Raw genomic sequence first — 144,179 nt, forward strand, 5'->3', positions numbered from 1 at the left:
ATCAAGAGGACCTGACAAGGACCATCTTGTTTCATCATCTCTTGAGGGGAGAAGAGGGAAAAAGAGAGGGTAAAAGAGAAAACAAGAGATGAACTGGACTCATCCTTTAATAATAATAATGGTTCTCTCTCCTGATCCTGAACCCATGGTCACTTTAATATTTGTGAGGATAGTACCCCAATGACACAAAAACATCTCCTAACACTACCACATTACGGATCAAGTTTCCAACTTATGAACTTCAGGGGACATATTCAAATAAGAATACTATGTAAGATTTGTAGATAACTTTTAATGAGTTTGTCACTTTATTATTGGTTCATCTCAGTTATACATGGCATTAGAATTCATTTTGATTAACTTATGCAAGCATGGGATACGTCTTATTTTAATGAAGAGCCCATTCCTGTGAGTGGGTACAATGATGGGATTCATGTAGGTATTTTCACATATATACATAGGAAAATTATGCCAGATTCATTCTGCTGCCTTTCTTATTCCAATACCCCCTCCCTTCCTTTCATTCCCCTTTGTCTAATATTGAACTTCTCCTTTCCCTCCTCCCCTTCATTGTGGTTTAGCTTCTACTTAATAGCAAAAATGTTAAAACTTTGTTTTTTAAGGGATTGCTTATTTCACTTAGCATGATAGTCTCCAGATCCATTTATTAGCAGATGTCATGAAGTCATTCTTCTTTGTTGATAAATAATATTCCATTGTATACTCATACCAAAATTATTTATCAATTTATATGCTGATGGGCATCTCTGTTGCTTCCATAGCTTAGCTACTGTGAATTGTGCTGCTATAAACATTGTTGTAACTGCATCCCTGTAGTATGCTGATTTTATAACCTTTATATATTACGTCAAAGAGTAGGATAACTGGGTCAAATGATGCTTCCATTCCTAGTTTGTTGATCATTTGTATCTCTTCTTTTGTGAAGGGTATGTTCAGTTTCTTTGCCCATTTATTGATTTTTTTTGGGGGGGGGTTAAGCTTTTTGAGTTCTTTGTATACCTTGGAGATTAAGATTAATGCTTTATCTGAGGAGCAGGTGGCAGAGATTTTCTCTCATTCTGTAGGTTCTCTTTCCATATTCTTGTCTCTTTTGCTGTGAAGAAGTTTTTAGTTTGATACCATTCCATTTATTGATTTTATTTTATTTCTTGTGCTTTTGGAGTCTTGTTCAGGAAGTCAGTTCCTGAACCAATATGTTGAAGTGTTGGGGTTACATTTTCATCTAGCATGTTTCTGGTTTAATTCCTAAGTCTTCGATTCCACTCAGAGTTGATTTTGGTGCAGGGTGAGAGATAGAGGTCAACTTTCATTCTATTACACATGGATTTCCACTTTTTCCAGCACCATTTATTGAAGAGGCTATCATTTCTCCAGTGTGCTTTTAGCATTTTTGTCTAGTATGATGTACTGTATTTATGAGTTTGTCTCTGTATTTCTATTCTGTTCCATTGGTCATCTTGCCTAATTTGGTGTCAATACCATGCTGTTTTTGTTACTATAGCTCTGTAGTATAATTTGGTATTGTGAGGCCTCCTGCTTCACTTTTGTTGCTAAGGATTTCTTTGGCTATTCTGGACCTCTTATTTTTCCAAGTTAATTTTATAACTGCTTTTTCTGTTTCTATGAAGTATATCATTGGAATTTTGATAGGAATTACATTGAATCTGTGTAGCACTTTGGATAATATGGCCATTTTGACTATATTGATTCCATCTCTCCAAGTGATAGTCACTTTTGCTCTGCCTTAATGTAGCTGTTTATTTTTATTTTCTGTGGGATGTTTCAAACATTCAGATTTTGTCAGATTATGCTACAAAACAGGGTAGATTAACATAGCCTGAAACACAGTTCTCAAATTTATCTTATCATTCCTTTCAGTGTGAAAATTTCAGGTCCTCTTTCCTAACATCACAGGACCATGCAGTCACCAAATCAGTAGCCACAACTACATACCTGTGGAGGTATTAATCTACTCGAAAAAAGATGTCACATCTAACAAGGAGAATACAGCCAGTACTACTTCTTTGTTGAGTCTGTGATCACAGTTATTATTTAAGATGTTTAATTTTTATAGTAGATACTTGGTAAACAGAGAAACAAAGTAAACCATTCCCTTGCATTATTAAGATCTTTATCATTGACATTAATATTTTGTTTTTCCCTTGGAATATGACATGATTTGGCTGATAGTGGAGTAGAACAGTGTCAGAGATTTCTAGTTATTTGATTGGTTCATAATTCACTGAGAGACTAGGACAACTACCAAATATGCCTATTGCAATAATACATCTCAGGGAACACATTATTGGGAAAGGTACTAACAGGTGAACCTACATACTCTGTACACCCACTGTTGAATCAACTTTCACCTGCACTTCATTTATAATTATATCCCACAGGAGGAATGGTGATTTTTCTGGTCTCCAGGTGCAAATGTTAAAAAAAAAAAATTGTGCCCAAAATGTCTCAAAGCCCTTGAATTATTCCTTTTGCAAATGTGAAGTAACCCAGTTGTTCTTTTAGAAAATTATAAATTGTCATCATGTATACTTCCATAATATTTGAAGGTACTTCTTCCTAGATAACTGGCCTCTCATTCAATGTTTCATTGTAAAAGTGGCTACAACTTAAAACACGTTTGAGTTTCTGTTAGAAACACCATCAGTTTGTTGCCCATCCATCCTTAAATATTTCTTGTAGTAAAGATTAAGTAAAACTCTTTTTAGTCTAGGGATTCTGTTTTCTAACTTTCTGTCAACTGTCCTTGCTACACCTTAGAGACTACTCTGTTTACAATTATTGCACAAACTTATCTTCTGATGGTTAAGCATTGTCACTTAGCTCCTCTTATTTTGGGGTATAATACCCATGCTAAGCTCAATTCTGAGGTAAATCTTTGTATGGTCATACCTGGACAATCAAAAGAAAATCACAACTTAAACTTCTCAGTGATGCTGATTTCTCCTCGCCAGAGAATTTTTATCACTTTAGAAAGGATATAACCTCCGAACCTTTTTATGAATAAACTATCTGGTGGGTTTTCAACTTAATTTATCTACTCAGGCAAGACTACTTATCTTCCTTGTTTTAATTCACTTTCCCACTATTTCCTATGACAATTCTATCTGATTTATGAGTGGTTTTGCTTCCATGTTTCTAGAAGTAATCCTAGCAGCATATGTTTGCACTAACTTTTGAGGAACTTGATCAAGGCATTAAATTCTTTGCCCAAGAAGAACACTTCCATGTTAAAATAAACTCTTACCCAAGTTTTTACCTAGACAACCCTTGTTCCAACTATAATCTCCTAGGATCTGCTTTCATGTGTTTCATTAAATTGGGCCTTCTTGATAGGCTTAGAAAGTCCCTGCCTGGGCTATTTATGACTTTTCTTACTGGCCTGAAATATAAATGGGGTCTTTGATATTTAGGGTAGAAGTCTTTGCATAATCTTGAATCAATTGTAGAGCACCAGCACTATTATGAATTAGTTTGGAAATCTGAAGAAATTTGATGGTACAGAGAAATAAGGGTACTCACAAATTTGGGATATATCAATTCAAATATAATGCATTCATATGTGAGATTTTCATTCTTTCCCAACTAAAGCACTCAGCCAATATTTGTCTCCTTTCTTTGAGGTTTATAGCTTTTGAAAGTTACCAGGACTTAAAAACCCTCTAGTACTTCTCCAGTAGCTCACACCAACACTTAAAAAATGCTTCCATCTTTTGTTTTAGCAGATTTAAGTTCAATCTCTCTCCCATATTCCAGTAGTCTTGGATGTGATCATCCATACTTTTATAAATTGTCTGGAGCAATGATCATTTTAAATTTATCATGGCGAGGTTTCTCCAGGTAAAAATTTTAAGGGTATAGGCCCTCTCCCAGAAAAGCCTGCAATTCCAATGAGATTCTTAATTCTCATGCTTGTCTTCATTTACATTCCAGAAATTCTTACAAATTAGCAATCAGACTACTGATTATGTAAAGGAAGGGAAATCAGCATGTTAAAGAGATATCTGGATTATCATGTTTATATATATATCACACACACACTCTCTGGATTATCCCATAGTACCCTATAAATATATACATTTTTTATGATTCTCTTATAAATAATTAAATGTCAAATTTTTTAAAAATAATAAGCACGTCAATGTTACTACCAGTTTACAGTCCCATCGGATTCTCCACTGAGTGAAAAATTTTAGCTACAAACCTCTCTTTATTGCCTAAGTCTCCAGGTTTCAAAGGGATGGTTTGCCCTACAAACTCAAATCTTAGACACAACCAATAAGTTATTCATTTTCACTGTGCCCAGTTTTTTTTTTTTTTGTGGTATGATGGAAATAGTTATCTAAGCTCTCAATATGTTGGAAGACTCCATTTAAAAATATTCATTTCTTCCATTTTTTTGGCAGTTAATCATGGTTTTATTCCCCAAATACATTCTGATGATGCTAAAATATAAGCATCTATTTCTTTTTGTCTCTTTTAACTTGATTCCATTCTCCCCATATATACTCAATTTCTTCACTTGAATATAGCTTAAACATGTTAAAGAGTTACAAAGAAAAATTATTTTATTTACTCATAAATTTTATCCTTTTTTTCTATTGTTATTAATTTCAATGGATATCATTCCAAAACTCCTATTTGTCTAAGCCCCAGACTTGGAACTTTATTCTCTTGGCTGCCTGAATACATAATCCATACCAGATTCTTCTCATCTACCTTCTCTTTCCATTCAAAACCACTCACTTTTCTTTTTCCCTTCACATGTGGAGAGAGTTGAAGAGTATTATCAGAGGAAGGACTCTAGTTAGATGGAACTGAGATATGGATTTTAGGTTTTTTAGTTTTCTTTGTGCATGGAGGTGAGAAATTGGGCACCTTGTACTGAGAAGGAGAACACACAAGTGCTCAAACAATTAGGGAAACCAATGATATCTAGTCATGAGGAGGATCTGAAAGAATTCATGTGCCTTGAGATATGGTGGTAGGACTTAAATACTTATATACTTTAGCAGTAAATGGAAGTGTGATTCTTTTGAAAAATAAGTAGGATCTACACTGAACCTAAGACTACCATGTAATTTAGTATTCATAATAGATTAAGGGTATGCCAGTACTGGCAATTGAGAGTCAGAAGCTGATGTGCAGGATATAAAACTTGGTTACATCATTACATTATGTAAACTTTATACCTAGACTCTTGTTCTTAGTGAATGATGAGGAAATAAATTACATTACAAATGAAAATAAAAATGTCCTTAGGGATGGAATTTGAATTGTGAATTGAGTTAATATTTGTCCATTAATAGAATGTTTAAAATCAGAGTAGACTAATTTCATAAACTTGTTAATTAATTTTATCTCCTTTTGTTATACCCACTACTAAGCAGGGAGTCATCAAGGAAAAATGAAGTTCAGAAAGTCAAGGTAGTTTAATTTCTGTGCATCTGTATTGTAATATATGAATCTGCTCTAAAAAATTACCGTACTCCACTTTATTTGCCATGTAGCTTGCATAATGATGAGATTTGCCACTTTTTGAAGTACATGTGAATTTCATTGGTAATTTAGAAATTTATGAGTGAGTTTTATAATATTCTGAAAAATAGAGAAGAAGAATGCAACCAAAGTTTTGAAAATATTTTCCCTTGTTCATCCATCTGATCAACTTCTACCTATTTTATAATCATTAATTTGGAATTAATCATTCAATAATCATGTGACTGCTATATACAAATTCGTGGGGCTGCCACTATCTATAATAATTCATCACAGAGTCCAGAGTTTAATGTAGGATGTGATATATTGTATTTGTTCAATAAACGTATGTTTAATCAACATGTCAGTGACAATTTTTCTTTTTGTATACAGTGTTCTATGCATTCCAAAATATTCTACTAGCATCATAAAGTAATTTTATTTTAAAAAATCAGAAAAAAGTACCCAATATAAAACAATTTGGATTTCTACTTAGACATTTGCCATTTTTATTTGCTGTTTCCTCTGGTCTTATCCTTTTTAGAAAAAACTTTTTGTTTAATATCTCATTTTATCTTTCTTATTGCCTTAGAGGCTAATATTTGATTCAATATGTAACATTTTCAGGCAAGAGAACAGGATTGTTTTTGCAAAGTTTTTCAAACTGAACTCACTAATATTGAGAAATTTCTCTTGGTGGGTCCCTATGTACTAAATAATTAGATGCAAGACACATCTGTATGCATGTCCTCAAATAAGTGTTTAAACACTCTTTAAAAGGCAGTCATCAAGAACTGGATGATATCTCTTAAACCTTTAGGACACCACCTCAGACTTTTATTCTTTCTACTTGACTGCAGGGGTTTGTTTGTGCTGGTTATTAATATTTATTGAAAAAAAATAAGCAGTTAGATCCAGTATGCAGTTTCTCAACAATCCTGTGTCTACAAGAGACTGCTGAGTTACATTTAATGACAAAGTGAATTAGTATCTCTTGATGAGAGCAAGTAATGCTGCCTCTATTTTCTCTACATCTTTAGCTTTATTTAACTGATTTAAACTTTTTCTTTACATTGATCCAAAGACAGAAGAAGAGGAAATAGTTGCTTTATAGCTATTTTTACCCAGGGTTAAAGAAAAATTGTACCAGACCAATTAAACAAGAAAAGAATTTTATTCAAGACTACTGAAATAGGTGAGAGAGATCAAACTCAACTCCCCGGAAACAAAGCGTGAGAGTTTTTAAGCACTAGGGTGAGCTAATGAAAAAGTACTGGAGGAAGAGGACATTATAGGGAGTAAAAAAGTTAGGCTGTCTGCATTGGCAAGATGACTCTTGTCTAAGGCAGGCTTCTACTCTTTTTCCTTTGTGACTAGGAGTCAAGGACCATCTTTCTTTATGAGTACATTGAAAAGATGATCCTGGGGGAAGATATTCCTGGATTATAAAAGATTAACATCTCAAAGGGGCAAAAAAGTAATTTGTAAATGGAAGATTTCCAAATAAAGAGTTTTGGAAAAGGATGGTCAAGGGCCAAGGGTCAGAAAGACCTGTCTAATCATATCAAAATTTTAATCAAGCTGAGGGGGAAGTAAAGGTTGCTGGTTGCCAGACTATAAATTGTCATTCCTGAACCACTTATGTATTTTGCTTAAAAAGAAAAAAGAAAAAAAAAAGAAAGAAAGAAAAGAAAAAATTGTTTCTTTATGTGTAACAGCAATGTTAAGTATTTCAAAGCAATGCCTACCAACACACTTTTCCTAGAGTCTCATAAACATGTACTTTATTCCTATGCAAAGATGACAGAAATATTATGTGACCTGAATCTACATTGAGTAAGGAGACCCCTAGAAAAAGACAAGGAAAACTAAAGAGGTACAGAGCAAGCAAGATTCAATGATATGTAGCTTCAAGTTTGAAATTGAGTCAAAGTTCTCTCCAAGGAAATAATTTCTCCTCATGATTTTAAATAACTACATCAACTCTAAATTCCATTCTTAGTGTATGCTTGATACAAATGTTAAATCAAACTTTCATTGCTCATTGTTCTGGAATAACATATCTTACCTCTTGTTTTCACCTATTGTTAGGTTATATTTCTTCCAATGTTTAGGATTCCTTATGTTTTATGGGAAGAATAAAACCAGAATGAAACAGATGTTTCATTATCATATATGATGATGCTACTTATATTAACTATAAATTTCTGTTTTAATATTGTGCTTTTATATATTGATGTCCAAAAGTCTTAAACCAGAATATCTTATTAACATACCTTCTTAAAATACGAATTGAAATAAGTCTATTTTTAATTTTCTTGAACAGCTACTATTTACAATGAAATTTTTTCTTTTTAAAATAATTGCTATTTTAGTTCTGATAAAAATAAATATTTTAAACAACTCTATTGTTTTAAACTACTTTCCACAGATAATCTCATTTAATTGTTACAAATAAAGTAGTGAGGCCTTGCTTAATTTTAGATACTATTAAACAAAGAACAGTGACTCAAATTAAATTGCTGCTTTATTTTCCCTCTCATGATCCAATAGTGTCATGCTTCATTTGTGCTATTATATAACAAAATCTCATAAGTTGTGTGGTTTAAAAACAACAGAAAGTTTCATGAGCAGCTACAAAGAACATGTATTCAGTTGTTTTTGAATAAAATATTCTGTAAATGTATGTTAACTCCAACCTATCTGTAATAAATTTTAAATCTGATATGTCTTTGATGCTTTTCTGTCTGGACGACGTGTCTATTAGAGTATCACACTGAAGTCTTCTTACTACAACCGTATTGGTGTATATCATTCCTTTTGCATCAAGTAATGTTTATTTTATGAAATCAACATCACCCGATATGTACAATATAAATATGTACAATCATTGTAGCTTCTTGTTGGATTGTTCACTTTACCAATATATAGTGACCTTTTCTCTTCTGACTAATTTTGGCTTGAAGTTTTCTCCTCTGATGTGAAGCAACTACTCTTGCTTGCTTTCACATTCCATCTATGTAGAATACCCTTTTCCATCTTTCACGTTCAGTGTGTGAATGTCTTTGCCTATGATTTGTGTTTCTTAGAAACAAGAATAATATATAATCAGGTCTTGATTTTAATCTGATGAACCATTTTTTGTCTAAATAGAGAAGTAAAATGATGTGCCTTCAGTGTTATTATGGAGAGGTATATATTATTTCTTGTTATTTTATTTCTAATGTTTTATTTGTTCCTAGTTCTCATTTGCTTATCTACTATTCTAATGAGATTTGTTCTTTTTCATGTTCTTCTGGTTGTATTTATCTTCTATGTGTAGAATTCCTTGTTTTACACAATCCTAGAATCTGGGAAGTCTAAGTCCAAGTTACTGGTAGAGTTGATGTCAGTGAAGCCCTGACTCAGATGGCCCCTTCTCCTTCTGTCCTCTCATGGAAGTAGGGGAAACTAGCTCTCTGGGGTATTTCTTATAATCCCTTTCATGAAGGCCTCACCCCATAACCTACTTACCTCCCCAGGGCTCTAAATCTTACTATCATCTCCATCATGGTTCAGATGACAAAACTTGAATTCTGCAGATAACCTAACACTCATATCAACAAATGATTTAAAAAGAGTTGCCAGCAGTATTTCCAGTCAGAGGAAAAGCAGAGTTGATTATTAAAGGTGACTGAGTCTTCTTTTTGAAATGATGTCGGAAGCCAGGCACAATGGCTCATGACTAATTCCAGCAGCTAGGGAGGCTGACGCAGGGGGATCACAAGTTCAAAGACAGCCTCAGAAACTTACTGAATCCCTAAGAAACTTAGTGAGACCCTGTCTCAAAATAGAAAATAAGAAGGACTGGGAATGTGTTTCAGTGTTTAAACACTCCTGGGACCAATTTATTTTTGTATTAGTACCAAAATAAATAAATAGATAAATATACAAATAAATAAAATATCTGAGAAAATGATTTCAGAACAAAAATAAAAGGAACTATGAATTCCTATTTAGAACAAAACTATTATTAGGAGCATGTTTATCATTCAATTTTCTGCAATGTTGAAAGTCTATTAATTTGAATATTAGGTGGTTGTATTAGATGGTGGTTTTTTAGATGGTGGGTTACAAAAAAGTGACACTGTCAAAAGATTAAGTTGCAATTTACTTGGTTTATTGACATCACAGACATGTATGCTATTTATTTTTGCTTTACTCACTCATTAATTAAAATACTCTTCTGGCATTCCACATCCCTCTCAAATTCTTTGTAAGGAAGAACACAAATTTGTGCATCTATCACTTAAATATTCTTATTATCTTATTATTCAGGTTGTATCTGCTCATGCAAGGTGAACTGTTGAACAGTTTTCTAACTAATTCAATTAATTTTGTATCCACTGTGGATAGATAATCCAAATCAATAAAACCACCTTCATTGAGAACAGGTTTATTTATTTTCATTGCATTAATAATTGTCCCTACTAATTATTCAAAGTTTCCTGTAGAAAAACCACTTTCTGAATTAAGTGCCAGCATGTTAATCCCAAATTGAATGAAAAGAAAGTAGCCTAAAATTACAAACATCTTTTATTTCAAACTCTTTTCTAATGAATGTTTTATATATATAATTTAAAAATGTATTTTCCATCTGGGCTGAAAACTTGTGAGCCAAGTTTCAGTCCAGGGGGAATTTAAGTGTAAAATTTAATTTTAAAAATAAAACTTTCATGGGCATATGTCTATATCCATGTCTATATTTAATCCTATACTGATTGGCATATTTATAATTCTTATTTAATCTATCAAAAGGCATTTTATATTGATATTTTAATCTCATAATTAAACTTTTACTCAATCTTTGAAAATTCTCCCTATTACAGTTTTCAGATATTTTAAAGCACAGTAACTATTTACCTTCTCCTGAGAAGCCACAACCAATCCTACTATTATCATGGTGGTAGATATGGGGACTTGAAAAATTGAATGCCTGCTATAAATTTTATGCTTTCAGATTCTTCACATTACCATAACATGACTCACATTATTTCCTTATACAATAGTAAAATAAACATGTATTAAATATACAAAACATTTCCTACGTATCAACTGCAGTAGAAAAGTGGTTTTCCTAGCAGTAACCCTGAAGTGTAAGCCAGCAACTCAATGACTGCTGGGTATTTATATGCCTGGCTTCAAAACATCATATAGACATTTAATATACAGTACCCAGAACTCATTTTCCCTGTGACACTAATGACCAACATTAAAATCCATTCCTAGGTTCTCTGTGGTCATAGGCCTTCTGTGGCGCACTGTTGTATCAAACAAATCACATGAGCAATATTCAATTCGTTCATTATTTAATTTCCTTAGAAGTGAACAAAGTTAAAATCCATACACAGTAGCAGATACATTATGCCCAGATGTTTAATAAAGACACATCCTCTTAAGACCACCATTAAATAGAGTATTTTCATATATAGGACAAGTCTATTGTATTTCAAATAATTAAGATAAATTTGGTATCAATCTATGAAATCTAATTTTAATCAGTTTTTCAGATACCTGAGTTCCTAACCAAATATGTGCTTGTTCATTCTACATCTATTACTGAGACATCTATTTATTTATATTTTTCCCGTACATGCCAGATGGGCTTATTGGCTTTTTGGCATTCATTTAAAAAAAAAAAATACTATGTGGGCAGAGTGTTAGCATCTTGGCAGGGTATGGTAGGACATATAGTTGAAATTGAATTTTATTCTGGATAAATTCTGCCTCCTGTTTGCAAATGAAATAATTTTAATGCACACTTTATATTTTATGTAACTTGTAGTGACACTGAAACTCTTAGGTTATAGAATTGAAATGATAATTTTTTTCTTGGATTAAGATGGGATAATTTTAGAAAATGTAAACCGCTCAAAGAATTATTGCTTACTTACTTAGGTTATTTAAGTTTGCTAGAAATAACTCAAATGTGTGATTACATAAATTGTTAATATAGTATGCATAATTATTTCAAGTCCTTTCAAACACTTACCTTTGATATGACCTGCTGAACGAGAGAATAACTGAATGTAGAAAGGCCAAATATCTTATTAGCAAAATTAATTATTCCTTCACATTTTTGGGTGCTTCTTTTACCTGTAGATCTTACACTTCTATCATTTTAAGGTCAGAAATAAAATATTTATCACTGATAATACTTCCCATCATTTGGATTTAATATTATTATTCATCAATCATTGCTGACCACTATAGATGCTCTTTAATCAGGTTGACATATAAACCATGAGCTTTAACAGTGACTATGTCTGTAGTGCAGGATCATCTCAGAAAATTTTCCTCTGTTATACTAAAATAAAATTATCTGTGGTTGAGAAACAATGCCTCAATATCAATACTATTAATATTGTATGTGGTACCCATGAAAATACACCTTTTAGATCCCACTGTGGGAGTTGCCTAATTGACTGATGTTTCCAGCTGCTACACTCTGAAGTTCATCTGCATCTTGATGAGGAGACCACAGTCCTCAAGTTCTACTCTCAGTCAGTGAGGAGTGAGGGGAGATGGCAGGCTAAGGCAGTCAGTTCCTAGGAGACATGGGACTCTTCTGATCATTGACTTTTGCTTGTGTCCTTAGGGAACAAGATACACTATGTCAGTCCAAAAAAAAAAAAAAAAAAAAAAAAATCCCTTTGGAAAACTAGGTCATGTGGCAGGCATTCACCAAGGACACCAGAAAAGTGCCTACAAGAGGGGCACCAACATCCCTAAGATGTTCTGTGGGGTCTGTCCTCTGCAACACAGGGCTTAGAGTGGGAACATAGTCACAGAGCTGGACTGGTCAGTATCCACAGGAGTAATGGCACCTCAGAGGAATAAAGATAAGAAAAAAGCTAAGATTATCAAAAAAGACTTGCAAAGTCTGAAAGGCAACTAAGGAATCTTGAAATACAGGCAGCTATAGTGATTGTTAAAAGAGCTAATAAGTTCTTGGGTATATAGAATATGACCAATAATTGTTAAAAGAGTATTTCTAAGAATGAAACAGGAGAAAATAAAATTTATTACTTTAAAATTTAAATATGAAAAAGATAACAACTATGGAGTAAGAGGATGAAGGTGATCATCCAAGTTAAATGGAGAAAATGTCACAATCTCCTGTTTAGTGTCTAGATCTGAAATAGCTTTCAAATATGGATTCCACTGATTCAAAAAGGCGGTTCAGTCAGAAGGAGATACTACCCTGCTATGCTGTGACAAGTATATACTACCAGGAGAAGGAGAACAATGATGTCTTCAGAATTATTGGACAGAGATCTGAGTTGAGATGGATATACAGAGATCCAAAGCAATATAATCACTCCAACTTCACCACTATTACAATGGGCCTATGATATCCAATTAATAAATAAAGCCTTGAGTCCTGACCAGGATGCCCTCTGGTTCCATGATCTCACGCTGTGATAACTTTCCCATTCTGGACTGACCTCCATGTTAGGTCTTTGAAGTGTGAGGCATAAGTGATCATAGTGGGGAAGCTAAGTGGAAATCCCTGAACTAGTCCCTTTTTAACAATTTAGTAAATCAAAAACAATACTGATTCTGGGCAAAGGGAAAGATTTTGATGAGGAACCTTATAAATCCTCAAAGTTGTAGGATTTGCAGTTTCTGTCATATATCTTTATTCAATACTTTAGTTTTGTCCTACAGAAACTAGAAGAAGCTTGAAAAATGACTATTGATTGATGCAGTGTTAACTAAGTAGTTGTCCCTGTCTTAGTTGCTGTACTGAACTTGGTATCATTTTAGACCAAGCTAATAAATTCTTGGGTATATAAAATATGACCACTGATTTTGCAGTTATATTCTTTTTTTTATTCCAATGAGAAGAAAAATGTATCAGAAATAGTTTACATTTAAGTGGAATGCTTAGAAACATTCATTTATAATACTACTCCAGAGGTAAGCAAATTCTCTCTCTTGCTGTCATAATATAATCTGAAAAAAATCTTGACTTGATATACCACAGAACATTATACTAATGTGTTGCACTGATGACATCATGCTAATTGAATAAGATGAAAAACATTTTTAGTAACTAAAGGCCTTGCTATGACACAGTTTTTCCAGAGGGCGAGATACAAACCTATGAAGATTCAGGGATCTGCTACCTTAATGAAGTGTTTAGGGGTCAAATGATCAAGGGATGCCAGGATATTCACACCAAAGTTAACATCAAACATCTGCTGTCATGATAGAAGCACAGAGTGTCACAAAACCCTTTAGTTCTGAATGAGACTTAGTTCACACCTAGAAATATTACTCCAGTCCATATGATGAGTAGCACAGAAGTCTACTATCTTCAAATGAAGCCTGGAGAAGTAAGGACTCTGCAGCAATTACAGGTGCAATACCATAAGACATGTTGCTTGTTCCACATATCTGGAGACTCGCAGGCACTGAGGGTGCTTCTGGCAGAAATGCACATAGTATTCATCTTAAGGCAAGCTTCACAGCAGTTGCACTGACATCAAGCTCACTGCACGGATGCAGAGGAGACTCCCCGTAGCCAGTTGAAGCAGAAAGAAAAAAATCTGAGTTTGAATATTGTTAAGGTGCAAGACCATTCAAAAAAGGGTGGTGGTTACATTATGGTACTACTCAGGGGTAATCTTGAAAAGATAGTGGGGAGGAAAAGATCTTCTCATATAGACCTTCTACCTGCCACTGAGGTAGAGGAAATTAATTTTATGGAAAAAGAAGGGTTCTGAGGTTAAGAAAGTAAAAAATATTTTCCTGGGCAGGAGCTAAAGACTTGGCCTTATATTAAAGTCTTGTAAGAAAAAGGTCTAGGAGTTTGAAAACAAAGAGAACTGAGGAAGAGGCATAAAAATGAATGTATTAAAGTAGATATAATGTCTAAAGATGTTTATTTAATTCACCGTGGTGCAAGAACTAATTAACATAGTAGACAAAATTACTGTGTAAATGAATATTTAGACACAAGTTTTCACTAATGATTCCCAAACTGGCATCATGAATAAATGATCATAGTGGCTATAGTGGCATGGAGGGAGCCTGATATTAATTCAATAGCACAGGATCCATCATACCAAGACTGGTACAACTTTATACCTAAGGAGAATATGGTCTCTTAGGGAGACCAATGACACATTTGGTAGCAAGTCATCTACCCTGGACTATTTCCATCCCAGAAGGTCTATCAGTTTACCTTCGTAAAGATAGATACATTTTCTAAGTGTAGAATAATATTTTTTCCCAGAACATGAGCCATTAACAATATCTACAGGCATACAGAATACATGACCCATAGGCCCGCCAATTGTACCATACAATCTGATCAGGAGACAAACTTGTAGTGAAGTGGGTACAAGAGATGCTGGGATCCTAATTAGAGTAAGATAAACTCCATGTTTGTGTAAATATGTCAAACTTGACTCCACTGTCATATGTAAGTGAAAAGAACAAATAAAAAATTAATAAGGTTAAAAAAAAATGACCACGGGACCCAGTAGTGAAAATATATTTCACACCACACCACATGGAAGCATCCGGTCTCACAATTCTAAAAAGTCTTTTACAACAGTTAGTTTCAGTTTCAAAGTTAGTACTCTGAAAGGACAGTGCTATATACTTCAGAATGTAATATTTGCATGAAATTAGAAACCTCTGTATGGTACGGTGTCCCAAATAAATGGGACTGATAATCAAGAAGGAAAGTATAAATGTCCACATTTATGATCACTTCCATCACTAATCATCACCAATCATCACCAATGAATCAGTGGGTGATTTTGTGCTTCCTGTCTCTGAAGTCATTGTCCCTCCAGTTACATTCTTGCTAAGGGACCCATTGAAGTTCCTTTGATGTATATATTACCATGCTGCCAGGGCACCCTGCACACCTTGTTCTCAAGGAATGGAAAGAAAGGTGTTCCCATCTCTCAGAAATAATTGAACCTGATGTACAAGATGAGGTGGGACTGCTATTTACAATCAACACAGGCAAATATTTGTGGAACCTAGGTGATCCATTTGGCTATCTCCTGTTACTCTTTTTCCTTACTATAACTCTCAACACATACATACATCAATATAACCTAAGAAGGATATGATAACCAAGAGTTTGGACCTCTCAGAAATGAAACTTATAGTTACATCACCAGGTTAGTTATCAAGAACTTCTGAGTTCTCAGTACATGAGGGTGAGGGAGACTTGGAAAAGAACATGGATGAAGGAGGGAGTGAGTGACTGACTTCAGATAGTTGTAGCCATGGGCTATAGTGCATCCTAGGAACATATCAATTTCTAGTCTCCTTTCATGAAGAAAGATCCATAAGGATCTGGAGTAGCTGTTCAGATCCATAAGGATCTGGAGTAGCTGTTCCTAAACTTGTATCTTAGCCTTCTCTGGATCCCTTTTTTTTTTTTTTTTCTTTCCTAGTATTTCTCCTAGTTAGTTTTTGCACAAATAAAACCATACCTGGTTCTTAGATGACCCAGGTTAATGTTTGATGGACACTTAAGCATTTGCTAGAGCACCCATGCTTATTTTTTGGTTTGTAACATATCTCTTTTTCACTCATTTTTTTAAATTATGGAATAATGATTTATGTCTGTCTATATTCCCCCTTTGTTTAAAATAATAATGAAGAGAAATATGCTTATTTTTTCTCAGCACCCTAGAACTATTCCTGTAATATTCTCAAAATAATAAAAATAAGTAAAAGATCAAATTATGATTAAAATTACAAAAATGACATTTGATTTAAATGTCACTGTATTTCCTTGACTTCAAATCTACTGTTTGGCAATGAAATTGTCTAAAAAAAATGGATTTACAGGGATGCATATTTTACATTTTCAGCACATTAGGAATGAGGAAATGCATACATACATGGTCTGGAAAACAGACATTTAGGTAACTAGTTATATAATATTAGTTTACTTTTAAAGAGAATTAATTATACAGAAAGGACATATTTTATTACATACTATCTCACTAACATAACTGCTTTTCCCTTAATATTATACAGATGTCAAATTTAATTTATAATTCATATTCAACTCTAGTTATAAATTTTCTCCATCAATACAACCAAAAATATTTTTTGAATTTTCTCATGAATTCCACTACTTTATACAAAGACAGTTATTTGAAAATAGAAAAAAAGAAAACCACTCCACACATTTTTTAAAAATTAAATTTTTTTATAAATGGTATTAGGTCAATATGCTTAAAAAAGGCAAAGATTAGTTATACTAATTTAAACTTTTAATATATTCCATGGGTATTTGCTAATATAATTTAACCTATTGTTTTAGTCAGGTTTTTCACAACTCTGACTATAGAACCCAAGCAGAACAATTTTAGAGGAGGAAAAGTCTATTTGGGGGCTCATGGTTTCAGAGGTCTCAATCCATAGAAAGCAGACTCCATTCCTCAGAGCTCAAGGTGTGCCTGAATATCATAGCAGAATAGTATGGCAGAGGGAAGTGGCTCACATGATGATCTGAAAGCAGAGAGAGATCTTCACTTGTCAGATACAAATATATATTCCAAAGCCATGCCCCCGATGCTCCACCTGCCTTTAAAATTACCACTCAATTAACCCATCAGGTGATTAATTCATTGATTGGGTTAAGGGTCTCAAAACCCAATCATTTTCCCCTCTGAATTCTCTTGCATTGCCTCAAATGTAAGCTTTTGATAGATACCTCATATCCCATCCAAACCATAACACCCATGATATCATTCTAATTTCCATAACAGTAATTTCTATTCAAATGGTATCACTTTAAATTATAAAGTTATCAACTAATAAGATGAAAAAATAACATTTTAACTGCAACAATATATTATTAAAATAGATTAATTAAATGCCAACTATTGTAGGAATTAATGTCTAAAATGTACATAGGTTGATGTTAATTATGGAGAGATATAGTCAAAATAAAAGGAATGAAGAGATCAAGAGGAGATACAATGCTTGAAGAAAAATATTTTCACCTGTTATGTTTCTTCTAGCAGCACTCAGATCATTTATGATCATTTTAATTAACAGCTCTTCCCAAAGTGACTACTTGTCAGAGACAAGCACATATATACTGCAAATTTTTAAGATAAACATGACATGGATATTTTAATAGTCTATTAATAAACACCTTTGCTGAGTGATGATGCATGAAGCCAATATCAAAATGTTTTAGTTTCCTGAAGTGGGTATTAATATGCCATTAAAATATAGTCAGAGAATGGTATTATGTGTTTCTAGGTATGCTAAAAGTAACTCTCAGTGCGTGTGATATGTTCTAAAATGTATTAAACAAACATTACAGATTTATAGTCAAATTTTCTATTTAATAATCTTATTTAAGCATAGTTAATTTTTCTTTAATGTGACAATTAGTATTATCCATAATCAATCTTTTCATTGCAGTTAGAAATTCCTGGTCATTTTTTATTTGAGTGTTTTAAAAATCATCTTCAGAGCATGGTGCAATGGTGCATGCTTGAATTCCCGGTTACTATAGAATCTGAGGCAGGAGGATCACAGTTGGTAGAGTACTTGCCTAGTATGGACAAGGCCCTATGTTTGATTTCTGTACCACACATGTACACACACATCACCACTGTGAAGCAAATCTCAATTTGACAATGCAATTGTGTAGTTGCAGAGCATGGCCTCAGGATGATGTAAATTTTCACAAATTGTTTGCATTTAGGCAACATTATGCAATAAATTGTTTTTAAAATTTGAAATGAATTGTCTAATTGTGCACCACCTTTTTATTCTTATTGCCTTATGCATAACCCATGAAGGGTTTTGACCTCATCAGTAATCAAGACATTAATAATTGTAGTTGTGTAGTTCAGGGACATATAAGTCACCATCTGCATTCCAAAAAGGACCCACACAGCATTTGTGCAAAATAACTACAAAATAGTTGGCTAAATAAAGTTCAAAGTATCACAACTTTTGCTGCTCTTTAAATTAACTAATTGGCTTCTAATTTCACATAGCTAGCATTGGAAATGATTGTTGTCATTGCAGAGTCTCAGAAAGACTAATAAAAAGATCATTTTTGAATATGGGATTGCCATAAAAAAAGAATATGAAGCTCTGTGCTTCCTCTACTTGTTATGATCATGAGATTTATATATAGAACAGCTTGGATTTCAGATGCCACAGCCTGTTTTTACGGGGAATATTAATAAAAATTTGAGTGAGAGAAAAGGAAGAATCTTAATCAATATGGGGTATGTAAATTCAATTTGTGTGGGCAAAGGAGACCTTCCTTGAATCTTGTAAGGATAATATTTATTGGACTTCATGTTTCTCCCCCTTTCAAATTGTTCTTTATCTGCTGTCACCCTCTTATTTTACTGACATGAGACAGATAGACCTAGATCATTAATTCTACAGGTAGTAATTTCTAATTATCCTTCCACTCTACTCTTTTGGTAGTGCTGCAGTGGAATTTGAACGTGACAACGCTCAGAGAGTGAGCAGCTGATTTAATTTCAAGGGACTTGGGTTTCTTTTCTTTTTAGACTTAACTGCTGTGCACTTAAGACAATTTGAACTTTTACTTTAGAATATGGAAATAGCTGCATTTTGTTTTGAAATGAAACAAAATAGCAGTTACCTGAACAACTATCTAAAATGTGGATGGTAAGATGGTCCTGAGAGTTAACTTCAGACCCTGCAGTCAGGGCTTCTCTGTGCTGCAGAGGTCTAGCTAGAAGAGGGATTCTCTTTTCCCAAGTCACTACCCTCAGAGACATACTGCAGGGGACTTGCTTTGTGATTTAATTTGCCCTTTTCTGCAACAGTGAATTAGATACACTTAAATAACTACTGGTTTAGCTTGTTAGGAAATATAAATCTCAAACAATCTATATTCCGTCAATATGCTTTTTATCTAAGAATGGTGCCTGGAAAAGAAGACAAATGATTGATTTAGATAGAAACATCAATGTTTTCTTCTATTACAAAATGTAAAATAAGAAAAATAATAAAGGAGATTTTGCTTTGGTATGCTATTTCCAATCATATGTGGCATGAGGTGAATTGAAAATATATTTCTCCTTTTCATTTTTGTCCTTTTATTTAATCCATCATCTACATAATGTTTACAAGATTGCTGTAGCTCCATTGTTTTCCTTCGTTTCCTTTTCGTGACATTGAATTAGCATCTGAGAAATTAATTGCCTCACCACTCTGTGCTAGCTGTTCCATTGTTTGGTATTGGACCCTCTGTCCAAGATTGTTCTACTTACATCACTGAGCAGAGAGCAGCATGCATCTTTTCAGTGTTTGCTTTCTGACAGCTCTTGTCTTCAATAATAGGGAGACAGAGCTTTCAGAGGCACTATTAAATAGACTTCCTCAGTTTGTCTCTGCTGTTGAATTACATAAACAAACCTGAAAGAAAATATATATGCTGAGAAGCATATCTGGTGTAATTCCCAGGTATGTTGCCCCAAATGTTTTGCTTCAGGATTATGAATTCAGTTTCCATGGTAGGAATTTGTTCTGAAGTCCAGATTCAGATTATTCATGCGAGAATTAAAAGGGTTGTTTTAATGAACAATAGGTGCATCATCTCACTTTGAATAATAGGAATCTGTTGTGCTGCTGTTTGAAAATCAGACAAGTAGGGCAAGAGGTGGAACTTAAAGCCATGGCAACAAAGACAAAATATGACCAAAATTCAGCCACAAGCAATAGAATGGAATAACTCAAAGGATGTCTGACTTTTCTCTTCTGGTTGTAAACCTTTCCTGAGGGCAAAAGGAGGTAGGGTAACAAAGGACACAAGACTCTTTGGCAGTAAGGCTCTTTAGCTAACAAATTATCCAAGTTTTACTAGGAGGCCAAAAAGTGCATGCTTGATCCTCCCCGTTTTTTTGAATTTAAAATATTGCCAAAGTATCTGAAAACCAAATACAAAATTTGGTGCTATAAGTTTCTGATAATCATACAATCTCCCACTATTTTTAGTGTTTTTAGAAAGAAAAAGTAAATTTGCACCTCATGTTTTGAAAAAGTAAATCTTTCACAACTGGTATTTGAATTTTGCTATTTGTGCTATTCAGATCTATAATTCACCTCTCTGGGTCTTACTTATTAGAGAAATAGTGATAACTTCTTTAAATACTCTTCGAGATAGAAGCTAAGTCAAGTGTCTTACAAGGACCAGCTATTTTATATTCTGTAGGGTGAACCGAGTGGCAATTGTGAACACTCTTGGCAACATAAATAATATGTAAATAAGTCATGCTCTCCTACAAATAATAATGGGAGAGTTTTTTTAATAAACAATGAAACTAAGATATCATAATGACTGATGAATAAGAATATGTAATTGTTCTAGTATGCTTCTTGGATTTTTTTTTTTAAATGCAATGAATGATTTTAATGCTCTGAATGATCTCAGCTAAAAATTATCTGTAGCTCCAGAGGGTGGAAGAAAAATAATTATCTGACATTTATCCCTTTCTTTGTTTTCTCTCTAATTGGCAAAAATAGAAGTAGAGCTAAAGAATTCTGATGCATGAATTGGAGATGAGAATGTTGAAATTGTCAGGACAGAGCACTATAGGACTTATCCCACCTACCTCAGGGCTCCATGACCTTTATGCCTTAAGACAGTGTGCGTGGGGTGGTCCATGGGAATTCAGAAAGAAGCCCTATTTCTGAATTTAGGTTTACGAAAAAATGATTCATGTGACCAATTTTCATAAAGGAGGTTGGTTGAGAATTGAATCAGCTCCTAACTTGGAGGACAATAAGGATGCTTCTTGTGAAGTAGGTATTCCTAAGATTTATCAAATCAGAATCTATTTGAACCTAATGGGATTGTTATGTAGACCAGAAAGATAGTGTAGTTTAACACTTATATTTCTAAGGAAGAAGCATGTTGAAGTGAGTGAAAATACTATTATTGTGAAGTCATAGAATCCCATAAAGTTAAAATATCTTTTCTCAAAAGCACTTCTTACAAACTATGAAACTATAAGCACAGTCATTTCTATACTATCTTTTTAAACCCAAGGAAAGTACAGGCAACTAACTACTCTTTAATAAAAGTAATAGAAGCTGTTCCTTTTTGCAGAAAACATTTTTCATCTACCAAGTGCCAAGAAGGAATATTAATATTGATTCAGACTCAGATATGAATCCTGACCTCAAAAGTACTGAATGTGATTAGCCTGTATGTGCATCAGCCCCACAGATTATGAATTCTGACTTTTTCTTCATGGTCACATTTTAAATCAAAGCAATTTGAGCTTTCTATAGTAACATCAAATCTCTGTATATTTTTAAATGGTTTTGATACAGTCTACAAAGGACAGAAAACTAGTTTTTTTTTTTTTTTCTCCCACTAATTCTGCACACCACCATTCCATCTACCGTTAGGATATATTTTCTTAAAATAAGTTAGGGAAAATTAAGGAGTTAGAATATGGTAAATGCACATTTTATCTTAGTCAACTATACAGGTGAAATAGTAAGAGTAAAGTGAGCAGATTCATAGATAATAAAATAGATTTTTCTATTCTAAAGGAAGCTTCCTGTGTAACAGCAGACTATCCCATAACATGTGAAAGCAAAGAACTCTCAAACTCAAGGAAATATGCATCTTTAAATACACTTTATTGACTTAGGTGATGTAGAAACGTAGTACTCTTTTAAAAGGAGCCTTATGGTTTTAATGTGAGGTGACCCCAAAAGCTCACATGTGAAACAATGCAAGAAGGTTCAGAGGAGAAATGATTGAGTTTAAAAAGTCTTAACCCAATCAGTAATTTAATTCCCTGATAGGGATTAGCTGAGTGATAACCAAAGTGGGTAGGGTGGTGGCTGAAGGAGATGGGAATTGGGGTGTGGTTTTGTGTATATATTTGCATCTGGCCAGTGGAGTCTCTTTCTGCTTCCTGATCACCATTGTGAGTTGGTTCCTTCTGCTGTATTCTTCCAGCACATAGTGTTCTGCCTCACTTCTAGCCCTGAGGAATGAAGCCAGCCTTCTACTGACTAAGACCTCTGAAAGTGTAAACCTTCAAATAAACATTTCCTCCTCTAAATTTGTTCTGATTGGGCCCTTTTAGTCACAGAGGTGAAAAGGCTGACTAAAACAAGGAGTAATTCTTGCAATTCTTTGTGATTTTAAAAGCACTAACTCAGATGACACCACTTTAAGATTGGCAATGTCAATCTTGAAATTATGTTTACTTCTAGCTAGAAATCCATTTCCAGATGCAGAAATGTTGAAAACTAATTACTTTTTGTCTTTCACACTTTCTGAAATCTCTCTCTATAGTCCATAGATTTTAATGAACATGACTCAGACACAGACATAAACATTTTGTTTCAGATTATTTATCTTTTTGCCTTAGATCAGTTATTTTATCCAAGTTACATTATTTTAGTTTCTCCCCTTTCTCTTGAATTTTCTGTTTTTTTTTTTTTCTCATTTACTTTCTCGATTTCTTTGCTTTCCATCACCTCCTTCCCCACTTCTCCTCACATATTTATTGTTAAGAAGTCTAAATGAACCAAATTGTCATGTGGGTTTTTCATGCACAGGGTCATTTCAGAACACCACTTGATAACTTGATTCCCACTAATTCTATACTCTCTAAAAATTATAAAAACAGGAAAATACATTTTAAAATGCGAGAAATGAGAATGGCAAAAGATAAGTTAATCATGACACTTTTCTGCCGTTAAGTTTTGATGAAAATTGTATGATTTGAAATGTCATTCTGCAGGCAAGGCCTGCAGACTGTGACACAAAGACTACAAAAAATAATAAGGTTTTCCTAGTGATTAAGTTTTCTGTGGTCATTTTAATGATTTAAAATCAGGTTGTAGAGATAGTCCATTTGTAAAGACTGACCACATGCTTGGTTTTGAGAAATGATCTGGTCCCAGAGAAGATTATCTGTCTTTCTTTTTCCTTTGTATTAAATTGTATAATTTTTAGAACTAGTCTGGTTAATTATGCTTTTCGAAGGGTCTGCAGTTTCTTTAGGGGATCAGACCACTTACATGTTAAAGTAAACTTTTGGTGATTAATATTAAGATTACTTTCTCATAGGCTTGAAAATTATACACACTATGTATATTCATGGTGATTGCTCTAGTTTGTATCTTCAGTGTCTCTCAAATGCTCATGTGTTAAGGGCTTACTAGGAGGGAAACTTTAAGAGGTGGGGCCTTGCAGGATATCCTTGGATCACTGGGGTTTATGCTCTCAGGAGACCATGGGACCACTTTCTCTCTTCATCCTGGCCATGAAATCTTATCCACCACAAGGTCCTATGCTACAATTCCACCATGATGTGCTGCCTTACAACAGGCTTACAGCAATGGGACCAACTGATCATGGACTTGAACCTCCAAATCTGCAACCCCAAACCAACCATTTCTCTTTATATATTGCTTAACTCAGCATTTATTTAGATAGAAATATGACTTGACACAGAGACCCTAACTATTTTCTTTACTGGATCCTCCAGAGGATATGTGGAGTTATCTGATCACATAAAGTACTCTCGGTCTATTATTTAGAATTAAGAGTGGAAATTCGTAAGAGGTGGCTGACAGTTAGGAAAGCCCAAAGGTGGAAAGAGGTAAGGTGGGAAAATTATCACTGTGTGATCAAATCCTTCTTGGGTAAAATTTAAGGTGACGTGATAACCCATTTCCTTCTTTGTATCTCTGAACATTTAGCAACATTTCACTGACTCACTATTAGAGCAGGTCCATGCAAGACAAAGTGAACTCAGGAACCGTTTGTGAGAAATCTGTGAAGCAGACAACTAGGTACACAGCTATGAGATTATGTGGGTATTAATGCTGTGTGGAAGAGGAAGGACCTATGGGCATCCACTAAGGCAATCAGGACACAAGACTATGTAAGTTTCTCTGAGGACTTTAGAAGCCTATGAGATGTTCTCTGCATCAGAGTGGCTTGGTTCAACACCGGCAAAATGCTTTTCTTTCACAGTTAACGTTTGATAAATTTTTCCTGCCTTTGAACTTAAGTGGCAATAAGAAATAAAAATTTAGGCACTCGATGTTACAAAATCATATAAATGTGGAAGTGACCTTAGGTATATTATACTATAATCAGAATTTACTGGGAAATATTGTCTAAGGTTTAACATTGTATAAATTTTCTTAGGTATCAAACTGCATCTAACTCAGTAACAAAGTGGTATTTTCAAGTAGTTGAATAAATAAATAAATGCTGCTCTCTGGGCTACTTATGAAAGAAAATTATGGGAGAGGGATTTAAAAATAGAATTTGTCTGATAAGTAAAGCAGGTATAAGCAATAAAAATGAGAAAACTCATTAAGTAAAGAAATTCAAGAAATAAATATCAGTATATTTTTCCCAGCAGGAATATGGGGAGAACTTAGTGGAAGACTAAAATAGAATGCAAAGTAAAATTAAGTAGAAAAAGGGAAATTGTAGACAATTACGGTCTTAATAACAATAATTAGTTTTAAACTTATACTCTAATATGCTGGTTTTCAGTTTATTTTGTCTAATTTTTTTCTTCTTATTGTTGTAACCCTCCTAAGGATTATTTTCTTTTTATTTATTTATTTATTTATTTATTTTTGGTTTGGGGGGTAGCTATCATGTAGAACTGAAGCTCTTTTTCTCAGTTATTGAATCACAACAATCATTTCATCTTAGCAGAAGTAAAAGATAGCTGCTTATTAAGAAACATGGACCTGCAATGAGTAGATTTTCAGTCCTAACATGCTGATTTCATAAGCAATGAACTCCACACATCTGAGTTCCTGAATTTTCTTGGAATTAGCTTTAAACTATATCCACAGAGTGATTGTGTCCTAACAACTTCTTGCACTATCACTTAGGAGCTAGCTGTGGTAATATATTGAATTATTGCAATCCTCTCCAATTCCACTCTGATGCTTTCATATTTTATTCTTCCCTAATAGAAAAAGTGGACTTTAGTATGTAAGTCCCAGTATAACACATGGGCTCCCAACCCTCTCAGGGTAGAAGCCACTCTTCAGTGTGACTGGGTCCCGTGTGGAGACTCTGTCTTCATTCCTCCTCATGCTTCTTTTTGCTTTCTCCAGTGTAGCTATTCTACTCCTGCAACAGCCAAAGCAGAAGCAAGCCTTTCCTCAAGACCTTTGAAACATGCTGTGGTTTTTAACTGAGGTGCTCTAGTTTTTGGCATTTGTTTGTATGCTTCTTTACTTCTTTAACACTTTCGCTAAAATACTGGCTACTGATTGATGTGGTAGCTTAAAATTTTTACTCAATATTTTAACATTTTATTCAACTGCAGTAATGTTATCAGACGGGGGTCTGTGTAGGTTGCAGAGAGAGACAACTCAACTCAGGATGATGTGCTCTTGACAATGTCACAGAAAATGATTTAAGACATGTTAGAGGCACAAACAGAGATTCATTCAGGTAAGCAACGAGTAAACATTCAAGGGAGAATGCCAGCTATCTCAGAGTGAGATGTGCCTTTAAGGGTATCAGGCTATTAATTTCAAAATAACCTCTGTGAAAGACGGGCATGGGAAGGTACGTAGAGATGAAATCAGTCTGGTGAACACAAAAGGTTTACCCATGTTCTGGCTGTTCTCAGGATACCCTGAGTGATGCGATCTCATGTATTTGAACAATAGGTAACATTTGGGAAATACATATTGTACCCCCTTTGTTTAACCTATTCTAAAAATAAACATAAGAGCACAGGGAAAGTTTCATGAATGAATGTACACTAATTTTAAAATTGTATGGGAATTTAGAGTAAGTTTAAGATTTGTAGATTTCTCAAAAAGTTGGGAGCCACAGACCTGGGAGAGAATCTGGCTGGGGGAGAAAAAATATAAGGAACATTTTAGTGGGAGACTTTCAGACTGATTCATGGTCTCCTTTTCCTTTCTTTTGTTTCCATTCTGTCTCTATTTATTATTTCATCTATCCTGCATCAGTAACAGACCTTGTTAGAAAGCCTAAGTCTTCTCATTTCATTCAATTTATTTTAGATTTTAAGTAACTAAAATAGTAAGAAATACTTGTAAACACAAGAGACCAATCTATATACTAATCCACTTGTAGATAAATTCCTAACATATAGGATTTACAATAAGTAATATTTTGGATGTGGTAGTACAAAAGTATGTAATTTCAACTTATATTATTAAACCATATCAATTATCAAATTATATGTAATTTTAAAAGAAATGAATGTGACTTAACTTTCCTCTATACATATATAAGTACACCACACATCATGTACAACCACAAGACTAGGATCCTAATTAGAATAAAATGAATTTCATGTTTGTATAAACATGTCAAAATAGAGTCCACTGACATATAACAAAGAAGAACAAATAAAATTTTTAAATAATAAAATAAACAGCCATTATTTAAAAATCACTTTAATTATTTGAAATTAAATCAGTATGCATATTGAAATGTGTTGAACAAGTTTTATCTTTCCATACATTTATGAATATATTTAACTTCTTAAGACTTAAACTCTATAGAATATAAATTTATTTATATTTAGTTTTTTATTGTTATTGGTATTTATTGTTAATTTTTTTTGTTCTAAAGCTATTTATTGTGTGTTTTTAGATACTTTTAATCTGTTTAATTCCCTTACTCTGGGAAAAAAGGACAGTATATTACATAAAATATGTAGAGATCACTGGTATATAAAAATACTTGTTTAAAAAAATTCTTTACCTTCACGATTCCTTTATACCTTTGATCATAAAGATGTTCTTTTTCTAGTTGTTGTATGTTAAAGGAACATAGAAAACATGTTCTAACAAATACATTCAAGGACTAATTCTAATGATTGTTCTACAAATTAACCTGTAGACATGGTCATATTATAATGTAGACCCTCCATCAATAAAAAGACTCCTCAGGTGATATTATATATTGTTGGAAGCTGTGTTTGAACTGTGGATTTGTTAGAGCCATCATAAGGCAGGGAGGGTGTTTTCCTGGGAACTCCTGGGTGAAATCCCTAAATTCAAGGAAGCCCAGATCAAGCTGGCAACCTGCCTTAACACACAGCGCTAGGTTCAAACATTACTGCCTACAGATAGACATAACCTGCCAAGTCTCAAACAACCTGTTTTCCCCACTCTTAACCTGTTTTCCTGAAGAAGCTCCTTACTGAATCCCTTTGGTGTGTTCCACAATAAGTAAGCATTCATGGGCTTTTCCCTTTATTAGGATCAGACCCATCAAGTCTTTCCATGCATCAATGCCCCTGCTTTGAGTATGTATATAATTCTAATCCTTTGTGTTTATTTTTTTAAATTTCTTTTTATAGTAAACAAATGGGATACATGTTGTTTCTGTTTGTACATGGAGTAACAGCATACCATTTGCGTAATCATAAATTTACATAGGGTAATGGTGTTTGATTCAATCTGTTATTTTTTCCACCCCCGCCCTCTTTTCCCTCTATACAGTCCTTCCTTCCTCCACTCTTGCCCCCTGCCCCCCATTATGTGTCATCATCCGTTTATCAGGGAGATCATTCGTCCTTTGGTTTTTTGAGATTGACTTATCTCACTTAGCATGATATTCTCCAATTTCATTCATTTGCCTGCAAATGCCATAATTTTATCATTCTTTATGGCTGAGTAATATTCCATGTATATATATACCGCAGTTTCTTCATCCATTCATCAATTAAAGGGCATGTAGGTTGGTTCCACAATCTGAATATTGTGAATTGAGGAGCTATGAATATTGATGTGGCTGTATCTCTGTAGTATGCTGATTTTAAGTCCTTTGGATACAGGCCTAGCAGTGGGATAGCTGGGTCAAATGGTGAGTCCATTCCAAGTTTTCTAAGGAATCTCCACACTGCTTTCCAGAGTGGCTGCACTAATTTGCATTCCCACCAGCAATGTATGAGTGTACCCTTTTCCCCACATCCTCTCCAACACCTATTGTTGCTTGTATTCTTGATAATTTCCATTCTAATTGGGGTGAGATGGAATCTCAGTGTAGTTTTGCTTTGCATTTCTCTTACTACTAAAGATGGTGAACATTTTTTCATGTTTGTTGACTGCTTGTAGATCTTCTTCTGAGAAGCATCTGTTCCTATCCTTAGCCCATTTGTTGATTGGGTTATTTGTATTCTTGCTGTAGAGTTTTTTGAGTTCTTTATATATTCTGGAAATTAGTGCTCTACCTGAAGTATGAGTGGCAAAGATATTCTCCCACTCTGTAGGCTCTCTCCTCACATTACTGACTGTTTCCTTTGCTGAGAGAAAGCTATTTAGTTTGAATCTGTCCCAGTTACTGATTCTTGCTTTTATTTCTTGTGCTATGGGAGTCCTCTTAAGGAAGTCTGATCCTAAGCCAACAAGTTGAAGATTTGGACCTACTTTTTCTTCTATAAGATGCAGGGTCTCTGGTCTGATTCCAATGTCCTTGATCCATTGTGAGTTGATTTTTGTGTAGGGTGAGGGAGGTTTAGTTTCATTCTGTTGCATATAGATTTCCAGTTTTCCCAGCACCATTTGTTGAAGAGGCTATCTTTTCGCCATTGCATATTTTTGGCACCTTTGTCTAGTATGAGAAAATTGTATTTATTTGGGTTTGTGTCCATGTCCTCTATTCTGTACCATTGATCTACCTGTCTATTTTGGTACCAATACCATGCCGTTTTTGTTACTATTGCTTTGTAGTATAGTTGAAATTCTGGTATCACGATACCCCGTTTCACTCTTCCTGCTAAGGATTGCTTTAGCTATTCTGGGTTTCTTATTCTTCCAGATGAATTTCATAATTGCTTGCTCTATTTCTGCAAGGCACATCATTGGGATTTTAATTGGAATTGCATTGAATGTGTATAGCACTTTTGGTAGTATGGTCATTTTCACAATATTAATTCTGCCTATCCAAGAACATGGGAGATCTTTCCATGTTCTAAGGTCTTCCTCAATTTCTTTCTTCAATGTTTTGTAGTTTTAATTGTAGAGATCTTTTACCTCTTTGGTTAGATTGATTCCCAAGTATTTTATTTTATTTTATTTTATTTTTTGAGTCTATTGCAAATGGAGTTGTTTTCCTCATTTCCCTTTCAGATGTTTCATTGTTTGCGTATAAAAATGCTTTAGATTTATGCGGGTTGATTTTATAGCCTGCTATTTTTCTGAATTCATTGATGAGGTCTAGAAGTTTTCTGGAGAAGTTTTTTGGATCCTCTAAATATAGAATCATGTCATCAGCAGCTAGTGACAGCTTAAGTTCCTATTTTCCTATTCATACCCCTTTAATTTCTTTAGTCTGCCTAATTGCTCTGGCTAGAGTTTCGAGGACAATGTTGAATAGAAGTGGTGAAAGAGGACATCCCTGTCTTGTTTCCATTTTTAAAGGGAATGATTTCAGTTTTTCTCCATTAAGAATGATGTTGGCCATGGGCTTAGTATAAATAGCCTTTACAATGTTCAGGTATGTTCCTACTATCTCTATTTTTCTAGTGTTTTGAGCATGAAGGGGTGTTATATTTTGTCGAAGGTTTTTTCTGCGTCAATTGAAATAACCATATGATTCTTATCCTTAAGTCTATTGACATGATGGATTACATTTATTGATTTACAGATGTGAAAACATCCTTGAATTCCAGGGATGATCACCACTTGATAGTGTTGCATGATTTTCTTAATATTTTTTGATATGGTTTGCCAATATTTTGTTAAGGATCGTAGCATCTATATTCATCAAGGATATTGGTCTAAAATTTTCTTTCCTTGATGTGCCTTTTCCTGGTTTGGGTATGAGGGTGATATTAGCTTCATAGAATGACTTTTGTAGGGTACCCTCCTTTTCTATTTCCTGGAATACTTTGAGAAGTATTGGAATGAGTTCTTCTTTGAAGGTCTTGTAGAACTCGGCTCAGAATCTGTCTGGTCCTGGGCTTTTCTTGGATGGTAGGTTTTCAATGACTTCTTCTATTCCATTGCTTCATATTGATCTGTTTAAATTTGTATGTTCTCCTGGTTCAGTTTGGGAGGAGCATATGTCTCTAGAAATTTGTCAATGTCTTCGGTAGTTTCTATTTTGTTGGAATTCAGATTTTCAAAGTAGATTCTCATTATGTTATGTATCTCAGTGGTGTCTGTAATGATATTTCCTTTTTCATCATGAAGTTTAGTAATTTGAATTTTCTCTCTCCTTCTCTTTGTTAGTGTGGCCAAGGGGTTTGTCTATTTTGTTTACTTTTTCAAAGAACCAACTTTTTGTTTTGTCTATTTTTTGAATTGTTTCTTTTGTTTCAATTTCATTGATTTCAGCTCTGATTTTAATTATTTCTTGTCTTCTACTACTTTTGCTGTTATTCTGTTCTTTTTCTAGGGCTTTGAGCTGTAATGTTAGGTCACTTAGTTGTTGACTTTTCATTATTTTCGGGAATGCGCTCCATGCAACCAATTTTCCTCTTAGTGCCACTTTCATAGTGTCCCAGACATTTTGATATGTTTCATCATCGTTCTCATTGACCTCTAAGATTTTTTTTATCTCCTCCCTGATGTTTTCTGTTATCCATGTTTCATTCAATGGCATATTATTTAGTCTCCAGGTGTTGGAGTAATTTCTGTTTTTTATTTTGTCATTGATTTCTACTCTCAGTCCATTATGATCTGATAAAACACAAGGCAGTATCTCTATTTTTTTGCAATTCCTAAGGGCTGCTATGTGGCATAACATATGGTCTATTTTCAAGAAGGTTCCATGTGCTACTGAGAAGAAAGTGAATCCGCTCCTTGATGGATGGAATATTCTATATATATCCATTAAGTCTAGGTTATTGATTGTGTTATTGAGTTCTATGGTTTCTTTGGTTGGTCTTTGTTTGGAAGATCTATCAAGTGGTGACAGCAGTGCATTAAAGTCACCCAGAATTATTGTGCTGTGGTCTATGTGATTCCTGAAATTGAGAAGGATTTGTTTGATGTACAGGGATGCACCATTGTTTGGGGCATAAATATTTACTTCGTTATGTTTTCCTGATTTATGGTTCCCTTAAACAGTATGAAATGTCCTTCTTTATCCCTTCTGACCACCTTTGGCTTGAAGTCCATTTTATCTGATATAAGGATGGAAACCCCCACTTTTTTACTGAGTTCATGTGCTTGATAGGTTTTTTCCCATCCTTTCACCTTTAGTCTGTGGAGTCTTTTTCTATGAGATGAGTCTCTTGCAGGCAGCATATTGTTAAGTCTTTCTTTTTAATCCATTCTGCCAGTCTATGTCTTTTGTTTGATGGGCTTAGGCCATTAATGTTCTGGGTTATTATTGAGATATGATTTGTATTTTCAGTCATTTGGCTTATTTTTGGTGTTTAAGTTGGATTGGTTTCTCCTTTGAGTGGTTTTGCTCTAAGGTAGTTCCTCCCTTTGCTGACCTACATTGTTGTTTTTCATTTCCTCCTCATGGAATATTTTGTTGAGAACATTCTGTAGCGCAGGCTTTCTATTTGTAAATTCTTTTAACTTTTGTTTATCATGGAAGGATTTTATTTCATCTTCAAATCTGAAGGTTAGTTTTGCTGGGTATAGGATTCTTGGTTGGTAACCATGTTCTTTCAGAGCTTGAAATATGTTGGTCCAGGCCCTTCTAGCTTTTAGAGTCTGGGTTGAGAAGTCTGCTGCTATCCGTATTAGTCTCCCCCTATACGTAATCTGATGCTTTTTTCTTGTGGCCTTCAAAATCCTATCTTTATTTTAAATGTTAGGCATTTTCATTATAATGTGCCTTGGTATGGATCTGTTTTGATTTTGTGCATTTGGTGTTCTTTAAGCCTCTTGTATTTGATTTTCCATTTCATTCTTCAACTTTGGGAAATTTACTGATATTATTTCATTGAATAGGTTGTTCATTCCTTTGGTTTGTATCTCTGTGCCTTCCTCAATCCCAATAATTCTTAAATTTGGTCTTTTCATGATGTCCCATAGTTCTTGGAGATTCTGTTCATGATTTCTTACCATCTTCTCTGTTTGGGCCACTTTATTTTCAAGATTAATTATTTTGTGTTCATTGTCTGAAGTTCTGTCTTCCAAGTGGTCTAGGCTTTTGGTGATGCTTTCTATTGAGTTTTTTAATTTGGTTTATTGTTTCCTTCATTTCAAGGATTTTCATTTGTTTTTTTTTGTTGTTGTTGTTGTTGTTTGTTTGTTTGTTTGGTTTTTTTTTTGAGAATCTCTATCTCTTTGTTGAAATGATTTTTGCTTCCTGCAGTTGCTCTTTCAGCTTATTGGTAGTATCATTCATTGCCTGCATTTGCTCTCTTACCTCATCCTTTGCATCACGAATCATCTGAATCATGTATAATCTGAAGTCCTTTTCTGATATTTCTCCTACCATACTGTCATTGTATTCTATTAATATAGAATCTTGATTTGTTTGGATCATTTTCTTCTCTTGTTTTTTCATGTTGTTCACATATCTTCCCCTCTAGCAGTGCAGATCTGGGTTATGGCAGATTTCTCCCTATAGACTTGTAGTGGCTCTATAGTTTTCCAAAATCCTTTTGTTAAGTGGAGATCAATATTAGCAGTGCCCAATTCAGACACTATGTAATCCTAGACCAAATAGTCCCTATAAGGACAATAATAATATTGTCATAATAAACAGAATGAGTTCAAATATTATCTTCAGTAAAACAAACAGATTTGTAATAAGGTCTGCAGTTTCAAATGGAGGACAAAGAAGATGCAGAGGGATGTTGAATGTGGCTGTTAATGGGATAAGAAAAGAATATACAGAAGTTCTAGATAATAGAAAGGATGAGAGCATAATCAACAGAAATTGGATGTTAGCATGCAAAAAAGGGAGAAAGAGACTCTGATGGAACAGGTAAACAAAAGGAAAAGAGAGCAAGAATAGTAAAGAAATAGAAACTTAAATTTTTTCAATAAGGAGATGAAAGAAAATCTACAGTATAACCGTCACATAGTAATAAAACCTCTCAGTGTTCAGTAGCCTGATGCATGAGAGGTACCTGACAATGAGCTTCAAGTCTCCAGCAGGCGTCTCAGGAAGGGATTTGACCCAGCTAAAGATCGGAGCTATGGCTTCCAGTATTATCCAAGATGGCCTCTCTGGCTTCCAAATGTGTTGGCAAATTGGGAGCTGCTGCTCAGGGTGTGGCTATAGTCAGCAGGAGGTCCTGGAGGCAGGATGCAGTTGGTTAGGCAGGGGTCCTGGAGGTCGGGTGTGTTTGGTGTGGTTGTGGGATTCTGGAGGTCGGGTGCAATCAGTCAGTCTGGGGTCCCGGTGATAGGGCACAGTCAGTTGGTCTGGGGGTCCTGGTGGCAGGAAGCAGTCAGTTGATGTGAGGGCCCCAGAGGCAGGGAGTGATTGGTCGGGCTGAGGGATCCTGGAGATGGGGCTCAGTCAGTCTGGCCAGGGGTCCTTTGGGGCCTGGCTGTTGTCTCAAAATGGTGGCAGCCACGTGTAATCAAACCTGCAGGTACTGTAACAGTGAACTTCCAGGCAACAGCAGGCAGCTGGTGCTCCACTAGCGGTAGGCGATCAGTTTGCTGACTGTTATCAGACGATCGGGAGGTGAACCTCGTGCTTTGGGTGATGGATAGGTGTAAGGCAGGTGATGGACAGGTGAGAGGCAGGTAAATGGCAGATGATAGATGCCTGACAGTGAGCAATCTGCACTCAAAAAAGGTGTCGATATGCTGTCAGACTGCAGGTGATCACAGCAGACAAATGGTGTAAACAGCAGGGTATCGCTAAGCAGCTAAAACTGCCTCACCAAGATATCCTCTGCTTGAAACCGGAGTTATGGAGTGACAAGGAACGCAGCCTCCCTCTAGTCCACCATCTTGGATCTCCCCTTGTGTTTATTTCTTATTATTACTTCCTAGCTTTTCTTTCCAGCCCACCCACACCTCTAATGTTTACCTACTCCCTCCCCACACCAATTGTGAGAATGATACATGTACAAATGATGCTTTGATGAACAAACACACACACATATACACAAACAGTAAAACAACTACTTCAAGCCAAATAAATTTACATATCCTACTCTATGTTTTGGGGTAGTTCTCAGGTCTTTATCTGTGTGTTCAACAAAAAGTGAAAAAATAATGTATTCATTACAAATTGACAAAAATCCAAAATCCTTTGCTATTTACCCACAAAGCCTCTTAGTGATTTTCTTGAAGGCTGGATTCACATCACTTGATACACAAGTGCATTCATGTTTCCAGTCATATTCCTTGACACGTTTAGTATCTAAAGTAAATATGTCTTTTGTTTATTCAGAAAAAGAAGTATTCATGTTTCAATCATTATTTAAACTTTTGAATTTTAATCTTCACACATTTGACTCATGATTTATTATTTTAATGCACATTTTTATCAAATAGCCTACTTATATAGGTCCAATTATTCAAGCAGGCTTCTATCTCAATATTTTTTCTTTGAACTTACAGTATTTTTGCATTCATGGGTACAAACAATATGTTAATTTATTTTATTAAAGAATTCACTCAATTTACCATTTTCTTAGAGATAGGTGAAACAGTCAGCTTTTTAATTTGTCAAATGTCTTGTGTTATTTTTCAAGCAGTTTTGGATCACTATATAGTAAATTACTTTTTTTCTGTCTGAGATGAACTTAAAAAAAATCTACATGGGAATAAGTCATCTCATTCTTTATGGAACTTGCAAGTATTGTAGTCCATAAAACTTCTGATGGAATTGCAAATGAATCTTATAGTTAAGGAAATAAAATTCAAATATTTGTGTATGTAATTGAAACCTATAATAAAATAAATCTAAAAGTATGGAGTTTCTTTTGTTGGTCTCCAAAACAAAGCAAAACAAACTAAAAATAAAGTATACAACACTATACCTACATTCAACCATCTTCCACCATTATTCTGTTACATTAAGGCTCATTATTATTACTCTTGAACACTGAGTTCAACAACATAGAACTCAAGTAAGTGGGTCAAAACTTCTCTATAAATTCTTTTTAAATTCTTTTGTAAAACTAGTCAGAATACTCAAAACTGAAATCACATATGGTACTTTGGGAAACATTTATATTATTTTTCAAACTATTTGTTAGGAAAATGACTAGGCATATTGTAATTCAGGAGATAATATCCAAAATAAATAGCAAAAGTAAAGATCATATAAATTTAAATAACTTAATATGGGGTTAAAAACTCTCATTACAATTCATTGCTATCTCACATATACCTAAACATGCTGTGGATTCAAAGGTTAGGGAGCTACATGCACTGCATTCAGTGATATTTGAATGGTCCGTAAAGAACCTCATAATATTGAAGCATATATATTATAACTTAAATGAGCATTACTGTCAGTTGTTAAATGAGTGTTCTTAACACTTACTACCTGAAGAATTTAAAAAAAAATGGATAAAAGTCATTTCCCACTGTAACTACAACAATAAAAATTTGGGGTGTGGAAGTTTGCACTTTATTTCATTATGTTGGTGTTCACAAAGCAGCAAATCTTATAGCATTTTGGATTTCAGCTTTTTGGATAAGGGATGCTCAATCTGTATTATTTTCTTAATTTTTCAGATGAGGAAAGCAAGGCACAGGAATGTTAAGTGAATTGTCTAAGGTCACTCACTGATCTAGGAAGTAGTTCCCTAGAACCTGACAATCTGAAATCCACGAGGTCAGTTTCATAGGAACATCACCCCAGGTCTAGCTCAATGCAGGTTCTAATTAAATAGATCTGGACTAGAGGCTGAACATGTGCATTTCTGCTCATCTTATAGGTGTTGCTTCTGCTGTTATACAGACAAGATATGGTGTAACAAAGCTTTACACTGTGTTGCCTCTGATAAGCTAGGCAGGGATAGAATAAGCATGCAGAATAAAGAACCCCTTTTTGCCATGCATTCCATGACACCCAACTTTCCATAATAAAGGAAGAAGAAGTTTCAAGGTGTCTGGACATGATGAAGCTTAAGCAAGTTACTTCTGTTCTGACAGCACCTGCAATGTCAGCCCATTACTTTATAATTATGTCACATTAATTTTTGAAGCTAAAGAATTCTTTTAACACAAACTAAAGGGATATTCTACTTTCTTGTAAATTTATTGGTAAAACTTACCTTTGGAAGATTTTTTTTTTTTTTTTTTTTTTTGTTTGTGGTACTGGGGAGTGAATTCAGGGGTACTTAATCACTGAGCCACATCCCCAGCCCTTTTTTACTATTTTATTTAGAGACAGGGTCTCACAGAGTTACTTAGGGCCTTGCTAAGTTTCTGAGGCTGGCTTTGAACTCGTGATCCCCCTGCCTCAACCTCCTAAGTCATAGGAATTACAGGTGAGCGCCACCAAACCTGACTCCTTTGGAAGAATTTGACGTTATTCTCAAGATTAATTTCAAGAAGAACTATGAGATTAAATAAGATGCCCTGCATATTGTCTACTATGTATCCTGTTTTAAATAATACAAAATTTTCTTTAAAATGAATTTTTAGACTCTTCCAATAAGGATGGAATTTCATTAAGATCATTTAGTGTAATCAAAATCTATTTTTCTGTAAGGTATTTTTTCTCAGTAACTTGAGGGGTATATGTAAATGTTTAAAACAAAATTAATACTCAACACTCTTTAACATGCATATAACCACAGGGAAAAAAAAGGATTTATTCGAAACACTAGGTCCTTCCTTTAAATATTGCTGCACTTTTGAGTTGATGATTTTTAGCCTTGTGCTTCTCTACTTTCTGGATTTCTATTTTTTTTTTTAAAACTGATTCCCTAGAAACTTTTAACATTTCTTAAAATTTCTCTAAAGCTTTTCTTACAGAGATTTATTATTTTGACAGGTAATAAACAGTTCTTGAATTTATCATGTTTTGAATTTGATGACTTTGGTTAGCTCTGATGCATGCTTTTCTCAGTGATACGTTAATGATTTTATCTTTGGGTTGTTTTGGCATAATGCATATGCATAGTCATGTTACCAGTCTGTTCTGACTTCTGAGCAACAGGTAGAGAAATAATGCTTAGTAGTAATGAGTCTCTGAGAAAAGTAGTGAAGTGAATCAATGGCAGGTATTTTAATCTGAAAAGGCATATTAATTGAGGTCTTAAATATTTATCTAATGAGAATCTTCTGAGTATCTTCAATATTCAGCTTCTTAAGATTAATCAAATGTCTGCAAGTATGGCATTGTGCCTTCACAATTATCTCTCCCATGAGAAAAAGTAACCTACTTGCTGAAAAATCCTTTGCCCATAATATGATATATATCTATACAGGTCAATGTTTTTGATGTTGGTATTTAACATATTAATTTTTTCTTTCTATTTGCTTGAATTTTTAAAAAAAATCTAAGTCATTTAAAACAGATAAACTAGCTTCATTCAGAGGATAATGCTGCTTTTGAAAAACTTTTATGAAAAAGATAAAGATATTAAATGACACTCAAATCTAAGTACATATGACTGGCATTCTTAAGAGCAGTAAGGTTAGCAGAGGGTTAGAAGTCTCCTAGTCAAAGAACCATCTGAGTGGAGTTTTCCTGATAAAGGCAACTGACCTTTACCAGGTGATGTCTTTCAAAAGTCAAAAGAGTAGGAGGAGTTCCACAGCACAAAGAGGGATGAATAAATTGTGAAGACTAGAACCATACAGCCTAGAGACAGGTCAGTTCTCTCCAAAAGGATGCTGGCCATTTAGGAGTGTGAAAGCTAAAATTAGAATTTTTAAATTGAAATGGAATTTGATATAAAAGTAGAAGGTGATAATTTTGAGGTGAGAACTGTGATTCAATGTAGGATGACAGGAGAGTAGACAGCTGTAACTCAAAAAAGGGAAAACACTGTTATTGTTTAGAGGAGGGAAAATCATTTACCAGTTTAATGAAATGTCAATGAATTTACAAAGACAGAATTTTCAACAGCATATCCCACTGCTGGTTTTAAGGGGCCTAGGACATGGCACATTCAACAGCAACTTTAAAAGTCTCTCTGCTTTGTGGTAGGAATTATTTTGTCGGGTAAGGGAATAAATTAAGGTTTTCATAGTATAAATAAGTGTGACATTTATAAAAATGCTTATGTCATGAATAGGCAGAAGTATCAGAGCTTCCATTGTAAAGTGTGCGCATCTGGAATTTATCACATTCAAGAGAAAGTGTACTTTTTCAAATAAATTCTTGAATATCAGTCTTGTTATTCTTTAGTGATGTGTATAAGCTTCAGTAAAAACCGCTTACTGGTTTATTACCTATTTTTATAATAGTCTAACTATACACAACTTGATTTACAAAAAGAAAGACTTAGGCTCCAACTTCTTAAATGAGTTTCTTCAAAGGAAAAGTGCCCACATTGAATGAAATGAAATTAGGTGTCAATGTAATATGAAGATTAGAGTTTAAAATGCATATCATTAAAATAAAAGCTTCTTGGGGCTGGGGAGATAGCTCAGTCGGTAGAGTGCTTGCCTTGTAAGCACGAGGCCCTGGGTTCAATCCCCAGCACCAAAATAAATAAAAATAAATAAATAAAAAAACTTCTCATTTTCTTATTTTTGTAATAAGTCACAGGAATGATTATGCATTTTTTCTAGGCAAAAAACAGATCTAGGAAACCAGTTATCCTTCTTGTTCCCAGTCATATAATATCTGCTTGTGTCCTTTTGTTTTGGTAATATCCTGACCTGGTATGTGTAAGTATAATTCAGGTCTTGCTAATGACATTTAAAATCACATTGAAGGTTAAGGGGCATCTAAATTACACATCTTAATTTTCTTGTTTATCATCACAGCAAGTTTTTGAATCAGAAAGTTAACACTCTATTATCCCCAAGGTCTTGAAATACGGACATATTTTTTTTTATTTGGCCAGTGACAGATAGGGATCTCTAATTTTTTCTGAAGATGTTTTATTTTCAGTAATCATGAATTCAAGATAAAAAAAATAAAACAAGGAAAATACTTTTTCCTAGAGTCAATTTTTCACCCTTGGTAAAATGGATTCTCCCTAGATACTATAAAACCATGAAAGTATTAAACTCAGGATTTTTCTTTCTACATTTAACAGTGGTAATGGAAAAGGGGTTACAGGATAAAGAAGGGCACTGGTGGGAACAGACTGTAGGGTCCCTCTTCTACATTCTATACAGATTTTTTTTCACCTTTCATACTTCAAAGGGCACATGTAGGTATCATTCGGTATGTTTCTTCTATTTCAAGGGAATTGTAAAGTAGACATTTGTTTTGCCCCCGTTTCAAGTATATCAGAAGGTTTTACCACAATGAGGTTTTCTCTTAATTTTCAAATATCATCAATTATACTCAGAAACATAATATAACTAAAATGCTAACTTTAAAAAAATTTAAAGTTATTTTGAATTATTAAGTAAGATTCACTTTTATTTTAATATAATACCTTAAATAAAATTTTTAAAATGTGGAATCATGGATAGGAATATAAGAATATTCCTGCGATTTTACTGAGGCAAGGATTTATCATTCCAAAGAAGGTGCAAATCCTATATTTTTACATAACTCAGTTGTAATTTGACAATTTCATAATCATGTTGCTATATAATAGCTAAGCTCTATTTAGGACTTCTTCTACACCAGACACTGAGCTGACATTTTCCATATTTTAACTTATGTAATCCTTATAGCAACCTTATGGAGTAGCCAAATAATTAACATATATTGCAGAAGACACTGAGACCATAAGTTAAATACCTCATTGAAATTAGTTTTTAAAGAGTGAGGGAAAAAAATCCAGGTCTTTCTGACCCAAAATGCAAACTGTTAACCATTTTCCTCCTATAATAGCTCATAAGATGTTATGTAAGCACTTCATTTTGTTCTTATTGGGTTTTTTTTTTTTTTTCACTTTGTTCTATTTCATTTTTTATTATTTACTTTTACTCAAATTTATTATTAAGCCCATACGTTAAAATATAAAAGTTGAACATATTTTTATGGTACCATGTTAATATGTAAACTGCATAAAATTTAAATCAGGTTAAACAAATTTGTTTCCTCAAACATTTGTCACTTATTTATAGTGAAAACTTTATTTAATACAATTGAAGTAGCAACTCAAGTCAACTTTGTTTCCACAATTTATAAGTGACTTCTGAATTATCTATTTAGGGAAAGCATAGTATGGTTGTGAAAATGTTGGTCACTTAACTCTCCAATACACACACTCATCCCATCTTGCTTACTAACATTACTTGATTTTACTGAAGATGCCAATGTGTGGATATAAGAAGAATATATTTCTCAGCAATTCTTGTGGTTAATGGTAGTTAAATGAAAGAATTTTAAACAATGAAATGTATCCAGAAATAATTGGGCCAGATTTGGGGATCTTTAAAGGAGACATTTCATCTTGAATGCACCTTTTTAACTTTTGCTTTCTTCCTTCATCTAGCTTAAATAAAAGAAATGATACATTTTTGAGATAATGAATAAAAAAATCAGTAAATCCTTAAAGATGGCAGAGTTTAGAAAACCTATCTACCATTGAGTTTCATTATTTAAGAGGAAAAAAAAAAGAAACTATTCTGAGGGTTAAAAATTGTTTCTGGGTAACTTTGACCAGAAATTGAATGGAATTTTAATTTAATATGGTATATAAAATTCATCACATAAAAATTGCTTTTGTCTTAAATAATGTTGATTCGAATTGTTTGTTTTCAGAGACCCTTAGAAGGAAAATGAATTTCATGGCAAAAGATGTTCTTGTATTGTTGAAGAAAAATACTTTCCCCTATGGCTAAACATATATTTTATTTTCAAATTAGAATGATAAGAAAATGGTTTTAGAAAGGGAGTATGTAATTTGAAAATTAAACTGTGCTAAATATTTAAATTGTATAGTCACTTCATATGATTCCAATATAAATTTAAATATAAGGGATAGTTTTTTTCAATGCTGAGGACTGAATAAAGGACACATTTTTTTTAGAGAAAATCTAAAGCAATCCTGAAATCATAAATCACATCTAAGTGAACAAAAAAAAATCATTGTAAAGAAAAAAATATTTATGAAAAGGTAGAATGAAGAAAGGAAGAGATGAAAGAAGTAAAAAAAAAAAGAATTCACTGTGCAAAAAACTGAAATATATTTCAACTGAAAAAATAAATCAGCACCATGAATTGGTCCATTTTAATTCTATTAGTGTATTTTATAATAATATATAAAAGAAAATAAGACTGACCTATTTTAATCTGTACTGTTTTACTAAAAGTTATTATATTTCTTGAGCAAAACAGAGCCAGGGTGAGCTTTTGCATAGCAATTAATTCTGAACATGCAATTTCATATTTACTATTCTTTAGAATAAATATCATGAAAAAAGGAAAGGTTAAGGTCAGTAGGTAATGACTTTCTAAACTAGAAAAAAATTGCCAATTGAAGTATTTATTCTGGAGGGAAAAATATTAATTTTTTTTAAAGAAATAGAGTAAACAAATGCCATGATGATTCTGTAAGATATATTTAAAATGGGGATAAGGAGGTATGGAGAGAGAGGAATAATCAAAACTGAAAAACAACTGAAATCAGAAAAGTAAATGTTGACTATTTTCATACAGTACATATGTATAGAACAATATATCTTACACCTCAGGGATTCAGTTCTGATTTTGCCTATAGCCTGATTGTCTTTTCTCCTTATTACTATCAAAGATATAGATGTTTATCAAAACTGAAGTTTCAGACGGTAACCCCCTAAGGGCATTCAATTACTTTCTTCTTTTGCAGTCAGCTACTGGGAGATGGAAATTGATTGACAGATGACTCTGGAGTACAATCCTTCAGGCCCAGTGGTGTGCCTCCAGATCGAATCAGTGTTGAGACTTCCAAGGCACTTTCAAGGACACCCTGGGGGGACCTAATTGAGCTCCAGGGGACTGGGCATAATTCATTTTCAACTATCAATAGCTCCCAGCCTGAAGAAATATACTTAGACCAGAAACAGCTTGAAGAATAACAGAAGTCAAATCAGGTCTGGATTCGTACTACATCAGCATACTCACTGTAGGACACAGAGGAGCTTCATGCTTTAGATAGTGGATAGTGTTACCCTCACTGGATTGTCCATCTTTATTAACACACACATAACGAAGGATCAGTAGCTGAGTAATTGAGTAGTTGACAGTAGTTGAGTAGTTTATAAACAATAGTTTATTTTTCACCATACTGGAGGCCGAGAAGACTAAGATCAAGGCAACAGAACATTTGGTAGTACCTGCTTTTTGATCCATAGACGACATCTTAATGCTCTGTTCTCATGCTATAGAGGAACAAAGAAGTTCCGTAAGTGTCTTTTATAAGGACAGTAATTCCATTCAAGAAGCATATGCCCTCATGACATTATCATCTCCCGAAAACCCAATGTGATACCTATACATTGGTAATTAGGCTTCAACCTAAGCATTTTGGTAGATAACCATTTTTAGACAGTAGTCCTACTATACAATAATGACTTCTATAAAATCAATAGTTGATATTTCTCTTAGTGTCCTTCTTCTGCTTCTCAAGAAAATTCTGCACATCTTTCAAAAATATAACTCTAAAACTACATTCCCTGAGAAGTATTCCTAGGTTCCACATCATCCTCTTCATTCAAGACTCTTGTCAGGTTTTCTTATTAGCACTTATATTGGGTATTTTTTGGTAAGTGCTTACTTTTTGTGACTGCTTAATGACAAGGAAAGACTATTTTGGATGACAGCAGAAAATGTGTCCCAGAGATTAGCTACCTATCTTGATAACCTATACTTCATAAAATATGACTTACTATTTACTGGAAGTTGTAGAAATTCCTCCTAGGTCTGATTCATTTGCTTCTAGATGTCTAGAAAGCACAGATATACCAATATCTGTAATAGCACAGCACAAGTATTTCCCCGTCCAGCTACATTCTAGTTTCTGGAAATGACTCTGAGAGTGAAATTAGCATATGGCCAATTTGCTGGATGCCCAGAGGTTCCTGGATCATGCTGACACATCTTTATCTACTCATTAGGATTATGGCTTGAAATTTGGTTTTCTTGAGTTTATGCCTATTACTCTTGAAAGTATTACAGATAAACAGTTCATTCACATTGTGCTGTACTTTCTCCTTCTATGAAATGGATTAATTAAGGCTAATCCAAAAGCATGCTTAGAAAATATGTTGACCTACCTCAAATTATATGTAATGTGTTCACAATGGGCAAGAAAAAGGAAATGACATTCTGGTTACATAATATCTTTGTTATTACTATGGCAACATTTAAAGCAGTATGCAGATGATTAATTTGCATGCATACACATACCTGTTGGTGTGTGTATTTGATTTTATAGTTTTTATATATTGATAAGTTCTCTTTCAGGTACATTTAAACATCTTTCTATCTACTACTGAAATCAGCATTTTTCAAAAGCTCTTATTGTTACTATATGAATGAAGTTAAAATTCACATTATGTTTCCACTTAAGAAATCCATTTAATGGATAAATTCTGATCTTACTGTCAGATAAAACTGTGAAGGTCTCCATGATTTGATACTCATGTGCTTACTCTTAAAAACTACCAGATTACAAAATGATCCTCAAATCAGAAATAAGCCTTATGGCTGGTCCTATGTGATAATCAGAATTCTGAGTCTGATTTGCCATCATTTACCCATGCCCAACAATTCTGTATGGCAGGAGAGCATAATGGCAAAGAGAAAACAAAACTTCTGGTCAACTTGCTGTTGGTATGTAGAGGGTAGTATAAGAGAAAAATGGAAATTTATGCTTGAGTTAAAGAAGAAATAATATGTTAATATGTTCTGATGTTGGCATTCTGAACATTGCTAAGTGACAACATTAAAACGGCTTGGCATCACTGGAACAGCAAGTGTCACTGAAAGAAGTATGGACATGATGTTGAGTGTCACTAGATCAGAGATGTACTGGGAAACTGAGCACAGGCCCATAAGAATCAGCAAGATTAGCAAATGCATTCAAGTCTTTCAGGCAGATCAGGAGATTCAGCTAACTGTGAGAACAAAGAAAAGTCTCCATGTAGATGGAATTTAGAGGACTAATGACTGCCCAAGTTACCAGGACCCCAGTAAAACAGATTCCTGCTTGGAGATGTGAAACCCCTGGGAAAATAAAAAGTCTGAAAATAATCAGTGAGGAACAGAAGACAATAGACAGAAAACAGTTTTAAAAGCAGGGTGTGCTGCTTTTAAAGCAGGGTCTTCCAACCCTGATAGGAATTGCAACTGAGCAAGGAAAAAGGGCCCAAATCCTTCACTTAAGGGGAAATACATCAAAAGTTTTCAGTGTGGCAGGCTTCTTGAGGAAAACAGTATAAGGATGGGGGAAAAAAGTTGTTTGGGACTTGGCAGGTTATGTCCATCTCCGGGCATCTGTGTTTGAACCTGGGATTGAGCTAAGGCAGGGCGCCAACATGATCTGGGCTTTCTTGAACCTAACCAGGGAATTTCAAGGAGCAGTTCCCAGAAAAGTAGCTTCCCTGCTTTATGATGTTTCAAACAAACCCATAATTTATCATGGCTTCCAACAAATGACCATAACTTGGATAATACATTTCAGCACAGGGCTGGGAAAGACAGTTTTGGGAAACCACTGGAGATAGAGAAGTAGTAGATCAGACACACACACACACACACACACACACACACACAAACACACACTCATACACAGATATTAGACATAGATAACAGGTAATTAAGACATAGAGACACAGTTTGCATGAATTGATTTAAAATGTAAGCAAAAGTGGAAATAGTATAAGACAAAACTTACATTCAATTTAACTCAGGAATTGCAAACACAGAGGTTGATATAGAGAATTAAAAGACAAATTAAACAAATATTTATATATGCACATAACTAATTTATGCAGAAAGTATTTAATTAAATCCCAAAAAAGTATGTTGCTTATGTATACATATATATATATATAAAATATATGTATAATACATGCTATATATGTGTATACACATATGTATATGAATGGAAGAAGCAAAATGCTGAGAATAGATAGAGTAAATAAATTAAAAATGCTGCAACTGTCTTTGTTTCAGATCACAATCTTGTAAAAACCAGGGAACCTGAATAGGCAATAGAATTATTTTTTCTTGGGTTTTGAGATCTTATTAACACTTTGACAAATCTAACTCTAAGGTAACTGTGAGTTTAAATATTCTGAACTATAGACATCTCTGGCTGGCAGCCTTAAATAAGCAATTTGTTTTCTTTTTTTCTCTAATAATTTTCATCATAGTTCAAAAGTAATACTGTTTTATGTTAAGTATTTGTGGTCAATTACAGTAGGTAGGAAATAGTCTAAACAGGACCTACAATCCTATTTTCCGTAGTTACCAAAGGAATTTTCCAGGGAAAAAGAAGAGTGTGATGGAATAGTCACCTCTTCATAAACAATCTAAGTAGAACTCTGGGTGAATTAACCAAGGACATTTGTGAAGAGAATCATTTTTATCTTTTAAATTGCCTTAATAGTATGCTTCTGATTTAAGCTTGTGCATGATAAACTCACTTAAGATACATGAATTTATGAAACAGCTCTTAGAGAATGTTGCATAAACTCTCTGCTCTTAAAAATATAAAATGGCACTATTATATGAATCAAACTCCCCTTGCTATAGGAGATGACTAATAAAACTCACTAGAGACCTTATTCCTAATCTGGGTCAGAGAACACAAGTCCCATGTGGGTAGGGAGGGTTTTGAGTACCACCTGTGAAATCTTGTACTTCAGCCACCTTCTTTTGTACTTCTTCAATAAAGCTTGACACTGGGTAAGATCTGTAAGGCGTGGTAATTTGATTGGGCACTCTGATTATTTATGTCCTCTCAGATTTGTGTCATAAGCAAGGTTGTCTTTCAACTCAATGAATGAAAGATTTTTATTAGGAAAAATAAAAGTATTGAAAAATATTACATAAAATAATGAATGTTATAAAGAGATGAGTTGAGGTAAATTACTAGGGATAAATCTTACCAACAGAATTTGGAAGAAGTAGACATTGACTGGCATCAATTAGCTAAGTCAATTGAGAGCAAATACAAGGCAAAAGGAAATGCAGCAAAAGCAATATATTTATCTGCTATTTTACAGCTCTCAGTAAAATCTACATCAGCACTGTCCAATAGAAATATAAATGTGAGCCATAAATGCAAGCCATATTTGTAATTTAAAAATTTCTAGTAACCACATTTAATTAAGTTAAAGGAAACAGGTAAAATAAATTTTAATTTTATAATTTATTCAATGTAATGCTTTCCAAATATTATTTCACTATATAATCGATATAAAAATCATTAGTATGCTAAACTCTATTAATAATTTCATACTGAGACTTCATAACCCAGAAAGTATTTTATACTTATAATGCATCTCTATTAAGACTAGCCACATTTTTAATGCTCCAGCTGTGCTCAATATGTGGCTTGCAGTGAATGTATTGGATAGGGCGAGCCTAAACTCTGGAAGGAATAAAAGAGAGGAGATGAGTCTGAAAATCTGTAAGACTAATTTTTTCTACAACTAGAAAATCTTGTGCTCTTTTTTCTTGCTAAAGAAATATACATTCACCAGCAAATTGTAGCAAAGAACACTGCCAGATTACAAAGTGAGGTGACTATTGAAAGTTGGATGCACTCTATTAAACACCTCAGACATTATTACAACAGACACTGTTGAATCACTATTTGCATAGATTCTTAGTCTTAATAATCAGGAAGGCATTTTTTGAAACAGATAGTATTGAATGAAAGGCATTATTTGGGTGAGGACAGGAGTCCACAGAGGCAGCAATGCATCTAGACACAATGCATCTAGATGGTAGAGTAGGGATCTACTGCAGATCCCATGTGGTTAGGCAGACCCAAATTCAAGGATAATGAACAGTCCCATCTTCCGTTCTTCACCTCAAACTTAATATTCCTTTTCAAGGGTCTGGAATACTATTTCTATAGATAACATTAGGCTGTTTTTACATGAATTGATATTAAATTAACATATATTAATTTAACTTGTTGACATATAGATATTACTATGTGGGGTAAGGCTGTATCTCTATAGTTCTCTGCACTGGGTATAACTTACTTTTTGTGAATCTAGATTCTATAAAATCGTATATTATATTCTGGATACTAATGCCCTGAGAAGCAGGTGGCAAAGATTTTCTCCCATTCTGTAGGCTCTCTCTTCATATTCTTAATTGTTTCCTTTGCTGTGAAGAAGCTTTTTAATATTCAGCTATCCAACTCAGCATATGTCCAAAAGATTTTAAATCAGCATACTGCTGTGATGCAGCCACATCAATGTTTATAGCAGCGAAATTCACAATAGCCAAGCTATGGAACAAACCTAAGTGCCCTTTAAGAAATGAATGGATAAAGAAATTGTGGTATATCTATATATACATGGAGTTTTAGCCATAAGGAAGAATGACATGGTAATTGCCCATAAATGATGGAACTGGAGACTATTATGCTAAGTGAAATAAGCCAGTTCCCAAAAGTCAAAGGTCAAATGTTTTCTCTGATATGCAACAGTTAATACAAAATAACATCTGGAAAGTATAAAAATATAGAGGACAGAGCAGTGTAGTGGACAAAGGGGACTGAAGGGGAGGGAGGAGGGTTGGGATAAGGAAACAACCATGGAATAAATCTGACTTACTTTCCTATGTACATGTATGAATATAACACAATGAATTGTATCATCATGTATATCCATAAGACACTAATTAAAAAAAACTATAAGTATCATCAAAAATATCAGTAGAATAGAAGGGAACAGGGAAAGGGAGGAGGAGAGGGAAAAAGGAAGTACTGGCAACCCAATTAGAACAAATTATATTCCATGTTTCTTATAATTATTTCAAAATCATTCCTAATGTTATGCATAACTAAAAGAATCAATAAAAAAGAAAAAAGCAAAAAAAAAACCCACAAAAATGTGTATTATGATATAGGTATTTGATGATCTCATATACCAGAATTCTCAGATGTACTGAGGTGTGTCCTCTATTCACTATCCGTCCCTGGGAAAGTATCATTGAATGAAAAATGTCATTATTGTTGGACAGAAACAACGCTGCAATTTTAAATTAAATGTATTTGGGAAAAGTAATTAAATAGTCAAATTCTGTGCCTGAGAGAGATCATGTATCAATGTATAACAATGGGTTTATTTGTTTAGTAACAGTAGTAAATAAAAATCTGACATATCAATATAAACCATGTGACTAGAAAATATTTGGGGAAATTTAGTAGCAGTTTATTTAAAGCTTCTATTTAATAAAGTGCCTGTGAAAGCCTGGCAAAGTGGTAGAGTGCTTGCTTAGCATGTATAAGGCCCTGGATTTGACCCTCAATACTGCAACAAATAAAATAAATAAAAATCAAATAAAATAAAAATGCCTATGGAAACAGATTAACTGACGAACATGAATTTGGACATTGAAAATCATGCAGGAAAATGTCTCCACCAAGGAATATACATAGGTACAAGTAACAGTGATTGGTGGTGGAAAAAGAGTAGAGGAGCTGATCAAAAATCTCACAATGACAGTCACAGATATGTGACCAAATACTGCAGTGCAAGGTCACAATAACTACCTTAATAGTCAGATTTCATGTCCTCAATTAATGGCTCAAATCTTGGTGGTCACCTGGAAGTAAATAGGCATATTATTTTGGCTGTTGTCACAGAAAATATACACTATCAAAAAAAAAGTGATCTCAATTGAGTAAGGCTAGATGGTAAATTAAACATGAAAAAGTTAAAGCTTCTGTCCTATGATCAGTTTGTTCCACTATTGGTGGGTGAGGGGACATATTGGAGGAAAGGAGAAGAGACTGGTGTCCTGGTGTAACCTCTTTATAAACATGATAACTGGACTTCCTAGTAAAGGGACTATCGATACTAGTCATTATCTATGTAACAATTTTAACAGATGTCCCTGGATTTGGATAACTGTCTTGAAAACAAACATTACTCATGGAGAATAATACATAAACTGTGCAACTCTCTGGGGTATAAGACATAGATGTTTGATGATCTAAACTCTTAGTCTCTCTGGTAACCTGTACACCTAGAAATAGAATAGAAACATTTTCTATTATGTTGGGGCAGAAAGGTCAAGTCTGATGTGCAAAGCAAGGGTCTAGGGAGTGACAAGAGATGACCCAGATCTCTCCCTACATTGTCTGGCTTTCTGATTGCTTGATCTTAAAAGCATTAGTAAAGCTTGATATGAGATGAATTCCCTTGGGCGATTTTTATATTGGAGAGTTCTGGGTTCTGGAAACATTGATTTGCTGAAAATTTCTATATTAAAAAGATTTGATGTTTAGATTATAAACTGCTATTGTTGCATATGGATTTCAAAATTTAGTTTCATCTTTCTATTTTTTATACATATTTGATATTTTCTTTATGTTTCGTGTTGCCTCTAGGAGGACAATATGAAAAAAATTGGAGTTGAGGTAACCCAGTAATTAGGTATAGGAAGGAAATAAACTCTAGAAAAAACTGAGAAAGCCGCTAATTGAGAGAAGCAGACTGAAAATAGGCACCTGACTGCAACCTTTCTGGCTTTCATTGAGCAGAATAAGAAAACTGAGTGGGGGACATGGTTCTCTCTATATATTTAGATAGATTGTGGAACATTAATTTCACTGTAGAATCAATATGTTCACTTGAAAATGTGAGAGGTTCCCACTGTTAAAGTTTATAGGGTAGGGACAAATTTGAAGCACTTCCTAAAGCTGGTGTTATTTGTTACATATTGTGTAACCTTTACACAGAGAACTTAAATAGACAAATGCCTTGAATTAATCAAGATGGGACTAGAAGATAAATTTTTCTATAACTGTGTTCTTAAGAAAACTTAATTGTTATTCTCAAATGTTCATTTTTTGAAGCCTTTATTGTTAAAATGCATGTGTCATTGTTGTGGGTAAAGATATCTCTTATAATCAATAAGAAATGGACAAAAACAACTCACAAGAAGGTTTGAGTAGGACCTTTCTGATACTTGATGCTATGGATTTTCTTCCTTTATGGGCATAGCTATATTCCTGGTTGAAAGAGTCTGACTTTTAACTCAGACTTAAAAGTTCACTGAATTAAAAGTGAAGAACAGAAAATGGGAGAAATGTGGCTATTAGGTAGAGTGTAAGTTTCATTTTCCCTTGTCCTTCACTCTTTCTCATATGTCAATTGATGGTAAATATTATGTATTGCTTCTCTGGAAATCTATCATTAAAAATTTTTTTTATCATCTTTCTTCATAATATATCTGTGCTTTTCACTTGGATAATATAATAGGGTTTGGGGTTGCCATTTAGTTTTAGGAAGATATTTCATCCTAGGGAAGGTTTGGGGTACAGATTTGGTTGGTACTTCTGTGCATTTCATTGTTTTTGTTCTTTGATGTCCTTTTATCTTGAGACTACCTTTCTTACCTTTGGTGTGTCAATCTAGAAAATTTGTATTCAGAGAATCTAGAAATTTCTCAATCTATTTCTGCCAACTGTATTCAGTAGTTGATCAGGGTTTTTTGACATTAGGGTATCATGCCTTAAACCAAAAATTGTCAGATTTTTCTCTTGAACACCTTTTCAGTATATCTCTTTGCAAATCTATGGCAGGAGTTAGTGAATGGCTAGGAGTTTGGGTCCTCAGGATTGTGGTTCCCAGCCAGCTATGTGTTTATCCTAAACTGCATTGTAATTTATTGCCTCCTATGACTCCATCTGTTTGGGGCTGGCTGGCCAGCCAGGGTGAGTAAGTGAAGTACCACTCCTATATTCTGGCAAACATTACATCATTTCATGAATATGTGGAAAAGACAGGGTGAGTGCCCCTTTGTAATACTTTCTTTTCTTGATAGCAAAAAGGCTTAATCAATGCAGAGAAGCACTCACTGGTTGGCAAGGAAGCCAGTATCATTGATTTAAGAATTCAGCAGTAACAGATACTGCTAGGGGTCTCTCTTGTATCAATTATTATGGATGTCTTTAAATTAAAAAATATCATATCTCTTAAAGCAACTTCAGTTGCTGGTGATAACACAGTTGTAAAACTTATTCTTTGAGTAAACAAAAGGTAAGGGACTGTGAATCTTGTTTTTTATAAGAAATTATCAGGTTGCTATGATAACTTTAAATCTCTAGATTCATCAGATGTGGAGAGCTAGCATCTGAAACTTACACTCAACAGTAGTTATTTCAACTGTAGAGCAGTGTGTGGGAGAGGAAAAAAATGGCACTAATTATTTGTTATTTAAACAAGATTTTAGAGTATGTTTTGTTTTGTAACTCCTGCTTTTCAGAGTAACCCTGAATAATCTGCTATGGAAATGAGAAGAACTTAGAAGGGGTAACTGTATGGATTACCAGAATGAATTTTGTAGTAAGAGAAATGATACAGAACAAAATAATTCAGACTTAAATTTGCTAATTAATATCAAAATACTTTGATATATAAGTACAATGAGATGTATAGTATTTCTAGGACTCCCAGTACTCTCTGCAACCTTCTGTTTTCTTACTCTTTTATTATTTCAGGAATAAGTCAAGACATGACTCTTTCCTTTTACTCTCTTACGTGTTTCTTTGACTGAGAGTTATCAACTTTTTTGGGATATGTATAGGGACTATAATACTATCCAAAATCCTAAAAGACTTTAATAAGAATTACACTTTACAAATAATTTTTATCAAATATATTTTGAAAAATGGAAAGCCAGTAAAATCTTTAAAGAGATTACATTATGTTTTAGATGGCATGGTATTTAATAACCATGTTTTACTAAGCACTATGTGACATTATCTGTCAGTATTGCACAAGTTTTTTTCATATTTCATGCTCTTTGTATAGGTAATATTATCTTAATTTGCAAAAAAAGAATATGAGACTCAAATATTGTAAAATAATTCACACCCACACACATAGTAAAAATCATGGCTAGGTATCAAATCAAGCTGCATCTGACTGAAACACATAATTTCAAGCAAGGCCTGGAATAGCAGTAAATATTGCATGTCATCAGCAAATTCAAAAGATCAAGCTACTGTGTAGACCCACTTGACTATCTTATAATTTAGTATTAATGATTCGATATGGAAAATACATCTGTTCCACATAAAAGAAAATGATATTGTGGGACAGATTTTTGATAATTAACCCTAATCTACATAATTGAGGATCATAAATTGTTCAGATTCACAACCATCTATATTTAATTTCTATATTCTGAATATCTTTGAAAAAACTTTATTTTCTAATTTTTTTTCATCTTAAGAAAGCGTCTTTCTCTCCATTGCCTTACCTGCTTTCAATAGCATCACATGGGGCCAATGTCTTTGATTAACTCCAAAACACTGGCACACCATTAATTAGAAATTAGAATAATCACAAATGTTAATTAAGAAATTAAACTTTGACAAAATACACTACTGGGGAAAAGTTATTGTACTTGTTTTTCTTTCTAATGATATAATAACATACTTCCTTATTGCTAAAATGATGCAGAAATAACTTGAGAAAAGCTAAGATTGGGCATTATGCTCTTAAAATTATTGTAAAATGTTGCATTAAATGATAATGGTGCCGTGAATCTCTTATGCTTTATCTCGATGCACTCTTTGCTTCTCCTTATATACATATTTAAATAACTGGTGATTTTATTATTCAATAATTAAAAGTGTACTAATTTAAGTTCCTTATTAATATTTAACTTATGCCCTAAGTTAAATATCATGGAGTTGAATTTGACCCAGAAGCACTCTGCCACAGAGCTACATTCCTAGCCCCACTCTCCTTGTTTTTCAGTTGAGACAGGGTCTTGCTAAGTTGCTGATGCTGGCCTCAAACTTGGGATCCTTCTGCCTCAGCCTCCAGAGTAGCTGGAATTATGGGTGTGTAGTACTGTGTCTGGATGTTGGATAGTATTTCTTAAATGTATTTAAATTAATTCTTCCACTTTGCACACATAACTACCTTGGAAAATAGACAAAGAATATCATGTTATTCTTGTTTCGAGGTGAAAATAAGAATAATTTAAGATCAGTAACATGTATTTTAAGATCTACTTAAATAAATTTTATTGAGCTTGAAATAAAAATTATTCACTCTCTAGTTTCAATTTTATTTTTCACAGTTTCATTTCCTCTATCATTTGCAAAGATTATATGGTTTTATAACTTGACTTTGTTTTCTCCTAACACTGGACACATGTTCCTACAATAGGCGTTGATGAATTAACTCCTACCATTTCTTTTCCTGGAGAGCCTTCTTTGCCTAGGAAAACTTACTCATCTATAAACTGATTCATCTTCATGTTTCCTTCAAGCAGAATTTATCACTCATTCATGTATTCTGATGAAATTTGAAATAAAATTTATTTTCTGGTTCATGTATTCAAAATTACTTAACAAATGCCTTTTGCTTTTTAAATGCCATCTGTAATAGGAAATACAATTATTAAAGAATTACATAAAAATGCTGCCCTTACAAGTTTCCTGTGTTCATATGACCAGAGGTACTTTATTATGATATACTATGAACCCTTCCCTCTTCCTGAATGCGTTGAGAGGGTACAGGAGTTAGGGACTAGAGTCTCTTACTTGTCTTTATATTTCCAGCCTTAAATATACCTGTCAATTAATAGCTAGTTAGTATATTTTTAAATTTTTAAATGAACACTTAGCAGCTTTTCAAATGATATATATCTAAAAAAATAATGAAATGAGAAGTAAAACAGATTTATTAAGTTATATACTCTCATATTATACAGGCTCCAACATTTAGAAACAATTGGAAGACTATAAGAGACAATAGTCACTCGACTAATCTGTGATAGAATAATATTTTAAATGCAAAGAATGAAACTTACTTTGCACTCAAAAATCGTTCTATGTTTTATTCTAAAACATTACTTTGAACATCTAACTTAATGTCAAGTATAAAATAGACATGTAATAAGGAGCTGCTCTTCCCTTTATTTGCTTACTTTACATCCCTAATGAACCTATGAATAGGGACAAGAGTCATGGGGAAGGGGTCTACTGGTTTAGTTTGTTTCATGGTCCCAGAGAGACGTCAGGCACTCCACTTTTGACCAGCATGGAAACTAGCTCTAATGGTATGGGTCAATAAAGCAAAGAGTATGTACTATTCCCAGAAGTGAGAAAAAAGAAAAACTCCCCCTTTAAATAACACTCTCCAATTCTAAAAGAAATAAGTACATACACCATCACATTTGAATATATCATATGATGGCAAGAAAGGAGACAATGAAAATAAGTTTTAAAGATTTTTATATGAATTAGAAAGCATTAGCTCTGCTGTTATAAGCAAGTGATTACTGAACACCAAAGCAACTGGATATTTGAGCTGTATTTATACACATTGTGATACTGGCTCATGTTAATTCTTGTTGTGCAAGCTAATAAAAGCTTCAAACTCAAATATAAGAAGACAGCATTATTTGTTTCCCCAGCATCAGACTAAGATAAAAAATCTATAAGCAAATTTTTCTACTATTCAAATATTAACAATGGATAAAATGTGGAACAAATCAAAGATATTCAATAATAATGCAAAAAGCAAGAAGCCTTCACAGCATTTGTTAATGTTCAGATTGGTACAGTAGTTTATTTTTAAAAATCAAAAGCTCTTCTATTATAATTTACTGAAAATGGTCAGTTTGTATAAACACCACAATTCATGTTTCATGGGTAAATTTTTTCTTTTCCTGAACAGAGCAGAACAGGTAGCAGTCTTCTACTTCACTTTAGGCAGAAGGCACCATGTACAGAGATTTCATACAATAATTTCTCCATCCAGAGTAAATCCTCAACAGTTTATTCCCACTTCCCCACTCTGCTAAACACTGACCTTGTTACCCAATTTCTTGTTACATCTTGAATTTAGTTCAACATGACAGCTCCTGATCAGAACACATTCTCTGTATGACTATTGCACTAATATCTAGGTGACAATTTGGGAAACTGGGGAGTACTTTACCACACTTACTCCTTACTATGCTTTACCACACCTACTCCTTACTATCATGGCATTTCAACACAGGTATTTCTACTTGCATTTGAATTCAACAAATTGCATTTTCATTAATAGGAAAAAAGAAATATATTCCTCAAATATTCTCCACTCTTGCATTGTTAGTAAATGTATAGGGATGAGTATGGTGGGAAAAAGGAGAAGGCAGAGGAAATAAGTAAATTAGTACAAGTAAGCAGAGTAAGGATGAGAATATTTCATAAAATTCACTCACATTACATAAAATATCCAACTCAGTTTGTTCTTTGATTTATACTAAACTATGTTGGGACTTAGTACTAGATCAATAAATAAGATGGCATCAAACTAAAAAGCTTCTTCACAGAAAAGGAACTAACCAAGAGCATGAAGAGAAATCCTGAAAAATAGGAGAAAAACCTTGCCACCTGGCTCTCAGATAAGGTATTAATATTCAGGATATGAAAGGATAAAAAAACTTGACACCATACAAACAAATCACCCAATCAATAAATGGGCAAAGGAACTAAAGAGACACTTTTCAAAAAAAGAAATACAAATGGTCCACAAATATATGAAAAAATGTTCAATGTGGCGGTCGAGACCCGGGGCCCAGGGTTACACCACATGCATCCGAGATGGCGACTGGCAGAGAGACAAAGGGCATGCTAAATGTGCCTTGAGAAAAACAGGAAGTGTTTACCATTGGCTGTATGATAATTAGTTCAGCCGCTTAGCGCATGGACAGATATATCGTACATGTATGCTTGAGCTCCTGATCGCTTGACCTTTAATAGGATTGGATGGACATATCTGATTACGATTGCTTATGCATGAGACTGCTTATATATTGAGGGCGTTATCAGAATAAAGTGGAAGCTGCTTCATAAACTTCTGAAGAGTACATGCCGTGTGTCCCGCTGGTTGGCAGCAAGCAGCAGTTCAACATCTCTAGCAATTACAGGAATTCAAATTAAAACTACACTGAAATTTCATTGCATACCAGTCAGAATGGCAATTATTAAGAATACAAGTGACAAGAAATGTTGGTGAGGATGTGAGGAAAAAGGTACACTCACACTTTGTTGGTAGAAGTGCAAATTGGTGCAACCACTCTGGAAAGCAGTATGGAGAACCCTCAAAAAACCAGAAATGAAACCATTTGACCCAAGTTATACCACTCCTCAGTATATTTGCAAAGGATTTAAAATCAGCATATTACAGTGACACAACCAAATCAATGATTATAGTAGTACAATTCAAATAGCTAAGATATGGAACCAACCTAGGTGCCCTTCAAAAGATGAATGGTTAAAGAAAATGTGATATACATACACAATGGAATATTACTCAGTCATAAAAACAATGATTTTATGGAACTTGCTGGTAAATGGATGGAACTGGGGACTCATGCCAAGTGAAATAAACCAATCTCCAAAAATACAAAGGTTGAATGGTTTTCTCTGATATGTGGAAGCTAATACACAATACAAGAAAGGATAAAAAAAAAAATATGAATTCAATGAGTAGACAAAAAGGAATGGAGGAATGATGGGAAAAGGAAAGACAGTGGAACGGATCTGTAACAACTTTCCTGTGCACACATGTGAACATACGTGAGTGAATCCCAACATGGACATCCACAAGGAATTAATTCTAAAAAATACCTGTGGGTAAACGGCAGAAAGATGAATGGAATAGAGAAAAGGGAGCAGGGACTGGGGAGATGGGAGTGGAAGGGGAGACACGGGGGACTGAATTAGAACAAGAAATATTCCATGTTTTTATAATTATGTAAAAATGGATCCTACTGTCATATGTAACTAAAAGGATTCAATAGAAAAATAAAAATTAAAAAAGAGTAAAGGAAACAAAATTAAAATTAAAATATTAGAATTAAGAAAAAGTAAGTTATTTTTATATGTCTGATTTTTATCATTTTTGCTTGACTGATATTTGAATTTAATTCAATTAACCTTTTAAACACTCAAACTTAATTAACCTTTTAAACACCCAATACAACTAAAGTTTGTATTGACAGAATTTCTTTTGCAGGTTTATTTGAATATCTAATCATTTTCAAAGAGTATCATGATGACTTTGTGATAGTTCATGCAAGTGGACTGTTCATTTTTATACTTATGTTTGATAATATGATTAGGCAAATCAATGTGCTTCTGAACCTAAAGCAAAGTGCATTTTGAACTAGTTCCTCTGATGTTTCTCAAATAATTCTTCAAATATCTTTCAAACTACTGTAGTTTCACCTAAGACTTACTTGTATGATGGAAGGATTGTACCTTCTACAATTTTGCTAAGTAACTTTGGCAGTATAAAGAGGAATATTCAGATCCAGAAAGAGAAAATTTAATTAGAAACAAAGAAGAAATAAATTTACTATCACCATCATTTTTTTCTCATCAAGGATTAATACTTTAAAAATTATAATGCAGCTATTAAAGCAGTCCTTGGGTTTTCTAGACTTAATATTTAAATCTATTTAATTACTTGACATTAAAGTTTGTATGTCTGTGTATGTATTTTTTTGTACCATAACCACCTTTGTATGAGTAAAGCTTTCTTCTTTTAGTTTACACTAATCCATTTTGAAGGTTTATAAAAATTAACAAGTAGGCAAAACAAAAATCAAATTGACATCGGTATTTTCTCAAGAGTAAATGTGTATATCAAATTACTACAGAAATTTTGCTCATATTTTATTTATTTATTTTTTTGGTGAATTTTTATTACCTTTTAAATAGGAGGTAGGAACTGTTTACGTGTGTGTATAAAAAGAGAGAGAGGGAGCTGGGGTTCTAGCTCTGTGGTAGAGCATTTGCCTAGCATGTGTGAGACACTGGGTTCAATCCTCAGCACCACATAAAAATAAATAAAGTAAAGGCATTGTGTTCATATAAAACTAAGAGAGAGAGAGAGAGAGAGAGAGAGAGAGAGAGAGAGAGAGAGAGAGAGAGAGAGAGAGAGAGAGAGAGAGAGAAATAGGAAAAGAGAGGCGAAGACAGAGAATATTAAGCTAACCATCTATTATTGGCTAGAGTAGATCATTGACGAATTAATATTTAGAAACCTGTGGTATAATGTTGGTTTCTAGTTATATAAAACCAATCAAAAGCAGTACCAAAAGAACAAATACAAAAGTGAAGGAAAAGGAGTAATTGACTGAAGGTCAAGAAAAGATGGATTTTAATGAAAGTGAAAATTATGACTATGAGCATTAATATCATAGCACACTGCTCAATGAGACTTTCATCATAAATAATTCACAGGCTGTTCGTTGAATAAAGGTCATTCAAATAACCAATAATTTGGAACAACCTGATTAGAGCCTTTCAAGGAAACTTTGAAGAAAAATTCAGGACTGATTTAGGTACTAGGGACTTGATTTTTCTTTCACGCATCCCTTAACTGCCCCCAAAGAACCAATCAAATGCAAATAAACAAACACATGAAAGGAAGTCTGGTAGAGTGGAGGAAGGAGAACCAAGGAGGGGAGGGAGGTCAAAAGCACAAAGGGGGATAAAAAAGGGGGCATCTTGAACTGAAATCAAATTACTTTCATGTATGAGTTTACTAAGGTGAACCCAAGTACTCTGTATAGCTAACTATAAAGCTCTCATAAAGTTTGTTCTACATTAAAAAACATATATATAGAACACTCTCTTATATAGTAGTTTTCTGATTTACTGAACCTTTATCATTTATTTTCAAATACAAATTTACACTGGGGGCTGGGGGCATAGCTCAGTTGGTAGAGTGCCTGCCTCGAAAGCACAAGGCCCTGGGTTCAATCCCCAGCACTCAAAAAAAAAAAAAAAGTCAAATTTACACTGACATTTTGGCTTCATCTGTGTCATCAGGGAAAACAAAGGTAAATGAATGAGCTTAAATACTGAACTCACATCTCACTGCTGGTGAAGGTGATTCATTTTTAATGAATGTTTATGCTGGGCATGCACTAGTTTCTTTAAATAAATCTCCCACTTACTGGTTATATACATTTTTTAGCTAATAGCTGTAGGGCTTACAAACTTAGGTATAGTTGTTTGTTTTAAATACCTTGATGATTGAACAGCTAGAAGCCAAAGCTGCTGTCCTATAAAATAAAATTTCTCAAGAAGCAGAAGCTACTTATATGACTTTAGGACTCTAAAATATACTATATATATCTTCATAGCAGTAGCTTCTCAAACTGGTCAAATAACAATTTATATTTAAAAATAACACAAGTATGTCAATCTTCTTTGCAAAATTTTAGATAAAAATGAAAGCATAAATAAGGGAACACTTTAGTGTCTTAATAAAGAATTAGTTCAATATCTTACGTATTTAGACAGTTTCATCTTGGAAGTGTGCATTGCAATAACACCTGTAATTTTTCCTTAATATACATTTATGGCATATGTGCTCCAGGTTATTGGGCATAAAGTTATTCAGTACTTGTGTTCTTCAAGTTTTTTAAGATAGTATAAGCCATTTCCTTTTTAGAATTCTTATGGGCCCTATCTTGAAAATACTTCCCATCCTCAATACCTCATATCTGTGCAAACGGACCATAGACACCAAGGTGTTCACATTGGAAAAAGTAGGTTGTGCCATGGCCCAAATTTCCCTGGAATTAATGAATAAACACTGTACTGTAAGTGCTCAAAGATAGTGTACCAAAGAGAAGTGTAAACAAATGTTAATCGTAATGGTCCATAAAAGAACTCAAATGGAGTCAATTATTACAGGATTCAACAATTTTACCTGGTACATAAAAGTGGACACTGAAACAGAGAGCAACCTCAGAGACTTTTGGCTGTCATGAGTAAGGATTATATGGAATTTCTTTCTAAGGAGGAATTATTTATCATTGTTGGTGATTTCTAAATGTTTCGCTTAAAAATCTCTTTTTCTTCTTTTTAAATTTTCCAGCAAGATCTGTCATCCACTCTCATGATTTCCATGTATTCAATTCTGAAGATGCTTAATTCTCCAGGAAGTACCTATCCTACCACATGAAGAACACATGGAAAAGCCATAAAGTGATAAAGTGCCATGCCCATTGAATTACATCAGGGGCAAGAACTGCTAACATGCTATCTCACATGAGTTATCACTGTGAAGATATCGACCAACAGGGCAAGATTGCATTTGGCAAGATTCTCCTCTGTAGATTTCCTGATTTTGTCCCATTTCCTATATTGTGCTTTATAGAGGGTTAAATGACCTCTGGTATGTCTAAGAAAATTTGTTATTTTTGGTTTCTTTAGCTTTTTCTTTCTGTAAGTACCAAAGTGTCAACTTCTAAGATCTTTTCATACCAGAAACTGGAAATCTCAGAGTGTCTTTTCAAATAATAAATCAGATCAGAAACTTACCAGATGACTCAACTGCCCTACCCAAAGTCATTTCTTAAAATGAAATGATTAATTTATCTCACATATGACGTTTTGGTAGAGACAAAACTATAGAGGCAGAACATAGGATAGTGATTTCTAAAGGTCATATATTGGGAGATTTAGAGTACTTGAAGCAATTTTTGATAATTGTGTCAGTGGTTGTGAAATGGCTTGCTTTGTCAAACATTCAGAAATATATACTAGAAAGTATTTATTATTACCTTAAATCATACTTTAATGTTGTTATTTAAAAAAATGAAAAATAAATATAGTGAACATTATAAAAGTTCACACTGAGAAACTTTCTTTCCTAAAAGTTTCTAATTCTGGGTCATCTCACACAAAGGTTTAAGTGGTGGTACATCGTTTTATGTCTTGTTATTTGCATTTCAATGATTTCAAGGGTGATATTAACTGACTTTATGTGCTGACTTTAGAAATATAATCTCTGATTACAAGGTAACTCTTTTCAAAACAATTGCTAAATAATATTTTGAATGTTCCCGATAAGCTTTAAAATGATCCTGTAGCGAAAGTACCCACCTCACTTCTGGTGATCTTTAGGAATGCAAAGGACAAGTCATGTTGGGTAAGGAGAAAAACAGCCCATAAACTGACAAGATGGAGAAGTGATTGCATAAAAGTAAAAAGACTTGAAAAGGTGTACAGTCGAATTTAGACTGTTTGACTATAGTTAAATAGGTCAGTATTCCTAAAACATAGAATGCGCTTGAAGGAAAGAATGAACATCATGCTGGGGTAAGTAATGAGGCAAGACCGCGACAGGCATCAACCCTGTCCTGCCTCGTCCATGGACGCTCTGCTTCCTTCCTTACTTTATTGAAGCCTCAGCAGCAACACTATGATACAATTCTGGACTGAGGTTCAAGAGGGCTGGGGTATTGCCACTGGTAACTTTATTATTGTGTGCTCTTCTGTCTCTATATCAGCATTTGAAAAATGGTTACACATGATAAGTTATTTCATCAAATTCAGTTAAGCAATTTGAAGCTAAACAAAACTATTTCAAGTTCAAGTAATTCCATATAATTTCTAAAATAAGTGAATTTATTTGTTTCAAAAAATATTTTAATCCACTTTTGTAAGCAGAATTGTAGACTTCGAAATAAGGTTTGAGGTTAGTAAGTATGATAATGAAATTTTATTCTGTTTTAAAGTAGCATCCCTGTAACATTTGAGTATAATTGCAAAAATATATTTATTTCTTTGAAAAAAACTCTCTGAATTCTATTTTATTTTCATAACTATTAAATATCTTAAAGAACAAATTGAACCTTTAACATTATTTAAAACTTAGTTTAGAATCAGCATTAAAGTTTTGTCAGTACTTTTCAACATTTTATTATGATTGTTTTGAAAAAATTTCAGATATGCTTATTAATTAGCCTTTTAATTTTGTTGCTTCAAATCTAAAAATCAATTCTAATTTAGGGTTTCAAGTTGTACAAAAACAAAGTGATGTTAGAACTGGTTGTTCAATATATTACAGCTGAACCATTTTTTAATGTGTATAGAAATGAAATAAATGCATTTGAATATTACATTTGTCCCTTATCAAATTATCTTTTAATTCTCTTTCTGGTAACATCTCTTTTTATCTGATCAAATTCGACAGTTGGTCTGGTACAGGAAAACCTGTATTACTTGAAGTTTTCTTGGCATAATAATCTTGTTTTTAGATTTCTTCATCTCAATGAAAGTGCCAGTCTGTAAAATGGCAAAAACAAAACATTTTTAATTGTATGAATTCTATGTCCTCTGCCTCCAGGTGCTGCTTGTATTTGCCAGTGAGCTAGTCAGAACTGCAATGTAAATTATGATGCTACAATCATACAGTTCTGACTTTCATGATTAAATGTTTATCAGTGGGGTGGTAGGGGCTGCTTTAAAAAGCCAGGGAACACCTATTTGAACCTATGGAAAAATGAGAAAATACACTCTTCTTACATATGATTTATCAAAATGCATAAATGCATTCTATTGTCATGTACAACTAATTGGAACAAACAAATAAATAAAAGTCAAAACCAAAAAAAAAAAAAAAAAAAAAAGGCACTGAACAGATTTAGGAACACTGTATTAGTTCCCATCGTAGCCAACAAAATGTGTAGAATAAAGGGCTTCCCAATGATGTATGATTGTTTTCAAAATTTACTGAGCAATTGAACCCAAAGAGCAGACAGCAAATGGTAAAACTCAGAAAAGATTGTGTGTAAAGTGATATACTTTCTTTCTTTCTTTTTCCTTTCTTTTCTTTTATTTAGCTAGTTAATTTATTTTTATTAATGCATTATTTATAGCATTTGGATTAATTTTGACAAAATAATATATGTGAGGAATTTGGTTTTAATCCCCATTCCCACCATGCCTCCTCCCTTCCCCAATTCTCCCACCTCTACTCTACTGGTCTTCCTTCTACTTATTTATTGATTAATTTTTGATTGGTATTTTCTACATATATATGAAGATGAAATTCTTTTTGGTACATTTGTATATACATGTAATAAAATAATCATGTTAAATTCATTCTAAAATTTTCCCCCTTCCTTTCTTTCTTAATTATCATTAGGAGTTTAACTCTTTCTTCTGAATTTACAATAAAGTGGCTACAGATTCTGAAGTGATATTTAATATTTTTTAATATTTTCATTTGAAAAAATCAACATGCCATTTTTAAATAATAATCACTAAATCCCAAAATGTTTTAATTACGAAACAATTATGAAACAGTTCCTTTTCCCTACATTCACAGATTCCATTCTTTTTATAATAGTGTTAGGCACAGAGCATTTTTGTGACCACAAAATTCATAGGTTGAAACTCTAGTACGCAATGTGGTGGTGTTTGGAGGTGGGGCCTTTGGGAGGTATTTAGGGTTAGATTAAGTCATAAGGGTGGTGACCTCATGATGAGATAGATGTTCTTAGAGAACATCTTCTGTCTCCACCATTTGAGGACACAATCAGAAGGGAGCTGCTATAACCAGGATCACGGCCTTCCCCAAGAACCTAGCCATATTGGCACCCTGATCTTACCTTTTCAGCCTCCAGATTGTGAAAACTGGCATCTGTTTAAGTAAGTATTATGATATCCTGTTACAGCAGCACAAATTAAGACACTTAGCTAGCATGATCTCCTTTAAACAGTTATTCAAATAAAAAGTTGAGATTAAATTCAAAATTCAAAGTGCTTATTATGGTTTCAAAACCCCAAAGATCTAATGACCTCTTTCACCTGTTCATCTCCTGTTTCTCTTGCTTGCCACATATCCGCCTCTCATGCTTCCTTCCTGTTCTTCTTACCTGCCATTCTCATTTCTTCACTGAAGTATGCACACAGGATGCTTCTTTTTAGAAGGGTTTCTTCCTCCATACCCGTAAGACCTTTCTCCCTTTCTGTCTCTACAAACTATCTGAACACTTTCACTATCTAGCTATCTTAATATATTTAGAGAGTAGGAAGATAATACATTTTATCTGCTCTTGGACTAGTGCCACAAATATCCCTAGGTTTCTCTAATTTTGAAGCTTAAATTATTCTGAATGTTTATTTTCCTTTTAGTTCCAAATAGTTCACAATAATTCTCTGGTTCAAATAGTTTGTGAAGGGAGTGAATTTCTTTTTATTTTTTGAAAAAAATGTCATCATTTATTAGTTAAAATATATGTAAATATAGGGGATATTTTAAATTGATCCTGAATGGTTAAATCAAGTATTCCTAATATGGCAAACCTGAATGAACTCTTAAAACTCAAAGTTTAATAAACAAGTGAAGAAGTTGAAAAGGACCAAAGAACAGTGTAAGGAGTAAATTCCATTTAGATATTTAAAAAATATTTACTTAAAACTTGTGACTTGCTCATTTGAATTAATTTTCTCAAATATTGATTTAGATTAGTTTTTAATTCTGTTATGAAAGATTTACTTCAAATAGTGTTAATAAAATCTCAGTTTAATGAATCACTAAATCTTGCTCCAAAACAATTTCCCTGTTGGACTTTGTAGTTCCGAATTCTTCCCTATCTCTGCTATGAATCAAGCTGAATCCTGCTGAAGAACCATTTGTAAAATCTTCCATGTTATTCTAAGATTATAATTGAGTTTGATAGTAAGGAGTACTAATCCCTAAAAAAATCAGTGGTTTCCATACATTTTTAGGCTACATTTTAGATTAACTTATTTATTAAACCTCTTCCTTACGAAGAATAAATTCAAGAATATGCTCATTGTTAATAGAATTTAAAATACTAAGAAATCAAAAATCACTGGTAATTTATTTTAAACTAATATAGTATTAAAATACTCTTTTGTGCATTTTCAGTCATTTGTGAATTTTTTAAAATTGTTCTTCTATCATTTCCCTTCTGATTAAAGAAACTGGTAAAATTTAGCCAGAAGCCTTCTAACTTGCTGCAATAGAAAGAATGCATTACAGTCAGAAGACTGGCTTTACTCTACAGCATTATTCTAGTCCACAATTCTTTTAAATTCTGATGAAATTCTATTTTTCATGCAGAGACACTGATGGACGGTTGTTATTTTTAGACCCAGTGCTGTAACAACAAGTCACCATGTTAGAAGTGCCCTGACTAACATGGTGGCAGTTACAGCTCTGATGGAGATTACTCCTGACATAGGTCAGGCAGAGCAGTAGACTGGGTCATACTGTCCTGGCTGCTGGCCTTCTTTCTTGCCCTTGTGCCTTAAAGAAATATGAACCTATTCAGTCCATGTAGCATTGTGGTGATAATCATTTCTAATGAAGTGTGGTTACAAGATGTTGCACAAATATATATATCATTCTGCCTGGTAATATATCTTCTTTCCATAGAGCAAACAGTGCCCTATTTAACTAGAATAGCCACATTCATCTTGATCTGCCTGGGTGTTAAACTTTACATGGTTGCTGTACTGATTTCCTAAACAAAAGCATAGAGTTTTTTAACTTGATGGAAAACAAAGGATTTCTACTCATTTGAGGACTGAATATCATCCCTCTATGATTTTTCAGAAGTATCCACTCATTCAAACAAAAAATGCTTTTGTTTTGTTTTGAGATTTTTAAGATGACTAAATAATTATAATTCCTGTTGTTTGATGAAAAAAAAAGTGCAATAGAAGCTATTAAAACACTATCTTTAAAATATTACAATTGGTTCCTCCTATTCAGACTAGAAAAGAGACAACCAAACAGATGGTAAATGAGGCCTATTCCTATGGCAGGGAATGATGGCTTCTACTCAGTACTCATTTTCTTCCCCCTTTGTGGTAATAGCATACCAATTTTATTTTATGTACCTATGTGTTAGCTAAAAACAAAAAAGTCTTTAATATTTTAGAGCTTTCCTACCACTAACAGTAAATAAAATGTAATTAGAATTCATTAATTTAAGCTGATGAGAACCCTTTTGAAAGGGGATCTAATTTAATCAGCAAATAACTAATTTCTCTTAACTTCCTTCTTATTCCTACTTCTTTGACCTAGAAATAATGTTTGAGTCTTCAGTTAACATCTTGTGATAGTGAGGTGGTCAAAGTATTAAAGCCAAATACTAGGAAATTTGAGTAGAAGGAAGGACATGCCAGAGACTAACTGTCTCTGGATTTCATTACAGGGGAGAAAAATATAACAACTGCATAAGCAACTGTTATTAGTAATCATCCTACTCTCAAAATAATTTATTCCTAAAGGAGCTAACTCCAGATTCTGAGATATCATGACATTTCCCAGTCAGTACTGGGTTTACCAGGAACATTTTGTAGATACCTCAAGATCAGAAGGATTGTGCTGTTCCACAGAAAAGTGACCTTCACGTGGCTTGCTCCATCTAGCAATCTATCTTTATCTTCTGCTTGTAGATAGTTTCATATTGGCCATCCACATGCTTCTTAAATAATTATTTCCCCGTGGTGGAATATGATATGATGGAATTTTTCTTAAATCAGTGTTGTAAAATAATTTGCAATGATTTTTCTGCACATGAAAATTTTGTATTAAGTGGAAAACTTTTCTGTGAATCAAAACATTTGCTTTGTTGAATGTAAACAATAGTAACAGACCCATAGATCACATATAAGGAGGGACAGTTAGGCAAAACTGATTGTTTAGGTTCAACTCAATTAGTTTGTTTTTGAAGATTCTATTTGTATTGTCTGCCATATTAGTAAGTGCTAGAAGGTGAGGTTAAATACATTATGCTGCTTCTCTGATTAGATGTGTGTCTTTAAGCAAACTTTTAATTATTTTTGCATATTTGGCAATAGAACATTTTTATTAGAAAATATATAGGTTTGAAATATGTTGAGCATGCCAGGGGATGTGACAGTGGCAACAGCTTTTGAATATTCCTAATTCATCCCAAAAAGTCATATAAAATAAACAAGATAACAAAAAATATTCTTACCAAATCCTGCAATAAAACTTATAGCAAAGTAACTCTATGAGCCCCAACGTACATGCAGGTGGGGCCAAAAAAAATGACAGCAACAAATCAGAAATGTATAGTAAAAGAATTTATTATGGCCTAATCATAATCTTAAAGAAATATGTCCAATTGCATGAGGAATATTGTAGAAAACTCCCAAAGAACAAAAGTGGCTTAAACAAATGACAATATAAATAATATTCATAAATAAGAAGACTCAATATCATGACGATGTCAATCCTTTTCAAGTTAATTTAATGAAGAACCAATAAGAATATCATTGAGATTTCATTTTTCTTTACTTGTCTAATTGTTTGGCTTGAGTTGGACAAGTTGATTATAACAATCGGTTTGAAGAATAAGCAAGTAAGAATAGCCACAAAGGCTTAAACAGCACCAGCAGTGAGTGGTGCTATTCCTACCAAATATTCACAAAGCATCTCAATAATGAAAACCTCAAGAATATGACCTTGGTGCATAACTAAATAATGCACCAATAAAATGAATAAAATAATACAAAAATCAAGTCATATATGGAAATGTAACATCGATGAAGTTAGTTGTTTTTGTTTTGTGAGAAAAATTCTAATTCATATTCTTGTTTTAAAATAATCTTTAAAGGAAAAAAATATAATTAGGCTAATTTCTTGTAATTTATAAGAAAAATTATAATTGAATTAGAAGTTTAAATATCTAAAATATTCAAGTAATAAGAATTGATAAATTCATAAATTAGGAATGGGGTGAATTTTTTTAACTGATGATTCAGATGACAGATTGATAAATTTTGATTCTGAGTAAACTTTTGAATAGCTAAAATACAATGAGCAAATTTATTTTCAATTTATAATTGAAGAATAAATACTTTTAGTATACAAACAACTTTCAATAATAAAGAATGAAAAACCTGAAAAATATAATGATAAAAAGTTAAGAAACATGAAGACAGCCCCCAGAAAAAGAAACATAAATTGTCTGAACTATATTAAGAAGAGACTCAATTTCACTCACAGTTAATGCACATTGAAATTACATTTGGGGCAGCATTTTCCATTTTATAGATAGGGAAATTCAAAACTTTGACCACACATTTAGTTGTTGAGACTGTACGGAAAGGGGGTTGTTTTACATATCTCTAGAGGGAATTTACAATAGTTCCACCCATAGTAGAGTTTAGAAAATATCCAATAAAATTACATATGTATGCAGTTTTTTGATTTAACAGTTTTGTTGCTAAGAATGTATCCCAAAGATACACTAGAGAAAAATCCCAAAATACAAGTGTATAATTTATAAGGGCAAAAGAATGGAAAGAAAAAACAATAGGGAATTAATCATATACATCATAGAATATCTATAAAATGTCATATTATGCAGCTCAGAAAAAGACTGAGAAATATTACATACTTCTATGGGAGAGTTTTAGATTATATTGTTCAGGAAAATTGGGGGATAAAGTGTTAATATTAAGTTTTCATTTTTTAAGAATAAAGGAGTTGAATATAATTCAATATGTATTTAAGTTCAAGATTCATTTTGTCTCAAATGCAGTAATTGTCTTTTCTAAAAAGTTGTTTCTGTTTAAAAGTTATTTAAATTATTTATGCAACTTCAAATTTAAATCGCAAAACAAGCTCCATTTAGGGAAACATATTTTCCATTTTTCCCTAGTCAGCCTTTTTTCTCTCTTCCTTTGCTTAATGATAATTATATCATGTAATGTCCTGGTTCAACCTTTATTAAATTTAAATACAAAGAATTATGTGAATGTGTGTATGTACATTTGTGTTTGGGTGTCTTATATGTTTAGACATGTATTGCATCTAACTGATAACCACAGAGAAAAAAGTATCAAAACTTTCTTTAAAACAAAAGTGTTTTACTACATATTCATAGTGGGAAATACCCTAAAAATTTTAAAATGCTAATCAACAAACAAATAAATATCTTAAGTTTTTTTCAGTAATCATATTATGCAGATAGTGTTGGTGATTGTAAGACTGGCCCATGAATATTGTGGAATAAAGGAAAAGCATACTTTCATATCACTGGAAACTGAGGCTTCTGACATGGCAGCAAAAAGATATATATATTAGTTTCCACAGTTTTAGCAATATTGCAATTTTGGTGTCTAAAACATCTTTGCATTCGTGATTTGCTTGACTAATCTCTTCAACAAGAGCAAAGTTTTATCCAGCCATACCCTTAGCTTTTTTCCTAAGTAAAGCTTTACTAACAGTGTATCCCCAGTTTTAATATGTTAGTAATCTGGACTTGCTGATATTTTCCTAAATCATCAACTCTGGTTCATTTTTACTTAACAAATGTATCACAGTTTATCTCTTCTCTCACATCTTACCATAATCAACAAAACTAAACCAGGTCACACCTTCAGTACTTCACTTTGAAAACTTCTTAGCTAAGAATACATGTTTATTGCTTATAAGTTCTTTTTTCTGCAAACTTTAGGACAAAATTCACCTAAGCTTCCTGTAACCGTGTATCAAGGACTTTTTTTCTCCAATATCTAAAACATATTATTCATTTCCTTCTGAACCTCTAAGATATCCTCTGAGATGACTCAGCCTTTCTCTCTAATGTCCCTCACTTTATCCTAAGCACTCAGTGGCAGGGTCTTTAACCTGCAATTTTCTACTCAGAGTCTGTTGCAGGAAATTTAGTTTTTTTCTCATCCTCTTCAAAATTTCAAACTCTGACCCCTACCAAATTCCAAAGCTATATCTTTTTTCTTTTTAGCTATTTTTTGCAGGACCATCCCACTCTGGTATCCCAAATTTCATAACTTCCCATTGCTGTTATAATAATTTGTCACAAACTTGGTAATTTAAAAAAGCATATATTGGAATCATCAAGCCGTAATCATAATGTTAGCCGAACTCTGCTTCCTCCTAATGCCTTATTGGAGAATGTATTTCCTTGACTTTTTGAGCTTATAGAGCTACATTTTCTATGTTTGACTTATAAGGAAGCATATTCATTTCCTGTAAGCCAAAAAGGTCTAACACAAAGAACATAGGCATAATAACACCAAGTCATTAGGTTGTGGTTTCCATATACCAATTACTATCAAAAGAAAAAAAAAATGTCTTTTGAGAGAGGTGGTTTATTTTAGAAATGGGGTAGAAATTACAAAAAATGTGCTTGGGACATTTTGGCATACCAAAAGAAATCAAAGAAACTATCAGATTACTAAGTTCTAACCAAAAGATCTCAAGAGCTAATATAAAACAATTCTACCATTCATTAAAATAACTTCTATTGGAGTGAAATGAATTAAATCTGCTTAAATCTATCAGTCAGTGATGTTAAGGAACCCACAACTAATTAATCATTTTGGATGCTACTTCAGAACTAACTATTTTGTAAATTGCTAAATAAAGAAAAACAATGAATAATTTTTCTGCCTTAAAACAAATATTTATTGAAATTTCTATTTACAAAGATATGTCAGCTAACATATGGTGAAATATAAAATTAAAGTATCACCACTTTGCAAATCTTAATGAAAAAATTATTTGAGGCAATGCTTACCAATGGCTATTAACTTTACCAAAATAGAGTTGTTTTTCATCATTTTTAGCTTAATATAAGCACATAGTACCATCTGTGAAATGAATATAATCTACATCTCATCAAGATTCTGTATCTAATCAATTTACAGAAAACTCAGTTGACAAAGGAATGACACTAGGTGATCAAAAAGGCAAAACTCAGAAGATATAATGATAATTATCAGTGCAAAGTTCCTTTTTTATTAAATAAATACACAAGAAAGGGGAAGCTACAGATTCAAAGAATTTAAGAGAATTATCAACCAAGTGCAATGAGTAGACATTATTTTGACCTAGATTCAAATAAGATGTAAATAATAATAATAATAATAATTGGCAAAGTCATTGGACACATTTTAACACTGGATACTTTATGGTATTAAAAGAATTACTACTATTTTTAGGTGAAATAAATTCTACCATTAAGGATACATGTTAATGACCTATGAAAAGAATAAGCTTGAAATGAGTTTCAAAATTATTCTATGAATAAAAATTATATAGGACATACATGAATTTCACTTTCTTCCTTTTCTTCCTTTTCAAATTTTCTTTTGGAAAAATTCAATGTTTCTTAAGTAAAGAAAAATTCTACTTAGGCACTGTTAACACCCTTTTCTTGAAGCATCATTCTATATACTTTTGTTTATTTAGTAATTATTCATGGAAAACTTGTTTTGATACCTTTCTCTTCCCAAAGACTCAAAAGATCTCTGAGTCTTAGGGCTAACATTTCAGTTTTACTATTTATTGCCTATGTGACCATGGGAAAAGTACTTATTTTTGTGTTCAGTTTCCTCACCTGAAAGATACTAATATAATGAACCTTACAGAAATATAGGGCACATCTTAAGAAACTTCAAATATATAAATAAATACTAGTAATTACTAGTCATCTTTACCAGTAAAACAACCATTGACTGATAAATCTTCTAACAGCTTGTGTGTTTGTGTGTGTGTGTGTGTGTGTGTGTGTGTGTGTGTGTGTGTGTGTGTGTTTACTCTGGATACTTAGCACTTTTGGAACATCTTTTCTAGATTTGGAAAATTCCCACTTTAAGAGTATCTATTTCTCTAAGTAGAAACCCAAAACTCTCTTGTCTCAGCCTCCCTTGGAGAGGGAACTTCACAATGCAATCTAGTCAACACCAAACATACATCTAGAATTCCAGTCAGAAACAATGGTGTGTGAGCAATCTTGGTTTTGCAAAGGTTAAACTAGAAACCATTAGGCATCTGAGAGCTGCTTTAATGGGTGTTCTAGTGTACAGGGAGGCATATTAGAGGAGCCAACCCAACTATCCTACAGCAACATGTTTGGTGATAGTTGATGCTTCCTTGAAGAAGTCTGCATTGTTGTTGGATTGCTCCTGTATTTATACAGTTGGTACTTATTATATGCATTTGTTTTGTTATGTAAAGTCAGCACAAATGCTGAATTGGGGATTACTGAACATCGCTCCTACGGAAAATCCAGGATTAGGTTTCTGTAACTGCTTGTCATGTTTTAATCAGCAAATCAATACATAACCTTGTATATATGTATTTTTTAATTTATCTTTTAATTTTTTACAGACTGCATTTTGATTCATGTACAGAAATGGGGTATATGTATTTTTATTTAAAGATGTCTTATTTAATATATATGGTGGAAACATTGAACTTACAGTTCTATAACTCATGCCTGAACACAGCTGATTCAGTGCATATTTTTCCCATAAGACATATCACAATCTTCTTGTACTTAGGAACTCTAGGCTGCACTTCTACACTGTGCTTGGGGACAATATAAATAGCCATATCATGGATATGAAAACACAACAATGCAATGAAAAATCACATGGTATTACATATATTGCCAAAGCACTGTTTTCATTATGATCACCTGATGGAACTCTGCTAGTTACTCACCCATCAGGTGATCCAAGATGTTCCTGCTCTATTCAGTCCATGAATGATCATGAGAGAAATAAATTAATTTTGGTCACTTGGAAAATTCATAAATATGGAAACTGTGGATAATGAGAACTGAATTATTATTACAATATTAGAAATTTTGAATTTTTCTGCTTTACTACTAGAATCGTGCCAGTTCAGTACTGCACTGTATATGCTGGTCGATGGTGAAAGAATGTGCTCACATGGCAGGGCAAGGCAGAAAATAGGAAAGAGAAAGGAAAGTTATCTTTCAGTCTAACCTACATGGCACACAGTATTGTCCTTGAGGTGGGTGTCCTTCTCACATTTGGACACAGTGTACCTTCTATGGAGTATGCTTGTTCTTTAAATTTATTCTGTTTTAGAATGCATCAGATTCAAAACCTTTTGGAATCCAACCTTCTTTTATCTTCTATGGCCTTTCCACAGATAGATTCAGAAGAGAAAATCACCAACTCCATGACTTACAATTTTATCAGAAAATAGAACTCATTATTTTTTGTCTTATAGTACTATTAATCAAATAATTATGCAATGTCAACTCAATAAAACACACTTCAAGATAAAAGTACATCATTGATCTGTAATCACAATCACTTATTTCAATTGGTTACCAATAAATGAGTTTATATTTTCCTCATATTCTTGATGAAACCTGACACTAGGAATAACTGAGTAGCGTATGTGATTCAAACATTAATGTTTATTGTTCATTCCACAGATGTATATTGAGTTCCTTTGACTTATATGGCACTGCTCTGAGTAGTAGACTATGTAAGTATGAATATGAATTCTTTCAAACCTTGTGAAAACTCTCAGATTTTTAAAGTTAGATTTATTTTAATTGGTATTCAAAAACATAAAAATTATACATATTACTATATCAACATGTGAAGTTTTGACACATGAATATTCCATGTAATGTGCAAATCAGATTAAATGTATCTACTCAAATGTTTTTCATTTCTTTATGATAAAAACTCAAAATCCTTTTCTCTACTTCTTTGAAGTATATAGTACATTATTGTTATCTAGAATCATCCTATTTTACAATAGCATACCAGCACCTCTTGGTCCTATCTGACATTTCATTATATTGATCAACCTTTCCCCACATCATGCTTCTTTCTATTCCTCCTGGTCTATAGTAACTACCATTCTTTTCTTCTCTCAATTTCTACACTAGTAAGATCCTATAGGACTTGTCTCTCTGTGCCTGGATTATTTCATTCAACAGAATGATCTCCACTTCTATCCATGTTGTCACATATCATAGGATTTCACTGTTTTTTACTGCCAAATGGCATTCCATTGTATATATGTACTACCCTCTCTTTATACATCATCCATGGATGGTAACTTGGGTTGTTGCCCTATATCTTCTTTAGCATTGTTATCTTTTGTCCTTCTGCTAATATCTGTGGTAACAAGTGCAAGGAGTTATTTCATTGAAGTTCTGTTTTGCATTGTCTTAATGATTAGTTAGGTTGAACATCTTTTCCTTCCTGCTGGCTTTTGTGTGTGTGCTTCTGAGAAATGTCTGTTCAGCTCTTTTGCCCTTTTTGAGTCATTATTTTGGGCTGGTTATTTTTTGCTATTGAATTATATGAGTTCCTTATATATTCTGTTGATTAAACAATAATTAAATATATATTGTTTCCAAATATTTTCTCTCATTACATAGGTACACAGTCTGAAATAGGGTTCAAACTGATTCTTTTTCTTGTAGATATCCTGTTTCTCTGGCACTATTCATTAAAGTGAGTTTCTTTTTCCCTTTATCTGTAATCAGAACCCTAATTGAATATCAGTTGACCATGGGTGCAATGATTTATTTCTGGATTCTCCATTTTATTCCATTGGTTTATATATCCATTATATATATATATTTTGACTATTGTAGCCATTAGCATATTTCAAAATCAGAAATTATGGTGACTCCACCTTTGTTCTTCTTCAGGATTGCTTTGGCTATTTAGTCTTTTGTGGTCTATTAATTTTGGAATGCTTTTTTGCTATTCCAGTAAAGAAGGCAATTTGGATTTTGATAGGGAATGTACTGAACAACAGATCACTTTGGGTAATATGGAAATTTCAGTTACATTAATTCACTAACATAGGAACATAGGATTTGAATACATTTATCTGTGTCTCTTTAATATCCTTCATTAAATGATAATAATTATGAATAATTTTTAAAAACTCAGTTTATAAGTATTTTACCAATTTGGTTAAGTATATTTCTAATAATTATTTTTCTTTCCTTGTCATTTTGAATGGAAATGATTCCTTAATTTCCTTTTCTTTATTTGTAGAAACAAACAAGACTATTTTTTATGCTGATTCTTCGTGATTCTATTGTGTCTTTGTTATATCCTTTCATTTCTGATTTTATTTGAGTCTTCTCTCTTAATAGTCTCGAAAAAGTTTTGTATTTTTTCTTTTCCAAAAACCATCTTTTAGTTTTGCTGATAATTTTCATTGTTTTACTAGTTTCATTTTATTTATTTATATCTTTTACTAAATTTGGTCTTAACTTGTGTTTTGTTTTGTTCTAGTTGCTTGAAGGGTAAGATTAGGTTATTTATTTGAGGTCTGTCCTCTTTTTTGATGTAAGATTCTTGCTTTTGTAAACTTTCCTCTTGTATCTGTTTTTGTTATGTCCAATAGCTACTGGTGTATTAAGTTGTTGTTTTCTTTTGTCTCAAGATCCTTTTTAAGTTCATTTTGATTTACCCTTTGACACATTGTATGTTCAAGAGTGTTTTGTTTAATTCCCATTTATTTTTTAGTTTTCTTACTATTTTTACTCTTATTGATTTCTGATTTCATTCTGTTTTAGTCAGCTTTTTGACTTCTGTGTTGAAAAGACCTGACAAGAACAACTTTAGGACAGGAAAAATATATTTAGGGACTCATGGTTTCAGAGGTCTTAATTCATAGACAGTTGACTGTATTTCTCAGGGCTTGAGGTGAAGTAAAGCAGAACATCATGGTGGAAGAGTGTGGCAGAGGAAAGAGCTCACATGGTGATCAGTAAGCAGAGAGAGAGAGAGAGGGAGAGAGAGAGATTCCACTGGTTATATACAAAATGTGCTCAAAGGCATGCCCATAATGACCCACGTCCTCTAGACACACTCTACCAGACTTCAGTTGCCACTCAGTTATCCCAGTTAATTAGTTCACTGAATGGGTTAAGGCAATCACAACCCAATCATTTCTCCTCTAAACCTTTTTGTATTGTCTCACAAGTGAGCTTTTAGGGGACACCTCACATCCAAACCATAACATTGCACCCTTGGACCCCAACAGCTCATGTCCATCTTACAATGCAAAATACATTTTGTCCATTTCCAAGAGTCCCCATAGTGTTAAAAGTTTCAAGATTACCCAAAAGCTCAGGTCCAAAGTCTCCTCTGAGACTCAGGGCAAACTTTCATTGTAAACTCCTGTAAAAATAAAAAAATAAATAAAAGATAAAAAACAGTTTACAAGTGTTTGGTATATAAAGGTACACAGTAAACATTTCCTTTGAAAAAAAATAGGGGCATGAAAAGAAGGGATGGGAACAAAGCAAGACCAAAATCCAGTTGGGCAAACAAGTCCTGTATTTCAATATTTCATATCTGGGGCATATGGCATAATGTTCTGTCCAAAGGGATTGTGTAACTCCACCCCTGTGACCTTGTTGATTACAGTCCAAGTGGTCTTTCTGATGGTTTGTCTCAGTTCAATTCCTATAGCCTTCCTCAGCAGATATTACCAGATACTAGCATTTATTAATCTTGGGGATCTCATTGTCTTCCTCATCATGTCTCCATGCACCATCATCTCAGGGCGTGCTCACAGGGACTCTGATCCTGCTTCACTTTGCCTGGCCTCCAAGGTCTTTCTTTGAAATCTTGGTAGAAGCTTCCGTGGACCTCTAACTCCAGCATCATTCATTCCTGCAGAACCAGGACCATGTAATTGATGCTTATGTCTGCCACCATATCATGCAGTAACCAATTCTCCAGGGACCCTGGCTGTAGCAACATCTGAGTGCCTGGGTAGCTAAGTATGTTGAAAAACCTTCCTAAACCACTTCTTAAAAGAAGGGTATCCCATTGATTTCTTCTCAAGAGAATTTTTTACTGTTACTTCCTTGAGACTCAGATGGATATGATCTTGCCAGCTCCTGAGATTCCCTCAGGCTATCTTTCTTATTGTCTCTGGGCAAAGTCTTTAGCATTTCTTTAGTGGAGGTAATGTCTTTAGCAACTGCAACTTTCTTAGACCTGGTTTTGCTCCCACCTTTGAAGTCCAGATTTCTCAAATCTTTCTGCTCTGTTTTCTGCTCCTGATTATCACAATAAATTTGACTAAAAACCATCAATATCCATGCCTCTATCCAAATGCTGTGCTGCGTAGACATTTTCTTCCACCGGAGTAAGATGTCCATCATTTTTAAAATGAGCCTCACAGAATGTCTCAGGACAGGGGCAAAATGCAGACAATCTTTCAACCAGAATAGAACATGATTGCCCTGTACTCCAAATTTAATGGAATCCTCCTCTGAATCCTCTCAAGTACTGTCTTTACTGTCCATGGTCCTATTGGCATTCTGGTCTTGAGATTCTACCAGAATCAGCCATTAAATTCTGCTTACAATAATCTTAAAGCATTTCCAACTTACATTGCATGTCAAAATTCCTCCCACCAATTCCAAAAAGTTCCAAAAGCTTCTTAACCACATGGTCAAGTTAGTTACAGTAAAATTTCCACTCTTGATACCAATTTCAGTTTTAGTCAGCTTTTCCATTACTGTAATGAAAAGAACTAATAAGAACAATTTTGTAGGGGAGGAAAAGTTTCAGAGGCTTCAGAGGTCTTGGTTATAGACAGTTGGCTCTATTCCTTGGGGCTTGAGGTGAGGTAGGCAGAACACCATAGTAGAAGAGTGTGGTGGAGGGAAGTGACTCATAGGATGATAAGAAAGCAGAGAAAGAGAATACACTAGGCAGATACAAAATATATGTCCCAGAGGCATGGCCCCAATGACCCATATCCTCCAGTCACACCCTATTGGCTTTCAGTGGCAACTAAAATTAATCCCACCAGTGGATTAGTTCACTGAAGGCTCTCATAACTTAATCATTTCTCCTATAAACCTTTTTGCATTGTCTCACACATGAGGTTTTGGGGGACACCTCACATATAAACCCTAACACATTCCATTGTGGTTTTTAAAGACTCTTGCAATGATTTCAATCTTTTTAAGTTTGCAAAGTCTTATGAACTAAAATGATTTTTCTCAGAGAATATTTCATGTATGCTTGAGAAGACTGTGTGACAGGCTGCTTCTGATTGAAATATTCTGTGCATGTCTGTCAGATCCATTTATTCTTTAGTGCTATTTTCTTTTTCACTTTTCAATGTGGTTATTCTATCCATTATTGTAAGTGCATATCAAAATTCCCTATTATTTTTTATTGCTATTAATTTCTGCCTTCAGATTTGTAAATATTTGCTTGATATAGTTAGATGTCTTGATGTTGGGTCCATGTATGTATAATTTCATATTTTTAATTTGAATTATTTATTTATTCTTTACTTAAAGGCTGTTTTTGCTCTCTATATACATTTTATGTTTAAAATCTATTTTGCATAATGCACATATAGCTACTTCTACTTTCACATTTCATTTGCATGAAATGTTATTTCTTTCTCTTTAACTTTCAACCTATGTGTATTTTTAAATCTAAAGTGAGTCTCTTGTATATGGAATATAGTTAGATATTGTCATCCACTCAGCCTTTCCATGCTACGATTTGGGAAGTTTTGAGCAATTTTTAATTCATGTGAGCTATGGTCTTTTCTCTTTCTCAGCGTCCATAATACATACGTTGAGTTGCTTTTTAGTATAACATAAACGGTATTTACTCTCTGCCCACTTTTTTAATTCTTATTTTCCCTCTGACAGGAAAATTGCAAATGACTTGGTGTTGAAGTTCTTTATTTCATTTTTCATTTAACTCATTGCATTCTTCAACTCTAATTTCTTGGTTTTCAGAATTATTTCTATCATTTTGTTGAGTTTCTTGTTTTGTTCATGTATTGTTTTCCTGATTGTTGAGTTTTCTTTCTGTGTTTTCCTATAGCCACTGAGCTTCTATAAAGGGATTAATTTGAATTCTTCGTCAGGTCATTTATACGTTTCCATTTCATTGGAATTAGTTGTTAGAAAATTATTGTGTTTCTTGGGTGGTGTCATGTTTCTTTCTGTTTTATGTTAATTGTCTTTATGTTTGCATATTTGAACTTCTTCCACATATTATAGACCAGATTGGCTTTCATGGAAAAAGACCTTCCCTCTGGGTTAGTGTTAGGGTGCTAACATTGTGGGTGACTCTAGTTCTGAGAGGAGGATGCAACAGTGAGGTAGGAGGATTACAAGTTGAAAGCCAGCCTCATCAAGTTAGCAAGGCCCTAAGTATTATAGTAAGATCCTGTCTCAAAATAAAAATAAATTAATAAGTAAAAAAGAACAGTTATGTTCTCCTGGGCTCAATCCCTAGTACCAAAAAACAAACAAACAAAAAAAATCAAAACTCTGATTCTGATTTTGTTCATATACTATAATATTTCGAAGATTCATATATGCATATTATTTAAAGTGCAGCCTGAGAATCATGGTGATAAGGGAAAGTAAAAGAATGTCTTGTTATTCTGAGTTTATAGCCAACAATATTTCAAAGAGATGTGAATCAGTAGGCATAAAAAAAAAAAAAAAAAAAACCAAAAAACAGGCAATCAGGTATTATCAAGTATTAGATACATTGCTTCCCAACTTTGATATGTATATGAATTACATGGGATATTTGTTTGAAATGCACATATGAGGTTCCATAATTTAAGCCAATAAAATGTAATGTGCATATTTGAGATAACATATGCTTTCAATAAAATGTTTCAGGTAGTTTTGAATCAGAAAGCCTGAAGATAACACTGAAAGAAACTGTTCAGGAGATACTTAGAACTATGTGGCTTATATTTTGGGACTATAAAACTCAATAAATTATCTTACATAATACAAAATCATCTGCTATACCCTGAAAAATGTGCGTACTTCAAAATCCACATTGAAATGTATTCACTAATGTGATGAAATTAGGAGACAGAGTGAGAGAGAGAAAGAACACATACACTAGCAAAATATAGTTCCATATATGACCACACACACAAACACAAACACACACACACACACACACATATATATGGAGAGAGAGAGTAAGAGAAACACAATATTCTTCTATATAAGAGCATCCTACAATTTAATACAAAAACATGTAAATGATTTACTATGTTAATATCATCTGGTTTGTTAAATTTACTATATTGATTGTTGTTTTTTGACACATTTATATTATTTACTCAGTAAGAATCCTTAATATTGAGTTATTTATTCTAATCAGAATGTTAGAAAGATTGAATCTCTATATTCATAAATTTAAACACATTAATCTTTTCTTCCCAGAAATATGAGTTATGTCAGGAAAGTATTTTTTGTAGCATTAATTCTTCATAGTACATAGTGCTACAAAAGTAGAAATACTATTGATTTAAGTAAACTACTTTAAGATTATTGATGAAATCACCCACTCTATATTTCAAAATGTTTATTCATTAAGAAAATATGAAATTCCTAACCTGTGATGTGTAGTTTGGATTGCCTTCAGCTATTCATCTCTCTTAAATAGTCAAACTCAGAACTTCCTTATTCTTTGAGCAGCAGTTATTATTTTTTGTTTCACTGTTCCTGTGTAGGAAGGGGCCTGACTGGTAAAATTTTCTTGAGAACAGATGTACTTGGAATGATTTCAATTAACTAGAAATGACTTCCTTCATTATAGAATGCTTAATCTACCATGAAGGCAAAATAAATCAAGTATTAAGAAGGGAGGAGCCAGAAAAAGAATGAAGAAAAACCGTGCTTTGGTAAATTTATATTTTCCACCTACCTTCTAAGTAAAATCAGTAATAGCACACTTAGTCTAACCATAGATACAGTAGTCAAAATAACAAAACTTGATAGATATTTTATGTATAAAGTTATGGGAAATCAAGACTTTTATTTAAACTTTTAGACTGATACTTCACTTCCCTAAAAAAAATTGTTTAAAGGAATATATTTGAATTCTATACAATTTATATTAAATTTAATTTATATTAATCTATCTCATTAATGTTGCTATCTTTCTAAAATTAGCATGTGGATATAAATGTGCTTAGATACGAAGAAACGATGGAGCCCAAGCCAGAGAAAGAAGATTTAAATGGATTTAGAATATTTAAAATATCACTAAAGAAAAAAAAATGCAGTTTATAAAGAAAGACCACACAATATATAAATAACAAGAATGAAAGAAAAACACTTTGGACAAAAGTTCAGTTTGTTAAAGATTTATTTTTAGCAACCGTAGTTGGTGTCTCTACAGTCCACTATTTCATAAATCAGAAACAGCACTCCATCATTGTTCCTCCTCCAAACATGTGTTGAGTTTTTTCTAAGAGTGATAAAATGACCTCTTAAAACTCTTCCTAGTACACCAATGTTCTAAGTCATGGGTGAATGAATTTTGGTCCATAGTTTACATACACTATTGGTTTTTATGTTTTAAAAATGGCTGGAAAACAATAAAAATGATATTAACAAATCCTAATAAGTGAAAATGATATTAAATTCAAATTTCAAGTTCATTTATAGTCTTATTGGTATACAATAAGACCATATTCTTATTGGTATGACAATTTTTTTGCATATGTTTTATGGCTGTATTTGCATTACAACAACAGAATTGAGACCCCCAAGGTTCCCAAATCCTAAAGTATTTCTAATCTGACCTTTCCTAGAACAATTTTTGGCAATGCGTATTCTAAGTCAATAACATTTCTGAGTGATTAAGTCAGCTAATTTTCTTCCTAGGAAGTCAAAACTTAGACTCCTAAATATGGCCAGTTCCACATTCTGCAGGTCCCTGTATGGTTTCCTTCTTGACTCACATAAATTCACTCATTTGTGTATATATTTCTCTCCTATCCATATCACAGTAAAAACTTGGTGAATAAGTTTCACGCCATATGTGTATGCTAGTTCCCTTTTTCTTCAATATTTATTCAACACTTAGAATTTATGGTTAGCAGATAAGTGAGTATCACTTTTGATGATAATAGATACATGTTAAGGATGAATTTATCTCCTTCTAATCAAAATTTTATTATTGATTATTTCTCACAAAATGAGGTTGTTTAAGTGCTGAATAAAAATAATATTTTATCTTAATCTGGTTTTTGGTCATGTGTTCTGTTTTAAAAATTTGTTTCCAAAAGCATATTGCTTTTTATATTTTGCCCTGTTCCAAAATTTATTTCCTGATATCACTGTAGTTCGAGGAAAAAGTTGTCAACATATGAGTTCAAGGACTTCTCCCTTGTTTCCTTCCACTCTCAAGTTTAGATGAGGTTAGGAGAGTTCAGCACCATATTGATTCTCTAGAATAAAGTGCTGAGATACCAGAGAAAATATCTTTTCTAGTTTCTGTAGATTTCAGGGAATATGGTTTGCAGTCTTTCATTGATCTAACGTGTTGAGTGTGGCCTATTAAAATTAAAAAGTTTCAAATCATTAATAAACTTATAATAAACTTATAATAAATAAATAATAATAAACTTATTTCTTCATTGGAAGAAATTTTTTTCCATTAAAATATTGGAAAGGAAGATATCAGAACAATAGCAATGCATGTGATAGAGATGAAGAGAAGAATATTATTTGGAAAAGTTTGTTTTTATAGTTTTCTAAAGATATGGGTAGATGAATTACATTTTAAAATGTATTGCTTTTCTCATAGATCTGAGCTGATAATAGGACATGTAATCAAAGGCATAAAATTATTATTTTACTACTGTTAAAGTCAGGGTGCTAGTGGCAGCATTTGAATCTAGATACTAGTACCTTCGGGCACATGGAAGCATTGTCATGTTTCCCGAATCTTCTAGAAAGTTTATGAAAGACTAAAACAGTTGTTTTACAAACCAATAGATTATTTTTAAACCAGCAGAAAGATAGAGGGATATTATAAGGATAATGTTGAATTTGAAATTACATTTTCCTACCAGCAAGTATTCAGTTTGGGACTCTCTATTTAAGAGTTCAAAAGAAAAATTAGAATTATGTAGCAAAATGTGACTTAAATATATAGAAGTGGGTTAAATGACCTCATGAACTTTTTGAATGAAATTTTTATTTCCTTTACGTTATACTTCAAGATGTCTGGTATTGAAAGAAATTAGAGGTCGTTCTTGGAAGGGAAAGAAAGTCAATGACCAGCTTTTCTTTGAAAGTTCCAGTATTTTTCTATCAACCAAGGTCTGATAAATAATCTGGTAAATCAGATTATTTTTAGATAGTATTACAATGAGAAGAACAAAAATTTATAGGAAGTATTTTGAAACAGTGGGAAAAATATGGGTTGTGCTAAATATATAAAATCAAGATGATAAAATATCGCCAAGAGTTGTATAGTCCACATTTTTTTTACCTATTTGATAGTTGATGAGTATTTAGATGGATTCCATATATCAGCTATTGCTTAAAGTGCTACATTAAACATGGGAGTGCATGTTAGTTCTCCAATATGATGATTTCCTTATTTACAGATAGGTACCCAGCAGTGGGAACTCTGGATCATACGGTAGCTCTATTTTTAAATTTTGAGGAGGTTTCATATTCCTCCATAGTCTGTACAAGTTCTCACTACCACTGAAAGCTTAGTCCTTGTTCTCAATGCCAATTTAATAAGGAGGACACAGTTTTGAGGAAAAGGAAAAAGAAAATTTGTTGCTTTGCTAGCAAAGGAGAAACACAGGGGACTCCTGGCTTAGAAGCTGTGGTTCTACCCATCAGGGAGAAAAGAGGACTTTTAAAGAAACTCTTTAAAGGCTGCATTCTGGGTGTGCCCTGTCAGGGGGTCCCAGGTATGCCCTAATAGTGTGTTGAAATTTACTTGTTAATTTGAGAGATGGTCACTTCCTAGATCTTCCATGACATCTTCTTCCTTCCTGTGGTAGGTATGTGCTCAAAGACAGATAATGCAAGGTAATCTTGTTTCCTGCCGCCTGGTTGGAGGTGGAGGAGGAGGAACAGGAAGATAAAAGCATCTCTTTTAAAATAAGCAGCAAGGGTTATATTGAAAGGTGAAGAGGATCACTGTTCCATCACCAATGGTGCACAAGGTCTCCCTTTTCTCCACATCACCAGTGCTTGTGATCTTTTTTATCTGTTCGTTTGGCAATTATTCTGATGGTAGTGAGGGTGTATCTCATCATGGTTTTTATTTGCATTTCCCTGGCCACTGCTAATATTAAATATTTCACATATACTTTAAACTATTTGTATGTCTTCTTTTTAGAAATGTCTTTTCAGATCTTTTGCCCACTTTTTAATTGGACGCTTTACCTGCTATCAAGTTTTTGGAATTCTTTATGTGTTTGGATATATCCCCCTCATCAGATGTATAGTTTGCAAATATTTTTTCTCAGTCTGTACTTTGTCTCTTTATTCTGTTTTTATAAAGGAGAAAACAGAATGGAGATTACCAGAGGCTAGAGTTGAAAGAAGAGGTTGGAGATATGTTGATCAAAGGATGCAAAATTATAGTTAGATGGGAGAAATAAATTCAAGAGCTCTATTGCACAGCATGGTGAATGTTATAAATGATAATATATTTTAATTTTGAAAAATGCTAAGTGTTGACGTTAAATGTTCTTACCACAAAAAGTGATGATTGCAAGGAAATGCATATGTTAATTGTGTATATTTTACCAGTGCACAATATGCATATATTTCAAAACATCATGTTACACATAACAAATATATATAGTTTCATGTCAGTTTTAAAACAAATAAACATTTATTTATTTATTTATTAGTAGTGGGATTGAACTCAAGGTTCACACATACTAATCAAGTGTTTTATCACTGAGTTACAAAGCATTAGCCCTTTTTATTTTTTATTTTGAGACAGGGTCTCAGTTGCCAAGATTGACCTTGAACTTGCAATCCTCCTAGCATAGATTACAGGAGTACCCCTTATAAGTGTGAGCCACTGTACAGGATAAAATAAATAAATTTTTAAAAGGGGGGGAAAAAGGACTGCTGAGAGGTATGCAAGCTTAGATAGTGCTACACTATGAATGGTCAGAAAGAGTGCCAAAGAATAGCCACTTTATTTGGAATGGCTTTAGTCTCCTTAACAGGGGCATCAGCTCTCAAAACCAATTATCAGCTTTGCTAAGATCCTACTCACTTTCTGCTCTGACTTGTAGGCCTGATAGGAAAGGCTAGAAAATAAAAAAATACACATGTACATGCATGTAACACTTTGAATGCAGGAAGCATTGAAGAAAAGCAATAAAAAAATTCAAATTATGCTATGATTACATTTTGGTCTTTAAGTTGTGCTGGTATCTGACACCCTCATGGTAAAGAGATTTGGAAGATTTGAGTTCCACAAGAATTATACTATTCTTGTATTTATTTAGCTTGTCTGATATATGAGCTTTTTTCAAATTTTTACAAATTATTTTTTGATGCAATCATTCTAGTAGTCTCTAACAGAAGGAAATTTTTTTAATTTAAATTTTACAAATACGAAAATGATTTTTGGATCTAAAAGATTTCTCCAAGGATACGGTAATAAGAACTGATAGGACACAGTTTTTATGCACATCCCTCTTTCATTTCTTTGACCAAGGATTTAATAAAGACATAAGGAAAAAAATGAAACTCAGAATGACTGAATTGCTCAAGATTATGAGTGGTGCAGAAGAACCCATGTAGCTTTAATTCTGTATGCCCATCTGACTATAGAGGCTGTTTGTATTTGCTTTCATAACAAAATATTTCTTTGATCCATTGAACATCATTATTTTTATTTGGGAAACTCTCAAGATAATCAGCGCCTACAGACCAAGCAATGTAATTTTATGAAGTGTTTATTTAATGACTGCATCTTTTGTGAAAAAAAAAAAAAAAAAAACAGTTGTATTCATTTTTGGTTAACCTGTTGTGTTCTCATTACTGACACAGTAATATATGACTGTCTATGTAGCTGGTTTAGGAGATATCGTTATAAACCATATAAAAAGCTATTCAGCTATTTGGCACTAAATTGATTCCTATGCCTGTCAAATAGCCAATCTTGAAATAAAATCAAAAATGAGGCAGGATGAGCTTAAATTCTTAAATCAAAAAACTCAAAACAATATAATCTGAACTACAGACCTCTAAAGCTCTCTGAGGAGCTTTAATTAAGGATAATACTGTTCTCTTCAGGAAAGAGAGAGACACTTTAAAACTTTATGAAGAAAACAAGCAATAGATCTTAAATTCATGTAAGAACTCAGAGAGAAATACTACATACTAATCCTGCTAGTATAATTGAAGCTATTTTGAAGATTTAATTCTCACTCCTCCCTTTCTGCCAAAGGCTAATGCTTTTGCATGCCAATGATAAGGTTCAATACCCTCACAAGCTCAGAGATGTCTTCCTTGGGGCTTTATAGGAAGCAGTGCTGTAGATAAAGATGGAATTGCTTCTATTATAAGGGAAGGAATTATGTATGCAATATTAAGTGTTTTCTCCTTTTAATTATCCCCTTGCTTTTTACTCAAAGGTCTTTGAGATTTCTCCCAAAAAGGTACTATTTTACCTTATACAACCCAGTCCATCCTGATACACAATGATTCATTTGCTGTACCACTAAATAAAAAATTAGAACCATCAACAATCGTATGAAAGACAATATAGTAGGCCAGACCTCATCCATAGTATAAAACCGTCCAAGATTTATGTTGTTTGGTTCATGGAATGTTAGGAAATAGGAGTTCATAAATTATTTTTATTAAAAATATTTCAGATGGGGGATACCACATTTAAAAATTTGAATTTCCAGTTTTTTAAAAAATCTTATCTGTTAATTTTTTGGCATGGAAGCAGGAGCTCATTTGGGTGGCTTGTGATATCTCCAGTCCAACATATATGCTGACCCTTTATATTAATTTTAACATCTCTCCCTGGTTCTATAGGCTTTTGAGCTTTCTACATATGCAGTATATTTGGTGTTTATGCTGTGATATTCATGGTTTTATTATCAACAAGAAAAATCTCAAGTTACAGGATATAAAATAGTATGACCCTGTATTGAGAACCAAATTAACTTTATGTCAGTTTTACAATACTGTATAGTAGCATATCATTGAATTAGAGAGTGGGAAGAGCCCATTTCCATTTATTTCATCTCAACCCAATGTTGTCTTTCTCAACACATCACTGTATGGAAAATAACCTGAAAAGAAAATGAATAAACAAGAAAAAACACATATTAAAATAAATGTTTTTACTTCGAAAAATGACCCCAAGAATCCACATTTATTTCTCATCATCATAGAAGACAGAAAATAATGAATGGACCCACAAAGTGATGTGTTTAGTGGTGTTATGTTATGTTCATTAGTGGGCTCCATTTATGCCATGATGAAAGCATCATGGACATTTTATGTAGAAGTAAAAAAAAATTATAATATTTCTAATAAATGTTGCAGGTAAAGAAAAAATTATTCATCAAGTACAAAAGCAAATTAAAGGGAAGCTAAAATTGTACCTTATATGTGATTGGAGTAGACGACACAAATAAAGAATTCTCTGTAGCAATATGGTTTTTGAAAACTACAGTAGACTGGGAGGTAAATGGGACTACTAGGGCTTTATTTCAAGTAAAATTTTAAGAAGTGTTTTCTGTATAATCCATTTATGCACATCACACTATTTATTCATGACTTCTAAATATCTAGTGTTTTTCTCTGTTCTCAATGAATTGTTCAATCTGGTAAGGGAGACAGACACTAAACAACTAATACAAATACATAAATTACACAGAGATTTTATTGGTTATCAGGAGATGGGGAGATAGGATAGTGAAGAAAAAAGGATTTTTTTCAGGATGAAGGGAATATTATAAAATTAGACAATAGATAGTAGTCATGGTTACACAACTCTGTATATGTTTTACATATGCCACTAATTTATCCACCTTAGAAAGGTGAATTTTATGTCAATATATATGAATAAAATGGTTATTTAAAATGAAATTATACTTCTATGTGGCTCAAAATTTTACCTCTAATGATATTTATCAAAAGTAAGAGAATGCTTAAAATAATTTCTATGTCCTTTGAAGGTCCAAATTTAAAAAAACTATTTTCTCCAAACCAACTGCTACCATTATTTGCCTTACTAACAATGCCTAATTATACACTATTTTACCATTCTCATCTGCCGAACTTATACTTGCCTTAATGGTTTCGTCCTTACTATTTCCTATTTATTTTCTTAGAAATTCAGTGCTATGATTTAGATGTTGAAAGTCCTTCAAAGTTTCATGTCACAGGGTGGCATTATTAGGATGTGGCAGAACTTTGAGAAATGGGGCCTAGTGTGAGATTCTTCAGTTATTTGGGGCTATCTCCATGAAGGGAATAGTGGGAACCCAACCTCTTCTTTCTCTTTAATTCCTGGTTATGAGGTACATAGCTTTCTTCTGCTACACATTCCTGCCATGATGTCCTTTTTTTGCCAGAAACCCAAAGCAATAATTAATCATAGATTGAAACCTCCAAAACTATGAGCAAAACTGTCTTTTGTCTTTTTAAGTTAATTACCCCTAGCATTTAGTTATAGTGATGGGAAGCTAACATCAACAGTAACCTGAATAATTTCAGTTTCTTTCTTTCATTGATTTATTTTTCTGAATATGAAAGATTTAAAGATGCCTTTCCTGAGTGCAATGCATAAAATACCTGTTTACCTCCTTCACTCACCCATACATTCTACATTATATTTCCTTATTTGTGCAACATGTATTACTTCTTACTGTGTCATGTATAATTGTTTATTATTTGTTTCTACAGAAATGAAACAATGCCTATGTGTTTTGTTTATTTTGAGACAAGGTATGTTTCACAGTCTAATATTAAACTTACAATCCTCCTTCATAACCTCCTGAGTAGATGGGATTAAAACTAGGCTGCCATGTCAAGCACAAGCATATATTTTACTTCCTTGTATGATTTCAGCATTTCTGTATGAGTTAAATGGAGAAATAAATTAGTATACTGAGTATGTTTAGCATGATAATTAACTCCTCGGTTTTAGTTCAATCATCTATAAGATAGGAATAAAAATATTCTATGTTTCAAAGTTTTTTGTGAGTGAAAAAAAAATGTGTGCTAAATGACTGACATGTAGTCTAAGTTTCTTCAAAGATGGAGCAAAACCAAGTTTTTCATCATTTGGGAACTTTATCAAACTTTCATGGACAAAATCACATAAAAACACTAATAATACCACCTATCTCGAAAACATCTATACTTAAATTCTGTGAAATAATAGAAATAATAAAAAGAAAGAGAGAGAACGAAAGAAGCAAAACATTCAAGGTTTAAATATAAGATACTTTGAAATCTTAAAAGTGGATATTGTTAGTGATTTCTTGAATTGCCTCACTTAATGTCACAAAGGCCCCTGGAGTAATTGGAATACTAGTCCCACAGTACTTACTAAAGGAAAAAATATTCAGGCCTGCTGATTTATCCATAGAAATAATCTTCAGAAAGAAGACTTGAGTGCTGAACCAATTTTATGCTGTCAACATCTAAAACAGTATTGCCCAAAGGAGAGCATAAAAGCTCTGAGGATCTGAAAATTCTGCAAGTTTTCTTGGTTTTTATTTAAATAATAGCAATGGTGCTGTGCAGCATTTTCTCCTTGAGAACATTTTTTTTAATACAAAAAAACCCTCAGTTCTGAGTAAAAATGTATCAAGTAAGTGAACATAGAATGTGTACATAAAAGGAATATCTGAACTGTCCAATCATTTTTTCAGGTGAGAATCACTTAATGAACACCTAATATTTTCATGGGTTTACTTGCCTTGGGGATTATAGTGAAAAACAAAACAAACATTTTATGTCTTCATGAATATTGAAGTTATGGTGCATATGAGCAAGAAACAAACTAGCAACAGATATAAAAAAAAAGAGTATATATTCACAAGTATTATAGGTTAAAAAACAAACAACAATATGTAGATTCCAAAAAGAGGAAAGTGGAAGAAATCCAGGGTACTTAAATTTTGATGGAACTGGAGCAGATTTCTGAGGAGGAATCACTTGGATAAAGACATACAGACAGTTGGAGGGAGCCTGCATTATCTGAAACTGTTGTTGTTGGTTAGAACCTAAAACCAAAATTGGTATGCAGACATTCCCAATGGAAGATATAGCAGACTCTCATGAGAAAAAAGAAATGTAATGTTCTTGGACAACAGAACTGAAGATGATATAGTTTTTAGGGTAGAGAAGGAATACTAGGCAAAAGTCAGAGCTTGAAAGAATTTTTGGTGTTTTAAACATTGCATTATTGAAGTATTTAAAAACATATATCATGGCATTTTAAAATAGTTTTATGTAGGCAAGACACTACCTGAATTAGTTTTGTATTTTACTGTGTTTGTGTTTAGGAGATAATTGATTCATTCCAGGTAACACATGAGTTGGCTTGCACTGGGATGCTCTGGCATTACAAACATATGGGAATAAATTGACTGGAGATTTATTTGGCAAATTGTGAAGGAAGAGAAGAAGGAAGCAGGACATCAAAAACAACATTTACAATTATTTACTAATTTTTATGGCGGAGGCTCTTGTAATATTTATGGCAGAGGCTCTTGTAGGGCCTATGACACTATCCTGCTCCATAAATACAGCACAAACATTCCATCCCAATTAACAACCAATGCTTTTACAAATTTCTCATAGATATAAGTAATAATTAATAATAATATCTAACTGTGGGCTTGGGTACAGCTCAGTGGTTGGATATTTACCTAGCATGTGTGAGGATCTGAGTTCAATTCCTAATGTCACAATATATAGGTAAAATGATATATAACTTTATTGGCTATTTACATGCTATTCACTGAGTTACATACACCTCTTACTCGTTATCATACTTGATCTTTAAAAGATTAACTTGGAATATTTACCATTATCTCCACAATTTTATGTTGGAGACCCAGGCTTGTAGAGAAGTTACTTAACAGAACCTCCACTCTAATCTATGTTGGTCCTAGTCAGAAGCCCTCATGACCCTGGTTGTCAAACCAAAGTCAATGTAAGCATAAACTGAGGTGTTGAGGTGTTGGTTAAACCAACACATACTTGGATGATTCCCCGTTTTCTGATGCCATAGATGCAATGTTGCACCTAAGATTCTATTTTTTTTTTTTTTTTAGCACATATGTCAAAGGGACTGAAGAAACTCTGAAGTTCTTCAATTATGTGAGTGTGTGGGGCAAAACCCTACAATCCTATACTTCTATCATCTTCTTGAGCTTGAAATCTGCTTACTTTCCACCTTTTGGGGATAAGATAGGGAATGTTTCAGCCTCTAAAAACTAGTATTTTCAATATTCTAACCTGCAGAAGGGAATCAACAGTCAAGCACCAGGGAATCCGGCATGCTGGTAAAAGCTTCAGTATTCAGTTTTACTGTCATTGATTTTCCTAGAAGGTATTTTTGCCTCTTGAAATAGAGCTAGTTTAGAAGCAATGGGAAGACAAGTTGGATCCCAGGACTGTATTACAAAGAATATCTTTCAAATAATCAATAGCTACATGAAGTAGATATGGAATATAAATTCCACCTTGTAATACTATTGTCAGCACATTCTTCTGCTTTAAGACTTACCCTCATTCTCACATCCAGAGGCTATCTTTACAGTATATTGTGATAGAATCTACTGCAATTGTAACATATACTCGTGTCAACGACTTCTCAGTTTGATGAAACTTTCCATTTATTTGACACACAGGTAATAAAAATTGTTGCCAGTAATAATAAATGATGTATAAAATGTTCTTGCTTTGGAAACTATAATCAATAACATTCCAAAATATTGTGTTTTCAGAAGACAAGCCTCTGCTTACTTTGTGCCACTCCATCACACTTAAAACCATGAACTATATTCATTATTTTAATCACAAAATATTATTCCAGAAACTGCATTAGAGGTAAAAAAAAGGACAGTTTGACTTTCAAAAACATATTAATGTTTTTAATAACTTTTTTGAGTATTTAGTCTTGTTAAAATGTATTCATACATTTCTCTTCTGCATATCATTTGACAATTATGACATTAAAATACTAACATGACAACATTATTACAAAAACAATAATCCAAATTATAGTACTATTAATGAATTTATCACCACAACCAGCAGAACTCATTGAGAAGAACAAAAATAAAACTATCACATAATGTTTCACAAAATAAATACTTAAATGCAAATTCCAAGGCTCTCTTTACTTCAACAGATAATTGAAAAATGAAAATGTCGTTGGGCCACAATGCTACACACATGTAAGTAATATCCTATTTGAAAGGCAGAAAGGATTCTGATACAATTGTTTTTGAGGGGTAGGGTACTACTTTTTTAAAGAGAATCAATAGAGGCTAAGAACACAAACAACATGGTAAAAGGTGTATGAAAAATTATAGTGCACAATTCATTTAATCTTCCTAAACTCTGTTTCTCTAGACTCCATAACTGGTAAAATAATATCCTGATTGGCTTTAGCCCCCAAAGTCAGGTGAAGTGATGAAAATGAATCCCTTAACACTGTACTTCACACATAGCACTGATGAGAATTAGACAGGGAATATGGCATTCAGGTTCCCAAGTGAGAAGAAGAGAGTTTAAAACCTTGTTCTGGAACTGAAATAAGACAGGCACAGAAATACAACTATTGTATGATCTCACTCATATATGAAATATAAAGCATTGATCTCATAGAGGTTGAGAGTAGAACGGTGGTTTCCAGAGGCTGGGGAGTGTAGGGGGCTGGAAAGGAATGGAAAAACATTGGTCAGCTTGTATTAAGGAACACTTAGGTAGAAGGGAAAGCCTCTGGGATATTATTGCAGATTATGGTATGTACAGCTAAAAGTTATGTACTGCATATTTCAAAAAACTAGAAGATATTTTGAAAGTTTTTACTACAAAGAACAGATAAATTTTGAGGAATAAATGCTTAATCTGGTTTAAAGATTATACAAAATATACATGTATCAAAATTGTATGATACCCCATTAACAGGTACAACTTCTATGTTTTGCCTAGCAGCTAAAATTAAAAAAATACAATTTATTACTTAAGCTAAACACAATAGTATTTTGTCATTGTTGTTGTTGTTCTTTGGTACATGGGATTGAACCCAAAGCTGCTTAACCACTGAGCCACACCCTCTACCCATTTTGTATTTTATTTAGAGACAGTGTCTCACTGTGTTCTTTAGGACCTCACTAAATTGCTGAGGCCGACTTTGAACTTGTGATCCTCTTGCTTCAGCCTCCCAAGAGGCTGGGATTACAGGTATGCATTATGCCCTATGGCTCCAGTAGTACTTTATTACATGAAATTATTTCAATAAAATTGAAATTAAAAAATAACAACTTATTCTGTATTTACCTTATCAGAGACAATTGGGAGGGCTACAAAAATCTTTTAAACCTAGTTTTGTTGATTTATAAAATTAGTTAATGATAATACCAATTACATATACTGGTTTTGTGAAGGTTCTACATGGAATAGGATCTCATTAAATGTTCTTTTTTATACTAAGTATTAAGATTAAAGCACATTCTTCCTTCTTTTTTATCTTTTATTTTAAGAATATAAATTTAAGTTTGCTTCTCACTTATGTATAAGCATATTTTTTTTTGTTTGCTATGTTACCTAAGCAGGGTTTTAATTCTTGTTTAGTCCTCACTTAGAAGTAGTAAAATTGAACATCCTCACTTTACTCCAAGTATGCACTGATTTAGGGAATCAGAAGAAAATATAAAGAAGTTAACTAAGAATAAAATATGATGCATTCTGAGAGTCTATTTTAATACCTTTGTGAATGTCTCTACTTGCTTCTCTATTCAGAATTTACTAAAATTGTAATAAAGAAGTTTCCCCCTTTCTTCTTAGGAAATACATTATATGATTCCCAGTAGATTCTTAGAATCATGTATAGTACCTAATCCTATATAGATGGTATCTTTTCCTGTGCATACTTATGTATGATAAATAACTTACAGATTAGGCACAGGATGAAAATAATAATAATTACTACTTATAAAATACATGAATTATAAAAGTACACTTTAATGAAAGTTATATGAATGTGATCTCTCTTTCCTTACCCCCCATCTTATTGTACTGTACTCACCCTTCCAGTAATTCTGAGATAATACAATGTCCGTGATATGAGATTAAGACAGGTAAACAGCATAAGCATTGTGACACAGTGTTAGACTATATGTAACTGTTACTTGAAAACCAGCACTGTGAAACCAGGACAAGCTGATAATCACAATCACGGTGACTACCAAGGGGTAACAGGCAGGCAGAATACACAGCCTGGACATACTAGAGAGAGGGATAATTCATGTCCCAGGTAGAATGGAGAGACAGTGTGAGATTTTACCATGGTACCCAGAACATACAATTTAAAATTCTCAATTGCTTACTTCTGGAATTCCCTATTCAATATTTTTGAACTTCATCTGCTGGTAGGTACTGAAAACCAATGGAGAACAGAAGTGTGGATAAGAGGAGATACTATTATAATTAAGAAAATCCTAATTGATTGTGTAAAATATATTAAATTCATTTTATTTCTTTACATTCATGAACATGTTGGAAAGCTTCTACCAGTTCAGTTTGTAATTATTATGACAACCCTATCATACACATCAATTAAAATGGGCAAGGAGTTTGCAAATCATAAAGTCTATAATTGAAAGGAACACATTGCAAGATAGCTTCCTTCATATACAACTAGGACTTGGAAGAAATACTGCCAGAGGGAGATGCACAGAACATTGTAGATTACCATCACTTTTACTATCTAGAGCATATACAACCCTGATAAAAAATATTCTGGTATAGAAGATCAAAACATGATAAAAATCTTAGGAATGTGGTTATCAGATATGAAGAACAAGATAATTAAGGCATACACTTGGAAATAATGCTATAGGACAATCATCAGTACCAAAAGCCTGCATAACATACATGGAGAATATTAATAGTGTTAGATACTCACTATAAATACTTCTGGGATATGAAATATGCATTAATAGACAGTGCCTTTGGACAGGGAGTGAATGACATTTAATTTAACACAACCTACAAAACAGGTATATATTGGGCTTTTATAAAACTTGCGAAGATTTCAAGTTAGGAATGGCAGTTGTTGAGGTTGCTTACTCTCCTGAAGATAAGAAAAGATGCAAATATCCTAACCGATTTTAGTTTTAAGAAAGCTAGACTTATAAAAACACTGTTACTATAAGGAAAAGGTCACTGGTTTTCTAAACATAGAGACTTAGCACCACCATAAAAGAGAATTCATTTTATTAAATGAATGATGAGCCAAGAAGGTCACAGTAACTTGAAAAGAACAATAGCAGGTCATGAGCTTATAAATCTTGGAAGAACTTCTTTCACTTAAGAGAGCAGTATTATTATTCGTTTTTGTAAAGTGCAAGAAGCAATAGGAGGTCATTCATGCTGATATAAAGTACCAATTAAAATTTTAAAAATATTGAGTGTGAAATTTTTACCACGTCTGGATCTGATAATGTATTTAAAAGAACAAAGTATTTAATTTACATTGTTTGCAAAAGATAATACAGAATCAAGTAATTAATGAATGCATAATTCTTCAATATTATAGCTTGTTTTCCAATTAATGTAAAAAATCAGTTCAACTTAATTTTCACTCTGTTTATTTGGTCACTCTGCTTATTTTTGTTATTTGCTAATTAGTTTGCCTAATCATAATTTAAAGTAATCAAATTTCAATAGAATAGGTGAATTATGAATATTTCATTAATGCTATTAATTAACTGGAAAATCATTTCAAATTTTCTTTATGATTTTTCTTACCAATTGTGAAAGAGATATAAATATATATATGTATATTTATACATATATACATACATATATATTTGGAAGACCTTTAAATTCACATATTATATCACAAAATAATATATATCACCACAAATATAAATGTGGCATATATCATCACAAAATTAAAATGTATTCTACTGTAATAATTGTCAATCAGTCATCCTTTATAAGTTATAAAATGGTCATAAAATGCAGGGAAGAGACTTTATATTCCTTAATCCTATAATACCTATGGAGATGGATATTTGAACAAACTCTTTACTAAAAATGCAGTTGTAAATTATTGACCAGGAGTTAATTTTGTTAGCATTATTAGTTGTATAAAAAGCTTCTCAATGGACGTCAGCACAGAAATTGCTTTTGCTTTATTTTCCCCTGTCCAATATATAAAGAACAGCTTCTGGTTTGAGCTATAACAAATATGTTTTAAAGTAAATACTTTTGATCTTCAATAAACAAACCAAACAAGCTGAACATACTAAAATCAATAACTTTTTAAAAGACTAATCTGAAAATTAGTTTAGAGCAAACTGACTTCCCAGAATTTGAAGTTTTGTGAATACAGAACAGAATTACACAGGGATCTGCTTACTTGGAACAAAGCTACTGGAACACAAACTGGTAGAAATACTTATGGAGTAATTTGATGAATTGCTGGATGCCAAGAGTAGCCTGACATGAAAGTCAGAAGATCTAGATTCTGTAGTCTTGGGAAAGCCCCAAAACTTTCACAGATGTAAAGTCCAAAACTCTTCCAGTTTCACATGGTAAAGAGCCAATAAAGATCTCTTTCCATCTTTAGCAATAGGAGAGGGAGAATAATCATTATAAAATAACTGCAAAACATTTTCTGGAAGAAAGATCACTCTTCATGGGAAAATACTTTATAAGAGACATATTCAAGCTTTAGCCCCTCTAAGCCTTCTATCTTTATTTAAGAATACGAACACTTCTGTATCATCAGAGAAATGCATTTGAAGGGCCAGAGTCCTGGACCCACAAGAGATTGAGATTTAATTATGTGATTAATATGATTTCCCTCGCTCTCACTTTATCATGAAACAAAAAGTGTTCTCATAGAGTGTTAGTGGACTATCGTCAAAAGAGCTGAAAGATGTAGGCACAATGAAATTGAATATTTATGGTGTCACAAAGTTGAGAAAGGAAGCAAAATAAAGACACAAAAGACATTTTGCATTCCCTGACACCTACAACGCCAGGAAACAGTAAACTTAGACTGATCCCTATCTATGTCATCATAAATCCTCACACTAAAGGCCCACTGCTTACTTCAGTGTTTATTATCCAATACAACATTTCTGATTTGCAACAACAACAAAAACAATAAAAAAATACAAAACATAATAAAAGGCAAGGAAGAGTGCACAGGATGAAGCAGAGGAGAGTCAGAACTAGAGTCAGAATGAAAACAGATGATGAAAATATCGGATAGGAATTAATTTATTAAGTGTTCTAATGGAAATAGTAGGCAACATGCCAAGAATGAATGAGTAGCCTAAGCAGAGACAGAGCATCAAGAATCAGAGAGAAATACTAGAAATTAAAATTACCATAACAAATGAAAACTCCCTATGGTGGACATGACTTATTAAAGCAACAAAGAGGCATTCCTGTCTGTTGAGCCAGTTTTAATAGGTCAGTGTAGGTCTATAGGAACTTCCTGAACTGAAATGCAAAGAGATAAAGAGGTACATCATACTCAAACTTCAAAAACAAACTACAAAGATACATAAAAAGTCTAAGACTAACATTGAGGAAAATATTTCTCCTTTCCTGAAAAAGAAAAATAGAGGAGGCTCATTGAAAAACTGTAGAAGAACAATGAGAACAGATGTTAGTTAAAGTGTTGAAGTAGAAACTGTGAAATTCCTTTCTTCAGCAAATTATACATCAAAACTGAATAAACAGTGTAAAAAATAAGGAAAAAAAATGAAGGAACTCCTTGTCAAATCGTTTGCCCTTAAGAAAGTTCACCAGCAGTGTAAAAGTGTGTCTTTTCCCCCACATCCACACCAATATCTATTATTGTTTGTGTTCTTGATAATAGCCATTCTATTTGGAGTAAGATGAAATCTTAGAGTTGTTTTAATTTGCATTTCTCTAATTACTAGAGATGTTGAGCACTTTTTCATATATTTATTAATGGCCTATATATCTTCTTCTGTAAAGTGTCTTTTCAGTTCCTTGGCCCATTAATTGATTGAGTTCTTTGTATTTTTGGTGTAAAGTTTTGCAAGTTCTTTATAAATTTTGGAGATTAGTGCTCTATCTGAAGTGCACTCACTCTAGAAAGCAGTATAGAGATTACTCAGAAAACTTGGAATGGACCCACCTTTTGATCCAGTTATCCCACTCCTTGGTTTAATTAATTTTAATTAATTAAAGTCCAAAGGATTTAAATTTAAGTCCAAAGGACTTAAAATTAGCATACTAAAGTAACGCAGTCACATCAATGTTTATAGCAGCTCAGTTCATAATAGGTATATTGTGGAACCAACCTAGATGCCCTTCAAGTGATGAATGGATAAAGAACCTGTGGTATATATATACACAATGGATATTACAGAGCCATAAAGAAGAATAAAATTATGGCATTTGCAGGTAAATGGATGTAGAAATCAAGTTGGAGAAATCAAGCTAAGTGAAATGAGCCAAGCCCAAAAAACCACAGACCAAATGTTTTCTCTGATAAATGGATGATACTACACAATGGGAGGTTTGCAGGGGGGCAAGAGAAGAATGCAGGAACTTTGGATGGTGTACAGGAAAATGGGGCAGAAGAGGGTGGGGAAAGGAAAGATAGTAGACTGAGACAGACAGTATTACCCTATATATATATATATATATATATATATATATATATATATATATATGATTGCATGAATAGTGTGACTCTACATTGTGTACAACCATAGAAATGAAAAGCTGTACCCCATTTGTATACAATGGATCAAAATGCAATCTGTAAAAATAAAAATTAAAAAAAATTAAATCTCAAGTGAAACTTTAACAATATTTTCATGAACATGTGTTTTGGCTTCTGCCACTTGTAGCTCCAGCATGGACTTGGTTGCACACTTAAGACTATTCAGGTCCTTGAGGTTGTAAGTCTCAGGTGTGACCCAGCTTTTTATCAACCTTGGTCAAAGGACTGCCTTCAACAGTTTAACCCCAGTTGTGGGCTGAATAACTTGAGAGAAGATTTCATTCACTACGGTTAGAACAGAGTAATAAGCATAGGGCTTTGCCTTGGAGTTCAGAACTGGACTGGTAGAATCTAACACGAGGTATGGACTACTAGCCTCAATTCCCACACCGCCTGTGCACACGGCTTCTGAACAGCTCTGGTGCTAGGTGGAGACCATCAGTACAGATTTTTATTCTGGCCATCATTACCTTCAGTTGATTGTTTACATCTTGGGTCAAAAGTTCGTCTAAGCAGAGACAGCCTGTAATAATGTGCCTTCAACCCTGTACTCCGGTGGTGTGAGAGTATTGTCCATAAGTTTTCTGCCATGAACCTATAGAATTCTAGTGACTGAAAATGGGATTGGGATTGTGGACCAGGTGTCTTGGTCTATGTTAGCCCCAAAGAGATGCTACCTGGGACACACTACTACTTTTAGCCAATCTTCCTGGTCAAAGTATACAACGCAACAACTGCAGATTTGGGACTAACTTGAGATTGGATCTCCCTCTAGTGTAGAAACAGTGACAACACACTAACAGTGAACTCTAGTAAACCTGGACTGATGGCACCATCTAGTACTGAAATAGCTAAAGTGACCACAGGTTAAGACCACAGGTTATAAGCAGTCTGCTTATAATTTCTGGACAGACAGCAACAAAACAAGCCATATTGTGAATCCTGAAATAAACACCTAACCTTTCAATTTACGGATGATATTGCACATGAAACATGGAGAGCTTTTAGGAAATTCACCTGAAAGTCAAAATATGGGGCCAGAAACTGGGCAGAAATTAATCAATAAAAAAATAAATAAAAAGGCTGCCAATAACCCAAGATTCCCAGAAAAGTCTGCACATTCTAAACCATATAGGCAATAGGAAAAAATTGCCTCTTATCTTATACAATGCATAGAATCAAATGTGTCTTACCTGACCAGACCACTCATAGGAATTTCATGGATCGTCCAGGATGCTGAAGACTGTTGGGGTTGACAGTCCATCCCTTCATGCACAGGTGAGTGCACAGGCATTTTGCTGTGTCCTAAAAGAGAGTATCAACATCAGCAATTAGCATAATTATAATTAATTTAATACAACGAGGCAATATCTTTAGGGAGTGAGAACAGAATGAACTCCCTAGGCACCATGTCATGACAAATAATAAGCATGTGTAGGTGCCCCAGGAAAATACCTGAAATGTCCACTGTCTTCCCTCTCATGTGAGGGCAGACTTCTTCTGTAACTCCGTAACACAATTCTGCAAATGAAATAAGTCAGGAACAGCACAGCACAAATAGTGTCAAGGGAGGACATGATTATTTCCAGTTCCAAAGTAATGTTAGGCACTGCAGTCTGGAGAGGTGGAATTACCATAAATAGATCCTTATAGTCAACAGTCATTCTCCAAGTTGCACCCAGCATTTTCATTGGCCAGACTGGGCTGTAAGCACCGTGGGCAGGTTGTAAAATTTCAACCCTTCCCAGCTCTTTTATGGCCACTCCAGTCTCAGCATGTCTACATGGCAGCTTGTACTGCATAGAATTTACTAGCGTCCAAAGGGTAGGAAGGCAAGCAGGGTACCATCTTTGCTATGAAAACTTTCAGCTGAAACTCCCCAGTAGAGGTTTGTAATGTTTTCTAATCAAATATCCATCTGTAAAATGTTTTGGGGAATGAGGAAATTCCTACCGTATATGGAGTGGAGGGTGCTTTCTCAATTTCTATATGCAATAATACTTGTTTTACTCTCATGATCTTACCCATGTTTTAGTCAATAATTGCTCAGGGCCCCAGAAAATGTTCTTAATCACTGTATATTAGTGTACATTTGGCACTTGTATCTATCAGAGCAGTTGTTCTCTTCTTGCTCTTGGAGGACCAGTAAATAGTGAGTTTCACATGAGGTTTCTGGTTGTTCCCTATAGACCACACTAGGTAGTGACCATGATCCCTCCCCTAATCACAGCAATTGGGGGTATCCACCCACATAACCGACAATGCTGGAGCATGAAAATTCCTCATCCTCCTCTTTAAGAGGAGAAGTACAAGTTGGAACTATTGTTTGGGCTTAAGTTCCTTCCACAAGGCTATCCAGGAAGTATTAGGTTACATATCTATAGTTCCCCTGGACGTGTCAGCATGGAGCGTATCATGCCACTTCTGCTTTCCAGTTATTTTAGTCGACCCCTTATTTCTTTTTCTCCCATCATTATTTTCTCCTTTTCTTGTTATATTTTACAATAATTTTCACCCTGTCCCAAACCTGTTCACTCTTCCCATAATGGCAATACCCTTGCCCATATTTTGAATATCTATCCAAAAATCAGGCTGAGAAGGGAGAGACAAGGGTAATCCCATCACAGAAATATATTTTAAAACAGTTCACTTTTCACTCCAATCATAAAATAGTTTTATCTGCTTCTTGAAACACCTGAGTATAAATGGCATGTCACAGGCTGAGATGAGACGATCTGTAATACAATGATTTCCTTGTACCTTGGGGGCATTATATAAGCACTTCTTAAGGGCCAGATGCACTGTAATACTGCTCATTTTCTCAGCTTCATTTTCCACCAGAGAAATTCCATATCATTCTTTGTCCCAGATTCTCACCTGGATGGCACACTTTCATGGGATGGTTATTTAAGATTTTTTTTTCCATGCGTAGAAATTCTCCTGCACTATATTCTCCAACAGTGAGGATTCCATACTACCTCTGCATATGCTGTATTTTTGCTTGTGTTGCATTAACAGTAGAGTGGAAGAAAAAGGCTCATGGGTGGGGTGCTTCCATTAGCATTTTAACCTCATGGCCTTAGGTTCTTCCTCATTTTCCTCCTTTCGAGGGAATCCAATTTTTTTGCATCAGATTCTGACCTTGATATACTAGCTCTCATCTGTTTTCTCTTCTAGTTCTTTTCAACAGGTCCAGAAAGTGGCAAGCGAAGATTTCTACCTTGGCATGTTGGTCAGATTAGAGGTTAAGAGGAGTCAGAGGGATATGTCATTCAAGTTAAAACTTTTTTTTTTTGGTGGCATATTAAAAGGATTATGGTAACAGTCTTCTGACTGCAGCAGCAAGATGCCATCCTTCCTTATCACGGTGGGTTAAACAGTATTCAACAGTATTCAGCAAAGAGCGCTTCAAACGCAGCCACAATTTCAGTGTCACATGGTGAGCTGGGAACTTTTAATGTATGACTCACTTCTACTCACAGAGAATCAAATGGTCAAGCCAGAATTTCCCTTATGGAAGCTCCCTTACCTTTGCACATTTCCTAGGTATCTTGAATGTCTTGCCAATTCTTCCAGAAAGTCTTGGTCCCAATGTATGAACAATAGATGCAAGATGCCAGGAGGCAGACAGATCTGAGATCACATGAAGTACAACTTACAAGGGATATATGAACAGGAACATGTCTTAGATGGCAGCAAATGGGTGGATACTAACAATTTGGTTCACAAGGAGGGGACTTATGTAATGGTCATGACAAAAGTGGCTTCATCCAAGCCTGAACATGCGTATTTCATCTCAAGCTTATATGAAGAATGTAGGGAACATTTGTGGCACTTTTTGTACCAGGGTCTGGGTCATAGAACTACACATACCTCTTCAATTTTTTTTTTTTTTTTAATTCATTAGAGCACTAGGAAACTATTCAAGAGAAACCAACCAGGATTTATCTGGCATAGTCTGAAAATTACAACTAAGGATGGTTATAGTCAGGTAAAGCTACATAATTTATCAATTGTACCATTTCATAAATTGTGATGCATTTACCAAACTAGTGTGAGATGATAATAATAGGGGAAACGGGGCTTTGAGTATATAGGAACTGTCTGAGTCAGTTTGGAAAGCTGTAACAAATTACCATAAACTGGGTGATTTAAACAACAAACATTTATTTCTCACTGTTCTGCAGGCTAGGCAGTTCAAGGCCCAAAAGTCCACAGATTCAGTGTCTGATAGGTCCTGCTTCCTGTTTTATTTGGCAATCTTGTTATTTTCTCACATGGTAGAAAGGAAAGTAAGCTCTCTCAGAACTCCTAAATACACACTAACCATTTGGGTTCTAACCTCATGATCTCATCTAATTCTAATTATTTCCTAAAGACTCCACCACCTGTCACATTGGGGGACAAGGTTTTAAACAAATTTTGAAGATGATGGAAGCATTCAGTCCATAAAAATAACTCTATATTTTACAATTTTCTGAAAAATTAAAACTGTCCTAAAATAGACGAAAAACAAATAAAAATAACCATTAATTCCACCTTCCTATTTTTTAATTTATGACAATACATTGTCCATTGTTCTTTTTTTTTTTTTTTTCCATTTTCAAAATCTTATACATTTAATACTTATACTGGGGAAGATCTTGAGACAGTTTTCTAAATTTGCTGAAGTTTATTTTCTTCATTTGTACAAACCAACCAGCAAGACTTTTGCAAAGATTAAAAGTAATGCAGTAACATCAATGATTCAACCAATGCATTTTGAAAATAGACTCTAAGCTGGAAATAGCCCTAGGTAACCCAAATATCGCAGATATATACTGTTCTTTTCCGATTTGAAAGACAGGAAACAAACAGTAAGACAAATCCACCAAACAAACAAATCAACTAAATATACAATTCAATCTAGAGATTTTCCACTACTACTAGCATTTACAAATAAAAACTTATTAAGACAGAATAACACACTGAGGAACATATGGATGGTTGTTCATAAATGCTGGCTTATTCCACTAAAAATTTTCCTATTTGTCTTTCATAGTCCCTGCATTTCTTTTGTATCAATTCCAAATATTAACTTCTTACATGGAAGAATTTGTTTTATACTCTTCTTTATGGAGTATCCTGCATTGAGCAACATACCTCTCTTCTTTTTTTTTTTAATCAGTTTTTGGCTATTTTAAGTTAAAAACATTGTTTTTATTTTTTTTCTTCAATCAATATTAGAGACACAAAACTGCATTGCATTTCACAATACAGATGTAATTAAAATCCCAAATTAGTTGATTTTGAGTTAATCAAGTTGGATATAATTCTGAGTGGGCTTGACTTAATTGGGTAGGAGCCCTGAAGAGAGACATTGGGTCTTTTCTGAGATTTTGGATTATGCCAAAAACCTTATGAGCTTAGAAAATAACCCTGAGGTCTAGTCATAGGAAGTTAGTCCAGCATACTTTGATTATAGTCTATGAAATCTGAGGCTCTGTCTGAGACATGCTTAAACTACTGATCTACACAAACTGTGAGGTAATAGATGTGTGTGGATTTAATCTCCTAATATATGGTAATTTTTGTTATCCACAGGTAACTGATACAATTCTAATGGATGCATATTTAATAGTCTATAACATACTTAAAGATGTACTGTTTGTTGTTTAGAAAAGCTCTAAAATAGTTTAATCTTCTCTTTTTATAATTTATGTATAAACATATACACCTTTATATAACTGTGTGTATGTTTACATAAAATTCATTAAAATTGATACATAAAATAATGCATATATAAACATAATTCATATAAACATGTGTATAATAAACATATGCAAAATATATCCACATAAGATTTTTTATGAATACTTACACATAAAAAGATATATATATAATATATATGTCAGATATGTATATATATATATATATATATATGGCAAAAGGATATTTTACATGCTACATCATGGATTTGGGGTCTTGGCATTTGGTTCACTTTAGCCTAAGGAATGTCAGTAAGTATGAAAAGAAAAAAAGAGTTTAAACATGCTTGTGTGTTTTTACTTGCCCTTTTGTCTGTTGAATTATGATAATACCATATTAGAGGTTTCTGCTTCCTCTTCACCCTAAAGTTCATAAAGATAAATGTATCTAATAGACATGAGGCCTATCTGCAGGCTAGAATGCAGTCTAGAATGAAATCCCACTGCTTACTTAAATTTAGAGCTGCTCAAATAAGCCATTCTATATCAGCCATGTACAGTTTTACTTTAGAACTATGGTGGGGAGAAAGAAGAAATATGTAAAATTATAAATGACTTATTTTTGTATAGGTTGTTTCACATTATTATTACAATAGCTAATGCTATGTGCAACTAAATGTTAACTATATTAACTATGATTGCCACTTGTATTTTTAGGATTATTAAAACTTATCGAAGTGTTCTAAGTATCATTATTTTATCTAAAATTAAAGGTAGAAATGTAAATGTTTTTAAAAATTGCTGAAAATTTTAAACTTTTCCAAGGAGACTGCATTGTAACTAAAATTTCTGGGAGTTTATTTTGACATGATTGTAGACAATTACAAGGACTTTATCTGGAATGTGACATAATGAAAGTTGCTTCATCCATCTATCTTACAGTCTCTGAAGGGAGTCACAGTCAAGTTTCAAGCCCCTTTGGCAGGCAATATTATCTGCATTCCTTGCTTAGGTGGCTCAGTTTTGATGCTTTACAATTAACAACATTGTCAGAGGCCTTGCTCAGGTACTTCTGCTGGAAGGGACAGAGGGGGTAGAAATTGAACATTTTTTCACTTTGAGTCAGCATTTGTTACTTTTATATTTCTATTCCTCCTCTGTTTTTGAATCTTGACAAGTATTATTCCATGGGAAAAATAGATGACATGATTCTAATGTTTTCTACGGGTTTGTCTGTGACTTATATTATTGTGGTAAGTGATTAAAACTCTGAACTGTTGCTTTCCTTTTGTTTTTGGTCTAAATGGACTGCCCTGGTACTGTGACAATTCAGTTCTCTCCAGATCAACTGAGTTATTATCTAGTTACCCTTTTATTATCTAAGGAATTATTTTTCATTTTTAAAATGAAATATAAAAAGGTTAAGGGATGGAGGGTTTCTTAGTGATTTTGTTGATGTCCAATAGCACAACTAAAAAGAAAAAAACTAAGTAAAATTATAAAATAAAACCTTAATAAAAGAAAAAGAGTTTCTTCTTCCAAAGTATTGTGGATGGAGTACTCTTTGGTTCTTCCATTAAGTACAGGTATCAACGATGGACATTGTGTACAAAAGAAACATGAGAAGTCTCAGAAAACTGAAGAGAAGAATTATACGGGTCAATGATGACAGGACCAAAGCAATGGTATTTCAGGTAAAACAGATATAATTCTGAGATTGAAAGGCCTTTCAAAAAATAATAGTTTAAAATATTCTAAATTTTGCGAAAGACATAAGCTTACCTATTCATGAACACAGTCAAATTCTAAACAGAATAAACCCAAAGAAATCTTTGCCAAGTCATCATAGTCAAACTTCTGAAAACCGCAGACAAAAAGTGAGCAGTGAGAAAAAAATGAACAATTTGAATGACAACAAATTTCTCATGATAAACTATGGAAGCAAGAAAGAATTGGCATAACACATTTCTGGTGTGGAAAGAAGAGAACTGTCAACCAAAAATTCTGTATCAACTGACAATATTTTTCAAATATGAAGAAGAAATCAAATGATGACAAGATATCAGATGAAATAAATGAAACTGATAAAATTTGTCAGCAGTAGTCCTGCTTCAAAATATGGACAAAAGGAAGTTCTTTAAAGAGAAAGTCATAAAATATTCATCTTATCTTTTCATGTATGTGTAATGAGAATCATTCTTTCTTCCCTTGAAGTTTTCATGTTTTTTTTTTTTTTGATGGTTGAATAAAAAATTATAGCATCATTTCATGTGATTATCAATGTGTAGCAAAACCACTAAATATAATTATAATGTAAATAGTGGCAAATAAATCACTTACAGTAATTCTTACACTTTTCTCAAACTGCCAAAAACATACACTATGAATCAATATGTAATATGGAGAGAAACCACTAAAGTATCTTTACAAAGGTATACATTCAAAAACATTATAAAACATCTAAATGGAATTCTTAAGTGTACTCAAATATTCCATTAGGAAAAGAAATAGAAAAAGAGAAATGATAGAATAAACAGAAAGAATTACAAAAACAATAACAATAACAAAAAATATATTGGCATATGTAAGTTTTCAAGTAGAAATACAATAGAAATACATTTAAAGATTTATAGTAATTGTAGGCCTTCTATTGCTCTCATTCACAATTTTGATTTTTGTCAAGTTAGATATCCTGTGGACACACAAGGAAATCCTGTATAGTATCGCTTATGGCTGAAGTTCTACTTTAACTGGAGAAGTTCATCAGTATTTGGTGATATGTTTTCTAACTTTCTCCTGAGGAAATAATCAGAACTAAGAAACACTATTTAAGATAAAGAAATCATGTTGGTTCACACACATAGTGTCCATTCAGCATAGTGTATATAATTCAGTAGGAAACAAAAAGCAAGAAATAGATGAGGGGAGGGGAGAATGAGGTCAATTCGCTTCCATCATTTTGAGCCATAACTGAGATCTTACTACTTGGCAATCAATATATTTCCTGTGATGCCTCAGTAAATAAATGAACAATTATTTTCCCTTAAAATGAAAACAATATCTTTGATTTTCTAATAGCTGAGTGGCAAAGAAAAAATAAAATTATGTTTAAGAACTTTATAAAACTTTACAAAATTTCAATGTTTTAGATTTAAAATATATCCATTATAAAAATTTGCAGTTTTATAACAACCAATTCCTTAAATGATAATTTTATTTAAAATTTGGTTTTGTGAATGAAGCCTAAGGCGTCTTAGTGAGATCTGCATTTATTATTTTGTTAATTTTCGTTTCGCCAATCACCTTCCCTCAGTGTAATGGAAAGTTTTCATAGAGAAATCAGAATGGGCCAGAAAACAAGGGTCCCCTTGTCCCCTTTAGATTTCATACACAACCTAAAGCCATTTAAGTAACTTAAATTCAACCTTAAATCTTTCCAAAATAAAGATAAATAGTAAAACTTAAGACATTAAACCTTTTAAAGGATGTATATACAAAACTTCAGAGGCATATTATTCTTTCTTTTGTCTCCGTCATGGCTTTCCTAGAAAACTTATATGTGGATTCTGTATCTGATACATTTTGTGTACTAGTTACTTTACCAAATGATAGACTTTTTTTATTTTCAGTATTTGCTGCTAAGGTGAAGACAGCAAGAAAGAGGACATAGAATTGTAGTACTTGGAACCTGAGCAAAGGTCAAAAAGAGAAAAATAAAGGCTTGTATATTTTGTAGCGATACTAATTTAGGAACATCTTTAGGGTGATAATATATAATGTGTAATACAAAATGTAATGAAAGAGGAGAAAAATTATTAGAGTTTTCTTTTGATAACCTTAGCTAACATTAATTGTACCAGGCAATTTTCAATATGATTCTCAAATATTTAAGCATTCATTTATCATGACAACCTTATTATATAGGCATCATCATTATCCCCGTTATACATATAAGGAAATTAACGGATAAAAATAGAATAGATAACAGATATAAAAAGATAGAGTGTTAGTAACTTACTCAGGGTCACCTGTTCATTACCTGTGAATTCAAGGGGTAAACATAAGCAGTATAGTTCAAGAGTTTCTGCTATTAAACACCATGTTTCCACTAAGGGAAAGTTTTATTAAAACAAGAAAAATAAAAATAATGAGGATTAAAATGTAGTAGATATTGTCCCTTCTACAGAAGTCTCTAGCAACTTCAGGATCATTATGCTATGTCTCCAGAATATATAAAGAAATGTCTGAAACCATGACCATATTTTGGTCTCTGACATGCTTCTCTATAAAAACATGCCAAGAGTCTATAGAGACAAAGTGATTTCATGTTTTAATAGTTGGAGTCAAGATATGTCTGCAATATTTTGCTTCAAGAAACAAAGGAAATCCCAAAGATGTTTGTCTCAGTTAGTGACAACAGAGGTAGAATTGTCTCCTGGTGACAATGTAAAATTAAACAATAATGAGCATAATTAATTGAAATAACTTTTCCTTGAAGGATCACAACTATTATAATGCTTAATAGTTTTAAGTGATTGTATGTTAAAGAAACCTTATATCATCCAATGTTAACCATCTGCTTGTCTCTAACTAAAAAAGGAAATATATTTGACTAATATACTCCCCATTTACAGAGAGGGGAAATGTTCATGATCTTATTTGTCCAGTTTTTATTAGTTAAAATCATTCTGGGGTGAACTATGGTGCTTCGGTCAGCTTTTTCATCACTATGACCAAAAAATCTAAGAAGAAAATATAAAGAAGGAAAAGTTTATAGGGGACCCACAGTTTCAGAGACCTCAGTATATAGATTGTTGACTCCATTGCTTTGGGCCTGATGTGAGGCAGAATATCATGGCAGAAGGGTGCAGCAGAGGTAAGCAACTCAGGACATGGCAACCAGGAAGCAGAGATAGCTTCCTACACTCACCAGGGACAGAATATGTATACTCTGTATACACATTCCCATGACCTGTATCTTCCAGTTACATGCTACCTGCCTACAGTCACCACCCAGTTAGTTCCTATCCATGGATTGGGTTATCAATTAGATGGTAACTCTTATAATCTAATCACCTCACCTCTAATATTGTATGTGTTGTCTCACACATGAGCTTGAGGGCAACAACTTTTATCAAAACCATAAAATGTGGGGAAACTGTCTTCAACACTAGAAGGTTGAAGACAAACTAATGTTCAAGGACATTTTGTGGATTTATTTTACTTTTACCATCCACAGTTAAATATGTATTTTGAGTTTGGATTATAAAAAGAAGGATCCAATATTTATAAACTTTCTTTTATGAAAGTGCACATATTATTAGCTCAAGATCCTTTGAAAGATAACTGAAATCTGAGAACAAAAAAGATGACTTAGCAAGAATCTTACTCTCTCACCTGTTAGTACCCATGCATGTGGAATATAAAGAGCAGTTAAATATGCTGCCCCCTAAGAAAACACAGAATGAAGGGAAAGCTGTTTTAAGAGATCTTACATCTGCTAGTAGCAGATATGCATATAATCACATCATATTAATGTGTCCTATTCTCAATACTGAAAACGTTGTGCCTAATTCAATATGCAAGAATAATTTGATTATATATCTAAATATAAAAATATACTGCATGCATGTGTGGGGGTAGGGAGCATAAGAAAACTGTATTTTCTGTTCAATTTTGCAATGAGCTAAAATTGCTCTACAAAATAAAGTGTATTAAAAGTTAAACTGCATAAAATATTGGGAAGAACATCCTTTAGGGAAGATTTTTTTGAATCTTAGGAATGGATGACCTCAAACAAAATAAGAAATCAAGAAGTCACAAAAAAATTGGGAAAACAGACTATATAAAGATCTAATAGGTTCACAGTGATTAGATTGCCGGAAGAAACTATTTTCAAAACATATTATAGAAAAAGAGCATAAAACTTTGGTAAGAAAATATCTATGGTAAACGTGGTTATCTATGATAAGTATGTGAAATTCAGGAAAGAGGAAATACCAATGGTCAATAAGCATATGATTAGGAATACTGTTTTGCAACTATGAAATAAATACATTTTAATTTCTAGTCATATCAGATTCTCTGAAGTCTTCCAATTCCAAAAGATAGGAAGGATATTTTTGCCATGGGTAGATCAGATCAGGGCAGGGCAGGGCAGCTACGTGGCCTCCTTTACAAGGCAATGAAATTGAAAATTACACTTAAGAATAGAGAACATTCCTACATTCCTCCTCCTTTTTAAATCTAATCTGAAGGCTCAAATCCTAAATTTGCTTCTTAAGGTATAAATATCTCCTCTTCCATCTAGTTCAGCTTAATTGGGAGACCATAGCACTCCAGGGTAGAAAGAGAATACAATGAAGGGAAAGAAAATTAAGGTCTATTTGTTATAAACCAATGTGGGACAATGGAGGAAAGATATGGAGAAAAGAATTTTATCCTGTGTTTTGAACCTCTGAGTTTGGTCGCCTAATGAGGGGTGAGTGTGTATTCTGAGGGAGATAAGATCATGGAATGTTTGATCCATTACCTCATGAGATTCTTAAGAATGGTTACTTTATGGTTCTTTTCACTTTACTTGGGAGGCATTTACAATACTTATAAACACAAATTGTATCTAGAGATTCAAGTTGATATGATAAAGAAAAAAAATGCAGCAATCTCAAAGGTACCTCATAATAAATGGCAAGTTAGAAATGCCCTTGAAAAGGAAATGGAAAAAAATAAATCATGAGATGCTATTTTGAAGAAATATATGCAAAGCAATTTGAAAACCTAAATAAAAAGGAAAATTTCTTAGAAAAATTACAGATTGCCCATGTTGTCTTCCTCAGACTAGGAAAGACTTAACAGACCAATTCAGAGAGGAAATTAATAAAGGTAGGAATTCCCACTCACCTCATACTCAGCTACACATACACATAAAAACATGCCCAGGACTTTTCACAGGAGGTTCTACTGAACCTCCAAGTACTAGATAGTCCTAAGATTCTATAAATTATTCTAGAGTATTGAAAAGAAAGAATGACTTTATAATTCTCTCAATGGAGAATGTATAACATTGATAACTAAACACATTAAAAATAGTTTTAAAGAAACAAAGATCAATATAATTTAGGCATTAAGAATCTTAAACATTTAATAAAATAATATACCTTGGAATATTAGAATTTATATCAAATATGTGAAGTTGATTCAATATTAGGAAATCCATTAATATATCTTTTTAGTAAAATTAAGAGAAAAAAACATGATTATGTGCTTACATCTTGAAAAAGATATTAAGAATATTCAATAGCTATACATTAGAATTTTTTGAAATTTCTCAAGAAAACAGGAAATTAGATTATTAGGTTCTGTATAAACATTTGGGGGAAACTCCACTTAGATTTAAAAATAAAGTGGAGAACAAAGATGCCCTGTATTTCAATAACTCTTTAATGTTTTACTAAATGTATTAACCCATACAGTTTGGAGAAATTGATTAGAGGTTTGGAAATGAATATAAAATGAATAAAAAAAGAAGCAAAGCTATCTCTGTTTTAAGTTGATATGATAGTGTATTAGGCAAATCCACCTAATCATTGATAAAACTAAAAAGCAAACAATAATACAGTTTAATGAGGAAAAAGAAAACGAAAGTAATATATAAAGATTAATACTGTACATTTGCCAAAACTATAGACAGAGAAATATTTATTGAAAAAACTACATTTATGATATGAAAAAACCCAATTAAACAATTAAAAATATATTTAAAGGAAATGTATATAATTTCTATAAGGAATATCTTTAAACACTTTTAAAAGGCACAAAAGTTGACATGAATAAACAGAAAGATATTCCCTATTCTTCATAGGATAATTTGACATTTTAAAGATGTTAATTCTTATAGAGTTCATTCATAAATTTCTTCCATCCAGCGGAACCAGCGTGGAGAAAGGAGACACCACAAATCTTTAGTTTGACAAGACTTATTGCGTCCTCCCTGTTTCTCTGTCCCCTGCCTTCTACTACTACTCTCTTCGCCCTTCCTCCTCCCCTCCCTCCCCCCCGGCTCCTCACTTATCAGCCAATTATAGCAAAGCTTTCTCTCACAGAGGAGAACATGTAGGGGAATGCCAGCATGCCAGCATTAACACTATATAAATCACAGGCTGTCCACGTGCAGCATAGTTTTAGATAGCCAATCCTTGAGCCTGGCATTAACACATGATAAGTTTCCAAGGAACTAGTAACAGCAAGACAGCCTTTTAGGTACTTCCTTATTTTGGCAGCCAGCGCCATCTTGTCCAAGAGGGCCCTCAACATAAATTTATTAGTCTCCTGAGATATACCAAAAGAGCTCTTCTATGGAGATAAATTGATAATATATTGATACAGAAAAACAAATATGAAAAAATAAGCAAAAGCATCCTGTAGAATATAAAAATAGCAACTACAAACCCCACCACACCAAACAATAATAGCAAGAAAAAAGAATATATGGTCTGATTCTCTCAAATTCATTCAAATTAATGAATAAACAATGAAGGGATAATTGTATAGAACTGATTATATAATTTTTAAAATAATGAAAGATATCATAAAAAGCCAGTTGTCAACTGAGAAACTCTGTGTTTGTTCATCACATACAGCATTGACAAAGAACCAATATCATTAAAACATAGAACTCTTAGAAATTGTGGGGCAAAAACATCAATATGAAATTGAAAACTTGGGAAAATAAACAAAAACTTAACCACGATAAAAAGTGGTAAAAATGTCTGTCAAACAGAAGAACATTCAAATTATTCAAAAGTGGTGAATGTAAATTAAAACAAAACATATGCTTTTATTCACTGGTGAAATGGAAAAATAGGGACTGAAAGAGTTTTGATGACACTAGATCTCATGCCATGAGGGATAATGATACTTGAGTGATCAAGAACAACTGAAGTCAGTCATGAACTTCTCCAGCTTACTGCCTTGAGAGAAGTGTGAGGCAGTTGTGCAGGGAATCTAGGTAAATCCTGAGGAACTTCCTCCCTTGAGGAGATCGGTCGATCTGAAGTTCTGGTGAATAGAATACTGAATAGAATATAAAGTACATTTTTAAGAAATGTATAAAAATATGTCAATGCAATCCAAAGACAGTCAAATTGGCTCTATAGCAAAGTGATTTTGAGACAAAGAATATTTTTATTGGTTCTTTTTAATTATACATGAGAGTAGAACCCATTTTGATAAAATTATACCAGCTGGCATATATCTTATTCTAATAAGAACCCCTTTCTTGTGGGTGTACATAACAGTGGGATTCACTTAGGTATTTTCATATATGTACATAGGAAATTATGTTAGATTCATTCTACTGTGTTTTCTTTTCCTCTGACCCTCCATTCCCTTGATGCCCCTTTGACTAATCTATTGAAGTTCTTTTCTTAGGAATAAATCTAAGAAAAGAGGTGAAGGATCTCTACAATGAAAATTACAAAACAGTAAATAAAGAATGAGGAAAACCAAAGAAGATGTAAAAACCTCCCATGTTCTTGGGTAGGCAGAATTAATATTGTCAAAATGACCATATTGCCAAAAATAATATATAGATTTAATGCAATTCCCAGCAAAATTCCAATAACACATGAAATTCATTTTGGAAAATAAGAAGCCCAGAGTAGCCCAAGCAATCCTTAGCAAGAAGAGTGAAACAGCATCACAGTACTAGACTTTAAATCACACTACAGAACTATAATAACAACACAGCATGGTACTGGAACCAAACCAGGCAAGAAGATCAATGGAACAGAGTTGAATACAGAGACAAACCCACATAAATGCAGTAACCTCATACTATGCAAAGAGACCAAAAGCATACACTGGAGAAAATATAGCCTCTTCAGCATATGGTGCTGGGAAAATTGGAAATTCATATGCAATAGAGTGAAAGTTAATCCTTATCTCTCCCCCTTCACAAAATTCAACTCTAAGTGGATCAAAGATCTAGGACCTTGGAATTAGATCAGAAACACTGCATGTGCTAGAAGAAAATGTAGACCTGACACTACAACATGTTGACTCAGGAAATGACTTCCTTAAAAAGAATTCTAAAGTGCAAGAAATAAAATAAAAAATGAAGGAAAGAATATTAAAAGGCATAAAAAGCTTATTTCATTTTGATAAAATGTACATTTCTCTACACAGCATGAAAAACTTAAAGTATTTATGCACATAGCAAGAAAGTTTAAAAGTACATTGAATAAAACCTGATAGATGTGTAAGGAGAAATAAAAATCCACAATTATAATCAGGCATATCAATAGCTTTCAAAATTCATAGTATGAATAGAAGCAAAGACATAGTCAACATGATAAATACTATCAGTCAAATTTATTTTTTAATATTTGTGCAACTTGTCTCCCAATAGCAGCAGAATATATATTCTCAAGAGCATAAATTTATCTAAACTGTAGTTTGAGTCATAAAACAAGTCTTGCAAATTTCAAATGCATTTATTTATACAATATATGTCTTTTTCCCACAATAGAATTAAATTTGAAGAAGTTGATAACAGAAGATAGAGCTGAAAAAAAAATCCCCAAATATGTGGAAACAGAAAAGCATATATGCAAATTATATGTGGTACAAAGAAGAACTTAAAATAAAACTGTAATATTTTATACTGAAAGAAAATGAAAGCACAAAATATAAAAATTTGTGAGATATGGTAAATGAGAAATTGGGGAATTCTTAACACTGATTTATTACTAATTTAGAAAATAAAAATATCTCAAGTTGGCACCCTCAATTTAAACTCCCCAAAAATAAATTAGAAATAGGTGGACCAAATGAACTGAAAGCAAGCAAAATAAAATAATAACAATATGTGCAGAGAAAAAAATCAATAGACCATAAAACAACACAAAAGTTTGGTTTACTGTAAGAACTTTATCAATAATACAGCTCTAGTCACACTGATCAGATGAAACAGAGAAGACAAAAATAACCAATATCAAGGATGAGAGGGGTAGCATCAGTGTAAATCTTTCAATTTTTGAAAGGGCAACAGGAGATATTATGAACAATTTTGACCATAAGCTCAACAACTTAGGTGAAGTGGAAAAATATTTCTTGATAAAAACACTATGCTCAATGTTCACAAAATGAACAAGGTATTATAAATATCTCTAAATTAAAGAAATTGCACATTTAGATAAAAATTTTTTTTAAAAAATCTATGAAAGGACTTCATTGATGAATTCCTACCATATATATATAAGAATGAAATAATAAAGTACTATGCACATTTTCTGGAAAATAGAAGAGGAGGAAACACATTCTAACTCTTTCTGTGAAACCAGAAGTATCCTGATCCTGATACCAGTTCCAAATGAATACATGTCAAAAAAGAAAACTGAGTGAATATTCATCATGTTATAGATTCAAATGTTCTGAACAAAATTTTAGCCACTACAATAGCAATTTTAATCTAACTACAAAAAAAAAAAAAAAAAAAAAAAAAAAAAAAGGCAAATGCATTGTGACCAAATAGGGTTCATCTCAGGAATGTTGGATTTGTTCAATATTTGGAAGAATAAATGCAATTTACCAAAATAAAAAAAAAAATACAATTATTTCAATGTATGCAGAAAAAGCATTTGACAATTCAAAATTGATTCTGACAGAATTCTCAGCAAATAGGAATAAAACTTCCTTTAGCATATAAAAGACATCAACAACAACACAAGCAAATAAACAAAAAACCTCCTACTAACATTTAATAAGGAAAGATTGAAAGCTTCTCCCCAAATCTGTAACTTGATATTGATGGAAAAACAAACAAACAAGAACAAAAAAACGCTAAAGCAACCAGAATGAAAACAAAGAAAAATGTCTTTATTACAGAGTATGATCAGCTCTGTAAATAACAACTGAGTCTATATGATAGAACTAATAGGTAAGATTAAAGAGGTTGCAAAATAAAATATTTATATGAAAATTGATTACATTTTATATCCTAGGAATATAAAATATTGAATTTTAAGAGAGCAGTTCCATTTATAATTGTATCAAAGTACATAATAAGTCTGATACGTTTCCAAGTCTTGTACTCCAAAATTAAAATTTAATACTTAGATATTTTTTTAAAAAATCAAATAGATGGATAGTTACATACTTTGCTTATGATTAGAAGTCACAATACTGCTGAGGGTTCTTCCCAAATGAACCTATATATTCAATGCAATGCTAGACAAAGTCCTTTCTAGCATTTTGGTAAAATCAAGTTGATTTTATAATTCATATGGAAATATATAGTTGAAGAGCAAAAAACATTTGAACAACAAAGACAAAGTTGAAAATTGAAAACTACCTGGTTTCAAGTTATTATAAATCAGCAGTATTCAGAAAAACAGGCTTTCTCATAAGGCAGGCAGATCAAACAATGGGAAAGAATATAGATAACAAACGAAACCCCAACATGAAAACCTCTTATTACAATCATCTTAGGGATTAAATGTTAACATGTGAATTTTGTAGGGAAACAAACTTTCAGACCAGGAATGATATACTATAAACTAAAAGATTTATTACCTTCATATGGTGAGTTAAAAATAAGTGGAAAGAAGAGGAAAACAGGAATGGGGTAGCAGCAACAGTAGATACTGACAGTCCTCTAATTATATATTTTTATAAATCTGATATTCAGAAATATTGTATTGGTCCACATAAACTTCAAGTTCATATATGAATGAACAAATAACCAATTCAAAACAAACAGGATTGAAATGGAAAGTACAATGGAATGCAGATACTAAAAATTAATAACACACCTACACTTTAGGCATTTAGTGGAAAGGTATTAAGCAACTTTGGTGAATAATGTTTCAAGTAGATAAATAGTTATAGATAAATTCTGTATCTAATGAATAAATATGTGCGGGGGCACCTGGCTCTCCCTGCAGTGCTTGACAGAGTTCCACTCAAGGATGATTGCAGAGACTCATCCTAAAAGGATTGTAGCCAGATGTATGCCTCCCTAGCTTGGATGTTATTCTGTGGAGTTTTCCTAATAATATATTACTCACTTCAATCTGAGGATCTTGCTAGGGGTGATGGGAATAATTCTACAAATTTCCAGAAAAACATCATGGAGACAAAACACATGTTGAAACCCTGTGATGTTAACCTCATTACGGGAGAATGTCTTTATTATGTTAAAACTCAAACACTGCATTTACTGGCACAACCAGAACCTGTTGGGGCACAGAAATTTATATATAACAATGTTTCCCCAAGTTCTAAACACAAAGCACCTCCCACAGTAGCTACTAGATATGGACCAGCTTATTTTATCTATGACAAGCCCTGGTACCCCCCTAAAGGCAAACCCTTAGAGAAGGTAGATATAGATCTCCCCCTGTCTCCTACAGGGTGGTTTAATCCAGATGATGGTTTTGTTAATGTGTGGTGGTAAGGTAAAAAAATAAGGTTTCACAACATTCCTTCCTTCCTACAAAAAATATGTCACCCCTATAATAAATGTTGATACACAATAACCAGTGGGACCGCTGCCCTCCTGTAGCCCTTAACTCAGCAATTTAGATATTAACCAGAAAGACCTAGTAGAGATGGTCACATGAGATTGTCTATCGCTTTACCGCAAAAATAGTAAAAATAGTCTTAGGTCATATAGAGTTTAGATATTAAGGAAATAAGCATTGTATTAGCTCATTGACATAATTAGATATTTTTAAAATAATTGTGATTAAGTAAGGATAATCTGTAAGGTTACTGTTTTCTCATAATCTTTCGGTAAAAACAATTTCTGCCTATGCTTTGGAAACTACTTTGATTTTATTAATCATAAGCCTGTTATCAAAGCCTGAAGAAAAATGTATATAAACCCAGCCTTCCCCAGAATAAAGTGGGGTTGAGTCTGTGTCTTTCATTCTCCATCCATCGCCAATGCTGTCTCCCCACGCCCCGTTTACCAGTGTGGAACCCATGGACTCCTGCTAGGGCTGGACCCCAGCAAATATGTTATCAACAGGGATATGAATTAACAACTGTGAAATTATGTGCAAGCTAAAATTGAAAACAAATAAATTTATTATAAATAATACAGACTGGAATTTTTATGTTTTGAAGACAGAATTCACAAATTAGACACGAGGTTAAAATGAATAAATTGAACCCACTGGTACTGGATTATTATAAAGAGTTCAATGTAGACTCATACATACACAGGTAGACAAATGTGTATACATAATGAGTTACTGTATATGTGTGTCTATCTATCCATCTATCCCCAGATATATGTATGTCATACACACAGTATATATTTACAAATAATTCCTAACTTTCTCCTTGGGGTAGATTCTTAAAAAGTGAAACTCCAGACTGCAATGACAAATATCTCATAGATCTTGATATCTAAACAACTTTACTAGTAAATGTTGTCAAATTTCCTTGAAGAATTAGTTGATCCCAATATGCAGACAATACTAAATGAACTAAAACTCGTTTCATTTTTTTCTGGAAGTATGAATAGTCTACAAAAAAAAGAAAAGGAATAAAAAAACAAAGAGACCTAGATTGGTGCCATCACTGGTTGGTGGCAGTCACGGAGCGAGCTGGCGGCTGAGTCAGGCCACCTACATCATGGAGGTAAGTGGTGGGCAGATAACATGCCCAGCCAGCAGGCCAAGGACAGACATCATAACTGAGTGACCCTGCCTGCCCCCTGCACCTAGGTCAGTGCCATCACTGGTTGGTCGCAGTCTTGGAGCGAGCATATGGACAAGTCAGGCCACTTGCATCATGGAGGTAGTAGGGGGGCATCCAACCCACCTGCCTAGCAGAGCAGGGCAGCTGGTAGCCAACCCGCCCAAACACCAGGGCAAAGACAGACGCCATCACTGAACAACCCGCCTGACGACTACACCGAGGTTTATCTCCATCAAGGAGTTAGCCAGAGGCTTCTTCATAGGCTGGTGCAGGCATTTTGAATTACTCCTGAGGGTGTGGCCATTATCATTGGAAGGGCAACTCCCTTCCTGAGACACCTAGGAGGCTAGAGGACCTTCGACAAGACCAAGGAACCAAGAAGAGAAGGTATTGTGAGACACGGGACCAACTAAGAGCCACCAGGGAATATATGCCACCTGAAGGCCACCACCCATAGAAGGCCAGCTTCCTAGTTGAGCACTGCATTATCAAGTTTCTATAACACTTCACGCTACTAAAGTCTAAGAGGTGAGTTATTGGAAATCTACAGAGACAATATTAGTCAATAGAGGAAATCTGCAATATCCCAGAGGTTCACTACTAGAGGGGTAGATACCTGAACAATATGAAAAAACAAGGGAAGAAAATGTCCCAAAAAATCCTAGATGGTATAGCAAGAATATCCAATGACAGCATGGAAGAAGAAATGTCAGAAAGGGAGTTCAGAATGTACATAAGTAAAATGATCAGAGAAGCAAATGATGAGATGAAAGAGCAAATGCAGGCATTGAAGGATGAGATGAAAGGGCAAATGCAGGCATTGAATAATCACACAAATCGACAGTTAAAAGAGCAAATACAGGAAGCAAAAGATCATTTCAATAAAGAGTTAGAGATATTAAAAAAAAAATAAAAAGAAATCCTTGAAATGAAGGACACAATAAATCAAATTAAAAACTCCATAGAAAGCATAACAAATAGGATAGAACACCTGGAAGAAAGAACCTCAGATATTGAAGACAAAATAATTAATCTTGAAAACAAAGTTGACCAAACAGAGAAGATGGTAAGAAATCATGAATAGAATCTACAAGAATTGTGGGATATCATGAAAAGACCAAATTTAAGAATTATTGGGATTGAGGAAGGCACAGAGAAACAAACCAAAGGAATGAACGATCTATTCAATGAAATAATATCAGAAAATTTACCAAATCTGAAGAATGAAATGGAAAATCAAGACAAGAGGCATATAGGACTCCAAATACATAAAATTACAATACACCCACACCTAGGCACATTATAATGAAAATACCTAACATACAAAATAAAGACAGAATTTTAAAGGCTGAGAGAGAAAAGAATCAAATTACATTCAGGCAGAAACCAATACAGATATCAGCAGATTTTTCAACCCAGACCCTAAAATCTAGAAGGGCTTGGAACAACATTTTTCAAGCTCTGAAAGAAAATGGATGACAACCAAGAATCTTATGCACAGCAAAACTTACCTTCAGATTTGAGGATGAAATAAAATCCTTCTATGATAAACAAAAGCTAAAAGAATTTACAAAAAGAAAGCTGGCATTACAGAACATTCTCAGCAAAATATTCCATGAGGAAGAGATGAAAAAAACAATGTAAGTCAGCAAAGGGAGGAATTACCCTACAGGAACAACCAAATAAAGGAGAAATAAGTCCTGTCAAAAAAAAAAAAAAATGAGTCAAATGACTGGAAATACAAATCATATCTCAATTAAAAACTCTGAATGTTAATTGTCTGCACTCATCAATCAAAAGATATAGACTGGCAGATTGGATTAAAAAGAAAAATCCAACAATTTGATGCCTGCAAGAGACTCATCTCATAGGAAGAGATCCTACAGACTAAAGGTGAAAGGATGGGAAAAAACATACCATGCACATGGACACAACAAAAAAGTTGGAGTATCCATCCTCATATCAGATAATGTGGACTTCAAGCCAAACTTAGAAGGTATAAAGAAGGACATTACACACTGCTTAAGGGAAGCATAAATCAGCAAGACATAACAATCATAAATATCTATGCCTCAAACAGTGGCTCATCCATATATGTCAAACGAATCCTTCTCAGTGCCATAAATCAAATAGACCACAACACAATAATACTAGGTGACTTTAACACACCTCTCTAACCACTGGACAGATCCTCCAAACAAAAATTGAACAAAGAAACCATAGATCTCAATAACACAATCAATAATTTAGACTTAACGGATATTTATTGAATATACCATCCAACAAAGAACGAATACACTTTCTTCTCAGCAGCACATGGATCCTTCTCTAAAATAGACCATATATTATGCCACAAAGCTACTGTTAGCAAATACAAGAAGATAGAGATACTACCTTGTATTCTAACAGATCATAATGGATTGATATTAGAAATAAATGACAGAGTAAAAAACAGAAACTACTCCAACACCTGGAGATGAAATTGTATGCTATTGTATGATGAACAGATAACAGAAGACATGAGGAAGGAAATTAAAAAATCTTAAAGGTAAATGAGAAAAAAGAAACAACATACCAAAATCTCTGGGACACTATGAAAGCAGTTCTAAGAGGAAAATTTATTTCATGGAGCACATTCAATAAAAGAAGAAAAAATCAACAAATAAACGACCTAACAATATGACTGAAAGCCCTAGAAAAAGAAGAACAGAGCAACACCAAAAGTAGTAGAAGAGAGGAAATAGTTAAAATCAGAGCTGAAATCAATGAAATTGAAATGAAAGAAACAATCAAAAAATTGACAAAATAAATAGTTGGTTCTTTCAAAAAATAAAGAAAATTAATAAACATTAGGTACACTAACAAAGAGAAGAAGAGCGAAAACCAAAATTACTAAAATTTGGAATGAACAAGGAAATATCACAACAGACACGATTGAAATACAAAACATAATAGGAAGCTATTTTGAAAATCTATACTCCAACAAAACTGAAAATCTCGAAGAAGACATCAACAGGTTTCTAGAGACATATGAATTACCTAAACTGAACCAAGAGGACATTCACAATTTAAATAGATCAATTTCAAGTAATGAAGTAGAAGACCTCATCAAAAGCCTACCAACAAAGAAAAGTCCGGGACCAGATGGGATCTCAGCTGAGTTCTACAAAACCTTTAAAGAAGAGCTCATTTCAATACTTCTCAAACTATTCCATGAAATAGAAGAGGACAGAACCCTCCCAAAATCATTCTATGAAGTCAATATCACCCTGATACCTAAACCAGACAGAGACACATTGAGGAAAGAAAATTTAAGACCAATATCCTTAATGAACATTGATGCAAAAATTCTCAACAAAATTTTAGCAAATCACATACAAAAACATATTAAAAAGATCATGCACCAAAATCAAGTAGGTTTTATCACAGGGATGCAAGGTTGGTTCAACATCCAGAAATCAATAAATGTCATTCACCATATCAATAGACTTAAAGTCAAGAATCACATGATTATTGCGATAGATGCAGAAAAAGCATTTGATAAAATACCGCATCCATTTATGCTCAAAACACTGGAAAAAACAGGAATGTGGGAACATTCCTTAACATTGTAAAGACCATCTATGCTAAGCCCATGGCCAATATCATTCTAAATGGTGAAAAACTGAAAGCATTCCCCCTAAAAACTGGAACAAGGCAGGGATGCCCTTTTTCACCACTTCTATTCAACATTGTCCTCAAAACTCTAGCCCGGGCAATTAGACAGACCAAAGAAATTAAATGGACAGGAATAGGAAATGAAGAACTCAAACTATCCCAGTTCACTGATGACATGATTATATATTTAGAGGAACCAGAATATTCCACCAGAAAACTTTTAAAACCCATAAGTGAATTCAGTAATGTAGCAGGATAAAAGATTAATGCTCATAAATCCAATGCATTTTTATACATAAGTGATGAATCTTCAGAAAGAGAAATTAGGAAAACTACCCCATTCACAATAGCTTTGAAAAAAATAAAACACTTGGGAATCAATCTAACAAAAGAGGTGAAAGACCTCTACAATGAGAACTACAGAACACTAAAGAAAGAAATTAAAGAAAAACTTAGAAGATGGAAAGATCTCCTATGTTCTTGGATAGGCAGAACTAATATTGTCAAAATGGCCATACTACCAAAAGTGCTATACAGATTCAATGGAATTCCAATTAAAATCCCAATGATATACCTTACAGAAATAGAGCAAGCAATTATGAAATTCTTCTTGAAGAATAAGTAACCCTGAATAGCTAAAGCAATCCTTTGCATGAAGAGTGAAGCAGGGGGTATCGCAATACCAGAACTTCAATTATACTACAAAGCAATAGTAACAAAAACAGCATTCTATTGGCACCAAAACAGACAGATCAATGGTACAGAATAGAGGGCACAGATACAAACCCAAATAAATACAATTTTCTCATACTAGACAAAGGTGCCAAAAATATGCAATGGAGAAAAGATAGCCTCTTCAACAAGTGGTGCTGGGAATACTGGAAATCCATATGCAACAGAATGAAATTAAACCACTATTTCTCACCCTTCACAAAAATCAACTCACAATGGATCAAGGACCTTCAAATTAGACCAGAGACCCTTCATCTTACAGAAGAAAAAGTAGGTCCAAATCTTCAACTTGTTGGCTTAGGATCGGACTGCCTTAACAGTACTCCCCTAGCACAAGAAATAAAAGCAAGAATCAATAACTGGGACAGATTCAAACTAAATAGCTTTCTTTCAGCAAAGGAAACTATCAGCAATGCAAAGAGAGAGCCTACAGATTGGGAGAAAATCTTTGCCACTCATACTTCAGACAGAGCACTAATTTCCAGAATGCATAAAGAACTCAAAAAACTCTACACCAAGAATACAAATAACCCAAACAACAAATAGGCTAAGGAAATGAAAAGACACTTCACAGAAGAAGATCGACAAGCAATCAACCAACATGAAAAAGTGTTCACCATCTTTAGTAATAAGAGAAATGCAAATCAAAAATACCCTAAGATTCCATCTGACCCCAATTAGAATGGTGATTATCAAGAATACAAGCAACAATAGTTGTTGGCAAGGATGTGGGGAAAAAGGTACACTCATATGTTGCTGGTGGGGCTGCAAATTAGTGCAGCCACTCTGTAAAGCAGTGTGGAGATTACTTTGAAAACTTGGAATGGACCTACCATTTGACCCAGCTATCCCACTCCTTGGCCTATACCCAAAGGACTTAAAATCAGCATACTACAGAGATACAGCCACACAATGTTCATAGCTGCTCAATTCACAATAGCTAGATTGTAGAACCACCTTAGATGCCCCTCAATTGATGAATGGATAAGGAACTGTGGTATATATATACTATTGAATATTACTCAGCCATAAAGAATGATGAAATTATGGCATTTGCAGCAAATGGATGAAATTGGAGAATGTCATTTTATGTGAGATAATCCAATCTCAAAAAACCAAAGGATGAATGATCTCACTGATAAGTCGATGATAACACATAAGGGGTGGGAAGGGGGCAGGAATGGAGGAATGAGAGACTCTATAGAGGGATAAGAGAGGTGGGAGGAGTGGGGGGAGAAAAAAAATAACAGAATGAATCAAAAACTATTACCGTAGGTAAATGTATGATTACACAAATGGTATGTCTCTACTTCACATACAGAGAAACAAGGTGTATCCCATTTGTTTATAATAAAAATGAATTAAAAAAAAAGAAATGTGGTATATAAACACAATGGATTCTAATTTAGCCATAAACAAAGTACCACAACCACAACAACAACAAAAAAATAGAAAATATGGGGACTTGTTGAAAGAACATAAGAGGAAATTCAGAAGGGTTTCCTATGTTTACAACTGGAAGGATTACTCAAAAAAATAATAATTGATAGCACTGGATTTTAATCCCTATAATAAAATGAATTTATAGGAGTTATAATCAAATACATAAAATAAAAATAAATAAATGGGGGAACAATATGACTCATCTACACAGAATTTCAATTAGTAAATATAGTAGGGGTAAATAGGAAACCCCACTGGCAAAGTCATAGGAATATGGTTGCTGAGAAGATCCATCAACAGATACTAAGATCAGGAAGTACATGTTTGAAAGGAAACAGGATTTATATTGTCTCTAGTCCTCCCAAATCTCTGTTAACTTCAAAGAAAAATATAGTACATGTCAGAAAGCCAGTGGCAATTGCCTTAACCAAAAGATCAAGTCTAAAATGACAGGCACAACACATATTTAAATAATAAATGACTTGATGTTACATACTTAGAACATACAATTTGAATGGTTTTCTTCTCAAAACTAAATAAGGTTGTAACATTAGGATTGGTTACACACTGCAGGAGACCAAGGAAAAATATCAATTAAATGCAAGCTACAGGGATCAGTTTATGGAATAGGAAAAAACAAAACAAAACAAAACAAAACAAAACAAAAAAAAAAACTACTGCTGCAAAAACTATTAGCCTCCTTTATTTTACCAATGTTAATTTACTACTTCTCATACCTATGCCATTGTTCCTTAAGATGTTACCACTATTTGAAGTGGGATGATGTATGGAAACTATTTTTGTTAATTATTTGAAGCCTGAAATCAGTTCAGAATAAAAATTAAGACATAATAATGTGTAAATAAAAAATAATACCCCAAGTTTGCTTGAGCCATGATCAGTTCCTATTGTAATATGTGAAAACTCATGAACTCTTGCAGTATGTAAAGGGAAATGTTATAGGGAGCTTAGTTAAGAGCCAGCAGTCCTACCATGTGGCCTACTTTGGTCTTGAGAGGGACTATAGAGTTTGTATTATAGATTAATCAATGAAGAAATTTAAGGGGTTCTGTAGTGTCGGGCACAGTTCTTGTAAAGTCTACCAGTTGAGTTTCTTAGGTCTGCTCAAGCACAGTAAGAAGTACTACCAGGGATTTCTCCTGCTGAGGCCCCTGGGCTAGTAAGTATGTCAGAGAGACAGTGAGATAGGCAGGCATGCAAAATGGTGAAACTGCAGTTTGTCATCTGAGAACCCCATTTCCTTTCCCATTACCGTGAGAAAACAAAAATTAAATATTCCTTATCATATCTCTGGATTTCCTCTACAAAGAACAGGAATGAGGAGCTAAGGGATCTACATGTTTTCACAAAAAGTCCTTGCCTAAAGGAACTATTTTAAGCATTGCATGGGAATATTTTTAGCAGATTTGTAGAACACATGCAGACATCCACATACAGGCCCAGGGCATTGGGAAACAACAGCAACACAACAAATGTCTCCTTCTTACCCTACACTACTGAGGGAAGACTCCCAAAGGACTCAGTAGAAGTTTAAAAAGAATTAGCCTTTCCTCTAAAGGGTAACATGAGTGATAGCTGGGCCTCAGTTCTTATGAAATCATGTTCACTCTAAGTAAGCATCAACGGATGAAGGTGATGCAACTGACATTTAGGTGTCCTGCAACCCCTCCTTTTAAGTTAGTGAAAATGAAAGGATGATCCTTTATATACTGGTGATGGAGGAAAACAGAAACTTCCTTTGGGAGTATAAGTTGTCACAGACATTTTGAAAAGAAAGCAAGTAAAAGCTAAAAAATGTGAACTACCCCCCTTAATGTGTAATACACATTAATCTATAAATTCTAATTTTCAGACTCTCTAAAAGCATCAGTACCTGAAGATTATGTGTGTGTGTGTGTATGTGTGTGTGTGTATACACAAGCATATACATATATGTATATATGTAAATGAAAATATTAATTGCTAAATTAATGTGTACAGAAAAATTCTGAACATAGCTATTCAATTAATATGAAAGCTGTCATGTGAATTCTTGAAAACTTGTTCTATGAAAATTACTGTAACAATTCATAAAGAATAATCTGGATGTACTTAAGTATATATTGTATGCATGTCATAGATTGTATGCATGACCAAAAGAACATTTGATCCAAAAAAAAAAAAAAAAAAATGCCTGTTGAAAATTTCCTATGTTCTGATAGTATAAAGTGTAACTTTGAAAAAAAATCTATATTTTATTTATGTATATGAAGTATTTTAAGTTCATTTGAATAGATAATATTCTACTATATTCAAAAAGAAAACCTGAAGAAAATTATAATAATTGAAAATTATTACAAATCTATAAACAAAACTTTGTAGGCCTGGGGATGTAACTCAGTGATAGAGCAATTGCCTAATATGTGTGAAGCTGTGGGTTGAACCCCTAGCACCACACACACACAAGAAAAAATCCTTAAAACCACACCCAAACTTTTACATAGTTAAGATATTAATTTTGTGAGAAAAGATTTTATAGCAATTTTTAAATATAAGCATTAAATACCATGAATTTTAAAAAGACTTCCTGAAGGCTAGTAAAAAAATTGTTGGTAAAGTTGAAAATAAAATGCAAGCTATCATTTCTACTCAAGTACTCTTGCCACTAGAACTTTGCTCGGCTTTTAAAATCAATTGAGATTTCCTTAAAAGTAAAATCTTAAGAATTATTCCTTCCATTTTAAAGAGACCCTAGAAACACATTTTTTTTAAAGCAATAGAAATTTATTTCACTGTTGGCCTTTAAGAAATGAATGAGTCATCACTCATACTGCTATTGTAGTAAGTTGTAGTGAAAAGAACTTCTAGGGCTTTCAGGTGGTCCAGCATTAGCCTCTTTACTGTAATTGATTTAAATACTTCTGCAGTTTCGAGATATATTATTGGGCAATATTCTGTATTTTAAAATTCTAATTCTTGTATTAAGAATGAAAACTATTAATGAATATTATAACATAAACCCACAGGCATTTTCAATTTTTCAAAGCCTAAAGTGCCACATATCAGGAGTTCTGTACTATCAACTGGATCATTTACACTAATGGTGACGTTGTTGTACTATAAGGTACATTGCAGCCTGAAAATGAGTTGACTAAATATTGGGGGTTTTCTTATAGTTTTAGGTACTAGAATTCCTCATTTCATTAGTGGTTCAGTCAGCTTTTATGTTGTGAAGGAGTTAAAATTTAAGTGCCCATAATTAAAGCACAGAATCTGTAGTCTAGCAAATGAACTTAGGAAAAGAAACAAAGAGGGACAGGCCTGAGGCCTGAACATACCTAAACAAGCCTAAAATAAGACTGCCAAAACATCCAAATCTAACTGGCCATGGAGGATAAACAATCTCCACAAGGCCATGGACCATCTGGTGTCACCCACTTTCCCCCTTCTTCCCTTTTCTTTAAGGTTAACTTGACCCCTGCTAACCAAAATAAACTGCCCTACCACATTGCTGGAATGTCAATTTGCACGTACTACTTGCTGATGTAATCAATGGAGTCAGGTGCCTGCTTATGTTTGAATCAGCCAATTATGTGTACCCACGCCAAACTCCCTAACTTTTCCTATATAAACCCCTGATTTCTGAGCCTCGTGGTCAACTCCTCTATCTCCTGCGTGAGATACGTGTTGGCCCGGAGCTCCGTTATGAAAGTGCCTCGTGCTTTTGCATCAAGCCAGTCTCTCGTGTTTCCTGGAGCGCGCCATCCTGAGACTCGAGTAAGGGTCTCCCTTTTTGAGGGGGGGGGGGGGTCCTACATTTGGGGGCTCGTCCGGGATGAGTGCGCGACCCCAGGAGCTCGAAGACCCCTTGGAGGTACGTTGGTGTGAGTCTTGAATGTTTGTGTGTGGCGCCGCAGTGTGCGTGTGAGTTTTGGTTTCGGTTTGAAACAAAGGGAGAGGACGTGGAATCCCTCTCCGTGCAGCCGCCTCTGTGGTCCGTTAGGACCCTCTGGCCACGGAAGAGGGGATGCCCCGGGTCCGCAAGCTGCAGCCCTGGAAGACATTCCACGGGTGGAGGGCAGTCAGGAGGACCTGACTGTGGTTTTTCGGAACGAAGGAGACGGAGTGCTCCTTCTACCTAGGCGGGAGTGGAAGCAGGGTCCTACCCCATCAGAGGTCGCGTTTGGCTGCCTATTCAAGTCTAGGCGTGGACGAGTGTGCTTGGACGTGTTAGTGTCTGTTGTCTTTATATTGTTTTGGTGTTTGGTGTTCTTTGTCATGGGACAGACAGTGACAACCCCTTTGTCTTTGACGATGGACCATTGGACGGATGTTAGGGCAAGAGGACAGAATTTATCAGTAAAAATTAAAAAAGGTCCTTGGCAGACCTACCCGTCACTACTCTGTCCTAAGCACCTCTTTGTTTGTCAGAGGATGGGCTCCCTTTGTCCTCCCTCAGGTCCCCTATTCTTAGGCTTAGGGATACTCATTGCAGGGTACTTTACAGACCTTCTCCTTGTTCCTAAGAGATTTGTTTACTCCAATCCCCCTAGGCGGAGAGCTCAGCAGCTCCATTCCCCAAAAGTAGTGGGAAATAATGTTTTGTGATTTTCTGCATTCAAACCTAACCTGATTTCTCAACCAGGAAAAAAAGAGTTAAAAAGTCCTCGGCAATCCCTCCCTCCCCCCTGCCTGGCCTTGCTGAAGCCTGCATTGGAGTGTGAACTGTAGCAGTTTCAGTGGGAGAGGGGGGAGTAACCTGAGGGGGGGGAAAAAAAAAAAGATGTGCGTTTTAAACTCCTGGACTGCTACACAGAACTAACTCATTCTCTAGGATTCTTGTTTTGTTTTGTTTTTCTTTAATGCTGTATTTCTGAGCTCATAATTTTGATCCTACATACCTAGGTTAATGATTTTTTTTGAAAATAATTCACAAGTCTCTAAGTGGACAAACTAATGAAATGTTGATGTTAAACAATGTCTAATATCAGTTGTTTCTAGGACTTTTCTTCAACAGGAAAGAGACAGCAAATACTGTTCAGGACACTTGTCTGATACCTTGGTTTTTACAGAATAAGTGAATTAGAGTTAACATGTATGGGATTACTCTAATGTGTTTGCAAAGACATCTGATTAATTTACAAAGTTAAAATGCTAATTGTTAAATAACATTGAGTACTCTTAAGTCCTTAAATTCCATGGGGTATCATACTTAAACATTATTGGTGTTTTCATAGGTTGGTAAATTAAAAAGTGTTTAAAATTGCTTTGTGTCATTACTAAAAACAAGGTTATTAAGAGTTATGTCTAACAGGTAAAACCCCAACCCGGAGGGTAAGCGTTCCATCTGCTTCCTTATCACTTCCCCCTGCTCCCCCTCCAGTTCTGCAAAGCTCCAAGGAGCTCTTAGGTTTGGAATTAGAGTTACCATCTCCCCTCTCACTGTGTTTCAGTTAGAGTATTATAAACAACAAGGTATTTTATCTTGCTAAAATGGAGTAATTTATCTAAATTCAGAAATTTCATGAGAGTTGTTTCAGAATGTGAACAAAAAGGTGTCGACAGAAAGGAAAAAAGAAAATAAAATTTCTGGGTATGAAAATATATTTAGTAAAAGGGAAAAGGAAATGTTTCTGGGTAAGAAAGTGTTTATGTGATGAAATACATGAGGGTCTAAGTAAGTGCTAAGAAAGTCTGTGTAAGTAAAGGGCAAGTTTGAGCAAGTTTGTGTGTAACTAAGTTGGTTACGAGTATGTGAGACAATCAGTTAAAGCTATTTAAGGTTTTTCCTAAGGTAAAATACTAATGTTCTGATATAAACCGAAGTCTAATCTATATGGTAAAATAACATGGTAAAATAATAAGGATTTGAAACACTAAATTACTCTTAACTTTGTGTCTATTAAGTTTTATTCTTTAGAACAATTAGTCTTAAAAATTGGGGTGTATACAATTATGGTTAAACAACTGTTATAGAGTATTGTACTGTGTTACAGAGTCTACATTTTTCTTTAAGAACTAGATTTGATAAGATAAAAGTGTCAAGGTAATTGTAAAATGGTCACTAGTTGTATATTAAATGTGCTCATATTTTCCAGGTATACAAGTTTTTAAAGCAGGGAATTTATCAAGCGCTGCTATTCTCCAGAATAAACTTGTCTGTAATGATAATCTTAAACTTAAGGGGTACATTTTATTGGGGATTTATTTTTATCATTTAATATTCTATTATGGGACCTATTATCAGTAAGATATAAATAAAATTGGTTACTTATTTCACTGAGATAAAAATTTAAATGTAAATTTATATCTAAGAGTTAGTGACAGCCTGATTTGTTTAAAGGTTCATATAACAGAAGGTGAAAGCATTTTGCCACACAAAAGGAAAGTTAAAAGCTCTCTCAGCCTTTCTTTGATTCATGTGTTAGATACAATGTTAAATTGTGTTAATTATAAAGTTTATATAGACTCAGGAAACAGTATATGTAAACTACTTAATGATATTTAAGGAAGAAGCAAAGATCAACATCAGAATTAGAACACTTAAGATCTGTAAAGAGCCACGCCTTACCTGAGATAAGGCTGTGCCTTCCACCTTACTGCATGTTAGAGTGACTCCAAAATAAGTCCAAAATAAGTCAGACTTCAGCTTATTTAAAGTTATAGTCAAAAGATTGGTTTTTGTTGTAGAATTACTATGATCTCAAATATGGGATATAATGTGGTTCTCAGTCAAAATTCAAGATAGCTATTATACAAGCTAAATATGTTTTTACTCTTGCTAATTTCATTTTGTAAAACTGTTACCTGTTACTGTTTTGCAGAAGTAGCTGCTTCCAGAACATACAACCTAGGTAACTTGTGATAATAGGCCATCACCTATGGAGCAGATGGTGGTAACTTCCAGTGCTAATGCAGACTCCAGTTAGATAAAAGGGTAGATAACTGTGAAGTTGTGGACATTGAGGTTGAAGCCCAGTACTCTTACTTTATAAGTAGCTTAACTATATTTTCTGGGAACATCTATGACATTAAGAGTTAAATGTTGTGTTTAGATTCCTGGTAACCTGGACGATGTTAAAGTCCCCAAATAAAGGCCTTGTCCTCTCCAGCCTTTGATAGGCCTAGTTATGGAAACAATTTATCAGTTCTTCCACCTCCTGGTGAGAGATTGACTTCCGTCATTTTCATGATACTCAGTGGCATGTTTCAGATGCTGCAACATTTACTTTGTACTAATCTCCTTTCAGTACTCATGTCTTTTTGTTCTTCTCTCATAGAAGCACCCACCCCCAGATGATTTTACAACCTGCTCTTCCATAGGCAGACTTCTACCTTGGACTCCTCGAATGACCGGATTTTTTTTTAAAAAAAAAAAAAAGGAACTCCAAGCTGCTTGCCCCACGCCACCCACTTCCAGCTTGAAGAAGTCAGAACGGTCATCGACCCCCTTCCCCAGCAGCATGGAGTTCCTAAGATTAGAGGGAGAAATAAAGCCAAAATTGGGAACAAGTAGTTAGTGTAGAAATAGGGGATGGGGTCAAATTGAGGAAATGGAGGCCATAAAATCATCTACCTCTGGAAGTTGGAGACTGCCACTGGGAAAATAAAATGTTAAAGGTCTCCTCTCCAATGCTCATTGATTACCAAATTTACCTGCCTTTAAAGACTGTAAGCAAGGAGAGGTCTATGTGCAGCCCTAGGAGAAGAGTATATAGAAACAGAAGTTCCATAAGATACTGATTAATAAAATTCTAAGATTAGAATTAGTTAAAAGAAGAAGAGGGGAATGAAGGAGTTAAAATGTAAGTGCCCATACTTAAAGCACAGAATCTGTAGTCTAGCAAATGAACTTAGGAAAAGAAACAAAGAGGGACAGGCCTGAGGCCTGAACATACCTAAACAAACCTAAAATAAGACTGCCAAATCATCAAAAACTAACTGCCCTACCACATTGCTGGAATGTCAATTTGCACGTACTACTTGCTGATGTAATCAATGTAGTCAGGCGCCCGCTTATGTTTCAATCAGCCTATTATGTGTACCCGCGCCAAACTCCCTAACTTTTCCTATATAAACCCCTGATTTCTGAGCCTTGTGGTCAACTCCTCTATCTCCTGCGTGAGATATGTGTTGACCCAGAGCTCCGTTATTAAAGTGCCTCGTGCTTTTGCATCAAGCCGGTCTCTCGTGTTTCCTGGAGCGCGCCATCCTGAGACTCGAGTAAGGGTCTCCCTTTTTGAGGGGGGGTCCTACAGTTGCTGTGAGCGAGGACATGACAAGAACAATTTTGAGGAGGAAACGTTAATCTGGGGCTCATGGTTTCAGAGATCTCAATCCATACACCATTGACTCCACTGCTCTAGTCCCAAGATGAGGCAGAACATTATAGCAGAAGGATGTGGTGGAGGAAAGCTCAGGACATGGCCATCAGGAAGCAGTGGGAGACTCCCCTCACCACTTACAAAATATATACTTCAAAGTCATACCCCCCAATGACTCACCTCCTCCAGCCACAACCTACCTGCCTACAGTTACCACCCAGTTAGTTAGTCCCTAGCAGATGATTGATTAATGCACTGCTTAGGTTAAGGCTCTTAAAAGCAATAATTTTAACTATAATATTTCTTACACATGAGCTTTTTGGGGACACCTAATATCAAAACCATAACAAGTAGCTTCAATATCTCTCCTTACCACTTCCTGTAGAAGCCCATGATAAAATGTGATTCAACATAAAAGGCATAGTTTAAGTAGTGGGGAGAGTTTAGTGGAAATATTGCATCATAGAAACTTATCACAAACTGATTTAACATAGCCACTTTTGGAACCCACTTTATAATTTATTCACTATCAATTTATTTATTGATTACCCATAGAATACATTCAGACCTAGTTCTAAGGGCATTGAGGATTCAGCAATGGTAATATTATAAAAAAAAAAAAAAAATTCCCTAACCCCAGGGAGTCTACAGTTAGTAAAATATTATTTAAGTTATTTTATACATAGAATGATATCAAATATATTTTCATTTTGTAAATTCAATAAACTACAGTATTTTTTGGAACAAATGAAATTTAACCCCATAAAAATCACTTCATGATAGAGTAATGACGTGAGTGAAGGAAAATGTGATTAATTGGAAAAAATGTGATTAATTTGGAAAAAAAGCCTCTTAAATACATTGATATCTTCTTTTCCTCCAGATAATTTAATGTAGTTTTCTTGGGAAATAGAAAATCTAAGTACTCAATTTTCCAATTTTTTTTCTTTTGTGCCTAGCCTTATATAGTGAAAGGAGATAGAAATATGTCATATTAAGCAAACTTCAAAATAATGGTATAGAGTAATCAGAAAATAAAAATAATATGATAACTCCTCTCATAGCAGTCAAAATTTGACAGGTGTGTATGTGTGTGGAGATGGATTTGTGGACAAAATAATGTAGTTATTCCTGATGTTTAGGAAAAAAAATTCCCATGAATCTATTAAACGAGGATTCATCAAAACTCATGTTTGCTTCCTACTAGACACTGTCATAATAAATTCATCCAGAAACACACCATCACCCTCACATTTATCACAAATTAACAGAAATAGACAAACATTAGCCAAGCAAATCATGTTATTGAATTCATGGTTTACAGAGAGTGGTATTGTAATGATGGTATACAGACCAGATCTGTCAGAAGGCAAACTACAGCATAATTAGATTTGGTGTCTCACAGGAGAATCTAGAAAGTATTCACAGGAGAGACTTTTTTTTTTTAATCTGCTCTCTGTGAATGAATGAAAATTTATTTTAAAAAGGAATGATATTTTAGACATATAACTTTTAACTTTTTATATTTTTACAGTATTTACATCTAGCTATTATGCAGTTTGTACTAATTAAATATGAAATTGATATAGTCATTTGAAGTGCAAAACTAGAATTTGAAAACATGAATTGGTAAAAAAACTAAACACAAACTCTAACCTTTTTCTGTACTCTGCCTCTAAATACGTATAACAACAACTCTATCATTAGCTAAAATACTTGATTTATGTATTTACTGCTTCTATAATTGATGTTATAGTGTCTGCTTGAAAAAATAGGAATGGTGTGCCTATTTTAGGAAATATGTGTAAAATCTCTAAATGAATAGAGGTTATGCTTTTATTTTTGTAGAAAATAAAACCAATTAGATATTCTGAAGTTTCAAAAAAACAAGAAGATTGGCAACTGATTTTTTGGTTCAATGTACTCATAGCGAAAGGAGACTTTTGTTTTTAATCTCATTTGTTTTCAATTTATACAATTCTATTTATTTTTAACTCAAATCTGCACTGATACATGGACATAGCACAGTTACTATTCTTATAATGACTTTTGTGAAATACTTTACATTTAAAATGGAACCAGATGACAGGATAATTATTTTAAATGCTCTGGTTGTCTCTTCACATTTGAAATGAACACCTTAAGGAATATCACAAATTCATTCTGAAATGAGTGCTGCAGCTATGAAGAATATATGTTTCCTTATACAGACATCTATAATGTATGCTCTGGTCATGTATGTTCTATAAGTTTGAATTTACATGTATGTACTTGAAATTCTTCATGATGCTGTCAATATTAAATGAGGTATCTCACCTTAAACATACTTTTTTAAGTCTCTGCACAATCATATTGCTTATTAAAAATAACAAGATAAATTTAACTTTATAAACAGAGAAAACAATTTTAAATTAATATGATACCATCAACTATCTTATTAAGAAGATTATTATAATAATTTTATTATTAAGGCCAAGATTAAATAAATGTTACAACTTCCCATAAAAAAAAAAAACCTTTTGGAAATAGATATGCCAAATAGATTAACTTCAAAAAGTGACTACAGTTCATATGAAAATTAATATGTGAAAAAGTAGATGAAATTAACACATCATGATTAATTTTACTTTCTAAAACACAACTTGTATGTGTATGTATGTGATTGCTGGTGTATCTTTTTATATAACAAAGTAGATAGTTTTATAATGATGCAAATTATAATAATACCAGCTGTTTATTTGGATAATACCAAATGGTACAAAATTGTATGATTGTGATGATTCTAACCCTTATATTAATCATACAAGTTCAGTATTTTTACCTCCATTTTGCTGTTACATAAGTATGTCCCAAGATGTAACCTATCAGTTCAAAAGAACATTGCGTGAACAATTGAATAATTGTAGCCATGAACCAAAATCTAGTACACTTTGCTTCTAAACCTCACTCATTTTCCATTAGATTACATTAACCCTGGTGAGGGTTTTATTTGGAAATTTTTCAAAGTAGTTTTGAAAATATACAGATATCTATGCAATCTATATGTATCATCTATATCATCTACAGCTATCTGTCCATTTATTCAACTGTGTATGTGATATTTCCATCATATGCCTGCTCAAAAACTTCATTAAGTGAGCTATATCCATTAGCCTAAAACAGTTTTAGGTTTTAAATTAGGACACAAATTTGTAGAACTACAGCATCATAGAGAATCTAGCAGATTTAAATTTTTAACTTTCGAATTTTATAACAACTGCAACTCATCATTCTAGTTTTGTTATGCTTTTTAAAATAATTTTTCTGAGTTTTCGGGAAAATCTTAGTTATGATTTGAATTTAATTTTATTATCTTCTACGGATATTCTATGATTTTCTTTTCTCTCCTAAATATGTGCTTTCCTAATGCATTTCTTTATTAAAACTTAGCTAACATATATTTTTTGTTTGAATTTTGAACAAAATGCAAAGCATGCTTAGTCAATAAATGTGTATGTATTAAAATTGTTATAGCTTGATTTTTTTCCCCTCATATTACGTTTCTACATTAAAGATTTTAAGCATCATATAATATGAATTAGTGATGGGAATGTGTAGGTTTATTGAGATAATCAAATACACATCTACTTAGTGAATGAATTGAGTGTATACCATGGATGGCAACATGCGATGTAAATTTATGAACTGTTCTTAATGATTTTGTTTTTACAATGTTCTCTCTTTGATCTGCAGCATTTTCCTGTTTCAGCAAAAATTGACTCTTCAGTCACATTGTTGTTCATTGCAGCTCAATTCACAATAGCTAAGCTATGGAAACAACCTAGATGCCCTTCAACAAATAAATAGATAAAGAAAATGTGCTATAAATACACAGTGGGATATTACTCAACATAAAGAAGATTGAAATTATGGCATTTGCCAGTACATGGATGGAACCAGAGACTATAATGGTAAGGGAAATAAGCCAATTCCAAAAAACCAAACAGGGAATGTTCTCTCTGTTATGCAGATGCTAACTCACAATAAAGGGTGGGGAAGGAAAGAATAGAAGTTCAATGGATTAGACAAAGGGGAATGAAGGGAAGGGAAGGAAAGGAAAGGAAATAGGAAAGATAGCCGAATGAATCGAGTATAACTTTCCTATTTTAATATGTGAATACATGATCATTGTAATTCTGCATCCTGTACAATCACAAGAATGGGAAGTTATACTCCATGTGTGTATCATATGTCAAAATACAGTCTACTGTCATTATATCTAAAGAAAAGAAAAATTATAAAAAATAAGAATAAATTTGTGCTTTTAACAAAAAATGTTTGACTCGCTTAATTCAAGGAAGTTGGTTTAACTTAGTATTTAAAGTTTATATAGTTTTTTGTAAGGCAAATAGTTAATATCAAAATACTACTATATCATTATGTAAGTTCAAGTTATATTAATCATTCCAAGCAACCTATCAAAATGCACATAAGTTAAATGTGGAATTGAAAATACAGTTTTTTGACAGTTGCTATATTGACTACATTGACATGATTAAAGATAAAACTCAGGAGATACAACAAAAACCATGTTTTCAACAGAGAATTTCTTATTTTGCTATGCTATTGTTTATCTCATACATTAATCAAATATTTTATTTGAAGTTAAGATAAATTACTTGAATTTCACTATCACTCTGGTAATACATTATATTTTAATGCACTTAATACTATTTTCCTTAGAAATAATGTCAAAAAATTCAATTCATATAATGAAAAGAGGCCCTCTTAATAGCCTCATGTTCCTTTCTCAGATATTATATATTGGTCAACATAATATCCTATTCCTTTCAGTTTCATAAATTTTTTATTAATTCTTTGAAAACCCTGAAACTCCATAATAACATACTTTTCCTGGACTCACACAAACATTGCCAAATTTTATTTATATTTGTATATTTAAATATCTTTATCTAGCCATCCTTGAGGAGAAGGGTTAGGATCTTTACTTACACTATAAATATGTATAAATATAATATAATATATATATACACACATAAATATAAAATGTTAAAATGCAGAACTTTACATAGAAGATTTATATGTATAACAAATAAATAATGCAGAATAATACTATAATAATGCATATATTTGAGAGAAAGCAAGATTATTTTTATGTATGTATTAATATTTATACTGTATTCAGAATTGTTCATATTCTGAAGTGGGAATAAATGTCAAAGCAATATCTTTATCCCCACTTACAGATGAAAATATGGAAATATGAAGAAGGAATAAGAGAGTGAACCAATTTACGGATAGAGTATGTGTCAGCTTGTTTCTCTCTCATCAACCACTTTTATGAGTTTCCACATATTCAAGCACTAAAATTAAATCATGCATAAAGATTTTGTTTGAAAGAGGAAAAAAATAATCATAGTGGTTGACTGCTGAAGTCATTTCTATAAACATTTTACTTTGGCTTCCAACCTTGTATGGCCACTTATTTGAGGTATTTTTTTTTCCACAATGATAATTTCACTATTCTCTGTATCATTTGTTTGGCAACTTAGATCCCCCAGAAGACTGCATTAGGAAAACTAGCAATATGTAGCACAATTTGTGTGACCTTTGCAATTTATTATAGTTCCTTAGCCTAGTGCCCAGGGTATTTGCACAGCTAAAAAGACTATTGTGAAATGTAGGCAAGAAAAGTAAGTAGGAGAGAGTGAAATTAAGATGCAATATATAAGAAGGCATGACATCAGTAGTTGGCATATTTACTATTGCCACCAATTCTCCTAAACTATTTTCAAAAATCTTTATCCACTCATGAACTGATATTTTCTGTATATACCCAGTTTCACTGCTGCTGTTACATAGGTGGTAGTGAGAGTAGTTTAGAGGAGACCTTTGGTGAACACAGTGTTTTCATAATTTTTCCATCTTCAAAGAACAGAATCTTTCTAAGCCACTGAAATGTGTTGAGTAGCATTAGAGATGTCAGCTCAGAGACATCAAGGCCACTAGGGTTATAGGAATATCGATACTGGATAGTGGAAGGTGGGAGGAAATCCTTTCTTCTGCTGTTCTTATGCTTCTTTTTTTATAGTTAAATCAAATCATCTTTTCTCTTCAAATTCAACTTTACTCCTAACAGTTCATGCATAGTCATAGCTCTTAACTTTCTGCCCACCTTTCTTTTATCAAAATCCTACATTCTCCCTATCTCTTTATTAAAAATTTCAAAAGAGAATCTGATTAATTTGTGATCCTTAGATACTGTGGGAGTACTTCCAGGAAGCACTTGTGATTGTGGCTAAGATTTTGAAAGGGTTGTGTGCAGGCCAGCATGGTTTTAGTGTACTTTTATCATCCTGACACAAGTATATTTTATACTTTGTTTTATTGGTCATTTTTAAATTGTACCTGTCTGCTTGTTTTAAGGTTACCAGAAAAATAAGACAAAATGAACAAAACAAAACAAAACAAAAAACTGCTAGACCTACATTCTTTATCAGATGGAATTCAAACCTATTTTTATAACTGTGGACTCAATTTAAGGGAAAAGCAGAAGGAAAAATATAGTATATTGTATTACACCTATAAAATTTATGACTTAAAATATGAATGCACATGAACCTGTGTTTTACTCTGTATTAAAAACAACCATCACCAGAGAGATTATACAGGGCAATACAAATACAGACATATAAAACAGAGCAAGATTAATAGCTACTTTTTATGAATATGGCAACAAAATTCATATGAGAAAAATAAGGCTAAATTCATGCATTTTCTTCTATAAATTTTTCTTAATTATTTGAAATGTTTGCCAAAATGTATGTTTAATTTTGCTTATTTACTCAGGTAATTTTATACATAGTAATGATCATAACCTGAACTATATGTAGAAAATTATTTTTTGTGTTTATGCATTCTTCAGTATAGTATTCATTGATGTTAATGAATATATTTTATATAAAATCCCTTTATTTTAAAGATTAAATATTTTACATTGTATTTCCAAACTAATCAAATTAACTTAGCCTCTGTCTGGAGAGGAAAAATGAAACTGTGTAAAGAGTCAATAATATTGATGATATAGGTCAAACATCATGCTACTATGAAAAATGAATTTTTATTGATTTTAATTTTCCACAATTCCTATAAACATTTCTTAGAATAAGAATCAATTTCAAATAATTCTGTGTAGTTTTTAGGTTAAATTTTAAAGTTAAAGTCTCTTTCTCCTTACTTCTTTTTAATTAATTAATTTATTTATTTTTATTGTAAACAAATGGAATACATTTTGATTCTCTGTACATGAAGTAAAGGCATATCATTCATGTAATCATAAATTTACACAGGGCAATGTTGTTTGATTCATTCTGCCATTTTTTCTCCCTTCTCCCCCACCCCACCCACCACTCTTTCCCCTCTATACAGTACTTCCTTCTTCTATTCTTGCCCCCTCCCTAACCCTAACCCTAAACCTAATTCTAACCCTAACGCTAACTCCTTCCATCCCCCACTATATGTCATCATCTGCTTATCAGCGAGATCATTCATCCTTTGGTTTTGTGAGATTGGCTTATCTCACTTAGCATGATATTCTCCAATTTCATCCATTTGCCTGCAAATGCCATAATTTTATCATTCTTCATGGTAGAGTAATATCCCATTGTGTGTGTGTATATATATATATATATATATATATATATATATATGCCACAGTTTCTTTATCCATTCATCAATTGAAGGACATCTAGGTTGGTTCTACAATCTGGCTATTGTGAATTGAGCAGCAATGAACATTGATGTGGCTGTATCTCTGTAGTATGCTGATTTTAAGTCCTTTGCGTATAGGCCAAGGAGAGGGATAGCTGGGTCAAATAGTGGTTCCATTCCAAGCTTTCTGAGGAATCTCCATACTGCTTTCCAGAGTGGCTACACTAATTTGCAACCCCACCAGCAATGAACGAGTGTACCTTTTTCCCCACATCCTCCCCAACACCTATTGTTGTTTGTGTTCTTGATAATAGCCATTCTAATTGGGGTGAGATGAAATCTTAGGGTAGTTTTGATTTGCATTTCTCTTATTACTAGAGATGTTGAACATTTTTTCATATATCTATTGATTGCTTGTACATGTTCTGTGAAGTGTCTACTACAAAGCAATAGTAACAAAAACGGCATGGTATTGGTACCAAAATAGACAGGTAGATCAATGTTACAGAATAGAGGACATGGACATAAACCCAAATAAATACAAATTTCTCATACTAGACAAAGGGGCCAAAAATATGCAATGGAGAAAAGATAGCCTCTTCAACAAATGGTGCTGGGAAAACTGGAAAACCATATGCAACAGAATGAAATTAAACCGCTATCTCTCACCCTGCACAAAAACCAACTCAAAATGGATCAAGGACCTCGAAATCAGACCAGAGACCCTGCATCTTATAGAAGAAAAAGTAGGTCCAAATCTTCAACATGTTGGCCTAGGATCAGAGTTCCTTAACAGGACTCCCATAGCACAAGAAATAAAAGCAAGAATCAACAACTGGGATAGATTCAAACTAAAAAGCTTTCTCTCAGCAAAGGAAACTATCAGTAATGTGAAGAGAGAGCCTACAGAGTGGGAGAATATCTTTGCCACTCATACTACAGATAGAGCGCTAATTTCCAGAATCTATAAAGAACTAAAAAAACTCTACACCAAGAATACAAATAATCCAATCAACAAACGGGCTAAGGAAATGACCAGACACATTTCTTTTTTTAAATACAGTGTCAAGAATCATACTTTAAACATTTTTAAATAAATATTTGGAAAAAGGAAAGAATATTTAACATAAAGTACAATTGAATAGAATACATTTTATAACATGATCTACAGCAAATGACAAATTGATAATTTCCAGAAATATGTTTCCCCCAAGATAATAGTTTGAAACAAACATTGCAGGCATCTGAACTTCTTGAAACAAAAATTTCAGGTATTAAAAATATTGTAAACTAAAGCAAGAACTTGTTATTGCATTACAACTACAACATTTATGACTTTAAAATGATGATTTGATTAGTATCATGGAAGTTCATTAACTAGTTTGAAATCTGAATGTTCCTAACAGTAATATTTAAAATATAAATTTTGTATAGGATTGTCCTACAAATTAAAGAATATGACATATTGCTATAAAGAAATTACCAACAAAATGGCAAGTTAAAATGGCATGCTTTTAAGAGCAATATTAATACAGACATACTGTTTTCACTATATTTAAACTTACATATGAATTACAAGATTCCTGTAAATAAGTTACATGAATTGGAAGGGATCCAGTGCTCAGGGAGGAAGGTTAAGAATTACATAGCTTAATATAGAACTTCTTTGGGTTGGTTTGTTTGGGACAGAAAAATATATATCTCTGGAAAGAAAGAATCTGAGCTAAATTTGTTTAATACCTACTTAAGATTTTGTTTATGAAGTACTTAAATATTTTCAAGAGTTACCTTTAAATGTTGGTGTTTAAATGGTGACACACGCCTGTAATCCCAGCCAGTAGGGAGGCTGATAAAGGAGGATTGTGAGTTCAAGGCCAGCCTCAGCAATTTGGAAAGGCCCCAAGCAACTCGGCAAGAACCTGTCTCTAAATAACATATTAAAAAGGGGTGAAGAGTGGCTCAATGGTTAAGCACTCATGGGTTCAATCTCCAGTACCCCCCCAAAAAGGAGGCTCTCCAACCTGTCAATTCAATGCACAGAAAGGTCTTTTTCCCTAATTAAATAGCCTCAAGAAATAAAAATATGGTTAAAAGAAAGGGTAGGAAAAGCTGTTGAGATTTTGAAGATGATAACTAAAATAAGCTAATTAAGGCACTCTTTCTTTCTTTGGAAAGGAGGAATATGATAGATTCTGTTTAGGAAAAAATAGAAGTAGGGAAAGTAGGACAATGGTGGTTTTCCATCTGTCCTTCTCTAAAGGAGCTTGGTAATTAAACCCTTCCTTCTCTTCACTTTCTCCTTTCGTACTTTCATGGTTTACCTGCCTTAACCCTTCAAAATATTGTCCTGTTATTTTACTAATTTTTTGAACAACTTGATGGACTAAGAAAACTCATAAAAATAACTGAGACTCATAAAAAAACTGAAGAAGGGAAGTTAGTGCCACAATTAGATCTATTTATTAAGTTTCTAAACTCTATATTTCAAGAAATGAAAAGAAAGGATTGTGAAAGATTTCATCAAAAAGAAACAATAAATATTTAAGCAGATCAATATGTTTAACTTAATTTAAACATTACTTAATGTATACATGTATTGAACATTATGATATTCAGTACATCCCATTAATATGTGTACATTTTATGTTTGTATCAATTCAATAAGTTAAACTTAAAAATAAAATAAATGTATTTTTGTTTGGTCACTACAGTTGAACTAGGCATGGTTCCTATTCTTGAGTAAAGTCTAACAAATTTGAGTAACTCTAAGACTGCATTTTATATATTGTTCACTTGTTTCCAACACC

General features: G+C 33.4%; 1 long non-coding RNA gene across 1 annotated transcript; it reads right to left on the bottom strand.

Moving 5' to 3' along the window:
• Window positions 1-16,236: 16,236 nt before the first annotated feature.
• On the bottom strand, window positions 16,237-100,688 carry LOC306665337. Its single transcript, XR_013764988.1, has 3 exons — window positions 100,566-100,688; window positions 100,304-100,415; window positions 16,237-17,052 (listed from the first exon to the last, which is right to left on the bottom strand). It is a non-coding gene; the product is annotated as an uncharacterized lncRNA (long non-coding RNA).
• Window positions 100,689-144,179: the final 43,491 nt, after the last annotated feature.

The sequence above is a fragment of the Sciurus vulgaris genome, assembly GCF_902686455.1.
Source record: "Sciurus vulgaris genome assembly, chromosome: 7".
NCBI classification, from domain to species: Eukaryota; Metazoa; Chordata; class Mammalia; order Rodentia; family Sciuridae; genus Sciurus; species Sciurus vulgaris.